This window comes from Anomaloglossus baeobatrachus, chromosome 11 (assembly GCF_048569485.1).
Source record: "Anomaloglossus baeobatrachus isolate aAnoBae1 chromosome 11, aAnoBae1.hap1, whole genome shotgun sequence".
Classification (NCBI taxonomy): Eukaryota; Metazoa; Chordata; class Amphibia; order Anura; family Aromobatidae; genus Anomaloglossus; species Anomaloglossus baeobatrachus.
The window spans coordinates 183,501,909-183,641,908 of NC_134363.1; the positions used below are offsets into that span (position 1 = coordinate 183,501,909).

Here is a 140,000-nt window from a genome sequence, read left to right on the forward strand (position 1 = left end):
CAGATTCCTCAGTTTTAGCTTTGTGCGCAAGGAGGTCAGACACGCACGCATAGCTCCATTGTTTTTAGTCAGCAGCAGCTGCTGACTATGTCGGATGGAAGAAAAGAGGACACATATAGTGTCCCCAGCATGCTCCCTTCTCACCCCACTGTATGTCGGAGGTGTTTGTAAGGTTGAGGTACCCATTGCGGGTACGGCGGCAGGAGCCCACATGCTGATTCCTTCCCCATCCCTTTTTACAGGGCTCTGGGTGAAGTGGGATTTACTGGTCTCCAGGCACTGAGACCGTGCTCCATCTACAGCCCCTGGACAAGATGCTGGATGGAGCGGAGTACATCAGGGACATGGCCCTGCATCCTCAAGGTACTCTGTGTCCCCGTGCAGGCGCTCACACCGCAGCATGCTGGGTGTTGTAGTGCGCCGGGGGACATCAGCGCTACGGCGCTTGTGCCATGGCCTCATTCAGCTTAGCTGAAGCAGGCACACTTCCAGGAATCGGTCGCGCCAGCCGCTGGGACTGCGGCGCGGCTGGCACTTGTGGTGCGCCGGGGACTTCAGCGCGGCCCGCGCTTTTACGGCGGCCGCGCTGATAACTCGAGTCCCCGGCTTTTGCGGCCTGCTTCCGTTGGTTCCCGCCCCCGGACCTGCCAGTCAGGAGAGGGGCGGGACGCTGGCCACATCTAGAAATCGGTCATGCCGGCCGCTGGGACTGCGGCGCGGCTGGCACTTGTGGTGCGCCGGGGACTTCAGCGCGGCCCGCGCTTTTACGGCGGCCGCGCTGATAACTCGAGTCCCCGGCTTTTGCGGCCTGCTCCCGTTCGTTCCCGCCCCCAGACCTGCCAGTCAGGAGAGGGGCGGGACGCTGGCCAGTGCATCAGCGCTGAGGGCTGGAGTCGTTTTTACATACTCCAGCCCTCACAATCGGCACAGAGGGGACACTGTTTCCCGCACTTTTGTTTGGGAACTCCCACGGACCGCCCCTCTCCACAGACGCCGGCAGCCATTCCTGCTGACACGCTGAGCTGCAGAGGGGAGCCGGGGAGACCCAGACAAGGAATTCTTCGCCTCTTACCCGCTATTCAGCGGGTGGTAAGCAGCCCTCAGGGCTCACCCCCTCTTGTGCCAGTAGTATTCTTAGTATTTTGTTGCTACAAATACTTGGTATTACATAGCGCTGGTCGCCCTTTGGCTATAGACTCTCTCACATTGCAGAGAGCCAGCAGCATGTCGTCCGCAAAACGCAAGGGTGCCAAAGCACAGACATTATATGCTTCCTGCACCGCATGTGGGACTTTTCTACCGGCAGGCTCCACGGACCCCCATTGTGTGCAGTGCTCGGCCCCTGCGGCGCTTGCACAGCCGGGGCCTCTGCTGGACGTGACCCAGGGTGTACCACCTGTGAATGCTGTCCAGGTGACAGGCACTGAGTTTGCAGCTTTTGCTGACAGAATGTCTCTCACTATGTCACAAATTCTTGACACATTGCGAGCTAGGCCTGTACTTCAGGCCACGGACACTGTGCAATCATTGCCCCCTGGTCCCCCTCAGCTCCAAGCTCCGGGACGGGCATATACACCTCAGGGTGAAGACTCTGACTCGGACGATGGCCCCGGGCAGCCTAAGCGGGCTCGCTATGACGGGCCTTCACATTCATCTCAATGGTCAGGATCCCAGCGAGATGAATCTATGGGTGATGAGGCGGACGTAACTGATCAGGATTCTGATCCTGGGACCGCTCTCAATCTAGATACACCAGATGGTGACGCCATAGTTAATGATCTTATATTTAACATCAATAAGATGTTAAATATTTCCCCACCAGCTCCTCTTGTGGAGGAGTCAGCTTCGCAGCACGAGAGAATCCATTTCAGATACCCTAAGCGTACTTTAAGCACTTTTCTGGACCACGCTGACTTTAGAGACGCAATCCAGAAACCCCACGCTTATCCTGAAAGGCGTTTTCCTAAACGGCTTAAAGATACACGCTATCCTTTTCCCCCTGAGGTGGTCAAGGGTTGGACCCAGTGTCCAAAAGTGGATCCTCCAATTTCCAGGCTTGCAGCTAGATCCTTGGTTGCAGTTGAAGATGGAGCGGCACTTAAAGATGCCACTGACAGGCAGATGGAGCTCTGGCTGAAATCCATCTATGAAGCGATTGGAGCGTCATTAGCGCCTTCTTTTGCAGCCGTATGGGCACTCCAAGCTATCTCAGCCGGGCTTGCGCGAGTTGACTCCGTCACACGTGCATTTGCCCCGCAGGTAGCACCATTGACCTCGCAAATGGCGGCATTCGCGTCGTACGCGATTAATGCTGTTCTTGACGCTACAAGCCGCACGGCAGTGGCGTCAGCCAACTCCGTTGTTTTGCGTAGGGCCCTGTGGTTGAGACATTGGAAAGCAGATTCTCATTCCAAGAAGTGCTTAACCAATTTGCCTTTTTCTCGTGACCGATTGTTTGGAGAGCGTTTGGATGAAATCATCAAACACTCCAAGGGTAAGGACTCATCCTTACCGCAACACAGACAAAACAGACCCCAACAGAGGAAGGGTCAGTCTGGTTATCGGTCCTTTCGAGGACCGGGCAGGTCCCAATTCGCATCGTCAAAAAAGACTCAAAAGGACCAGAGACGCTCAGATTCTTGGAGGTCTCAGTCACGCCCAAAAAGGGCAGCCGGAGGAACCGTTGCCAAAACGGCGTCCTCCTGACTTGAGGTCTCCGATTCCCACACCCGCGGTCGGTGGGAGGCTTTCCCACTTTGGCGACATCTGGCTGTCACACGTCAAAGACCGTTGGGTGAGGGATATTCTGTCTCACGGGTACAGGATAGAGTTCAGTTCTCGTCCGCCAACTCGTGTCTTCAGAACTTCTCCCCCACCAGACCGAGCCGATGCTCTGTTGCAGGCGGTGGCCGCTCTAAAAGCGGAAGGAGTGGTGACCTCCGTCCCTCTTCAGGAACAAGGTCACGGTTTTTACTCCAATCTGTTTGTGGTCCCAAAAAAGGACGGATCGTATCGGCCCGTCCTGGATCTAAAGTTGCTCAACAGACACGTAAAAATCAGGAGGTTCCGGATGGAATCCCTACGCTCCGTCATAGCCTCAATGTCTCAAGGAGATTTTCTAGCATCAATAGATATCAAAGATGCGTATCTCCACGTGCCGCTCGCACCAGAGCATCAGCGTTTCCTACGCTTCGTCATACACGACGAACACCTGCAGTTCGTAGCGTTACCTTTCGGTCTGGCAACAGCCCCCCGGGTCTTCACCAAGGTCATGGCAGCAGTAGTAGCTGTACTGCACTCGCAGGGTCACTCGGTCATCCCGTATCTAGACGACCTGCTTATAAAGGCACCCTCTCAAGAGGCATGCCAACACAGTCTGAAAGTGGCACTAGACACTCTCCAGAGTTTCGGGTGGATTATCAACTTTCCAAAGTCTCATCTAACCCCGACCCAATCTCTGACTTATCTTGGCATGGAGTTTCATACTCTCTCAGCGATAGTGAAGCTTCCACTGGACAAGCAGTGCTCGCTGCGGACTGGAGTGCAATCTCTCCTTCAGAGCCAGTCGCACTCACTGAGGCGCCTCATGCATTTCCTAGGAAAGATGGTAGCAGCAATGGAGGCAGTCCCGTTCGCGCAGTTTCATCTGCGCCCTCTACAATGGGACATTCTACGCCAATGGGACGGGAAATCGACGTCCCTCGACAGGACTGTCTCCCTCTCTCAGACTGCCAAGGACTCTCTGCGTTGGTGGCTTCTCCCCACCTCATTGTCACAGGGAAAGTCGTTCCTTCCCCCGTCCTGGGCAGTGGTCACGACGGATGCGAGCCTATCAGGGTGGGGAGCGGTGTATCTCCACCACAGGGCTCAGGGGATGTGGACTCTGGAAGAGTCCACCCTGCAGATCAATGTTCTGGAAATCAGAGCAATCTATCTTGCCCTGCGAGCCTTCCAACAATGGCTGGAAGGCAAACAGATTCGGATTCAGTCGGACAATTCCACGGCGGTGGCGTACATCAACCACCAAGGGGGAACACGCAGTCGCCAAGCCTTTCAAGAAGTCCAACGGATTTTGACGTGGGTGGAAAGCAGAGCGTCCACCATATCCGCAGTTCACATCCCAGGCGTGGAAAACTGGGAAGCAGACTTTCTCAGTCGCCAGGGCATGGACGCAGGAGAATGGTCCCTTCACCCGGACGTGTTTCAGCAGATCTGTTGCCGCTGGGGGACGCCGGACGTCGATCTGATGGCGTCACGACACAACAACAAGGTCCCAGTTTTCATGGCACGGTCTCACGATCACCGAGCACTGGCGGCAGACGCCTTGGTTCAGGATTGGTTGCAATTCCGACTCCCCTATGTGTTCCCACCTCTAGCATTGTTACCCAGAGTTCTCCGGAAAATCAGGTCCGACTGCCATCGAGCCATACTCGTCGCTCCAGATTGGCCAAGAAGGTCGTGGTACCCGGATCTGTGGCATCTCACGGTAGGCCAACCGTGGACACTACCAGACCGTCCAGATTTGCTGTCTCAAGGGCCGTTTTTCCATCTGAATTCTGCGGCCCTGAACCTGACTGTGTGGCCATTGAGTCCTGGATCCTAGCGGCCTCAGGTTTATCTCATGAAGTTGTTGCCACAATGAGACAGGCTAGAAAACCATCCTCAGCTAAGATCTATCACAGAACGTGGAAGATATTCTTAGCGTGGTGCGTGGCTCAAGGGTTTTCTCCCTGGCCATTTGCATTGCCAACTTTTCTTTCCTTCCTGCAGTCTGGGTTGGAAAAAGGCTTGTCGCTTAGCTCTCTTAAGGGTCAAGTCTCCGCGCTATCCGTATTCTTTCAGAAGCGCTTGGCACAGCTTTCTAAAGTACGCACTTTTCTCCAAGGAGTTTGTCATATCGTTCCTCCTTACAGACGACCATTGGAACCCTGGGATCTGAACAAGGTTCTCATTGCTCTCCAGAAGCCGCCTTTCGAGCCTTTGAAAGAGGTTCCCCTTTCTCGGCTTTCACAAAAGGTAGTTTTTCTTGTGGCGGTCACGTCTCTTCGAAGAGTGTCCGAGCTAGCGGCGTTATCTTGCAAATCTCCCTTCCTGGTTTTTCACCAAGACAAGGTAGTACTGCGTCCAATTCCAGAGTTTTCTCCCAAGGTGGTTTCTTCCTTTCATCTCAATCAGGATATCACTTTACCATCTTTGTGTCCGCATCCAGTTCACCAATTTGAAAAGGGTTTACATCTGTTGGACCTGGTGAGAGCACTCAGGATTTACATTTCTCGCACGGCGGCTCTACGCCGTTCTGATGCGCTCTTTGTCCTAGTCGCTGGTCAGCATAAGGGATCGCAAGCTTCCAAATCCACCCTGGCGCGGTGGATCAAGGAACCAATTCTTCACACATACCGTTCTGCTGGGCTTCCGATTCCATCTGGACTGAAGGCCCATTCTACCAGAGCCGTGGGTGCGTCCTGGGCATTGCGGCATCAGGCTACGGCTCAGCAAGTGTGCCAGGCGGCTACCTGGTCGAGTCTGCACACGTTTACCAAACACTATCAAGTGCATACCTACGCTTCGGCAGATGCCAGCCTAGGTAGACAGGTCCTTCAGGCGGCGGTGGCCCACCTGTAGGAAGAGGCTGTCTGACAGCCCGTTCATGTGGTATCTTTTTACCCACCCAGGGACTGCTTTTGGACGTCCCACTGTCTGGGTCTCCCAATTAGGAGCGAAAAAGAAGAAGGGAATTTTGTTTACTTACCGTAAATTCCTTTTCTTCTAGCTCCAATTGGGAGACCCAGCACCCGCCCTATTTGTTCTTAGGGTTTCGTTTTTCGGGTGCACATGTTGTTCATGTTGTTTCTTAAGTTCTCCGATCATGTTATCGGATTGAATTTGTTTTTGAAACTGTTATTGGCTTTCCTCCTTCTTGCTTTGGTACTAAAACTGAGGAATCTGTACTCCTACGGGAGGGTGTATAGCCAGAAGGGGAGGGGCCTTACACTTTTAAGTGTAGTTCTTTGTGCGGCCTCCAGAGGGCAGTAGCTATACACCCACTGTCTGGGTCTCCCAATTGGAGCTAGAAGAAAAGGAATTTACGGTAAGTAAACAAAATTCCCTTCTTTTTCTCTTTTTTTTATTTTTTTAGCATGTTCACTATATGGTAACGTGGAGAGGAAAAAGAGGGCGATCCGGCACAAATCCTCCTTATGTGAAAACATTCAAGGCTTTATTTGGACATCATTAAAAACATTGTGAAGACCGAAATCCACTTAGATGGTACAGGTAAGGGTCATGATAGCTTAACGCGTTTCGGACTATTAATAAAAACAAACAAGTCCTTATCAGTACGAGCACGTAGACACCAATCATGTATAGTGTTCTGGGGTTTGTTTTATTTAAGTGTTGATTTTTTTTTGTAAGAAAATAAATCAAAAAAATAAATTGCTTTAGTCGCCATTTTACGCGACCCATAATGTTTTAATTTTTCAGGATATTGGGCTATGTGACGGCTTATTTTATGTGCCCTGAGCTGATGTTTCTATTGATACCACTTTGGGTTATATACAAAAATAAAAAATCTTTATTTTTATATAGCGCTAACACATTCCGCTGCATACATCAGGAACACTGTCCCCATTGGGGCTCACAATCTAAATTCCCTATATGTCTTTGGAGTGTGGGTAGAAAGAGGAGTACCCGGAGGAAACCCACGCAGACACAGGGAGAACATAAACTCCTTGCATATGTTATCCTTGGGATTCTAACCCAGGACCCCAATGCTGCAAAACTGCAGCGCCAACCACTGAGCCACCACAAGACTGCCGCGCCAACCACTGAGCCACACGACTGCCGCGCCAACCACTGAGCCACACGACTGCCGCGCCAACCTCTGAGCCACCACACGACCGCCGCGCCAACCACTGAGCCACCACACAACCGCCGCGCCAACCACTGAGCCACCGCACGACCGCCGCGCCAACCACTGAGCCACCACACGACCGCCGCGCCAACCACTGAGCCACCACACGACCGCCGCGCCAACCACTGAGCCACCACACGACTGCCGCGCCAACCACTGAGCCACCACACGACTGCCGCGCCAACCACTGAGCCACCACACGACTGCCGCGCCAACCACTGAGCCACCACACGACTGCCGCGCCAACCACTGAGCCACCACACGACTGCCGCGCCAACCACTGAGCCACCACACGACTGCCGCACCACCAACTGAGCCACCACACGACTGCCGCACCACCAACTGAGCCACCACACGACTGCCGCGCCACCAACTGAGCCACCACACGACTGCCGCGCCAACCACTGAGCCACCACAGGATTGCCGTGCCAACCACTAAGCCACCTCAAGACTGCCGCGCCAACCACTGAGCCACCTCAAGACTGCAGTGCCAACCACTGAGCCACCACAAGACTGCAGTGCCAACCACTGAGCCACCACAAGACTGCAGTGCCAACCACTGAGCCACCACAAGACTACAGTGCCAACCACTGAGCCCCCATGCCGCCCAATGTTTTGATCACCTCCTTTATTGCAATGTTGCAGCGGCCAAAAATACCCCCATAATTCTAGTGTCTTGATTTTGGTTCTCTCTTTACACCGTTTACTGTATAGATTCGTTTATTTTGATAGCTTGGGCATTTCTGAACAAAGTGATACCAGATATGTTTGGGTTTTTGTTTTTTTTTGTTTTTTTTTATTTTTATTGGGACAAATGGGGGATGATTTGAACTTTTTTTTCTTCTTCCTATTTTTAAACCTTTCTTTCATTTTTTACTGTATTTAATAGACCCGTTAGGGGACTTGAAACTGTAAATTCTGATTGTGTTGAACATAGCGGTGCATCAGCGCTGCTGTGTATAATGAAAATCCCAATCTCCTATGAACACCAGCTACGGGCTGTCGTTTGCAGTAGAATCAAAACAAAAAGGCATGGGGGTCATCAGCAGACCCCTGGCTGCCATGACAACCCTGCACATGTTAAATGCTGCTGACAGAGATTGACAGTGCCAGTCATGGGTAGATTAAATCAGCCGTCATGTGCAGGACTGACATATGACGTACATGTATGTCATATGTCGTGAAGCAGTACCTAGCCATGTGGACAAGGACACTATGCGCTGCCCTAGACATCAGGTAGGTGCCATCCAGCACACCTAAGTATTCATACACCGCTATATACAATGCAGAGTCGGTTCTGTTGAATCATTCAGGTTATTGCAGAGACCTTTTGCAAGAAAATATTCAGGTTGGGGATTTTTAACCCAGATCAGAATAATATCAGTAGCTGCAAAACGTCTCAGCAATTCAACATAAAGCTCTTGAAAAGTAGATAAGCGATTACTTTCCTGCTATTTTCCCATGCGATTCAGATGCCGTATACACCGGGGTCTGCACAGACATAATACATACAAGTTGTCCCCTTACCTGATGCTCCTATGGGTGAGGTAGCTGGGGTCATCCCCTGGACATTTAGGCCAAGCTGGTGGGACGCACTGGGGACGGGTCCTGCTACCGGCGGTCCAGGCGGATTCTCTCTTTGTGGAGACGTAAGAGGGGTCGTGGGCTGCGAAGACGGCCCACCAGCAAGCCGAGCCAGGCGCCTTCGTCTAATCTGTAGAAAACGAAAGGCAATATGAACTTAGTATGAAGAGATCTCAGGCATGGACACAAGGGTGGGCTTACAGAGTCGAAAGGACCCAATAATGGACCCACGTAATCTACAACACTAGAAGAGAAAGCTCCAAACCACACATTCCCTATGTAAGATCAGTCCAAACACACCACTATGCACAGAAACCGGATAATGTATACAAAGCTATACATACAGTGGAACCTTGGATTAAGAGTAATTTGGTTTGAGAGCGTTTTGCAAGACAAGCAAAGATTTTAAAAAAATTTCTAACTTGGTTTAAGAGCAATGCTTTGCAATAAGAGCAAATATTCACCGTGCACACGTCTGGATCCGTCCTCTCACCGCGCTCTGACCCGCTCTGGAGGTACATTTCTGTACATGTGTACTGTATACCATCGTACAGTACAGTATATACTATATAGCATGTCTATCAATTTGCATTTATGGTTACAGTATTGTACTTTCTTTCAGCAAATATTTTTGGGTTGTGGAACGAATTGTCTGTGTGTCCATCACTTCCCATGGGAAAATTCGCTTTGATATAAGAGTAACTTGGTTTAAGAGCGCACTCCCGAAACCAATTATGCTCGTAATCCAAGGTTACATTGTATATGTAATCATTATAATCTGTGCGGTCTTTTTTAGGCTGCCTTCACACTACGTTTTTTTAACATGCGTCATGAAAGTTTTTTTGCTGTAAAAGTGGATCCTGTTTTTACAAAGAAAAATGCATGCAAACACGTGTGTTACTTTGCAGGATCCTGTCACTTGAAGTTTATGGGCGGACATTGGAGTCATGTGATCGGGAGTGAGGGGAACTGAACGTGATAGACTGGGAGCCGGCATCTGACAGCTTCGGATGCTGGTAACCAAGGTAAACATCGGGTAACTAAGCGAAGCGCTTTGCTTGGTTACCCGATATTTACTTTGGTTATGAGGCACAGAGAGGGACAGAGAGGGACAGAGAGGGACAGAGAGGGACAGAGAGGGACAGAGAGGGACAGAGAGGGACAGAGAGGGACAGAGAGGCACAGAGAGGCACAGAGAGGCACAGAGAGGCACAGAGAGGCACAGAGAGGCACAGAGAGGGACAGAGAGGGACAGAAGAACTGCGTGCTGTTTAGTCAGGATCCAGCGATTTGCAGTATTTAGGCTGCTTTCACACTACGTCTTTTAAACATGCGTCCTGAACGTTTTTTTAACGCAGAAACGGATCCAGTGCAAATGCGTTTTCATTTCAATGCATTTGCAATGGACTCGCGTCAACATGTGTTCACCTGCGTTTGCGTGCGTTATAGTGAGGATCCAGCGACTTGCCGTTTTTTAACATCTTTCAAAAACGCTACTTGTAGCGTTTTTGAGCTGCGTCCAACTTCTGCAAATTGCTGGATCCTGACTAAACAGCATGCAAACGCATGTGAACGCTGGCGTGCTGATAGGCAGGATCCTGCTTGCTCTACTGAGCATGCCCAGAAGCCAGCCCCGTGATCAGTCTCTCTCCTACCTCTCTGTCTCTCTCCCCCTCTCTCTCTGTCTCTCCCCCTCCCTCTCCCCCACCTGAGCGCTGCGGACGCTCGTAACCAAGGTAAACATCAGGTAACCACTTATCTTAGTTACCCGATGTTTACGTTGGTAACGTGTGCAGGGAGCCCAGCTCCTAGCAGCTGCAGACGCTTGTAACCAAAGTAAATATCGGGTATCCATGCAAGTATACCCGATGTTTACCTTGGTTACGAGCCTCGCAGCTGTCAGATGCCGGCTCCCAGTCTGGCACGTTTAGTTCCCCTCACTCCCGATCACATGACTCCAATGCCCGCCCCTAAACATCCAGTGACAGGATCCTGCAAAATAAGACATGCGTTTGCATGCATTTTTTGCTGTAAAAGCAGGATCCGCTTTTGCAGCAAAAAAACGTTCAGGACGCATGTTAAAAAGACGTAGTGTGAAAGCAGCCTAAGGCTAGTTTCACACTACGTCTTTTTAATATCCGCTGAAAACGTTTTTTTTAGCGGAAGTACGGATCCTGCTTTTACAGCAAATAACGTATGCAAACGCATATGTTATTTTGCAGGATCCTGCACTGGATATTTAGGGGCGGGCATTGGAGTCATGTGATCGGGAGTGAGGGGAACTAGACTGGGAGGAGGCTTCTGACAGCTGCAGACGCTGGTAACCAAGGTAAACATCGGGTAACTAAGAGAAGTGGTTACGCGATATTTACCTTGGTTACGAGTGTCCGCAGCTCTCAGGCAGGGGAGAGAGAGGAAGGGGAGGAAGGGGGAAAGACAGAGATAGAGAGAGAGAGGGTGAGGGAGGGAGTAGAGAGATAGACAGATCACTGGAGACTGGTTCTGGGCATGCTCAGTACTTTCTGGGCATGCTCAGTACAAAAGCAGGATCCTGTTACAACGCAACTGAACGCATTCTGCTAGGCAGGATCCAGCACTCATTGAAATGCATTGCAGCTCGCGGCGCAATGTCAAGGATCCTGTGAGATGCGTTATTTTGACAAAGCAAAAAAACGCTACATGTTGCGTTTTTGAAACATGTCAAAATAACGCAAAAGGACGGATCCTGCGTCTAACGGACGCAAACGCATGCAAACGCAGGTGGACGCGAGTCCATTGAAAATGCATTGCAGTGAAAACGGATTTGCACAGGATCCGTACTTCCGTTAAAAAAACGTTTTTAACGGATGTTAAAAAGACGTAGTGTGAAACCAGCCTTAGACGCAGCTCAAAAATGCTACAGGTAGCGTTTTTGAAAAAAGTTAAAAAACAGCAAGTCGCTGGATCCTCACTATAAGGCTGGACTCACACGAGCGTATGGCATCCGATGCGAGAGCATCGGATGCGATATGCTAATGTCCCCCGGCTCAGGCTCTGCTGCGAGCGTGAGCCGGGTGTCATGCGACTGTAACCCGATCTTGCGATCGGGTCACAGCTGTGAAGCTGAGTGCGGGCACTGCGGTGGAGAGGGAGGGGTTAATCCTCCCATCTCCTCCACTGTCAGCCTGTGCGTAGATCGCACTGCACTGGGATAACATCCGAGTGCAGTCCGATGTATCTCTCGCATCCATTCACTTGAATGGGTGCGAGAGATACGGCGGTAGCAGCAAAACGCAGCATGCTGCCGCTTTTCTCGCATCCAGATTCTGGATGCGAGAAAAGCTGACCAACAGCTCAACCTCATTGCCTAACATTGGTCAGAGTGCAATGCGAGAATTTCTCGCATTGCACTCGTCCGATTTTCACGCTCGTGTGAGCGTACCCTAACGCACGCAAACGCAGGTGAACACATGTTGACGCGAGTCCATTACAAATGCATTGAAATGAAAAAGGCATTTGCACTGGATCCATTTTTGTGTTAAAAAAAACGTTCATGACGCATGTAAAAAAAAAAACAAAACAGTGTGAAAGCCGCCTTAATCTTTCTAGCTTTGCATACACAGTATAATACAGTGCTCTTAGAGCACCATACCGCACTGCAGTGTGCACGCTCATATTTGCACATGTGCAGATGTAATAAATGAGCTATAATACAAGGGGTTAACAGACTCTGGAATAACCCCCCCCCCCCATGCAGAATGTGGAGGTGTGCTGTACTACCCTGACCTCCTGAGCGGGGGGCGCATACAGCCGGCAGCACCACCGCTCTGCATTGCACAAGGCTTGGATCTCATATAGAATATCAGTCCTGGTGGAAAGCGTGTGACGGCGGATGCACAGAATCTCACCGTGCGTCACAGCCAGCGCTGCACACATACAAAGCAAATGACAAGGCGGCAGCAGAGGCTTCTTCAGGTCGCCTCCACACAGGGGAATTTTGCACCTTTTTTCTGCCCCCCATTTGTTTTATTGGGGCTAAATCTGTGTCCACCATTAGTTGACCCTTCGTCCTCAGACACGCAGAGTGATTGCTACAGATTTTATTTTAATACTTTTTGTGGAAATAAATGCAATTCAAAGAATAAAATCTGTGGCAAATCCACAACAGAATTGGCGGGTGCCGGGCGCAACATACACAGCGGAGCGCTCAACCTGGAGCTGAAAATTGGGGATTTGGGTGCAGAAATGCGGCCGGTTTACAGCGGAGATCACATCCCCTTCTTACTGATAATACATGAATTATCCGGCAGCGGATAGAAAAGGGTTTTCCATTTTTAACACTTTCTGTGCACATTCGCTTGTGCTAGTGACATCCAATACTCACCCTACACAGTCCACGGTCTATGAGAGGCTGCAGCGCTGACGTCACAACTGCTGCAGTCAATCACTGTGATGCTTATGTAAATGCATAAAACGCTGAGCCCAGTGACTGTGTGCAGCGGTCATGTGAGCTATACTCATGGTGTCACCGCTGCAGCTAGTCCCAAGACCAGCGGCGGAGACGCAGAGCTGGACATAATGAGGATATGCATCTCGGATTTCATAAATTCCCCCACAGAGTGTGATATAATGGAGCAAAGAAAAATGGAAACCCACTTTATAAGCTCAATTTACACTTTAAGAGGTCATCAGCTCTGCGATATGCTGTGGATTCTCACCAAGTAATTCCACGGCAAAAAAACACACAGTGTATGTGAACGTAGCCTTAATCAGGACCTCCCCAAAGCCATTCTGAATTTTTCAGCTATATCCAAATATTACAGGCAGTGAAATATGCCAAATCCTTCCCTACTCATGTTCCCTGATGACCTGTTCTCTGCACAGATCAGCTGCGAAGAGCCAGAAAGTCCATCCGGCAGTGTTCACACCATGTACATGAGCTGCATGCCTCCTAGGAAAGCTCCAGACGTACAACGTGACCTCACAGCTCCATTGCCAAAAGGAGGCCCAAAAAAAAAAAAAAAAAAAAAGAAAAAAAAAAAAAAATCGCTTTTTCGCTTCCATCTGGTCAGTATATGTTACTATACTAGTACACTGCGCTTTTCCCATCTAGCATGTCATCAGATACTTTAGAACTAAGTGCTATTCAGTCACCCGACCAACGCCGCCAATCCCCGCCAGCAGCCCACCGACGCCGCCAATCCCCGCCAGCAGCCCACCGACGCCGCCAATCCCCGCCAGCAGTTGACCGACGCCGCCAATCCCCGCCAGCAGCCGACCAATGCCGCCAATCCCCGCCAGCAGCCGACCAATGCCGCTAATCCCCGCCAGCAGCCGACCAATGCCGCTAATCCCCGCCAGCAGCCGACCAATGCCGCCAATCCCCGCCAGCAGCCGACCCAAGCCGCTAATCCCCGCCAGCAGCCGACCAATGCCGCTAATCCCCGCCAGCAGCCGACCAATGCCGCTAATCCCCGCCAGCAGCGGCCCAGTTGCTCATCACCAAAGCAGCGGCACAGCCGCTGGTGGAATAGTGACATCACCGCCTCCTGTCTCTACGCACACCATGGCGCTGCCTGTGCTGGATGCAGGCAGGTGCTAGTGGATAACTATGGCCCAATTAGTTATATTTTACATATAACATCCCCTGCACAAAGTTTAATTTTAACCCCTTTAAATCATGATGTGAAACAGCCTTAGGCGACTGAATGTGTCTTGCTTCCCCTGGTCAGACGCACCTACAAAGCTAAGGTAAGCGAATGACAAGCTGGTAAAGGTAAGAATAAGCCGCGGTTCATGGGCAGCTGTTTATAGAGAACCCGCAGTGGAAATCACAATAAACATTTCCATAATCGTGTGTAAACTGCGAGAGACGGGAAAGTAGGTCATATAACAGGGATGGCGATGCTTTACCTGCGCTGTAATTAGCGGCATCAGTCACTGCCCGGCGTGACTCAGTGTATACAGGGCGCCAGCAGCCAGTAGCATTGTCCTCCTGTCTGACACGCACCAGTATGGAAAAACACACGCACTGGTGTCACTGGGAGAGACGACCGCAGCAAAAGGAGCTGGAATCCACTTATTTATTTACTCCTCTACAAATTGATGTAGTGAGCGGCGTCTGACGGAGATCGATCCTCGCCTCATCAATACTGGATATACAAATTGATCTGTCTGCAATGATGGACGGAGACTGAAGACCAGGACATTTCTACCTGTATGGGGGGGCACTACACGACTGCGGACAATCCTCCGGCACCAAGGGGTACACAGTGACGCCAATGACTCCCCTCAAAAGCTGGAGTAGACAATCTAGGTTTTGTTGATCACACAATTCTCAGGTCCTACAAACATTTCATTTCCTAAAGAAAACCCACGGAACCCCTCTATATTGTACCGCGTATATGCAGAAGTTTATTCAACATTTTACAGTGTTCTTCTAGTTTCAGAAAACTTTTGACATGTAGAAGTATATAGTTTGTGAAATCTGGGCGCCTCTATGTGAGCTGGGCCCCATCTCCTGGGCGCCTCTATGTGAGCTGGGCCCCATCTCCTGGGCGCCTCTATGTGAGCTGGGCCCCATCTCCTGGGCGCCTCTATGTGAGCTGGGCCCCATCTCCTGGGCGCCTCTATGTGAGAAGGGCCCCATCACCTGGGCGCCTCTATGTGAGCTGGGCCCCATCTCCTGGGCGCCTCTATGTGAGCTGGGCCCCATCTCCTGGGCGCCTCTATGTGAGCTGGGCCCCATCTCCTGGGCGCCTCTATGTGAGCTGCGTCCCATCTCCTGGGCGCCTCTATGTGAGCTGCGTCCCATCTCCTGGGCGCCTCTATGTGAGCTGGGCCCCATCTCCTGGGCGCCTCTATGTGAGCTGGGCCCCATTACCTGGGTGCCTCTATGTGAGAAGTGCCCCATCTCCTGGGCGCCTCTATGTGAGCTGGGCCCCATCTCCTGGGCGCCTCTATGTGAGCTGGGCCCCATCTCCTGGGCGCCTCTATGTGAGCTGGGCCCCATCACCTGGGTGCCTCTATGTGAGAAGTGCCCCATCTCCTGGGCGCCTCTATGTGAGCTGGGCCCCATCTCCTGGGCGCCTCTATGTGAGAAGTGCCCCATCACCTGGGCGCCTCTATGTGAGCTGGGCCCCATCTCCTGGGCGCCTCTATGTGAGCTGGGCCCCATCACCTGGGCGCCTCTATGTGAGCTGGGCCCCATCACCTGGGCGCCTCTATGTGAGCTGGGCCCCATTACCTGGGTGCCTCTATGTGAGAAGTGCCCCATCTCCTGGGCGCCTCTATGTGAGAAGTGCCCCATCTCCTGGGCGCCTCTATGTGAGAAGTGCCCCATCTCCTGGGTGCCTCTATGTGAGAAGGGCCCCATCACCTGGGCGCCTCTATGTGAGCTGGGCCCCATCACCTGGGCGCCTCTATGTGAGCTGGGCCCCATCACCTGGGCGCCTCTATGTGAGCTGGGCCCCATCACCTGGGCGCCTCTATGTGAGAAGTGCCCCATCTCCTGGGCGCCTCTATGTGAGCTGGGCCCCATCTCCTGGGCGCCTCTATGTGAGAAGTGCCCCATCACCTGGGCGCCTCTATGTGAGAAGTGCCCCATCTCCTGGGCGCCTCTATGTGAGAAGTGCCCCATCTCCTGGGCGCCTCTATGTGAGAAGTGCCCCATCTCCTGGGTGCCTCTGTGAGCTGGGCCCCATCTCCTGGGCGCCTCTATGTGAGAAGTGCCCCATCACCTGGGTGCCTCTATGTGAGAAGTGCCCCATCTCCTGGGCGCCTCTATGTGAGCTGGGCCCCATCTCCTGGGTGCCTCTATGTGAGCTGGGCCCCATCTCCTGGGTGCCTCTATGTGAGAAGTGCCCCATCTCCTGGGCGCCTCTATGTGAGAAGTGCCCCATCTCCTGGGCGCCTCTATGTGAGAAGTGCCCCATCTCCTGGGTGCCTCTGTGAGCTGGGCCCCATCTCCTGGGCGCCTCTATGTGAGCGGTGGCCCATCACCTGGGTGCAGCTCTTTATGGCTGCTCCTCAGACACCTCAGCAAAGTGCTCTAAAGCCTTACTTTCCATGGAGCCACACACCGCTTAGCCACCTCCCTAATAATTACGGTGGCAGATCTGAACACAACGCTCAGCACTTCTACCCATCTGTATCAGCATCCGACCCCTCATGACCAAAACATATAATAGCTTTAAAAAAAAGTGTCAAGTTTGTTGACCCTAGAAGTCCACGTTACCAGTTCCTCCCCATACGACAATTGGTTATAAAGTAGCTGTATTACAGAACATCAGCCCTCCTGTACTCCACACCACACTTGGGAGCCCTATGGGAAAATAAGGATTCGATACCAGTTCCAATAACTAAAGTAGATATTGTATTCAACCAAATATTTTTCACTACTTATATATAAAACCATGTACTTTATTATAACAAATGAACATACATACATAAATTTGATTAAGAACAGGGGGGAAACAAGGAAGGATAATTGACCCTATCCTTTTCCTACCTCAAGTACGGGGGTCGGCGTCCTAATTTTGAAAGAGACGCCCCCGTTCGACGACGACTGACCCTGCGTATGCCCTCCCTAGTGATTTTAGAGTGCAATCCCTCTTAAGAATGAAATACCCCAACAGTAGTATCACCACAGTGAGGAAGAGGTGCTCAGTAACAGAGATAGGAAGATAGATATTAATAATAATTAGCTATTCAACAAATGCCCAGCTATAACTTTAGCTATTTCAAAGACTGTTACTGAGCACACAGACCTATTGACAGTTTTTGATCCTAAGGCCCCTAATCCCCACAGGTCAAATTGGTGATGCAGACAAATTAGCCATTATTGACTGCGCACCTCTTCCTCACTGTGGTGATACTACTGTTGGGGTATTTCATTCTTAAGAGGGATTGCACTCTAAAATCACTAGGGAGGGCATACGCAGGGTCAGTCGTCGTCTAACGGGGGCGTCTCTTTCAAAATTAGGACGCCGACCCCCGTACTTGAGGTAGGAAAAGGATAGGGTCAATTATCCTTCCTTGTTTCCCCCCTGTTCTTAATCAAATTTATGTATGTATGTTCATTTGTTATAATAAAAGTACATGGTTTTATATATAAGTAGTGAAAAATATTTGGTTGAAGAAAATAAGGATTCGATAATGACAGCGGAGTTCCTATAAAAAATAATTTTTTCAAAAAGATCAAATCCCAGTGACAACACTCGGCTCTGACATCCGGACATTCCTCGAAAATAAGGTTTCAGTAATTTATTGCGTAAAACATGCCGAAGATCAGTCCCTCCATAGACCCCAAATCTGTGGCCCCTGGTGATGGTTATTCTGACCCATAACCTGCTGATACCAGTCTCTCCACAGACTCCATAGTTGTGGCTCCCGGGAGTTGTTATTCTGAGAAAGCCTGCGGATCCCAGTCCCTCCAGAGACCTGATAGCTGTGGCCCCCGATGGTTATTCTGACCCATAACCTGCCGATGACCAGTCCCTCCATAGACTGGATAGTTGTGGCCCGTAATCTGCTGATGACCAGTCCCTATAAACACCTGATAGCTGTGGCCCCGGTAGTTATTTGGACCAGTTCAGTTCAGTCCATCTAACAGTAAAAGTAGCAGGATGACAATACTGTCTAACCAGGAGGGACACACTAACTCCATGACAGGGCCATAAAACCTTTACCTTCCACTGACCACGAGTTAAGGCACAGTCACACTAAACTTACCAGCGATCCCATCAACGAAACAACCTGATAGGGATCGCTGGTAAGTTGCTAGGAGGTTGCTGGTGAGATGTCACACTGCGACGCTCCAGCGATCCCACCAGCAACCTGACCTGGCAGGGATCACTGGAGCGTCGCTACACGTGGAAGCATGCTGCGCTTGGTAACTAAGGTAAATATCAGGTAACCAACCCGATATTTACCTTGGTTACCAGCGCACACCGCTTAGCGCTGGCTCCCTGCACACCTAGCCACAGTACACATCGGGTTAATTAACCGATGTGTACTCTGCTACGTGTGCAGGCAGCAGGGAGCTGCGGACGCTGGTAACGAAGGTAAATATTGGGTAACCAAGGTAAGGACTCCATGGTTACCCGCTGTTTACCGTGGTTACCAGCATCCACAGAAGCCGGCTCCTGCTGCCTGCACATTTAGTTGTTGCTCTGTCACTGTCACACACAGCGATCTGTGCTTCACAGCAGGACAGCAACAACTAAAAAATGTCCCAGGACATTCAGCAACAACCAGCGACCTCACAGCAGGGGCCAGGTTGTTGCTGGATGTCACACACAGCAACATCGCTAGCAAGTTGTGCCTTAGCAGCGATGTTGCTTAGTGTGACGGTACCTTTACACCGGATTTAGTACCTAATGATATTGCAATTTGGGGGTGTCCCCTCACAATGACACAGGCCACACAGTGCTGACACTATAACACTTGCACTATGATAATAACACAATAACACTATGTATAGCCGGTTGGCAAATATTCCAGGAGGAATAACACCACGTGGCTGCAGTGAGACGGTCCGGTGGACTCCATACAAATGAGATGTTCAATGCATTCCCATATGGGCATCCCAATGTAAAGATGACCGGCAAATCACAGGCCCTACAACGAATGGTGGGAGATTTCAGCTGTGTAATAAGCCACCTGTGGCTCTCAGGGCATGCTGGGAGTTGTAGTCTGATCTGTAGTACCACAGGTTGTTTATCACAATGACCAGGAAGAGAAACCTCTTTTTCCAGCTGTGAAGTCCAAGACCCTGATCTTCTCCGCACTGTCCGGGGTCAGCGCAGGACCCGGTCACCCGCATAGTTGTGTAATCTGGCGGAGATCCAGCTGTGATGTCAGAGCGGGGGGCCGGGATCTGTCCTGTCACCAGCGAGCCCTTCACTAATAACACCGCAGGCCGTCCCCGGTCATCTGCCAACCACAATAATGATGTAACACATTGATAACGACCACAGGAGACCGGCACAGGTTACACCCCGGCAAAAAGCAGGGAAACAACCAATATGGCCGCCCCGATGGCTCCACAAGAACTGACGGGAAACCAGCTACTTCTGTAAAGTAAAGGCTCGAGACACGACAGAGACCAGGCAAGGGGTGCCCTTCTGGAAAGCTGGGGGACAGCTGTATCACACAGCTGTGCCACAAGCAGAAAGCATAAAAACATTGATATAGAAATAGAGAATTTTACTTTAAAAAAAAAAAAAAAGGAAAATGGGCCAATAAAAGTTTGGACACCTTTGGAGATTTGTGTGCTCAGAAAACTGACCAAGGTTTCAGACCTTAATTATCCTGTTAGGGTTATGGTGTGTTCACTATCATCAGAGGATGCAATCTTCACAATTTTATAAAAACTCGGCCTTCTCTAACCTTGTGCCAAAAATCAGCAGCCATATGTTGTTCTAAGCAGCTGCCTAACACTCTGAAAATGGTGAAGGCCCACAAAGCAGGAGAAGGCTATAAGAAGATAGCAAAGTGATTACAAATTGCCCTTTCCTCAGTTCAAAATGTAATTAAGAAATGGCAGCTACAAGGAACTGTGAAGGTCAAGGTAAAGTCAGGAAGAGCAAGCAAAATGTCTGTGAGAGCTGCTCATAGGATTGCTAGAGAGGATACTCCGAACCCCTGCTTTGACTGCAAAAGACCTTCAAGAAGATTTAGCAGACTCTGGAGTTGTGGTGCATTGTTCTACAGTTCAGAGACACCTGCACAAACATGGCCTTCATGGAAGTGTCATCAGAAGAAAACCTCTCCTGCGGCCTCATCATAAGATTCAGCATCAGAAGTCTGCATAATGCATTTTGAATGCCAAGTATGTCTGATGCATTGTGGAAACAAGTCTTGTGGACCAATGAGGATAAAATAGAACTCTGGCTTAAAAGGTATGTGTGGAGAAAATAGGGCATATAATTTGAGAAAAGGAATATCTTGCCAACCATTAAGCAAGGGGTGGATCAATCATGCTTTGGGGTTGTGTTGCAGCTAATGACACAAGGAACATTTCACAGGTAGAGGGAATAATGGATTCAATGCAATTTCAACAAATTTGTGATGCAAACATAACATCATTGGGGGGAAAGGAAGGGGAGAAAGGAGGATGGCTTCTACAAATGGATAATGATCCTAAATACATGTCAAAATCCACAATAGACAACCTCAAATGATGCAAGCTGAAGGTTATACAATGGCCTCACAGACCCCTGATCTGGACATAATTGAAAATCTGTGGCTAGTCCTCAAAAGAGCCGTGAATGCAAGACAAGCCAGGAGTCTCACCGAACCGGAGACTTCTCCAAGGATGGATGAAAACCCCACAAACAAGAATTGAAAGACTCTTGGCTGCTGCAAAAAGAATTTACAAGGTGTTATACTTGCCAAAGGGGGTCCTACTAGGTACTAACCATGCAGGGTGCCCAAAGTTTTGAATTGGCCCATTTTCCTTAATTTAAAAATGTAAATGATGGAAATATTTTTTTTTTCCTAAAATACAAAGGAAATGCGTCATCTGTAGCTTTATGCCTTTTAGAGATCTTCAACTTGCTTAACACAGTAATGCTGACCAGGGGTGCCCAAACTTTTGCAAGCCACTGTATTATAAGCCCCACATCAGATCATATTACCGGCCAGTATTATATTACAGCCCAGTATTATATAAAGTCACAGTTAAGAGTTGTTTCAAACAGCTTCGAGCGTCAGCACTCTGTAGCTGCAGGACGCGATCCCGAAGACTGGCCTCCTCCCTCCCAGCCTCCGCAGCTCTTCTCTACAAACAGGAGCTGTGGAGGCAGGAGGCCGGTCTCAGGGATCCTGTCATGCAGCTACAGATCAGAGACAATGGACCGGGTCCTGAAAATCAATTTGCACCAACTCTAGTCACAATATAGCACATTTCCCAAAAAATAAGACCTACCCTAAATATAAGCCCTACCATGATTTTACAGGATTTTTGAGGTATACTTTAAATATAAGCCCTATCCCAAAAACAAGTCCTAATTATAGTCAGGACCGGCGAATTGCCTAGGACCTCCACTCTCCAAGGGGTCCTCAGCATCTCAACATTTCTATTCTGAGGATAAAACTGGTTAAAGGGAACCTGTCACCACTTTTTTTGGCCTATAAGCTGCGGCCACCACCACCGGGCACTTACGGTATATACAGTATTTTAACATGCTGTATATAAGGGCATAGGTCGGGGGTATAACCTAAAAAACACTTTATAATACTTAACGGTCGCGCTGTGGGCCTTATGGGTGTCTCCGGCGCGGACTCTTTTGGCCATTTTTGTGCTCCTTCTCTAGCCACGGTGTATGACTGGTACGACGTCACATACACTCGCCGGCATTCAGGTCCTGAGCAGGGCAGATTAAAGTATTGTAGTGCGCCTACGCTGGACCAGCGAGTGTGTATGACGTAGCCGCGTCATGCACCCAGGCTTCAGAAAGAGGACAAAGATGGCCGAAAGAGCAGGCGCCGGAGAAGGGAGATGCCCATATGGCCCACCGCATGACCGTTGGGTAAGTATTATAAAGTGTTTTTTTAAGTTATACCCCCGGCCTAGGCTCTTATATACAGCATGTTAGAATGCTGCATATAAGAGCCCGGTGGTGGTGGCTGCAGCTTATAGGCCGAAAAAGTGGTGACAGGTTCCCTTTAAAGAGATTGCCCCCTACTTTTACATTGATGACCTATTCTAAGAATAGGCCATCAATGTCTGATCGGCCAGGGTCTGACACCCGGCACCCCCACCGATCAGCTGTTTTCGGTCCCGGCAGCAGGAGCTGGAAATGCTCAGTTCCGGAGCTGCGCCGTCTTCTGATAGTGGCTGTGGTCGGTTACTGCACATCTGCCTTCTATCAATCTGAATGAAAGACGAATGTGCAGTACCCAGCCGCTGCCACTATCAGAGGACGGAGCAGCTCGGAACTGAGCATTTCCAGCTTCCTGCTGCCGGGACCGAGAACAGCTGATCGGTGGGGGTGCCGGGTGTCAGACCCTGGCCGATCAGACGTTCTTTACCTATCCTAATTCTAGGCCATCAATGTAAAAGTAGTGGACAACCCCTTTAAGGGTTTTTGGTGACATCATGGTCATATGACCATGATGTTACCAAAGGTTCTTTAACTGCAGGAGTCTAGAGGACTTGAAGAGGAGACAGGCCGCATGCAGGGCCGGAGTTAAGTGGAAGATGGGGCAAACTGGGCAATATTTCAAGGCTCCAAATCTCTGGGGTTCCCAGCATTTCTGAGGTTAAGACTGCCGTGTGTGTATATACCATGTGTACGTGCCATGTGTTTAAATACCATGTGTACGTGCCATGTGTTTAAATACCATGTGTACGTGCCATGTGTTTAAATACCATGTGTACGTGCCATGTGTTTAAATACCATGTGTACGTGCCATGTGTTTAAATACCATGTGTACGTGCCATGTGTTTAAATACCATGTGTACGTGCCATGTGTTTAAATACCATGTGTACGTGCCATGTGTTTAAATACCATGTGTACGTGCCATGTGTTTAAATACCATGTGTACGTGCCATGTGTTTAAATACCATGTGTATGTGCCATGTGTTTAAATACCATGTGTATGTGCCATGTGTTTAAATACCATGAGTATGTGCACTGTGAACGTGTCGTGTGTGAGGACATGATTAGATTTGAGTATATAAATTAGTCTTTATACGCTGTTCTTTATAGGACACAGCGTCACTGACCTCACAGTTTCTGCTGTATATTCCAGGCCAGGCACACATGACGCTGCCACACTGACCTATGGGTGCCAGGTTTTAAAATATTTGACTCTTTCATATAAACTAGCAATCGACGTGATGTGTGTCCGTCTTTGCATACTGATCGAATTTTCATCTCCAATTTCTTACGGTTTCTGGATTTCGCCTCCCAATGTGTTATATTACATATTGTGTTTTAGTATTTTAATATAAGAATATAGTACTCCACTTTGTGGTCATTTGAGAACACGCTCCAGACAGATTACACTGTTTATATGTAGTGACTATACATTATATTCTATGTACAGCCCGGCACTGACTACACTGTTTATATCTAGTGACTATACATTATATTCTATGTACAGCCCGGCACTGATTACACTGATAGAATATAATGTATATACACTATATATTATGTACAGCCCGGCACTGACTACACTGTTTATATCTAGTGACTATACATTATATTCTATGTACAGCCCGGCACTGATTACACTGATAATATATAGTGTATATACATTATATTCTATGTACAGCCCGGCACTGACTACACTGTTTATATGTAGTGAATATACATTATATTCTATGTACAGCCCGGCACTGATTACACTGTTTATATCTAGTGACTATACATTATATTCTATGTACAGCCCGGCACTGATTACACTGATAATATATAGTGTATATACATTATATTCTATGTACAGCCCGGCACTGACTACACTGTTTATATCTAGTGACTATACATTATATTCTATGTACAGCCCGGCACTGACTACACTGTTTATATGTAGTGAATATACATTATATTCCATGCACAGCCGGCACTGACTACACTGTTTATATCTAGTGAATATACATTATATTCTATGTACAGCCCGGCACTGACTACACTGTTTATATGTAGTGACTATACATTATATTCTATGTACAGCCGGCACTGACTACACTGTTTATATGTAGTGACTATACATTATATTCTATGTACAGCCCGGCACTGACTACACTGTTTATATGTAGTGACTATACATTATATTCTATGTACAGCCCGGCACTGACTACACTGTTTATATGTAGTGAATATACATTATATTCTATGTACAGCCCGGCACTGACTACACTGTTTATATCTAGTGACTATACATTATATTCTATGTACAGCCCGGCACTGACTACACTGTTTATATCTAGTGACTATACATTATATTCTATGTACAGCCCGGCACTGACTACACTGTTTATATGTAGTGACTATACATTATATTCTATGTACAGCCCAGCACTGACTACACTGTTTATATCTAGTGACTATACATTATATTCTATGTACAGCCCGGCACTGATTACACTGTTTATATGTAGTGACTATACATTATATTCTATGTACAGCCCGGCACTGATTACACTGTTTATATGTAGTGACTGTACATTATATTCTATGTACAGCCCGGCACTGACTACACTGTTTATATGTAGTGACTATACATTATATTCTATGTACAGCCCGGCACTGATTACACTGTTTATATCTAGTGTATATACATTATATTCTATGTACAGCCCGGCACTGACTACACTGTTTATATCTAGTGTATATACATTATATTCTATGTACAGCCCGGCACTGACTACACTGTTTATATCTAGTGACTATACATTATATTCTATGTACAGCCCGGCACTGACTACACTGTTTATATCTAGTGACTATACATTATATTCTATGTACAGCCCGGCACTGATTACACTGTTTATATGTAGTGACTATACATTATATTCTATGTACAGCCGGCACTGACTACACTGTTTATATCTAGTGACTATACATTATATTCTATGTACAGCCCGGCACTGATTACACTGTTTATATCTAGTGTATATACATTATATTCTATGTACAGCCCGGCACTGACTACACTGTTTATATCTAGTGACTATACATTATATTCTATGTACAGCCCGGCACTGACTACACTGTTTATATCTAGTGACTATACATTATATTCTATGTACAGCCCGGCACTGATTACACTGTTTATATGTAGTGACTATACATTATATTCTATGTACAGCCGGCACTGACTACACTGTTTATATCTAGTGACTATACATTATATTCTATGTACAACCCGGCACTGACTACACTGTTTATATCTAGTGTATATACATTATATTCTATGTACAGCCGGCACTGACTACACTGTTTATATCTAGTGTATATACATTATATTCTATGTACAGCCGGCACTGATTACACTGTTTATATGTAGTGACTATACATTATATTCTATGTACAGCCGGCACTGACTACACTGTTTATATCTAGTGAATATACATTATATTCTATGTACAGCCGGCACTGACTACACTGTTTATATCTAGTGACTATACATTATATTCTATATACAGCCCGGCACTGACTACACTGTTTATATGTAGTGTATATACATTATATTCTATGTACAGCCGGCACTGACTACACTGTTTATATCTAGTGACTATACATTATATTCTATGTACAGCCCGGCACTGACTACACTGTTTATATCTAGTGACTATACATTATATTCTATGTACAGCCCGGCACTGACTACACTGTTTATATCTAGTGACTATACATTATATTCTATGTACAGCCCGGCACTGACTACACTGTTTATATGTAGTGACTATACATTATATTCTATGTACAGCCGGCACTGACTACACTGTTTATATCTAGTGACTATACATTATATTCTATGTACAGCCCGGCACTGACTACACTGTTTATATGTAGTGACTGTACATTATATTCTATGTACAGCCCGGCACTGACTACACTGTTTATATGTAGTGACTATACATTATATTCTATGTACAGCCCGGCACTGACTACACTGTTTATATGTAGTGACTATACATTATATTCTATGTACAGCCTGGCACTGACTACACTGTTTATATGTAGTGACTATACATTATATTCTATGTACAGCCTGGCACTGACTACACTGTTTATATGTAGTGACTATACATTATATTCTATGTACAGCCCGGCACTGACTACACTGTTTATATGTAGTGACTATACATTATATTCTATGTACAGCCGGCACTGACTACACTGTTTATATGTAGTGACTGTACATTATATTCTATGTACAGCCCGGCACTGACTACACTGTTTATATCTAGTGACTATACATTATATTCTATGTACAGCCGGCACTGACTACACTGTTTATATCTAGTGACTATACATTATATTCTATGTACAGCCCGGCACTGACTACACTGTTTATATGTAGTGACTATACATTATATTCTATGTACAGCCCGGCACTGACTACACTGTTTATATCTAGTGTATATACATTATATTCTATGTACAGCCCGGCACTGACTACACTGTTTATATCTAGTGAATATACATTATATTCTATGTACAGCCGGCACTGACTACACTGTTTATATCTAGTGACTATACATTATATTCTATGTACAGCCCGGCACTGACTACACTGTTTATATCTAGTGTATATACATTATATTCTATGTACAGCCCGGCACTGATTACACTGTTTATATCTAGTGACTATACATTATATTCTATGTACAGCCGGCACTGACTACACTGTTTATATGTAGTGACTATACATTATATTCTATGTACAGCCCAGCACTGACTACACTGTTTATATGTAGTGACTATACATTATATTCTATGTACAGCCGGCACTGACTACACTGTTTATATCTAGTGACTATACATTATATTCTATATACAGCCCGGCACTGACTACACTGTTTATATCTAGTGACTATACATTATATTCTATGTACAGCCCAGCACTGACTACACTGTTTATATGTAGTGACTATACATTATATTCTATGTACAGCCGGCACTGACTACACTGTTTATATCTAGTGACTATACATTATATTCTATGTACAGCCCGGCACTGATTACACTGTTTATATCTAGTGACTATACATTATATTCTATGTACAGCCCGGCACTGACTACACTGTTTATATGTAGTGACTATACATTATATTCTATGTACAGCCGGCACTGACTACACTGTTTATATGTAGTGACTATACATTATATTCTATGTACAGCCGGCACTGACTACACTGTTTATATCTAGTGACTATACATTATATTCTATATACAGCCCGGCACTGACTACACTGTTTATATCTAGTGACTATACATTATATTCTATGTACAGCCCGGCACTGACTACACTGTTTATATGTAGTGACTATACATTATATTCTATGTACAGCCGGCACTGACTACACTGTTTATATCTAGTGACTATACATTATATTCTATATACAGCCCGGCACTGACTACACTGTTTATATGTAGTGACTATACATTATATTCTATGTACAGCCGGCACTGACTACACTGTTTATATCTAGTGACTATTGTTATATTTGAACATATGTTGATATCTTTGTTCAAGAATAAATGGATCGCTGCTGTTTTTGGGAAAATAAAAATTAAGATGCCCCCTGAAATTGAGCCCAGACAATCTTTTGGAGCAAAAAAAATAATGTAAACCCTGTCATATTCATAAAAACACAGTATAACAGACTAGTATATTAATAATATAAGTATCACACCACAGCCCGACACCGTACCTTATATATCCTGGGGTCTCCTCACCCCTCAGCCGCCCCGCGGGGGTCTCCTCACCCGCCCCGCGGGGGTCTCCTCACCCCTCAGCCGCCCCGCGGGGGTCTCCTCACCCCTCAGCCGCCCCGCGGGGGTCTCCTCACCCCTCAGCCGCCCCGCGGGGGTCTCCTCACCCCTCAGCCGCCCCGCGGGGGTCTCCTCAGCCGCCCCGCGGGGGTCTCCTCAGCCGCCCCGCGGGGGTCTCCTCAGCCACCCCGCGGGGGTCTCCTCAGCCACCCCGCGGGGGTCTCCTCAGCCACCCCGCGGGGGTCTCCTCAGCCACCCCGCGGGGGTCTCCTCAGCCACCCCGCGGGGGTCTCCTCAGCCACCCCGCGGGGGTCTCCTCAGCCACCCCGCGGGGGTCTCCTCAGCCACCCCGCGGGGGTCTCCTCAGCCACCCCGCGGGGGTCTCCTCAGCCACCCCGCGGGGGTCTCCTCAGCCACCCCGCGGGGGTCTCCTCAGCCACCCCGCGGGGGTCTCCTCAGCCACCCCGCGGGGGTCTCCTCAGCCACCCCGCGGGGGTCTCCTCAGCCACCCCGCGGGGGTCTCCTCACCCCTCAGCCACCCCGCGGGGGTCTCCTCACCCCTCAGCCACCCTCCGGGGTCCCCTCATCCACCCTCCGGGGTCCCCTCATCCACCCTCCGGGGTCCCCTCATCCACCCTCCGGGGTCCCCTCATCCACCCTCCGGGGGTCTCCTCACCCCTCATCCACCCTCCGGGGGTCTCCTCACCCCTCATCCACCCTCCGGGGGTCTCCTCACCCCTCATCCACCCTCCGGGGTCTCCTCACCCCTCATCCACCCTCCGGGGTCTCCTCACCCCTCATCCACCCTCCGGGGTCTCCTCACCCCTCATCCACCCTCCGGGATCCCCTCATCCACCCTCCGGGATCCCCTCATCCCCCCTTCGGGGTCTCCTCACCCCTCATCCATCCCCCGGGGTCCCCTCATCCACCCTCCGGGGTCCCCTCATCCATTCCCCGGGGTCCCCTCATCCACCCTCCGGGGTCCCCTCATCCATTCCCCGGGGTCCCCTCATCCACCCTCCGGGGTCCCCTCATCCACCCTCCGGGGTCCCCTCATCCACCCTCCGGGGTCCCCTCATCCATCCCCTCACCCCTCATCCACCCTCCGGGGTCCCCTCACCCATTCCCCGGGGTCCCCTCACCTCGTCAGCGCTCAGCTCCTCCATGCTTTTCCTTTTAATGGTGGCAGAGTCGTGGGCTCCGTGTGAGGGGCTGGAGGGGGCGGCAGGGCCGGGGGCCTCCGGCTTCAGGGCTGCATTGTCTCCGGCAGAGTCTGGAGAGAAAAGTGTAGGAGGAGGAGCCGCTCTCCGCGCCGCCGCACACAGCGCTCTTCCGCTCAGACACCGGGAGGTACCGTGAGGAGCCGGGACACGGGGGCGGGGCCTGCACACCGGGAGCGGCGCCGCTTCACACACGATTATTCATCAAAACAACCGGGCGGCCATCTTGCGAGAAAGCTCATGTGACATCAGAAGGCTCCACCCACAGAATGTAGGAGGTGGCCAATCAGCGCGCTAGAGAGGCGGGGAATGGACTGCTGTGGGCGTGGCTAGAATGAGGCAGCAGATAGGACAGAGAAAGGGGGGCCGCCTGGCAACAGGGGAAGAGTCTGGTGTCCATGGCAACCAGGCCTAGTCCTTCCTGTTCTGGGCCTAAATTCAGTGATGGGGGGCGGCTGCCATTTTCTGCCAAGAGCTCAGTGTAGATATAGTCATTGCTGTAGTGTGCAGAGCGGAGAGGCCACACTGCGCCTTAATAAAGCACAATACGACCTCTGTTCACAGCCCCCGGGCTTCCTGCCCTGGAACATACATGAGCCTTAAAGGGGGTGTCCAAAAAAGTAATAGAGTATCTGCAGTAAATGTAATAGACCAATCATTGCTGATGTCTCATTCATCTCCAGCGCTCCCTGCCAATCTGTCCTGCAGCGATGACGTCACATGCATCCACGTGACCCCTGCAGCCAATCGGTGGTCACAGGCTAAAGCCAAGGCCAGTGATTGGCAGCAGCGGTCACATGTATGTACGAGACGTCACTACCACAGATAAAGTAAGCACAGCCCAGCGTGGAGCATTGGGGAATAATACTGGGGTCAGAGATGTCGCAGTCACCCCGTTACACCGCAGCGTGTGCCAGCCAGGTCCTGTGCCCACACCGATCCCACACTCTCCTTGCCAGCCCCCGCCATATAGTGCACATGAAACTCACACCCATGCCCGCCTTGTCTTCACCATTATGAGGACTGTGTGAACATTGGGCACGTATCACAGTGAGCGGGTCCCACCAGGACATTTCCAGATTTCAGGGGCTGCTCCGGTGTTACAGAAGGTCCGTATCTCCATTTTTAGGGCCAGAATGAGTTAATAATGGTGGTGGTCGACTCCTCGCTCCAACATTCACCTGTGCCATCTGAGACGTTGGCAGGAGGCGCGATGGCGACACTACGTCACAGCCACCATACAGGGGGACACACAGGACAGAGCGGACATCTCTCTGCTCATCAGGGGAATGGCATACTGAGGGTAAGGGATCACACTTTGTAGGAGGGAGCACAATACTATGTGGAGGGCACTGAGGTGGCATCAAACTGTGTGGGGGGAACTGAGGGCATCATTGGAGTGTCATACTGTGTGTTATTAACACAGTATGATGCCACCACAATGATCATAATGTTCTTAGTGACCCCAAGTGAGGGATTATCATACTGTTGGGAGGGGGGGGGGGCACAGAGGACATCACACTGTGTCAGGAGCATTATGGTTTTTAGGGGCAATGTGGGGGCATCATACTGTGCGGTGGGCACTATTGGGGCATTATACTGGGTGGAAGGCACTGTGGGGCATCAAACTGTGTGTGGGTCACTTAGGGCACCATTATCTTTGTGGGGTTTCATATTGTGTGTCATTAATGCAGTAAGACGTCCCCACATAGATCACAATGTCCTCAGTCTCCCCCCTGTAGGATTATCATACTGTGGGGGGACACAGAGGACAGTATACTGTGTTAGGGGTATTATGCAGTGTGGGGACAACGTGGACTAATCATACTGTGTGTGAGGGGGGTACTATGGGGCATTATACTGCATGGAGGGAACAGTGGGGGCATCATACTGTGCAAGGTGTACTATGGGGCATTATTTTGCTAGAAGGCGCAGTGGGGGCATCATACTCTGTGCAAGGTACTATTCTTATAGCGCCATTTATTCCATGGCGCTTTACATGTGAAAGGGGGTATATATAATAGGGACAAGTACAATAATCAAACAATACAAGGCACAGACTGGTACAGGAGGATAGAGGTCCCTTCCCGCAAGGGCTCACAGATTACAGGAGGAGAGAGAGAACCTGCCCGCGAGGGATCACAGACTACAGGAGGAGAGAGGACCCTGCCCGCGAGGGATCACAGATTACAGGAGGAGAGAGGACCCTGTCCACAAGGGCTCACAGACTACAGGAGGAGAGAGGATCCTGCCCGCGAGGGCTCAGACTACAGGAGGATAGCGGTCCCTGCCCGCGAGGACTCACAGACTACAGGAGGCGAGAGGACCCTGCCCACGAGGGCTCACAGTCTACAGGAGGAGAGAGGACCCTGCCCACGAGGGCTCACAGACTACAGGAGGAGAGAGGACCCTGCCCGCGAGGGCTCATAGTCTACAGAAGGCGAGAGGACCCTGCCCACGAGGGCTCACAGTCTACAGGAGGCGAGAGGACCCTGCCCACAAGGGCTCACAGTCTACAGGAGGAGAGAGGACCCTGCCCACAAGGGCTCATAGTCTACAGGAGGAAAGAGGACCCCGCCCGCGAGGGCTCACAGTCTACAGGAGGAGAGAGGACCCTGCCCGCGAGGGCTCACAGTCTACAGGGAATGGGTGAGGATACAGTAGGTGAGGGCAGAGATAGTCGTGCAGTGCTATGGAGGACTGAGGGTTATAGACTTGTTGGAAGAAGTGGGTCTTCAGGTTCATTATACCCTCCATGCAATATCATACAGTGTTGGAGGTACTATGGAGCAATATACTGGCTGGAGGGTATTATGGGGACATCATTTTGATAGTTCCTATGCATTAGTGTGCCACGTCCAGTCCTGTCTTTCATAGTTTGGAGGTACATTCGTGTGCCCGAGGTCGCTGCTGTACTGGGCATGTGTGATCACTACCTATTCACAAGTTTGGAACATATAGAGTTCGCACTTTCGTGTCTAGAACTGGGCTGCCGCTAAATGCATTTGTTGGTTGGTGTAAGATAATCATGGCTGAAGTTTATGGGAGGGCACTTGTATTTTCCGCCTCTTCTCCTTTAGAATACCACAGGCTGTATGGACAATACTTCATCTTGATAGGGCACTGCCGATTGCTGTAGTAAGATATATCCCATTTTCAGTGACATTTCCAGGCTTTTACAATAGTGTGCAAAAATTGGCACTTAACATAATATCCTCCCTTAAGAAACTATGATGAAGGGTACAAATCCGGCATCTACAATCCAAGGTAATTCCGCACAATTAACGCAAGATTATAGCAGACATATCTACTACATGGAGGCAGCATCACTCTGATTACTGGTACCAGACGACATGCGGCCTGCACCCCGGGGACACCTGCCACCACCTCCCCCACCATGTCCTGCACCCTGGGGATGCCTGCCTGCCTGCACCCCCCCCCCCCCCCCCCCGCCCATCATGTCCTGCACCCTGGGGATGCCTGCCTGCCTGCCTGCACCCCCCCCCCCCCCCCCCCCCCCCGCCCATCATGTCCTGCACCCTGGGGATGCCTACCACCACCTCCCCCACCCACCATGTCCTGTACCCCAGGAATGCCTGCCTGCCACCACCTCCCCCACCCACCATGTCCTGCACCCCGGGGACACCTGCTGCCACCACCTCCCCCACCCACCATGTCCTGTACCCCAGGGATGCCTGCCTGCCAGCACCTCCCCCCACCATGTCCTGCACCCCGGGGACGCCTGCTGCCACCACCTCCCCCCACCATGTCCTGCACCCCGGGGACGCCTGCTGCCACCACCTCCCCCTCCCACCATGTCCCGCACCCCAGGGACGCCTGCCACCATGTCCCTGCAGGTGCAAAGTCCACGCTGTGATTATCATTTGTGCTGGTTGTTGAGAAGTAGCAGATTTCTATTGGAGGCCAATGTTATACCACACTGCAAAACTGAAAGTGTTTAAAAAGGGGAATTTTCAGCTCCAACCGGAAGAAAGTTACAATGGACATTTAATTTTCCCCAATTCCAGGAGGTTGGTGCTACAGATCAGGACTTACCTGAAAGTGGGCAACACGTGCAAGACTTTACTGCAGTGCCAGGACGGGTGGTGCAGAGTTATGTCTAGATAAACACTACGGAGCATTTCTAGGTTCATTTTTACATTGTTGTGCACTTTAGAACAATATGACATGAGAATGAATAGTGGATTAAAGACCAAACACCTACATAGACGATTGTGTAATGGCTTCTGCACCTACATCACAACTCTCGCTTTGGCATCATATGATTTTTTTTTTTTTTTTTTTTTTTTATGGTGCCAAAATAAAGTAATTCTGGCAGTATTGGCCACCAATAAATCATGAGATTAGGCCCATGGTGGCTCAGTGGTTAGCACTGCAGTCTTGCAGCGCTGTGGTCATGTGTTCAAATCCCACCTAGGTCAAGATCTGCAAGGAGTTTGTATGCGTTTCCTCTGGAAGGGATCTGCAAGGGTTCTCCGGTTACCTCCCACACACCAAAAGTTATACAGATTGTCCCCATTGGGAGGTTGCCAATGTAAGTAAAGCGCTTTGCAATTAATGGTGCTATACAAGTAAATAAACATTATAAATTTAATGATTACTATTTAATCCACACGTTAATCTAAGACTGGTTTCCACATAGTGTTGTGATGCACTGACATGGCAGGAGTCTACACACACACACACACACACACACACTTTGTAGAAAGCCAACAAAAGTGTTACCAGAAACGCTGGAGCTCAACAGATCACAATGATCTATGCAAGTCAATAAAGTTTCCAATATAGAAATATTGCCAGCATTTCCTAATCTGAAGGTCTGAACATGGCACACTGTATCCAAACAGTTACACAAAAAACCCACAAATTTAATTGAGCCCAGTTACCATGGCAAGGTATGGCAACTTGGTCCTATTCCTTATATGGGCTAGAAAAGCTTTCAGACAATTTTATTTGCAAAATAACTTAAACTTTCTCATGTTTTTCTGGGCAGCAAGGAATATTCCCATTTCAATATTTACCATTTACACCTTTGCCATTTTTCCCTCCCCTTTACGCAAGTTCAACTGTTATTTTGGATGTATGTTATTTTCAGTTTGTACCAGTTTAGAAAGTGCCAGCAATTCTTCTATTTTGTATTCTGGAGTCATGTCCTTATTCTACACAACTCTTCCCAGTGACCCCAGGTGTTTTAATTCTTCTTTTGCAAGTTTTTTTTTTTAGTAGCCCATATAAAGAGGTCAAGATTGATACAAGGTAGAAATTTACATTAGGATCTGAGAGTTACACCTTGGCGTGGTAACTGGGCTCAAATTGCCAATTTCATTTGCAAAATAAGTGGTCAATGCATATTCTGATCTCAATATTCACAATTTACATCCTCCAGTTATTTTTCCCCCTTTCCTTTGAATGCAACTGTTATTTTGGATAAAACTTTCCAAGGACATTGTGTGACCTGCCGATGATCAGACAGTGACGTTCAATACGATTCAACAGGAGTGGAGCATAAAAGTTAAATTTGATAAGTGCGAAAATGCAACAAGAAGCAGGCGCCCAATACAAGTTTATATTGAAGCAGAAAAAAAAAAAAAAAAAAAAAAAAACAACGCCCCATTAATACACTGCAAAAAACACGTTTTTTTAATGGTAATTAATATCATTTGTAATCCCCCCCCCACCTGCGGAGTCATCTCCAATGATCAGATGCTACGTAGTCACACACTGCTAAAGCTCCCCGCTCTAATAGCAATTCTCAATACAATGTGGGGACAGGTTCTAATTTGGTAAACAATGGTTGAGAATTTACCAGGACATTTGTACATTTGTTTCGGATGCAGGAAAGGGGTTGGGGGATAGAAATAACACTCACTACTTTGGGAGGGGAAGAGGGGGGAGAGCCGTGGAATTAGTCCCACCATATTCTTATTGCTTCAGTAAAGACTCAGTTTTTTCAGATTTCAAAATTTTTTACTAGTCAAATAATAAATCCAGCAATGAGTATTTGTAAATCACAGCAAGTGTTACATGAAGCCAGGAAAAGATCTAGAAATATAAATATATAGGACTATAAAACACTTATTGCATAGATACGGCTACTCTCCGGACAGGGTGGTCCGGAGTCCGTGGCGTCTCAGCTCGCCTCCTGCGCTCTTCTGTACACTTGCTTACACACCTGATCTTCACAACTTAGTTCCTGTGGCAAGAAAACAGAATAGGTTAAAGCTCTAGATATTGTATAACACCTGCAAGATTCTGTTTGAGAGGTGACATCAGGGACAATGGGAAGTGACTTTTCTATGGAGTAGCCCACAGCAAATACAAGACAACCGCAAGTTGTGCATTTGATCTCCGGTATCTTACCCCAATCTGAAATCCACAGACTGTGCATATCTATATTACAGGGGTCCCATGACACAGTATTCATGCTTTTATGAAGTGCAGAGTGGCTATGGGCCTCCACCCTTGTGCGCGTAGCCTGGCAGGCCTAGGCTCGCATGGAAGGGTTATGATCATGTGGGACTTTGAAGCAGATTTTACACAACATCCAAGTTATTTTGTGTCGCAAACGCTGGTGGTGGTGGGGGGGGGGGGTATAAAGGGAAAATCTAGACCCACATCACCAGTCAAGTTCAGCTGCAGGCCCCCTATGGAGCAAAAGGTTTTGTAGAATCTCACCACCCATAAAAGCTACTGCCAACCCTACTAACCTCCAAAGCCAAACAAGATGTCTGTCCTCCTGGACCTGTGCCTGCGACAATCATCTCTACGTAATCACAGTATTCCCCGACCTCTCCTCTCTGCCAATCCCATCACTGGCTTCCCATTGCCCAAAGACTCCTCCAGTACAAAACCCTAATCATGACCTACAAAGCCATCCGCAACCTGTGTCCTCCATACATCTGTGACCGAGTCTCCCGGTACTGACCTGCACAAGATCTCCTGCCCTCAAACTCATACAAAAATTCTCACACATCCCCCATACTCAAGCTCTACCCCAACATATCAGACTCTCCTACCATGGTGGAAACCTTCAGGAGGAATATGAAGACCCTCCTCTTCTGAGAAACCTACAACCTGCAGTAACCCTCAGTCCACTATACTGCTGCGCGCCCAGCTCTACCCTCATCCATAATATCCCTCTGTCTACAGTAGTGGAACCCTCAGTCCACTATACTACTGCATGCCCAGCCCTACCCATCACCCTCCGCTGCATGCCCAGCCCTACCCATCACCCTCCGCTGCATGCCCAGCCCTACCCATCACCCTCCGCTGCATGCCCAGCCCTACCCATCACCCTCCGCTGCATGCCCAGCCCTACCCATCACCCTCCGCTGCATGCCCAGCCCTACCCATCACCCTCCGCTGCATGCCCAGCCCTACCCATCACCCTCCGCTGCATGCCCAGCCCTACCCATCACCCTCCGCTGCATGCCCAGCCCTACCCATCACCCTCCGCTGCATGCCCAGCCCTACCCATCACCCTCCACTACATGACCAGCCCTACCCATCACCCATCCCTTGTAGACTGAGCCCTCACAGACAGGATCCTCTCCTCCTGCACCAGTCTGTGCATTATTATACCCCTTTTCACATGTAAAGTGCCATGGAATAAATGGTACTATAATAATCCGTCTCATGAGCACATACCCATCAGTCTGACACATGAACCATTTAACCTGTAATTAGTGCCAAAAGTGACGTTATAAACACATCGTATCTTTGAGAAGGCAGATGCCTGGTTTGTGCATCTGTCCCTTTAATCTGGAGGTCCCCGACCCTTGTAAACACTGAAGAGGTGTGTACATCTAATGCTGCAGTGGGGGGTGGTTACACCTTATTTTGGGGGTACCCACTGCATAACCCTGCAGTATGAAGTCAGTGCCCAGTGTATGAGGGGCACATACCAGGCAGCAGATGTATCAGCTGCCACGGTCTCTGTACCCAGCCCACTCACATGTCTGTATGCACCCACACAGCGGAGAGGAGAAGCAGTGACAATATGAATCCCAAGGCTGAACGCACAATGCAGCAGTCACATGAAGTTACCCAAAAATGTACTGATACATCCCGGCTTTGTGCAAGTCACAGCAATCCTAGTATAATCATAAGAGTCAAGAACCAGGAGGCTCAGGATGAGCAGCTCTGCAGGAACAGAGCCATAAAGGTATCATTTATTAGAGTAGGAGTTTAGTGAGTGGCATCTTTTTATTCAGGCAGTTTGTGCCTCCAGATAAAGGGAGGTGACATGTAATACACATACCAAGTGTAGGTCATCGCCAGTGATCCAGTGCGTCCACCCTCGATTCTTCTTCTCTCCCTTCTGAACACAGATCAGACGCCCATTGTCAAAGGTAACCAGACTCTGGAGGGAAATAAAACCAGTAACAAACATTAATGGCCGCCCCTTCCACCCTCATCTACTTTTAGGATGCGGCTGAATACACCTGTTCTACCCCTTCCCCAGATTGTGGGATCACAAGAATAGAAAGTAACACTGCTACAATAGAACAAAGCCTGTGCTGTACATTATCTACACATACTGGACCAGAAACAAGACCGCATGCCCGAGACGTCTCCATAGATCACAGGAAATACTGGAGAATAAGTGTTCTTAGCATTAAGGAAACAGTCCATTGAACATCACAGAAGAGATCTGGAAAGATTATCTGGGTTTCCTCATATACTCCAAAGTCTGATAGGGAATGTGGATTGTGAGCCCCAATGGGGACAGTGATGCTGAAATATGTGGAGTGCTGTGGAATTAATAGCACTATATAATTAAATAAAATAAGTAAAGCTTCTCCAAGTTCAGGTCAGGAGCCATCTCTAATGGGCGATGAGAAGTGATGACTCCTCATTGGGGATAGGCTGCCACCTACTGGCCAGTAGCGAGACTGACCTCCCCACCAGGTTGGCACCTGTAGAAGTCTATACCACCGTTCACATCAGATTTATCCCTTGGACAACGTGGATTGTCCAAAAAAAAAACAAAAACACATGTCTGAGCTTTAGATTTTTAATCAGGGGTGGTAACTTCCAGTCTGACGTTACCTTGCATTTCCTGTTGTCCAGGCCCTTTGTGTCCTCATCAAACTCTTGTCCCAGTGTGAACTGGACCCGATAGTTGCGCAGGGTGCTTTGTGTTTGGATATCAAATGAGTCCCCATTTTGTACAATGATTTTTTGAGGTTTCAGTAGTTTTGCCAGGTTCCTGGTGACGATGTCAATACCTGTAACCAATTAAGAAATGAAGATTGTTTGATCTAATTGCATTGGGTTTCAGGATCTCTGCTTGCTGTCAGCAGCCCTGGTCCTACGCATACAAGTTACATATTGATGGCAGTTGACAGGTCCCTTAACAGTTTGCTACATTTGTATCCAGTGTAGAAAGTCTACAATTCTAGGCTGATACATTCCACTGGGATCAAAGCTTCATGTTACACCAATGACAGTGGCATGACCCCCAGGTAACAAATGCCATTTATGCCAGTGTCCTATGTAGCAGAGGAGCTTTTGGGTTCCAGGTGCAATAGTTACCCCTTCAGCTTTTACAAGGAGAGGACCAAGATGTGAGCAGATGCTGAGGACAGGCCATCAGAGCGTGATGAGATGTGAGGGGTTCTTATATAGTCACAGCTGCTTGTACCCTGCAGAGACAAGGTCACTCAGTGCCCAAAATGTGAGCGGGGCTAAATAAGCCCCAGAACAGGAGGGGGGTGTGGAGCCAACACTGGATGCAGCAAATACTGTTATAGGAACAGATTATACCCAGCACCTGTGACTTTTGGAGCAATCTGCTACTGCACCAATAAAGAGAACCCCAGCTATAGAGACAGAAGATCTCCAGATCCATTCACGACAGTTATAAAAAAAAAAAAAAAAATCTGGCATATTTACACAAGATGTACATGTAGTGCAGCTCTGGAGGATAATACAGGAGGCAACTAGTGATCAGTAATGTATGTACACAGTGACTGCAGCTCTGGAGTATAATATAGGAAGGAGGTGACTCCGGAAAGTAGTGTATGTACACACTGACTGCACCAACAATAGTGAGTGCAGCTCTGGAGGATAATACAGGATGTAACTCAGGATCAGTAAAGCATGTACACAGTGACTGCACCAACAGAATAGTGAGTGCAGCTCTGGAGTAGAATGTAGTACAACATTTACGAAAGTAGAAAAACACGTACAGCTGCACTGTAACGTGTCAATAGTGACTAAGGGATCTCTGGTATTGCATTTAAAATAAATAATTTACTTAGCTAATATATTGGCCAATGCATGTGAGCCCAGTAACCCTGATAAGGTGATCTGTTATCTACCAGGACCTTAACTTGAAATGCCTCTTATTTTGTTAAAAACCTAAATTGTCCGAGCAGAAAGGATTCTACTGGGTTACCAGGCTTATATACATTGGCCAATACATTAATCTAACCCCCCCCACCCCACCCCAATATATTCCTATAGCAGGAATGATGCAAAGCAAGAACTCCCTTATTCAATGCTAGCATTTTAGAGTGCAGCTGTATGTACAGGTCAGCATTTTACATTTACAAAGTGACAATGCAAAAAGTATTAATAGACTCTCGCTTGCTCAGATTGATGTACACAGGAAGCACAATGCTTATTGCCAAAACAAACAAAAAAAACCCTTGATAGGAGGTCCCCCCCCCTTGTTTGTAAATATGACAATATAAAACTTACTGCAACAATTGCCCAGCTTAATATAATCATATCAGTCACTTGGAAAAACATTATAACTAGACACTATTTGTTCCTAATGTCAGAATTCACACCTGATACATTTGTGGAAGTGCAGAATTATTCCATAAAGTACCTATAATAGCCTGTTACATAGGAGACTCATGACCCCAGTGTCAGTGGTGGTGGGGGTCATGCTCTGCAGAGTTTTGGCCATATTGAGGGGTGGTCATTATATTAGAGATTGCTGCATTCAGGCAGGCGAACGTTCGAATGACCTGGAGTAACCTGCAAAGCACTCAGGTCATCCAGGTAACAGCCTGCCATCTGCGCCCCCTGCTGGAGACAAGTATGTGAGCAGCTGCCAGTGCAGCCCCTCACCCTGCCAAAGGACAATGTGACCTCGGGCCATGCCCCACTTACCCAGGCTCTGCATATAGCGCTCACAGTTCTCATTGCTGACCATGTTCCAGGTGCCACTGAAGTCTGGTGGAGCCATGAGTGCAGACCTGGCAAATGCCCTGAATAACTGATGGACCTGGAACACTCCAGAGCCCCAGCCCAGCCAGGCATTATATAGTCCTGGTGGAGGAGTGTCTCCCAGCTCAGCAGGGAGGTCCATGCAACAATCAGCTGACTTTAACCCTTTCTTTTGCTCATGGACCCTGTGCTGGGAGGGGGTAAAACACTAGAGTGTAATTGATTTTTCACTTACAAAATATAATGTATCCAAATTGTATGTAAAGTGCAGAATTCACAGTAACCTTGTAATGTTATCTGTGCAGAGCATCCAGGGGCCATTCTCTCCAATGGAATAATGGCAGCCACAGAGTTGTGCAGGTGATTGCAGATTTACACTTGATTTTTACATCCATTATTCACACTTGCGTCTCCGGACCTGAACGCGACAGTGTGAGGCAAATCCCGGGATATGAAGATGAATTATGACTCCAGTCATAATCCCTCATCACTCCCTGGCAGTGCCCCCTCCCTTCTTGTTCTCAGTGTTCCACTTACACCTCCATGGCCATGTCCTGTGATATGGAAATTAGGTGATGTGGGAACAAAGGACACAGGATGACTCCCTGCCGTCACCCTGTAACAAGAGTTGTATCTCATTACAAGGCTATGGAAATAGCCAGACAGAACGACTCCAGTAAAAAATGGTTCATATCTCGCAAGCCATATTTCCGATAAATATGGCAACCATAAAAATGGTGTCTCCGCATGTGGACGATGCCGGCACCCCCTTTTTATGGGAGCAGGACATTGGGAAATGCCCCAGGCGTGATATCAGCCAATGGGGAACTGGCAGACAGGTCATGAGTCCCCTCGTTCTGTAGCTAAATTCATAACTGTCACAATGAGAGCATTGGCGTCCGCCTACGACGCTCCCAGGCAAAGTTATGGCCCATATTCCATGTTGGGATATTGTCCATAACTCAAGCCAGGGGTGGAGCAGTGCTCCCTGTGAGGTCACGAAGGTAGGAGGGGACCTGGATGTGCCCAGGTTGATAACCCTACTTCGGCCAATTTCCAGTGTTCTTTCGCTGGGGGTCACGTGTGAGAAACATCTGTGGGAGTTCCTGGAAACCTGGTCTACAGCGCCCCCCTGTGGCCAGACGCACAAGGTAACTGAGTGAATTGCATACCTGTTTGTAAACCATGCTTTGTCTGTAACTGTACTCTGACATATGTATATTCTGTAGATTCCCTATTGTATATATTGTAGTTTCTAGTGTGCTTTAGGCTGATTAAATTATATAATTAATCTTGGGCTGTTCTGTTATCTCGATCTTGAATCCCACGTCTGTGTGTTCGGCTAATAGTTACCGTGAAGCGGTTGGTGGCAGCGAGTTTGTGCCAAGGATTATTGTGGGGAGGCCAGTGAGATTCGGGGAGATTTTATATATTCCGCCCGCGGAGGTCGGGGGAATATATACCCTACTCTCACCGGGGACCCTTCAATAATCGGCATAAGTAGTATAGCGGCCTCCTTGCTTATTGTCGGGCAATTCCATAATTGGCCTGACTATAAGAGGGGCGCTAGAGAGCGCGTCACGTGCTCTGTCTGTCGGTCGGGAGGTATAAAGGAGGGGTGACCCCACTTGTTACCCCCCGATTGTGACGTACTGGTAGCCAGCGCGGGGGATTTCTGAGTGACCCCCCCCGGTGGTTTGTGACATATTGGTGGCATAGCGGTGGGATCGAGATAATAGTGTGTGTGAGTGTGAGACCCATACTCCCAGACACTAAAGACTGCCTGCAGCAGCTGTGGCTGCTGGGGTCTTCAGACTAGCTCAACACTAGAGTGTCAGAGTGCAGATACTGTAAGGTGTGTGGAGGCATCAGGTGTCAGTTCTGTGTCAGTGACCAAAAGTCTGCAAGAATGGCTGATGGCACCAGGAGCAGAGCTATGCAACTGGCCAATGCTAAGGCAGGAGCCGAAGAGAGGGAGGACGGTGCTGTGGACAGCAATGAGGAGGTTGCCCACGAGTCCTCCAGGAGCTCGACGCCAGAAAACCGTTCTGCCGAGGACATTGCGCAACCTGGCACTGCTGGACAAGATGAGGAGGAGCTCACCCAAGGTTCCTCAACGAGCCAGATGCCAGCCCTCCGCTCTGAAAGGGACAGTGAATCGCCTAGCTCTGCAGCGTGCCGCAGATCACCACGTGCCATTCCACCGAGCCTGGGAGGCTCGGATAGCCTTCTTCAAATGGCTATGGCCCTTCTCCAGGCTGGAGACCAGAAGGGCTACAAGGAACTCCTGGCAGAGCGCAGGGCAGAGCGGCAGGCAGCGCGTGACGCTGAGGCTGCGGAGCGGCACGCAGAGCGTGAGGCTGCGGAGCGAGAGCGGCAGGCAGCGCGTGAAGAGCGAGAGCGACAGGCAGACCGTGACTACCAGCTGCAGCTAGCTCAGCTCCGGCCCTCATCAGCCACATGTGACCTTCGAGACACCAAACTTCCAAAGGTCCGTGTTGAGGACTTCCCAGTGCTGGAGAAGGATGGAGACTTGGACTCTTTCCTGACTGCTTTTGAACGGACTTGCTTGCAGCACCATCTGGACAAGGACCAGTGGGCCAAATACCTGACCCCCCGTTTAAGGGGTAAGGCCCTGGATATCCTTGGGGACTTGCCTGCTGAGGCAGATCAGGGCTACGACACCATCAAGCGGGCCCTGATCCAACAGTACAACCTCACTCCAGAGTCCTACCGCAAGAAGTTCCGGAGCCTACAGAAGGGACCAAAGGACTCCTGGGCTGACCACCGGCGGGCACTTGCCCGAGCTGCCGACCACTGGACCCAAGGCCTGCAGCTTTCCACCGGACCGGAGATCCTGGACTTGTTCATCACGGAGCAACTCTTGTGGAACTGCCCTGAGGATCTCCGCCAGTTCATCCGAGACCAGAAGCCAAAGGGGTCCACGGCTACAGCTGCCCTTGCCGATGACTACACCAACAACCGGGCCCCTGAGGCCAGGAGAGCGGCCACCAGCAGCACCTGGAGAGGGGGTAAGATGAATTCTGCGACTGCCCCACCTGCCCCTAGACTGCAGGGGGTGTCCCCCTCAACTCCCCTCTCCAGGCCCGTGGCGGAACCAAGACGGTGCCACCAGTGCAACCTACCTGGACACTTCAAGGCCATGTGCCCTCAGCGTCCCAAGGCCCCGGCTCCGTCCCCGTCCCAAGGGCCGCCCAAGGTGTATTGTGTGGGTGGGGGTGGTGGTAGGTCCCTGGACAGCTTCCAACCTGTCACCGTCGGCCGGTCTGTGACCATAGGACTGCGAGACAGCGCCTCGGAGGTGACTCTGGTGCGGCCTGAGATGGTGTCCCCCCAAGACTTGATCCCTGGAAAAACCCTCGCTGTCTCCGGGATTGGAGGCATTGACCCGGCGCTGCCTGTTGCTGACATTTATGTGGACTGGGGCGCAGGGCGGGGGGTGAGGGAGGTGGGGGTAACTGATCGGATCCCTGCAAACGTGCTACTTGGGACAGATTTGGGGCAGATAACCTCCCAGTTTGGGCCCCCCCCAAGGGCTGAACCTTCAGCCCGTACTGACGTGACTCCTAACAATGTTAATGTGTTATCTATGAATGATGTAAGGGAGGAGGGAGTGAACTCTGATATTTCTGCTTGCATAGACACCATAGACACACACTCAGCTGCAGCTGTGACAGGGGAGGGGGTCAGAGAAAGGTGTGACAATGCCTCTACAAGTAATCAGCCTGTGAGCTGGGATCTGCTGCCCTCTGCAGGGATAAGCAGAGAGCAGGGTGCTGCAGGGGGAGGACCAGTGTGTGGGGTGGGGGCTACCACAGCAAATGTGGGGTCCCCAGAGATTTCACAGCGGGGTTCTGTTGCTGCAGGAGGGGAACAGGCAGGTGAGATTGGGGCCGGTCCAGGAGCGGAAGTGCTCCCAGGTAAGATCTCGGTGCATGGTTCCCCCACAACCGGGGTGTCAGGAAGCCAGGTAGGTCTGCCTGAACCGGCGACTTGGTCAGGAACGGAGGAGGAGCAGGCACGACCCACGGTCGCAGCGGCTGTGGCCGCTGTCACCCGCAGTGGGAGTGCTGGGAGCCAAGGGGCCTCCCGGAGGTCCGATAGCTCTTCCCCTTCTGACCAAGTGGCAGCCGAGTCAGGTGGAGGCCAGGACACAGGTCCCGGGGTACTGACTGAAGATGTGACAGTCTCGTCGATTCTGGCCACATCTAGTCAGGGGTTTCAGGCAGCGTTAGAAGCTGACGACAGCCTGAAAGCTCTTAAGGAGCAGGCGGCACAGCCTCCCTCGGACTCGGACCCGGAGCGAGTGGTCTGGGACCAAGGACGGCTGTACCGGGCCACGGTCCAGCAGGGTTCACCGGAGGCGTGGCCCAGGGACCGACAGTTGGTGGTACCCTATCCGTTCCGGACGGAGTTGTTGCGGATCGCACATGAGATTCCGATGGCCGGACACCTAGGGATCGCTAAGACCAAGGCCAGGTTAAACCAGCATTTCTACTGGCCAAAAATGGGGGCCGATGTGGCTGCCTACTGCCGTTCGTGTGAAACCTGTCAGAGAGTGGGGAAGGCGGGGCCACGCCCCAAAGCCCCACTAGTATCTCTGCCAATCATCGATGAGCCTTTCAGGAGGGTGGCTGTGGATCTGGTCGGCCCGCTGGCCATCCCCAGCAGCTCCGGGAAACGCTTCATACTGACGGTAGTGGACTATGCCACCCGGTACCCAGAAGCAGTGGCCTTGTCGTCCATTCGGGCTGACAAGGTGGCCACCGCATTGCTGGAGATTTTCTCCCGAGTGGGTTTTCCCCAGGAAATGCTCACTGACCGGGGGACCCAATTCATGTCCCAGCTGATGGAGGCCCTCTGTAAGCAAGTCCAGGTGCGACATCTGGTGGCCAGCCCGTACCATCCACAGACTAATGGCCTGTGCGAGCGGTTCAATGGCACCTTAAAGCAGATGCTTAAGATGTTGGTCGACTCCCATGGGCGTGACTGGGAGCGGTATCTCCCACACCTGTTATTTGCTTACCGGGAGGTTCCACAGGCCTCAACAGGATTCTCACCGTTTGAGCTCCTGTACGGGCGACGTGTGCGGGGCCCCCTGGCTCTGGTGAAAGAGGCTTGGGAAGGGGATTTGGCCACCCCTGGAGTGTCGGTTATCGAGTATGTCATGCGCTTCCGGGACAAAATGCAGGCCTTGACGCAACTGGTACACGACAATATGGCTCAAGCCCAGGCCGATCAGAAGCGTTGGTACGACCAGAACGCTTGTGAGAGGACCTACCAAGTGGGTCAAGAGGTGTGGGTACTGGTCCCCGTACCACAGGACAAGCTTCAGGCAGCCTGGGAAGGCCCATACCTCGTGTACCAGCAGCTCAACCCTGTGACGTACCTGGTCACCCTGGACCCTGCCCGTGGAAGGCGGAAGCCCTTCCATGTGAACATGATGAAGGCACATCATGAGCGGGAGGCATGTGCGCTCCCCGTGTGCAACCTGCCCGAGGAGGGAGAAGCGGAAACCCTCTTGGATATGCTAGCCCAGGTTAGGGCAGGCGGATCCATTGAGGATGTGGAGGTTGGCCACCAGCTCTTGGAGGACCAACGGTCCCAGCTGTGGGCCACCCTACACCCCTTCCGGGGGTTGTTTACCAACCAGCCCGGAAGGACTGACTTGGCTGTCCATCACGTGGACACTGGGGATCATCCCCCGATCCGGCGTTCAGCATATCGGGTCTCCCTGGAGGTGCAGCAACACATGCGCCAGGAGATTGACGAGATGCTGAAGCTGGGGGTGATCCAGGCATCCAACAGCGCTTGGGCCTCGCCTGTAGTCCTCGTCCCTAAGAAGGACCGAACCACTCGGTTCTGCGTGGACTACAGGGGGCTCAATGCTGTCACGGTCGCCGATGCGTACCCAATGCCACGCATCGATGACCTGCTCGATCAGTTGGCCGGGGCTCAGTACCTGACCATCATGGATCTGAGCCGGGGATATTGGCAGATCCCCCTGACTCGCAAGGCCAGGGAACGCTCTGCCTTTATTACCCCATTTGGACTGTACGAGTCCACGGTGATGCCATTCGGGATGAGGAATGCCCCTGCCACTTTCCAGCGGATGGTCAACACCCTGCTCAAGGGACTTGAAGGGTACGCGGCCGCGTACCTGGATGACATTGCCGTCTTCAGTCCCACCTGGGAGGACCACCTAGAGCATCTAGCACAGGTGCTCAGGCGGATCCACCGGGCAGGTTTGACCATCAAGCCGGGAAAGTGTCAGCTGGCCATGAGCGAGGTCCAGTACCTCGGCCACCGGGTAGGTGGGAGAACACTGAAGCCCGAGCCTGAGAAAGTGGAAGCCATCGCATCCTGGCCCACCCCCAGGACCAAGAAGCAGGTGATGTCCTTCTTGGGGACCGCTGGGTACTATAGGAGGTTTGTTCCATGCTATAGTAGCCTGGCAAAGCCCTTGACGGACCTCACCAAGAAGAAGCTGCCCTCTGCAGTCGATTGGACAATGGACTGCGAGACAGCCTTCCGGGCCCTAAAGGACGCCCTGTCCAGCCCGCCCGTGCTACAGGCAGCCGACTTCACGCGGCCGTTTGTAGTACAGACCGACGCCAGTGACTTCGGCCTCGGTGCGGTGCTCAGCCAGGTGGACTCTGCGAGCCAAGAGCACCCAGTCTTGTACCTGAGCAGGAAGCTGTTACCAAGGGAAGTTGCCTATTCCACGATGGAGAAGGAGTGCCTGGCCATAGTGTGGGCCCTGCAGTGTCTGCAACCCTATCTATACGGGCGCCACTTCATCGTGGAGACGGACCACAATCCCCTCAGCTGGTTGCACACCGTCTCTGGGACGAATGGGCGATTGTTGCGATGGAGCCTTGCGCTCCAGCAATACAACTTCACCATTCGCCACAAAAGGGGCCGTGACCACGGTAACGCAGACGGGCTGTCCCGACAAGGAGAGGTCGCGGACGGGCGCACGGGGGAACACCGGAGTGTGCTGCCCCCTAGCGCCCTCAAAAGGGGGGAGGTGTGAGGCAAATCCCGGGATATGAAGATGAATTATGACTCCAGTCATAATCCCTCATCACTCCCTGGCAGTGCCCCCTCCCTTCTTGTTCTCAGTGTTCCACTTACACCTCCATGGCCATGTCCTGTGATATGGAAATTAGGTGATGTGGGAACAAAGGACACAGGATGACTCCCTGCCGTCACCCTGTAACAAGAGTTGTATCTCATTACAAGGCTATGGAAATAGCCAGACAGAATGACTCCAGTAAAAAATGGTTCATATCTCGCAAGCCATATTTCCGATAAATATGGCAACCATAAAAATGGTGTCTCCGCATGTGGACGATGCCGGCACCCCCTTTTTATGGGAGCAGGACATTGGGAAATGCCCCAGGCGTGATATCAGCCAATGGGGAACTGGCAGACAGGTCATGAGTCCCCTCGTTCTGTAGCTAAATTCATAACTGTCACAATGAGAGCATTGGCGTCCGCCTACGACGCTCCCAGGCAAAGTTATGGCCCATATTCCATGTTGGGATATTGTCCATAACTCCAGCCAGGGGTGGAGCAGTGCTCCCTGTGAGGTCACGAAGGTAGGAGGGGACCTGGATGTGCCCAGGTTGATAACCCTACTTCGGCCAATTTCCAGTGTTCTTTCGCTGGGGGTCACGTGTGAGAAACATCTGTGGGAGTTCCTGGAAACCTGGTCTACAGCGCCCCCCTGTGGCCAGACGCACAAGGTAACTGAGTGAATTGCATACCTGTTTGTAAACCATGCTTTGTCTGTAACTGTACTCTGACATATGTATATTCTGTAGATTCCCTATTGTATATATTGTAGTTTCTAGTGTGCTTTAGGCTGATTAAATTATATAATTAATCTTGGGCTGTTCTGTTATCTCGATCTTGAATCCCACGTCTGTGTGTTCGGCTAATAGTTACCGTGAAGCGGTTGGTGGCAGCGAGTTTGTGCCAAGGATTATTGTGGGGAGGCCAGTGAGATTCGGGGAGATTTTATATATTCCGCCCGCGGAGGTCGGGGGAATATATACCCTACTCTCACCGGGGACCCTTCAATAATCGGCATAAGTAGTATAGCGGCCTCCTTGCTTATTGTCGGGCAATTCCATAATTGGCCTGACTATAAGAGGGGCGCTAGAGAGCGCGTCACGTGCTCTGTCTGTCGGTCGGGAGGTATAAAGGAGGGGTGACCCCACTTGTTACCCCCCGATTGTGACGTACTGGTAGCCAGCGCGGGGGATTTCTGAGTGACCCCCCCGGTGGTTTGTGACAACAGCCTTATATTTGCCGCTTCGTGCGCTGCAGACCATACTGCGGAAAATGGATGTGTATGGGCGGCACGGTGGCTCAGTGGTTAGCACTGCAGTCTTGTGGTGGCTCAGTGGTTAGCACTGCAGTCTTGTGGTGGCTCAGTGGTTAGCACTGCAGTCTCGTGGTGGCTCAGTGGTTAGTACTGCAGTCTTGCGGTGGCTCAGTGGTTAGCACTGCAGTCTTGCAGCGCTGGGTCCTGGGTTCAAATCCCACCAAGGACAACATCTGCAAGGAGTTTGTATGTTCTCCCCGTGTTTGCATGGGTTTCCTCCGGGTACTCCGGTTTCCTCCCACACTCCAAAGACATACAGATAGGGACTCTAGATTGTGAGCCCCAATGGGGACAGTGTTGACAATGTATGTAAAGCGCTGTGGAATTAATAGCGCTATATAAATGAATACAATTATTATTAATTATTATTATGTGTGAATCCATCCTCACCTGTGGAACCGGGGGCCATTGTCAATCAATGGACTAATGGTGTAACTCAATAGTCACATTCAAAAGGTAGCAATATGGAAAGTTTCACTGTGGCCCAAAAAGGGTAACGACGACATATTTAATTACATCAGTCAGTAGAACAAGCGAAGATTAAAAGAAAAGTAAAATATCTTACCAAAAAATTCCGCTTCTTTCTCCACTTATCACCCAATCTGAAAAACTGCTCAGATCTGTCTTCAAATCTGTCTGCACTGAGGGATCAAATTACATCTGCTGCCTATAGAAGTCTATGGAAAGGGGACAGAGAAGGATGCGACGCACACAGAGAGAAAATGCTGAGACTTCTGGTGACTACACTGCTAAATAATGCAGGATACAAGTTATATATATATATATGTATATTGTACGAGGCCCAAATAATCAGTTCTGATCACTAATAACCTGCAGTTGGTTTTAATAGATTAGTTCTATTCTTTGTGCAGCTATAACAATCTACATAATCAATGTCAGCGGGAACATCACTCTCATCATTGCATTGTGTGATGCATCCATAAAAGCTAACAAAACAGTGGGTATCTATACAAGTACAGACAGTAGTCCGGACTCTCAAGCTTAAAGGGAATCTGTCACCAGGATTTTTCTTACTCCATCTGAGAGCAGCATGATGTAGAGACAGAGCGCCTGATTCCAGCAAGGTGTCACTTACTGAGCTGTCGGCTGTCATTTTGATAAAATCATTGTTTTCTCTGCTACAGAACATGCAGTTATACAGAGCTCATGAATATACTGGACTACCTGCAGCAGGCCAAGTAGTCCTGTAATGATAATCTACTGCTGATTAATCAGCAATTTTATCAAAACTACACTAAGCAGCTGAGTAAGTGACACATCACTGAAATCAGGATCTCTGTCCCTACATTATGCTGCTCTTAGATTAGGTGGCAAAAATCTGGTGACAGATTCCCTTTTAAAAAGCCTTTTACTTAGGAGCTTAAAAGACCGTAAGTCATTATCCTGTACCCCGAGTGTAAGCGTCATTATCCTGTACCCCGAGTGCCAGGGTCATTATCCTGTACCCTCAATGTCAGAGTCATTATCCTGTACCCCCAGTGTCATTATCCTGTACCCTCAATGTCAGAGTCATTATCCTGCACCCCCAGTGTCATTATCCTGTACCCCGAGTGTCAGAGTCATTATCCTGTACCCCCAGTGTCATTATCTTGTACCCTCAATGTCAGTCATTATCCTGTACCCCCAGTGTCATTATCTTGTACCCTCAATGTCAGTCATTATCCTGTACCCCCAGTGTCATTATCCTGTACCCCGAGTGTCAGCGTCATTATCCTGTACCCTCAATGTCAGAGTCATTATCCTGTACCCCCAGTGTCATTATCCTGCACCTCCAGTGTCAACGTCATTATCCTGCACCCCGAGTGTCAGCGTCATTATACTGTACCCCGAGTGTCAGCGTCATTATCCTGTACCTCGAGTGTTAGCGTCATTATCCTGCTCCCCGAGTGTAAGCGTCATTATCCTGTACCCCCAGTGTCAGTGTCATTATCCTGTACCCCCAGTGTCAGCGTCATTATCCTGTACCCCCAGTGTCAGCATCATTATCCTGTACCCCCAGTGTCATTATCCTGTACCCCGAGTATCAGCATTATTATCCTGTACCCCCAGTGTCAGTATCATTATCTTGTACCCCCAGTGTCAGTGTCACTATCCTGTACCCCGAGTGTAAGCGTCATTATCCTGTATCCCCAGTGTCAGTGTCATTATCCTGTACCCCGAGTGTGTCATTATCCTGTACCTCAAGTGGCAGTGTCATTATCTTGTACCCCGAGTGTCAGTGTCATAATCCTGTACCCCCAGTGTCAGTGTTATTATCCTGTACCCCCAGTGTGTCATTATCCTGCACCCCGAGTGTCAGTGTTATTATCCTGCACCCCCAGTGTCAGCGTCATTATCCTGCACCCCCAGTGTCAGTGTCATTATCCTGTACCCCGAGTGTCAGTGTCATTATCCTGCACCCCCAGTGTCAGTGTCATTATCCTGTACCCCAAGTGTGTCATTATCCTGCACCCCGAGTGTCAGCGTCATTATCCTGCACCCCCAGTGTCAGTGTCATTATCCTGTACCCCCAGTGTCAGTGTCATTATCCTGTACCCCGAGTGTCAGTGTCATTATCCTGTACCCCCAGTGTCAGTGTCATTATCCTGTACCCCCAGTGTCAGTGTCATTATCCTGTACCCCCAGTGTCAATGTCATTATCCTGTACCCCCAGTGTCAGTGTCATTATCCTGTACCCCCAGTGTCAGTGTCATTATCCTGTACCCCCAGTGTCAGTGTCATTATCCTGTACCCCCAGTGTCAGTGTCATTATCCTGTACCCCGACTGTCAGTGTCATTATCCTGTACCCCCAGTGTCAGTGTCATTATCCTGTACCCCGAGTGTCAGTGTCATTATCCTGTACCCCCAGTGTCAGTGTCATTATCCTGTACCCCGAGTGTCAGTGTCATTATCCTGTACCCCCAGTGTCAGTGTCATTATCCTGTACCCCGACTGTCAGTGTCATTATCCTGTACCCCCAGTGTCAGTGTCATTATCCTGTACCCCCAGTGTCAGTGTCATTATCCTGTACCCCGAGTGTCAGTGTCATTATCCTGTACCCCCAGTGTCAGTGTAATTATCCTGTACCCCGAGTGTCAGTGTCATTATCCTGTACCCCCAGTGTCAGTGTCATTATCCTGTACCCCGAGTGTCATTGTCATTATCCTGTACCCCCAGTGTCAGTGTCATTATCCTGTACCCCGAGTGTCAGTGTCATTATCCTGTACCCCCAGTGTCAATGTCATTATCCTGTACCCCGAGTGTCAGTGTCATTATCCTGTACCCCGAGTGTCAGTGTCATTATCCTGTACCCCCAGTGTCAGTGTCATTATCCTGTACCCCCAGTGTCAGTGTCATTATCCTGTACCCCCAGTGTCAGTGTCATTATCCTGTACCCCCCAGTGTCAGTGTCATTATCCTGTACCCCCAGTGTCAATGTCATTATCCTGTACCCCGAGTGTCAGTGTCATTCTCCTGTACCCCCAGTGTCAGTGTCATTATCCTGTACCCCGAGTGTCAGTGTCATTATCCTGTAACCCCAGTGTCAATGTCATTATCCTGTACCCCGAGTGTCAGTGTCATTCTCCTGTACCCCCAGTGTCAGTGTCATTATCCTGTACCCCCAGTGTCAGTGTCATTATCCTGTACCCCCAGTGTCAGTGTCATTATCCTGTACCCCCAGTGTCAGTGTCATTATCCTGTACCCCCAGTGTCAGTGTCATTATCCTGTACCCCCAGTGTCAATGTCATTATCCTGTACCCCGAGTGTCAGTGTCATTCTCCTGTACCCCCAGTGTCAGTGTCATTATCCTGTACCCCCAGTGTCAGTGTCATTATCCTGTACCCCGAGTGTCAGTGTCATTATCCTGTACCCCCAGTGTCAGTGTCATTATCCTGTACCCCCAGTGTCAGTGTCATTATCCTGCACCCCCAGTGTCAGTGTCATTATCCTGCACCCCCAGTGTCAGTGTCATTATCCTGCACCCCCAGTGTCAGTGTCATTATCCTGTACCCCCAGTGTCAGTGTCATTATCCTGCACCCCCAGTGTCAGTGTCATTCTCCTGTACCTCAGCAGTATGATCCATTCTCCAGGCCTGCACATATATACTGTCTATATACAGTACAGTATATATTGTATATTTATACACTGTATATAGGCCTCTTGTATGTTCGGCAGACCTGCTGATCACTATGTGGACCGTATTGACAAGTGACAGACCAGTGGTTGGACCCCGGCAGGGGTTCTGACCTGGTAAATACAGACGGGTTGTGGCATTTGCTCCACTTTGCTGGGCGGCTGCACGGTGTGAGGGGGCAGCCGCACAGTAGCAGAGGGGTCACTCCGGCAGCAGGGGGGTCACCGTCCAGGGCTCATACACGGCTGATGTAACCCAGGGACAGATTGCAATGATAATAAAAGGGTTTACTCAGTATTATATAACTACTAGCTGTAATACCCAGGCATTGCCCGGGATAGTAACTGTCTCTTTGTCTCTCTCCCAGTCTCTGTCTGTGTCTGTCTGTCTATCTCTTTATGTCTGTGTGTCTGGCTCTGTCTGTGTCTGTGTCTGGCTCTGTCTATCTCTCTGTCTGTCTCTCTATGTCTATATCTGTGTCTGACTGTCTCGTTCCAGGTCTGTTTCTTTCCCCCTCTGTCTCTTTTTGCCTCTGTCTCTTTCCTCCCTCTGTCTCTTTCCCCCTCTGTCTCTTTTCCCCTCTCTGTCTCTTTTCCCCTATTTGTCTCTTTCCCCCTCTTTGTCTCTTTCCCCCTCTTTGTCTCTTTCCCCCTCTCTGTCTCTTTTCCCCTCTCTGTCTCTTTCCCCTCTCTTTGTCTCTTTCCCCCTCTGTCTCTTTCCCCCTCTCTGTCTCTTTCCCCCTCTCTGTCTCTTTCCCCCTCTTTGTCTCTTTCCCCCTCTTTGTCTCTTTCACCCTCTTTGTCTCTTTCCCCCTCTTTGTCTCTTTTCCCCTCTTTGTCTCTTTACCCCTCTTTGTCTCTTTCCTCCTCAGTCTCTTTCCTCCTCAGTCTCTTTCCTCCTCAGTCTCTTTCCTCCTCAGTCTCTTTCCTCCTCAGTCTCTTTTCCTCCTCAGTCTCTTTTCCTCCTCAGTCTCTTTTCCTCCTCAGTCTCTTTTCCCCCTCTGTCTCTTTTCCCCCTCTGTCTCTTTGCCCCTCTGTCTCTTTGCCCCTCTGTCTCTTTGCCCCTCTGTCTCTTTGCCCCTCTGTCTATTTTCCCCTCTGTCTCTTTCCCCTTTGTCTCTTTGCCCCTCTGTCTCTGTCTCTTTGCCCCTCTGTCTCTTTTCCCCTCTGTCTCTTTGCCCCTCTGTCTCTTTCCCCCTCTGTCTCTTTTCCTGTCTGTCTCTGTCTCTTTCCCCCTCTGTCTCTTTCCACCTCTGTCTCTTTTCCTCCTGTCTCTTTCCCCTCTGTCTCTTTGCCCCTCTGTCTCTTTGCCCCTCTGTCTCTTTGCCCCTCTGTCTCTTTTCCTCCTGTCTCTTTTCCTGTCTGTCTCTGTCTCTTTCCCCCTCTGTCTCTTTCCACCTCTGTCTCTTTTCCCCCTGTCTCTTTCCCCTCTGTCTCTTTTCCTCCTGTTTCTTTCCCTGTCTGCCTTCCTCTGTCTGTCTCTTTGACTGTCTCTCTCTATCTCTTTCCGTTTGCCTCTATCTGTCTCTCCACTGACATCTTATTACCTCACACATAAGCTTCTTATACTAACAGTTTATTTTGTTCCTATAGCAACCACTGACAGTTGCTATTAATAAGCTGTAGCTCCTATCTACTTTGACTTTAATGGAGACCAGTGTTTTGGAGAGTAACTGTAAAGCGCGGGTTTAAATTTTCCTGTCAAAACATAGTCTACGACATTCCCTGAGTCACATGAGGCATCTGTGCAACATTTCGAGATTGTAAATGCGACGGTGCGGGTTCCTTTAGCGGACATGCATACATACAGTACATACATACATACACTCAGCTTTATATGTTAGATAGTGACTATAAGGAGAGTTCGACCTCAGCTCATTACAGATCACTCACCCAATGGTCCCTGCCATCATTAATATCATGGAAGATATATGGGTGCAGAGGGGGAAGCGACACATTACAAGACAATAGTGGTAGAAATGTTTGTTAGGAGGGGTCGTTTGAGGTTCTGCATACACAACAAAGGGTTAATCGTCTAGACCTCATTGTCGCTCTCCTTGTTTTTTGTATATTTGCATTATTTTGTGATCTGAAGTCGGATCCCGCTGATTTTGTGTCCGTGACGTCAGCGACCATTGTATCCTGAGATACTGCCTGCCGATTCCCCGCTACTACAGGAAATCTGCAGCCAGGACCCCTCTCCTGCGGACCCCCCTCTGTATGAGAAATGTGGAGGGGCAGCGCACAGTGATATAATCCTCATACCGAGCAGTGTGCACTCTGGATACAGGCAACGAAAACAGAGAAGGGTCGTCCCCAAACTGTCCCCACAAAGCTGAAGCTACAATTCTCCACAATGTCTTATGCTGACACATTAAGATTTCCGCTCACCAGTGTAAGAGGCCACGGCCGCCCCCTGATAAAAGCCCGGAACATTATCCTCCTCCTCACAACAACTGTACAGGGAGCACAATGCAGTCAGGGGATAACGTCCTCTATTCACCAAACCCAGACCCCTCCATCAGACGCAGATAGAGAAGTGCAATCCATTACTGCACAGAACACGTCTCCTCCAGAGTCCAGTGGTGGCCGCTTTACATCGCTCCATCCGACACTCAGCATTGTGCTTGGTGATGCACGGCTTGTCATTGTAGTTGGTGATGTACGGCTCAGCATTGTGCTTGGTGATGTACGGCTCGGCATTGTGCTTGGTGATGTACGGCTCGGCATTGTGCTTGGTGATGTACGGCTCGGCATTGTGCTTGGTGATGCATGGCTCGGCATTGTGCTTGGTGATGTATGGCTCGGCATTGTGCTTGGTGATGTATGGCTCGGCATTGTGCTTGGTGATGTACGGCTCGGCATTGTGCTTGGTGATGTACGGCTCGGCATTGTGCTTGGTGATGTATGGCTCGGCATTGTGCTTGGTGATGTATGGCTCAGCATTGTGCTTGGTGATGTACGGCTCGGCATTGTGCTTGGTGATGTACGGCTCGGCATTGTGCTTGGTGATGTACGGCTCGGCATTGTGCTTGGTGATGTACGGCTCAGCATTGTGCTTGGTGATGTACGGCTCAGCATTGTGCTTGGTGATATACGGCTCGGCATTGTGCTTGGTGATATACGGCTCGGCATTGTGCTTGGTGATGTACGGCTCGGCATTGTGCCTGGTGATGTACGGCTCGGCATTGTGCCTGGTGATGTACGGCTCGGCATTGTGCCTGGTGATGTATAGCTCGGCATTGTGCTTGGTGATGTATGGCTCGGCAGTGTGCTTGGTGATGTACGGCTCGGCATTGTGCTTGGTGATGCATGGCTCGGCATTGTGCTTGGTGATGTACGGCTCAGCATTGTGCTTGGTGATGTACGGCTCGGCATTGTGCTTGGTGATGTATGGCTCGGCATTGTGCTTGGTGATGTACGGCTCGGCATTGTGCTTGGTGATGTACGGCTCGGCATTGTGCTTGGTGATGCATGGCTCAGCATTGTGCTTGGTGATGTACGGCTCAGCATTGTGCTTGGTGATGTACGGCTCAGCATTGTGCTTGGTGATATACGGCTCAGCATTGTGCTTGGTGATATATGGCTCGGCATTGTGCTTGGTAAAGTACGGCTGCAGCAGCTCGGCCATGAAGATACCACAGGTGCAGTGTTTGTGCTGATGTTTCCAGAGGAGGTCTGGACTCTGCAGTTATGGGGTGAGCAGAGCGCTGGTGACTTTTTTGTCCTCTGCTCCTCAGCACTCGGCCCCCCGCTCTGTAATATTATGGGGTCTCCACTTCATGGCCAAGTTGCCCCGGTTCCTTTCTCTTCTCAATAATATCATTGTGACGACATGGACTCTCATGGGTTAAAGTTTCTTAAAATCCAGCCAGACAGCACGATAGATTGTCTATAGACGGGGGAGAAGTCCCTCATTGTTTTTACAAGACTCTTGTTGACTCAATGTAATTGTGTTGGCCACTGAAAGCCAGACGTATTGTTCTCCAGACTTTTCCAGTAACCAATGTATTGTAGTTGTGTATTGATAATGTAATTACCTTAGTAGCCATTGTCTAGTCGGTGACTTGCCGACTCCATGTAGATATACTGAGTCTTTCTATGCACATCATTTAAATGAACATTATCCATGCAGCTTGAAATTCATCCAATGGGAGAAGCAATCTTGTCCAACCAATCGATGAGGACGCAGTGTATCCTAAGGGAAGGTTATGGCTATAAAAGGGACTTCTTTAAGCCACCAGGGTTGATGAAGGTTGATGGATGCTGATGGATCCAGTCTCAGCTCTTTGGAGCTGACTAGAGGATCAGGATATCTTATGGCTTCAATCTAGGGACTCCGGATCCAGTTGGAGACCATATCCACAGCCTAGGGATTTCGACTCCGGCTGCCAGGATTGTAACATCATATCAGGACTACCTAAGGAGGACACTCAGGTTGGGACAGTTCAGTCACCTGTTACAGACTTTGCAGACCTCACACAGCTTCCTAAATCTGGCGTTATTCCTTTCTCGGTGGGTGCCCGCCAAAAGCGGGGTGCTGCTGGACTGGAGTAAGCGGCCCTGGAACCTCTGAGGCAAGGACATTCTATATCCCTGGTGAGCCAGCGGAAGGGTGAGACTCTGTTGCCTGTTACATTTGTGTGTTTTGCTGGTTATGTGTTATGTGCCGTTAATTGTTTGGGGATCCAATAAAGTCTAATTATTGTGGTTCCCTCACCCTGTGTTGTCTGAGTAGTGTTCCGCCCACGGTTAAGGAGGTCGGCGTTCAGTTGGGATGAGCCCTGAGCCACGCTGTCTTTCTAAAGGCGGCGGGATTTAGTGGACGAGAGCACCCGCTGAGCCCGTGTCTCCACAATCATGCACAGGTGATGGGGAAGATTCAAGAGGAAGAAATGTCAGGAATGGACTTGTTACCCCGGTGGCTCCTATTACAGGATGCACTGGTATCAGTGAGCTCCGCACCAGCGGACGCTTTGTCACATGGTAGACAAGGCAGAAGGCACGTCGGGAGCCGGAGGTTATACAATGGAGGGTGAGGGGTCCAGAGGTTATACACCGGGGTCCATGCGACCAGACATTGTACACAGGCGTTAATGGGACAGTTGGTACACAGTGAGGGTAAGGGGCTGGAGGCCATACACTGGTAGAAACAGTCGGATGTTACAGCACTGCATGTGGACACGGTCATGTTAGGGTTTAACTAGAAATCATGTATGGACGTCTGTAACACCCGGGCCAGACAGCGACCTCCTGACTCAGCCAGGACCGCAAGATCAATAATAACATATTAACTAACAATCAGGGCAGTGTATACAGACGTCACGGGGTGCGGAACCTCTGCGCTGCAACACTTTGCGTTCTAAGAATTCCCACATTTGGAAAGGCAAATCTTCCCCGGCTGACCCGCTCCTCAAATATCCACATCTTTATGGGGTATGCATAAAAAATATGTTACATTGTATATTCAAATGTTTCTTCATCCCCCCAAAAAAATAAAATAAATAAAAAAATGCAATTTTAAATTAAATAAATATTCATCAAAACTATTATACCCTTCATAGAAAGAATAAAAGGTGTCTCTGATGTGACAGATTGCAGACGTTTCCACCCCCGTTGGGGAGACCGGCAGGGACTGCACCTTATTGGAAAGACTCAGGGGTCCCACATTTTTAGCATTAAGAACATTTAAGTTATGAGAATTCTTTTTTTTTTTTTTATAATATTCACTAAAGAAAAGGTGAGAATGAAGGAGAGTCAATGATTTATTTAAGATTGACAAAAAATGGAGACAAAGCACCAAACCCTCTCCCCTCGAGAGCAGCGGGGGTCCAGCATTGTGATACCGCACCGGTATGGAGCACCGGGACTCTCCAGAAGACGTCACCCTGAGATCACCGCACATGTACCCTCATCTATGGACGGGTCCACACATCCCAGAGAATCAGCGGCAAAAATCAAGAATATGGATCACCACTTTACATTTACTATATCAATATAATCTACACCGAAGAGCTGAGGCACTGTGTACATACAGTGGGTATGGAAAGTATTCAGCCCCCTTTACATTTTTCATTGCAGCCATTGGGTAAATTCAGTAAAGTTCATTTTTTTCTCATTAATGTGCACTCTGCCCCCCATCCCCCATCTTGACAGAACCCCCCCCCCCAGAAATATAGAAATTTGTGCAAATTTATTAAAAAAGAAAAACTTAAATATCACATGGTCATAAGTATTCAGCCCCTTTGCTTAGACACTCATATGTAAGTCACCTGCTGTCCATTTCCTTGTGATCCTCCTTGAGATGGTTCTCCTCCTTCATTGAAGTCCAGCTGTGTGTAATTACACTGATAGGACGTGATTTGGAAAGGCGCACACCTGTCTATATAAGACCTCACAGCTCACACTGCATGTCACACCAAATGAGAATAATGAGGTCAAAGGAACTGCCCAAGGAGCTCAGAGACAGAATTGTGCCAAGGCACAGATCTGGCCAAGGTTACAAAAGAATTTCTGCAGTACTCAAGGTTCCTAAGAGCACAGTGGCCTCCATAATCCTTAAATGGAAGAAGTTTGAGACCATCAGGACTCTTCCTAGACTTGGCCGTCCAGCCAAACTGAGCAATCGTGGGAAAAGAGCCTTGGTGAGAGGTAAAGAAGAGCCCCAAGATCACTGTGGCCGAGCTCCAGAGATGCAGTAGAGAGATGGGAGAAAGTTCCACAAAGTCACCTATCACTGCAGCCTCCACCAGTCGGGCTTTTATGGCAAGAGTGGCCGACGGAAGCCTCTCCTCAGTACAAGACATGTGAAAGCCCTCATAGATTTTGCAAAAAACAAACACATGAAGGACTCCCAGACTATGAGAAATAAGATTCTCTGGTCTGATGAGACGAAGATAGAACTTTTTGGTGATAATTCTAAGCGGTATGTGTGGAGAAAACCAGGCACTGCTCTTTACATGCCCAATACAATCCCCACAGTGAAACATGGTGGTGGCAGCATCATGCTATGGGGGCAGGGACAAGACAACTGGTTGCAAATGAAGGAAAGATTAATGCAGCCAATTACAGAGATATCATGGAAGAAAACCTCTTCCAGATGCTGTGGACCTCAGATTTGGCAGAAGATTCACCTTCCAACAAGACAATGACCCTAAGCACACAGCTAAAATAACAAAGGAGCGGCTTCAGAACAACTCTGTGACCATTCTTGACCGGCCCAGCCAGAGCCCTGACCTAAACCCAATGGAGCATCTCTGGAAAGACCTGAAAATGGCGTCCACCAACGTTCACCATCCAACCTGACGGAACTGGCGAGGATCTGCAAGAAAGAATGGACGAGGATCCCCAAATCCAGGATTCCAAGAAGACTCATGGCTGCACTAGCTCAAAAGGGAGGGCGCCTCTACTCAATACTGAGCAAAGGGGCTGAATACTTATGACCATGTGAGATTTCAGTTTTTCTTGTTTAATAAATTTGCACAAATTTTTTACATTTCTGTTTTTTTCTGACAAGATGGGGGTTGGGGGCAGAGTGTACATTAATGAGGAAAAAATGAACTTTTTTTGAATTTACCAAATGGCTGCAATGAAAAATTGAGTGAAAAATGTAAAGGGGTCTGAATACTTTCCGCACCCGCTGTACATCTTATATTTTCCAGAGCTGCACTCACTATTCTGCTGGTGGAGACACCATACATCTATAGGATGAAAATCAGTACAGCATCAGTAATGTAATGTATGTACACAGTGACTGCACCAGCAGAATAGTGAGTGCAGCTCTGGGGTATAATACAGGAGGTAACTCAGGATCAGTAATGTAATGTATGTACACAGTGACTGCACCAGCAGAATAGTGAGTGCAGCTCTGGGGTATAATACAGGAGGTAACTCAGGGTCAGTAATGTAATGTACACAGTGACTGTACCAGCAGAATAGTGAGTGCAGCTCTGGAGTATAATACAGGAAGTAACTCAGGATCAGTAATGTAATGTATGTACACAGTGACTGCACCAGCAGAATAGTGAGTGCAGCTCTGGAGTATAATACAGGAAGTAACTCAGGATCAGTAATGTGATGTATGTACACAGTGACTGCACCAGCAGAATAGTGAGTGCAGCTCTGGAGTATAACGCAGGATGTAACTCAGGATCAGTACTGGGTAGTAAAGCAATGATAATATTTGATGTAGATTATATGTATATGTAACCTGTATAGTGGTCGGGTGTCAGACTTTATGAGAGCAGTTACTGTCGGGGGTGGTTCGGATGTTTGGGCTTGGGGGGGTGACTTGACCTATTGATATATTTATTTTTCAGTAGGATCCATTGGGCACAGTATAGCTGTGTGTATTCTAGTAAAAATATAATAAATATTAGTGTTCAGCACTTTCCGCCCCCCAGTGATGTATATTCACCCCTCATTTGAGCCCCCCCTGGGTCTGAGGCCGCTACACGTATAAGGACCTTCATGTGGCGGATGTAGAGATGTCCATCAGCTCTTGGTAACTCCACTGAGATGAGAGATGTTGGTCCATTTTCTCCCATGATCGGCCCTACATGTACCTTGTGGCCCACATCTCCCTTGTACCCGTCTATGGAGGGGGTGGTTTGACCTTTAGGAGCAGATGGACCTTTCTATCATCTCTGGGGTCACCAGACATAAGATCCAGGCAGCGGGGAAAAGAGGCTCAGACCCTAAATCATAAACATAGGTATTGGTTATTTCTACTGAGGCACCAGCAGGCCTGGCCGCTCCGAAGACCTGCAGCACATGGCCGGGCGATGGGTCATTTCTGGGGGTTGGTGGAGTTCCTTAGGAAGGGTTCTAGGAGGATGTCTGAGTTCTTCCCCTCGCTCTCCTCGCTGTACAGGTCGTGTTTCTTGATGTAGTCCAGGACAGGGTCGGGGACCAGGTACCGCACGCTCATGCCCCTCCGCAGGGCTCGCCGCACCTTGGTGGAGGAGATGTCGTTGGTGACCCACTCCTCCACCAGGTGGATATTGTCCCGATGCTTCCACAGGACATCGGACTCGTAGATGAACTTGCCGACATCGCTGCCCATCCTGGTGATACAGACCAGACCGAAAGACGACACGATTTCTACCACGTGTTCCGGTTTCCAAAGGTTCGGGACCCCGAGGGACTCCAGCAGGTCGGCTCCACAGAGAAGCGTTACCCGAGGTGAGGCTGAAAGAGAAGACAGCAATAGTGACCCGGCGGCCATGACACACCTGATGGGGGTTGTAGGGGGATATTTGTAGAGAATAACACATTATATCACAGCTGCATCATGCTGGGGGTTGTAGTGCTCAGTATGTGCAGTATATAGGACGTGTATATACCTTTACTCTCCGGACAGTTGTAGTCAGGAGCATCTTGGCTGATGTTATTTCGCTTCCTCTTCTGACCTTTTCTGTGCCCCGATTTCTTCTCCAGCCCCCCAGTATCACCAGAACACGTCTGCTGCTGCTGGTAATGTCTGTGAGGACAAACAGTGACACGTTCACCCTGTGTGTATATATAGATATATATATATATATAGATATATATATATAGATATATATATATAGATATATATATATAGATATATATATATATATATATATATATATATAGATATATACACACACACACAGACACACAGACACACACACACACACACACACACACACAGAGTGTCCACCCATATCCTGTCCACCGCCATTAACTTGAGAATGGCAGCAGCTATAGGCATAGAAGTTGTCTAGGTATAGTAAAATAGCCATGTGCTACGCAGTGAAACCACCTATGGCGCCACCTGGTGGAAAAAAACGGAGTTAGCATTTTTATCTTGAAAACGGAACGAGAGAGAGAAAAAAGTGAATTACAAAGTTGTAGGGCATCATCAATTCAATACGAATCGACACCTTGCATACAGAAATGCTATGATATGAAACCCATGACCCCCCCACCCCCCAAACATTGAATGCTGGTCAGGCATATGGCGCTCATTAGCGGCCCCCGTCAGCTGCAATGTACATCTGGACTCTGCACAGCATACTGTATCTTGCTGCAATATGGTAGGTGATACGTTTGCACAAGCATCTGTGATACATAGTCGTAGGTCCTGCAATGTTGGTGGAGGGGTCGCATACACCTGCTGTTTGATGTGACCTCACAGAAAGAAGCCCAATGGGGTCAGGTGAGGTGAGCGGAGGCCACTCCACACAGCCACCATACCCAATGACTTGTAGGAAGGTCTCCATGAGGTATCGCTTCACGTCCGCAGCCTTGTGAGGTTTACACGTTCTAATCACAGCATTTCTGTATGCAAGGTGTCGATTCGTATTGAATTAATGACGCCCTACAACTTTGTAATTCATTTTTTTCTCTATCTCGTTCCGTTTTCGAGATAAAAATGCTAACTCCGTTGTTTTCCACCAGGTGGCGCTATAGGTGGTTTCATTGCGTAGCGCATGGCTACTTTACTATACCTAGACACCACTTCTATGCCTATAGCTGCCCCGCCATTCTCAAGTTAATGGAGGTGGACAGGATATGGGTGCACACACTCTGTGTGTATTATGTTATATATATATATATATATATATATATATATATATATATATATATATATATATATATATATATAGACTGCAGACCAGACATTGCTCCGCGCCCCATAATCTTCAATACCTTAATGCCAGCGCTGTCTCCGTCCATTCCTTCTGCAAACACTCCCAGGGGTCCACCTCTATCCAGTCACAATTCTCAGTCGCCAGCTGTGCCATGGCTAGACGGTGAGACCCCTCAACAAGGCCTTTCTTCTTATACCCATCACTCACTGGGGAGATTATTCCTTTCACAACCTTATATTTTCCTGTGCAAAAGAAAAATCATTAAAATATTTATGCAGAAACAATCCTGAGTTATATTGTGTATTATACCCCAGAGCTGCACTCACTATTCTGCTGATGCAGTCATTGTGTACATACATTACATTACTGATCCTGAGTTACCGCCTGTATTATACCCCAGAGCTGCACTCACTGTTCTGCTGGTGCAGTACACACATTACTGATGCAGTGTTAGACCCTGTATTATACTACAGAGCTGCACTCACTATTCTGCTGGTGTAGTACACACATTACTGATGCGGTGTTACACCCTGTATTATACTCCAGAGCTACACTCACTATTCTGCTGGTGCAGTCACTGTGTACATACATTACATTACTGATCCTGAGTTACCTCCTGTATTATACTCCAGAGCTGCACTCACTATTCTGCTGGTGCAGTCACTGTGTACATACATTACATTACTGATCCTGAGTTACCTCCTGTATTATCCTCCAGAGCTGCACTCTCTATGCTGCTGATGCAGTCACTGTGTACATACATTGCATTACTGATCCTGAGTTACCTCCTGTATTATACTCCAGAGCTGCAGTCACTATTCTGCTGGTGCAGTCACTGTGTACATACATTACATTACTGATCCTGAGTTACCTCCTGTATTATACTCCAGAGCTGCACTCACTATTCTGCTGGTGCAGTCACTGTGTACACACATTACTGATGCGGAGTTACACCCTGTATTATCCTCCAGAGCTGCACTCACTATTCTGCTGGTGTACACACATTACTGATGCGGAGTTACCCTGTAATATCCTCTCACCCGTCCCATGCAGATAGTCTCGTGCCAATTCAAACAGTCGCAGGTGCATGACAGTGATGGGGTTGTAGGAGCCTGTAGCGAGGAGCACAACCTCCATCCTCTCATCGGACTTCTCCATGGCGTCTGCAGAATACGCGGGTGTTGGGTGGAGGGCGGCAGCGTTACTGATGTAATCTACAGAGGAAATAAAAAGGCGAAGAAAAACGGAAGTGGCATCAAAATGCAATTACCCAGCCTGGGGTTACCGGAGCGGCCATCATACATTTATTATATGTGCGAATACTCAGGGCATCGATGTAGAAAATCCGGCAAATGGGGGAGTCGCTGCCCCTTCACATCGGGCTCGTCTGGACTCTGTGCGGCCGTGATGTCCCATGTATCATATATGTGATCCGGTCCTGGTAAAGCGGAGGGACCAGCGATATGGATACTACAAGAGCGGTCACAGGGCGCCATCCACATATGTATCACTGCGGAGCGGTGGGGTCCCAGCGGTCACAAACGCTACTAAGTTGGGGAATAATGCTGGGATGGTGAGGACCCCCAGTGATGGCAGATCCAGCAATCAGGGGAAGGAGCCCCTCCAAAATGAAATCCATCTCTTCTGTCCTAATTTTTGCAGAACATTGTTTGGATCCTTCAGAGAGCCTCGTCCTGCAGCAGAGAAAGGGTTAACCCCGATGTCATAATCCGGGTGTCGCAATGTGGCGTGTTCGGCGTTATGTCACCACACTCCGCACTTGTATCCACACTGACCCCTGCACACATGGCACTCGGGAAAGGAGAATTGGGTGACAGGTAAGCGAAAACCAGACAATGATTTCATCACAGGCGGACGGGGTCAGTCCGATGGGGAGTGCCGCCTCGGTGCCCGCCTGGATACGGACGGTGCAATATCTGCTCCCGTGCACGGCGGGAGGTTCGTCTGCCCAGTTTGGGGATTTTTTATTAGAATTTTACTCTGATGATCACCTACATAAAATGTGTCCGACAAAACGGATAAATGGTGTAAAAATAAATAAATTGTATAAAAAATAAAATATATATAAAATATGAAATATATAAAATGAAATGGTGTAAAAAAAAATAAAAATAATTATATATATTTATATATACACATTATATATATATATATATATATATATATATATACATACATACACACACACACACACCAGCATATATATTTTTACACCATTTAGTTACACCACTGATTTTTATATGTTTCACATTCATATATTTTTTATATTTTTCATTTAAAAATTAATATATATATATATATATATATATATATATATATATTATATATATACACACACACACACACACACACACATATTGCATATATAAAAATTTGTTTTTAAATGAAAAATATAAAATATATATAAAATGTGAACCATAAAAATCAGTGGTGTAAAACTAAATGGTATAAAAAAATGTATATATATTATATATGTATAATGTCTATACACACACACACACACACAGTACAGATCAAAAGTTTGGACACACCTTCTCATCTCTAGAACAACTACTAAGAGGAGACTTTGTGCAGCAGCCTTCATGGTAAAATAGCTGCTAGGAAACCACTGCTAAGGACAGGCAACAAGCAGAAGAGAACACAAGGAATGGACATTAGACCAGTGGAAATCTGTGCTTTGGTCTGATGAGTACAAATTTGAGATCTTTGGATCCAACCACCGTGTCTTTGTAGAAAAGGTGATTGGATGGACTCTACATGGCTGGTTCCCACCGTGAAGCATGGAGGAGGAGGTGTGATGGTGTGCGGGGGCTTTGCTGCTGACACTGTTGGGGATTTATTCAAAACTGAAGGCATACAGAACCAGCATGGCTACCACAGCATCTTGCAGCAGCATGCTATTCCATCCGGTTTGCGTTTAGTTGGACCATAATTTATTTTTCAACAGGACAATGACCCCAAACACACCTCCAGGTTGTGTAAGGGCTATTTGACTAAGAAGGAGAGTGATGGGATGCTACGCCAGATGACCTGGCCTCCACAGTCACCAGACCTGAACCCAATCGAGATGGTTTGGGGTGAGCTGGACCGCAGAGTGAAGGCAAAAGGGCCAACAAGTGCTAAGCATCTCTGGGAGTGCCTTCAAGACTGTTGGAAAACCATTTCCGATGACTACCTCTTGAAGCTCATCAAGAGAATGCCAAGAGTGTGCAAAGCAGTAATCAAAGCAAAAGGCGGCTACTTTGATTCACACTTTGTTAACTATTTCATTCCACATGTGTTAATTCATAGTTTTGATGCCTTCAATGTGAATCTCCAATTTTTAAAGTCCTGAAAATAAAGAAAATTCTTTGAATGAAGTGTGTCCAAACTTTTGGTCTGTACTGATTATATATATATATATATATATATATATATATATATATATATATATATATATATATATATATATAAATTTCTTTTTTTGACACCATTTATTTACACCATTTATTTTTATGTATTTCATATTTTATATATATATTTCATATTTATTTACACAATTTATCTTAATATATTCCATATTTTATATATATATTTTGTATTTTTGTCATCATTTTAAATATATATATATATATATATATATATATATATATAATATGACAAAAATATAAAATATATATAAAATATGAAATATATAAAGATAAATGGTGTAAAAAAATAAATAAATCCAATTTTCTAAATATTGCAAAGGACAACCAAGGAAATCAGGCAGCAACGTATCCATATAAACATAGCAGTCAGTAAGGATTACTCACCCTGTGCCCTCCGCGCGCTCCTCCTGGCGTCACCGCGAGCTGGTGTTACCAGGCCCCTGATGGGCGCTCGCCACGTGCAGACATTACTGGGGTCCCTACGTCTGCACCGGGAGACTCTGGGGCACAGGGTTAAAGCTATTCTGGATAAACCCAACATAAGAAGCCGGGAGGACGGATCACACCAAATCCGCGGAGCTACAGCCCATCACTGACAAAATAAAGGAGAGAACGGCAAATGATAAAAAAAAGAGAAACAATAACAGAGAATGAATGAAACAAAGGATAAGGTGCAGCGAGGGGATAACACAAGAGGGGCGGGGGATGGGCAGCCGTCAGGACTGATACATAAAGTAATTCCCTCCTTAATCAGTCCTCGTCGTTTCAACAAAATTTGCATAAATTAGTAGAACAAAGGAATAGAAAAAAACTTCTTAATAAATCTTAAGACTATTCTGCTTCTTGCCAAAACGGAGACTGAGGGATCAGATTACAGCGGTCAATTGTAGTCTTTGGTGAGGATAAAGGGAGGAGACTAAAAAAAAGAGGAACAAACGTGGCAGATTTCTAGTACTTCAGTACAATGTCCTCCATGCTGCTGCTTTGTAGTAAGTGTTTTATATCACCCTAGAGCTGGATTTACAGCTACACTGCTTAGTACTGAAGTACAATGTCCTCCATTCTGCTGCTTTCTAGTAAGTGTTTTATCTCACCCTAGAGCTGGATTTACAGCTACACTGCTTAGTACTGACGTTCAATGTCCTCCATGCTGCTGCTTTCTAGTACGTGTTTTATCTCAACCCCGAGCTGGATTTACAGCTACACTGGCCAATACTGAATTACAGCGTCATCCATCCTGCTGCATTGCAGTAAGTGTATTATCTCACCTTAGAGCTGGATTTACAGCTACACTGTTCAATACTGAAGTACAACGTCCTCCATGCTGCTGCTTTCCATTAAGTGTATTATCTCACCCTAGAGCTGGATTTACAGTTAAACCACTTATTACTGAAGTACAATGTCCTCCATGCTGCTTTCTAGTAAGTGTTTTATCTCACCTTAGAGCTGGATTTACAGCTACACTGCTTAGTACTGAAGCACAATGTCCTCCATGCTGCTGCTGTCTAGTAAGGTTTTTTTTTTATCTCACCCCAGTGCTGAATTCATAGCTACACTGGTCAGTACTGAAATACAATGTCCTCCATGATGCTGCTTTCTAGTACGTATTTTATCTCACCCTAGAGCTGGATTTACAGCTAAACTGCTTAGTACTGAAGTACAATGTCCTCCATGATGCTGCTTTTTAGTAAGTGTTTTATCTCATCCAGAGTTGGATTTACAGCTAGTTTAGTACTGCAGTATATTGTCCTAAATGCTGCTCCTTTCTAGTGCGTGTTTTATCTCACCCCAGAGCTGGTTTAACAGCTACACTGCTCAGAAGTACAGTATAATGTTCTCCATGCTGCTGCTGCTTTTGAATATGCTCCAATTAGACAAGGGAACAGTAACCCCTAAAGGTTGTATGCGGCGTTTGGGAAAATAAAAACAGATAAACATCTCCCACAGGCTCAGAGGTAATGGAAAGCTACAGATAGAGGCCGCAGAGGGGAAGTCTGGTTAGAATGTAGGATACACGTGGTGTAGTGAATATTGTACACAAAGGCCGGTTTATATTGAAGTTACCTGGAACTTTTTCACTATTATTTTTGATTATTTGCTTCCTAAATGCAAAATCAGGCAACTTTGTAAACATTCTTTATTTTGGTGCTGCAGAGTCCGCCACTTATCTGGCTGCTCCTCAGATTCTGCTCCTAGTTGTGACGTCTCATCTCAGTTCCTCGCTTTCCTCAGTGATATTGAATGCAGCAGTAAGAGGGTTAGAAATGGCCGATTACAGCATTGAGAGAATAAAAAAGCATCTACAGTCTCAGGGAGGGTGGAGAAAAAAAAAGTTGAAGATTTGAAGGTAAACACTTGTAGGGGAAATCCCTCCAGGAATGAAGCTGTGCTGATACATAAGAGCTAGTGAAGAAAGAAACATCCCGACCTCACATCCAGGACATGTTCATAAATCCAAAGTCCGAACCTGTGAGCAGACGTCTGAAGATGACGTGTGTGTACACCAGGGGGCGCTGCCTGCATTGTCATCCCAGTTTGGAGAATGGTCCCAGTATACGACTGGCAACTGCCCACATATCACATAGCTCCGCTGAATACTTTTGTCTGCATCCAACCAACTGTATAAACTAATGAGATGCTAATCCATGCCGGCCCGCTCCTTCCCTCCCCCACCACCACCTTTCAAAGATGCCACGTTGCCCCAGTGCCACTATTATCTTGCAGCCGCACGCACCATGCTCCTGTGGGTGGCTCAGTCGCTGGCTATCACAGTGATGGTCTGTGTAATAGTCACTAACTGGCTAGTGGTGAAGAGTGCCGAGCTCCTGCATGGCGTCATCCGAAAACTCTACCGGAGTATGGTGCAATGGTGAAGAATTAACCCATACAACACCGGAAGCAAATGTTGCCTCCTGCTTCCAAAGGACAAACCTCGCATCATAAGATCCAAGTAAAAAGCGCAAAAGAAGCGACGAAACTACAAAAAACGGACTGCGAAAAACTAATCAAAGTGCTGGTCCTGCAGGTAAGTGCAAGGTGACATTGGGCATCTTCCATAAAACTTTCTCCAAAAGTGCAACGGTCTCTGCAACTTTGTAACTCGGCTGCTTTCACACTTGCGTCGTTTTGCATCAGTTGCAATCCGTCGCCTTGAGGAATTTTGCAGGATTCAGTTTTTTTTCCCATAGACTTGTATGGCCGACGGATTGCAGCTGATGGCCTTGCGTTGCATCCGCCGAGCAACAGATCAATCGTGGAATGACTGACCGCCGGGCGGCAGCAACGCAGCATGTAGTGTTTTTTGGAGCATCAAAAAAACGCAATGTGCAGGATTCCGTCGGCGTCCATCGTTTTTATAATGGAAGCCTATAGGAGCGGAATCCGTTGGAATGTGTCACTGGACGGATTCCTGTGACAGATCAGTCATTTACCAACTGAGCATGCTCAGATGAGTAAATTCCGGAACAAAAAAGCTGCAACGGATCAGTTTTTTTGCAGCATCAGTCACACAACGGATTGCAGCTGATGCAAAACGACGCAAGTGTGAAAGCAGCCTTAGGCTATGTTCACATTTCCGTTGTTTTAAATCCATCAGGTCCGTCGTTGAACGATGGATCAGTCGTTTTTTAGTTGTCAACTGATGCAACGGATGTGTTATTTCACAGGATTCCGTTCACAGGAATCCTGTGAAAAAACTGATCCGTCGCGTCCGTTACATCCGGTGTGCATCAGTTTTTGCAGCATCCGTCGTGATCCGTTTGTGTTTGGGACAGCCAAGTGGGTGTGTCTAACATGCTGGGCATGCTCAGTAGAGCATGAAGGAATCCAGCACTTGATTCCGTCATGTGACGGATTACGACGAAATCCAGCACCATAGACAACCATTATAGCTTGTGACGAATGGCGATGGACACCTGCGGAGTCCGTTTTTTTGCCACTCCAAAAAATGTTACATGCAGCGTTGCTCCCGCCTGACGGTCAGTCACTAAACGAATGATCCGTCATGCGGCGGATGCAATGCAAGCCCATTCGTCGCTAATAGACGTCTATGGGGAAAAAAAACGATTCCTGCAAAATATTTTGCAGGATACCGTAATTCCTCAAGGAGACGGAAGCAAAACAACGGAAATGTGAACATAGCCTTACACAGACTAATTTTACACCATCTTAAGATCTCTGCTTGCTGAATGAATGGAAACCTGCTTCTTTATATCCATAGATTTAGTATCCAGTTCAGAATCTGGGCTGATACATTGTGACATCCGGACAGATGCGAGATTTGTGCTGCTGATGCCTTCCGCACAGAGGATTGTACAGACTGGATGCAAATGCACCAAACCCTCAGATGCGAATAGTGTAAGGTCTGAGCAGATATAAAGCAGAATGAATCCGTCCAGAAACAGCAAGCAGAGATCTGGAGAATTATGGAACTATGATCATACAAAATGTATCAAAAGTTGAAAACTTTGTATAAACAATAATAAGTTATTTTAAAACTGGGAGAGCTCTTAGAGGAGTTTTCCCAATATTTCAATATTCATACGAGAGGGTATAATTTGCTGATCGTTGGGGGTCCGAGTGCTGGACCCCCAGGGATCCGGTGAAGCAGACTATGAGATCTTGATTGGAGCTGAGTTACACAGTGCGGCCCTTCACGATATCGGGCAGCACATAGACAATGACTGGAGCGGCACATAGACAATGAACGGAGCGGCACATAGACAATGAATGGAGCGGCACATAGACAATGAATGGAGCGGCACATAGACAATGAACGGAGCGGCACATAGACAATGAACGGAGCGGCACATAGACAATGAATGGAGCGGCACATAGACCATGACTGGAGCGGCACATAGACAATGAACGGAGCGGCACATAGACAATGACTGGAGCAGCACATAGACAATGAATGGAGCGGCACATAGACAATGAACGGAGCGGCACATAGACAATGAACGGAGCGGCACATAGACAATGACTGGAGCGGCACATAGACAATGACTGGAGCAGCACATAGACAATGAATGGAGCGGCACATAGACAATGACTGGAGCGGCACATAGACAATGACTGGAGCGGTACATAGACAATGAACGGAGCGGCACATAGACAATGAACGGAGCGGCACATAGACCATGACTGGAGCGGCACATAGACAATGAACGGAGCGGCACATAGACCATGACTGGAGCGGCACATAGACAATGAACGGAGCGGCACATAGACAATGAACGGAGCGGCACATAGACAATGAACGGAGCGGCACATAGACAATGAACGGAGCGGCACATAGACAATGAACGGAGCGGCACATAGACAATGAACGGAGCGGCACATAGACAATGAATGGAGCGGCACATAGACAATGACTGGAGCGGCACATAGACAATGACTGGAGCGGTACATAGACAATGAACGGAACGGCACATAGACAATGAATGGAGCGGCACATAGACAATGAATGGAGCGGCACATAGACAATGAACGGAGCGGCACATAGACAATGAACGGAGCGGCACATAGACAATGAACGGAGCGGCACATAGACAATGACTGGAGCGGTACATAGACAATGAACGGAGCGGCACATAGACAATGAATGGAGCGGCACATAGACAATGAACGGAGCGGCACATAGACAATGAACGGAGCGGCACATAGACAATGAACGGAGCGGCACATAGACAATGAATGGAGCGGCACATAGACAATGAATGGAGCGGCACATAGACAATGAACGGAGCGGCACATAGACAATGAATGGAGCGGCACATAGACAATGAACGGAGCGGCACATAGACAATGAACGGAGCGGCACATAGACAATGAATGGAGCGGCACATAGACAATGAATGGAGCGGCACATAGACAATGAATGGAGCGGCACATAGACAATGAATGGAGCGGCACATAGACAATGAATGGAGCGGCACATAGACAATGAATGGAGCGGTACATAGACAATGAACGGAGCGGCACATAGACAATGAATGGAGCGGCACATAGACAATGAATGGAGCGGCACATAGACAATGAACGGAGCGGCACATAGACAATGAATGGAGCGGCACATAGACAATGAATGGAGCGGCACATAGACAATGAATGGAGCGGCACATAGACAATGAACGGAGCGGCACATAGACAATGAACGGAGCGGCACATAGACAATCAATGGAGCCACGCAGTCGCTCCATTTGGGGGTACTGGGGGTCTCAGAGTTCAGCAGGATATCATGCATTCTGTAATCAGGAAATACTTTGCAATTTTGGGTAAACTATATTCCGCTGTTTCAGGGAAAGCCTTCATACAGCCCAAGGATAAAGCAATAACTAAAATAAAATGTGCACAATGGGTGACAGCCCCTATGGCAATTCAGGGGTCAGAGGTCACCCAGTGTTTTCTGGGGGTCTAAAGTCCTCCATGCCGTATGTAGGAGGGGAGCAGGACTACAGCGGGCACAGAGCGAGCCGGGAGCCGCCTTACATTATTCATGGCCGAGGATCAGGTGACAGACAGGATGATCCACTACTTTCTAGCTCACGTCTCCCACCACCTCGGCCGCTGGTTACCCCGAACCCACAAATCCAGACTGTAAGTGCGCCCCCTATCTGCCGCATGGACAGCGACACGGCATGAGTATCCCTAATCTCTCCTGTTTCCTCCAGGCTGGCGATTGTGGCATCTTCAGGAGTCGCCCTGACCGTCCCGCAGATGTATATACTCCTCAGGTCAGTATACACCTTTACAATGTATACAAACTGATCAGACGTTTATATACGTTTTGCAGAAAGGGTAAATGTAGGGTGATATGTAATCACACAGCACATGAGCCCCGCGGTGTACAGTGATGGCTGCAATAAAGGGGGTGCAAAGGGGAGAAAACATGGCGGCTTCCTCCAAAAACTGCACATGCTAATAGAAGACGTCTCATAGTCATTTCTTAAAGGGGATGTCAGGATGTAGAAATACTAAACTTTATATATATACACAAAATATATATATATATATATATATATATATATATACACACATACATACATATACATATATATATATATATATATATATACAGGGTGGTCCAAAAGTATGTGGACAGTATGTGTAATAGGGTTATCAGACATGGTGAAAGTGAAACTGACTCAGTTGCCCTTAGCAACCAATCAGATTCCACCTTTCATTTTCAAAAGAGTCTGTGAAGAATGAAAAGTGGAATCTGATTGGTTGCTACGGGCAGCTGAGTCAGTTTCACTTTGCACCATGTATGATAACCCTATTACACATACTGTCCCCCCTGTATATATAGTATATCATACACACACAGACACCCTCTATACGGTTACATTGTACCATAGCTGTGCCCGTGCAGTACCCGGTGTATGAGGGCATCTTACCTGTCCGCTCGGGGGGCCTGGTGGTCCCACATAATCTGGGGGTGATTGCCCCTCCGGCCTGGCCCATAGCTCTACCTCCCGCTCACCGCGTCCTCCATGATAAACCTGAGCACTAAATACTACAAGGTATAAAACCTCCATAAAGATGATAGTTATAGGAGAGGAACGTAATAACATATAACACAGTGCAATGCAGATGAGGCATAGAGGGGGCATTGGCACAATACGGGGGGCTGCAAATTATTATACTTCAATACTAATACTGTGGGGGCAATGGCAGACTGAATGCACCTATTCTATACATAGGCAACATACTGGCTGCTCGCCTGGTGTTGTGACACTACAACTCCCAGCATGCCCGGCCAGCCCGCAGAGCTGCAGGTTGCATTGCTGTAGACCTCGACTGATGACATTGACTGCACCCCCTTTCTGATCGCTGTCAAGGCCCCGAACCCCTCTATAGTGTTGTCCGGCTTGGATGAGCCTTTTTTTTAAAGATGAATTTGGTGCAGGTGGGGGAGGGGGGGGGGGGTTGGGTCCATATCTCAGTCTGGAGTCTGTAGATGGAACTGATCACAGTGTTTTCCCCACAGGCCGAGCTCATCGCGATTTTGCAGCCAACCTCTTCTCAACAATCTGATCTGCAACATCGGCTTCACCCTATTCACAACCGGTGAGGGTCTCTAGAGCATTAAATGAGGCATCTACTACTACTGACAGCCCACCTTCTATCACTGCCCTGCGCTGACAGCCCACCTTCTATCACTGCCCTGCGCTCACAGCCCACCTTCTATCACTGCCCTGCGCTGACAGCCAACCTTCTATCACTGCCCTGCGCTGACAGCCAACCTTCTATCACTGCCCTGCGCTCACAGCCCACCTTCTATCACTGCCCTGCGCTGACAGCCCACCTTCTATCACTGCCCTGCGCTGACAGCCAACCTTCTATCACTGCCCCGCACTGACAGCCCACCTTCTATCACTGCCCTGCGCTGACAGCCAACCTTCTATCACTGCCCTGCGCTGACAGCCCACCTTCTATCACTGCCCTGCGCTCACAGCCCACCTTCTATCACTGCCCTGCGCTGACAGCCAACCTTCTATCACTGCCCTGCGCTCACAGCCCACCTTCTATCACTGCCCTGCGCTGACAGCCCACCTTCTATCACTGCCCTGCGCTCACAGCCCACCTTCTATCACTGCCCTGCGCTGACAGCCAACCTTCTATCACTGCCCTGCGCTCACAGCCCACCTTCTATCACTGCCCTGCGCTGACAGCCCACCTTCTATCACTGCCCTGCGCTGACAGTCCACCTTCTATCACTGCCCTGCGCTGACAGCCCACCTTCTATCACTGCCCTGCGCTGACAGTCCACCTTCTATCACTACCCCACGCTGACAGCCCACCTTCTATCACTGACCTGCGCTGACAGTCCACCTTCTATCACTGACCTGCACTGACAGTCCACCTTATATCACTGTCCTGCGCTGACAGTCCACCTTCTATCACTGCCCTGCGCTGACAGCCCACTTTCTATCACTGCCCTGCGCTGACAGTGCACCTTCTATCACTGCCCCGCGCTGACAGTGCACCTTCTATCACTGCCCCGCACTGACAGTCCACCTTCTATCACTGCCCTGCGCTGACAGCCCACCTTCTATCACTGCCCTGCGCTGACAGCCCACCTTCTATCACTGCCCTGCGCTGACAGCCCACCTTCTATCACTGCCCTGCGCTGACAGTCCACCTTCTATCACTGCCCCGCGCTGACAGTCCACCTTCTATCACTGCCCCGCACTGACAGTCCACCTTCTATCACTGCCCCGCGCTGACAGTCCACCTTCTATCACTGCCCCGCGCTGACAGCCCACCTTCTATCACTGCCCTGCGCTGACAGCCAACCTTCTATCACTGCCCTGCGCTGACAGCCCACCTTCTATCACTGCCCTGCGCTCACAGCCCACCTTCTATCACTGCCCTGCGCTCACAGCCCACCTTCTATCACTGCCCCGCACTGACAGTCCACCTTCTATCACTGCCCCGCGCTGACAGTCCACCTTCTATCACTGCCCCGCGCTGACAGCCCACCTTCTATCACTGCCCTGCGCTGACAGCCAACCTTCTATCACTGCCCTGCGCTGACAGCCCACCTTCTATCACTGCCCTGCGCTGACAGCCAACCTTCTATCACTGCCCTGCGCTGACAGCCCACCTTCTATCACTGCCCTGCACTGACAGCCCACCTTCTATCACTGCCTTGCGCTGACAGTCCACCTTCTATCACTGCCCTGCGCTGACAGTCCACCTTCTATCACTGCCCTGCGCTGACAGTCCACCTTCTATCACTGCCCTGCGCTGACAGTCCACCCTCTATCACTGTTCTGCGCTGACAGCCCACTTTCTATCACTGACCTGCGCTGACAGCCCACTTTCTATCACTGCCCTGCACTGACAGTCCACCTTCTATCACTGCCCTGCACTGACAGTTCACCCTCTATCACTGCTCTGCGCTGACAGCCCACTTTCTATCACTGCCCTGCACTGACAGTCCACCTTCTATCACTGCCCTGCACTGACAGCCCACCTTCTATCACTGCTCTGCACTGACAGTCCACCCACTATCACTGCCCTGCACTGACAGTCCACCTTCTATCACTGCCCTGCACTGACAGTTCACCCTCTATCACTGCTCTGCGCTGACAGCCCACCTTCTATCACTGTCCTGTGCTGACAGTCCACCTTCTAACACTGTCCTGTGCTGACAGTCCACCTTCTAACACTGTCCTGTGCTGACAGTCTACCTTCTATCACTGCCCTGCGCTGACAGTCTACCTTCTATCACTGCCCTGCGCTGACAGTCCACCCTCTATCACTGCTCTGCGCTGACAGCCCACTTTCTATCACTGACCTGCGCTGACAGACCACCTTCTATCACTGTCCTGTGCTGACAGTCCACCTTCTAACACTGTCCTGTGCTGACAGTCCACCTTCTAACACTGTCCTGTGCTGACAGTCTACCTTCTATCACTGCCCTGCGCTGACAGTCCACCCTCTATCACTGCTCTGCGCTGACAGCCCACTTTCTATCACTGCCCCGCACTGACAGTCCACCTTCTATCACTGCTCTATGCTGACAGCTCACCTTCTATCACTTTCCTGCACTGACAGCCCACTTTCTATCACTGCCCTGCACTGACAGTCCACCTTCTATCACTGCCCTGTGCTGACAGTCTACCTTCTATCATTGCCCTGTGCTGACAGCCCACCTTCTATCACTGCCCTGCACTGACAGCCCACCTTCTATCACTGCCCTGCACTGACAGTCTACCTTCTATCATTGCCCTGTGCTGACAGCCCACCTTCTATCACTGCCCTGCACTGACAGTCCACCTTCTATCACTGCCCTGTGCTGACAGTCTACCTTCTATCATTGCCCTGTGCTGACAGTCTACCTTCTATCATTGCCCTGTGCTGACAGCCCACCTTCTATCACTGCCCTGCACTGACAGCCCACCTTCTATCACTGCCCTGCACTGACAGTCTACCTTCTATCATTGCCCTGTGCTGACAGCCCACCTTCTATCACTGCCCTGCACTGACAGTCCACCTTCTATCACTGTCCTGTGCTGACAGTCCACCTTCTATCACTGCCCTGCACTGACAGTCCACCCACTATCACTGCCCTGCACTGACAGTCCACCTTCTAACACTGCCCTGCACTGACAGTCCACCCACTATCACTGCTCTGCGCTGACAGTCCACCTTCTAACACTGTCCTGTGCTGACAGTCCACCTTCTAACACTGTCCTGTGCTGACAGTCTACCTTCTATCACTGCCCTGCGCTGACAGTCTACCTTCTATCACTGCCCTGCGCTGACAGTCCACCCTCTATCACTGCTCTGCGCTGACAGCCCACTTTCTATCACTGACCTGCGCTGACAGACCACCTTCTATCACTGTCCTGTGCTGACAGTCCACCTTCTAACACTGTCCTGTGCTGACAGTCCACCTTCTAACACTGTCCTGTGCTGACAGTCTACCTTCTATCACTGCCCTGCGCTGACAGTCCACCCTCTATCACTGCTCTGCGCTGACAGCCCACTTTCTATCACTGCCCCGCACTGACAGTCCACCTTCTATCACTGCTCTATGCTGACAGCTCACCTTCTATCACTTTCCTGCACTGACAGCCCACTTTCTATCACTGCCCTGCACTGACAGTCCACCTTCTATCACTGCCCTGTGCTGACAGTCTACCTTCTATCATTGCCCTGTGCTGACAGCCCACCTTCTATCACTGCCCTGCACTGACAGCCCACCTTCTATCACTGCCCTGCACTGACAGTCTACCTTCTATCATTGCCCTGTGCTGACAGCCCACCTTCTATCACTGCCCTGCACTGACAGTCCACCTTCTATCACTGTCCTGTGCTGACAGTCCACCTTCTATCACTGCCCTGCACTGACAGTCCACCCACTATCACTGCCCTGCACTGACAGTCCACCTTCTAACACTGCCCTGCACTGACAGTCCACCCACTATCACTGCCCTGCACTGACAGTCCACCTTCTATCACTGTCCTGTGCTGACAAAAATTATGGGTAGAGCTGGGCTCAACCGCCTAAGGAGGAAGGTGCTTAAGGGAAAGAAAGCGCTAAGTAATATATTGGATCCCAAGCACTCAAATTAGGACAAAGAGAATAAATGCAAAAAAAGTGTTATTTTATTGGACTATTTGCAGAAAAGAAAACGCCACCACAATATAGCAAAACCCGACGTTTCGGCCTGTTAGGCCTTTTTCAAGGTTTTTGCGTATAGTGGGAGGGTGGATAGGACGAATTATACGTCACGGGATTGTACCATGTGGCGTTTGCTTTGCTTTGCAAGGGTACGTCACGGAGGCCAGGGAGGCCCAGAAGACAGGTGGAGGAAGAGAAAGGATGCCTGGATAACACAAGGAGTGGGGACAGGGTGCCAGGGGTCTGTGATGGAGGCAGGAGGCATCTGCACTGTCCACCCACTATCACTGCCCTGCACTGACAGTCCACCTTCTATCACTGTCCTGTGCTGACAGTCCACCTTCTATCACTGTCCTGTGCTGACAGTCTACCTTCTATCACTGCCTTGCGCTGACAGTCCACCTTCTATCACTGCCCTGCACTGACAGTCCACCTTCTATCACTGCCCTGCACTGACAGTCCACCTTCTATCACTGCCCCGCACTGACAGTCCACCTTCTATCACTGCCCCGCACTGACAGTCCACCTTCTATCACTGCTCTGCGCTGACAGCCCACCTTCTATCACTGCCCTGAGCTGACAGCCCACCTTCTATCACTGCCCCGCACTGACAGTCCACCTTCTATCACTGCCCTGCACTGACAGTCCACCTTCTATCACTGCCCTGCACTGACAGTCCACCTTCTATCACTGCCCCGCACTGACAGCCCACCTTCTATCACTGCCCCGCACTGACAGTCCACCTTCTATCACTGCCCTGTGCTCACAGTCCACCTTCTATCACTGCCCTGCACTGACAGTCCACCTTCTATCACTGCCCTGTGCTCACAGTCCACCTTCTATCACTGCCCTGCACTGACAGTCCACCTTCTATCACTGCCCTGCGCTGACAGTCCACCTTCTATCACTGCCCTGTGCTCACAGTCCACCTTCTTTTGCAGCATTTGCCCTCATCCTGGTACTTGCGGAGCCAATACCGTGCTGGTTGAAGTCCCTTTTTCACACTTTTGGGGTGGCCTCCTTCATCGAGGGGATCTGTACGGTCCTAGTGACATCTCTGGCTGCAGACTGTGTAAGTGCTCAAGTTCCTGATTACAACCCAAGAATCACAATATGAACAAAGGGTAGAAGTTTACAGAATCAATAAGGAAGCTGCAGCATATAGTGCAAATATTCCCACCCTCCCCTCGAACGATCCCTGAATTGGTGACACTCAGCCGTTCTGGTGCTTTAGAACCTTGGTAGGGCCGATGCAAACCCCCAAGCACCACGTGGAAATAACGTTCTAGTTAACCAGGGGTATTTAGCACAGCCCCTCTGGGAACTTATATGATGGCCATATTGGTTACCATCAATCTGTAGTTGACAGGACATTATAAACCCAGAGTCTTCTATCTTTTACAGGTCATAAGCACTCCAGCTCTCTACTACCTGTCTGTGGTGCAGTCCACCCTCAGCGTCTTATCTACAGGTGTGTACATATCCCTATATACTGCCACACACAGACATCAGGACATGTGGCAATTCCTCCCCACGTCACAGCCGACCGTCAGAAAGAAGCCTGCACTTACAATGTGTGAGGGCGGGGTGTGGTCGGGCTCAGTACAGCCCACGAGGAGTTATCTCTGCAGATTTAGCTGTCATTTTTGACTGTTAGGGTCAATTATCTTTACTTTATGCCATTATTATATGTGTATGTGCTGTGCAGTAGATAGTGAGTTATTGCTCTCTGATATCATCCATTTAAAGTTAGAGGGGGGGGGGGAATTCCTGTCCTCTCCTCTTTATGATATGATTCTAGAGTTAAGCCCAAAAATATTTGCATAGGTCCCTGATCCAGCAGTGATGTCCGTAGCCTGCGACCGCCGGATCAAATCCCTATGACCTAACTCCAGAGCCTCTGCTTGTAAGCGGTTCAGCACAACAACATCATTGCGGGGGCCACGATCCAGAAGACATCCTGGGGATGCCGGCCCCCCACTGACATCGCCGCTGGACCAGGGTCCTGCAAATCGTTTTGCTCAACTCTTCAAATCTCCAGTGCTTCAATCCTCTGTGCACACTGAGTATTTGGTTTCTGGACCAAATCTGCATCTCTTGGCAGGGAGAAAAAAAAAAAAAAAAATCATTCATTTTTTCCATGATTTTGTTGTGTTTCTGATGCATTTTTTCCTGATTTTGCGGCGTTTCTGATGCATTTTTTTCCATGATTTTGCTGCATTTTTTTCCATGATTTTGCAGCGTTTCTGATGCATTTTTTCCATGATTTTGCTGCATTTCTGATGCATTTTTTCCATGATTTTGCAGCGTTTCTGATGCATTTTTTCCATGATTTTGCTGCGTTTCTGATGCATTTTTTTCCATGATTTTGCTGCATTTCTGATGCATTTTTTCCATGATTTTGCAGTGTTTCTGATGCATTTTTTTCCATGATTTTGCTGCATTTCTGATGCATTTTTTTCCATGATTTTGCAGCGTTTCTGATGCATTTTTCCCATGATTTTGCTGCGTTTCTGATGCATTTTTTTTCCATGATTTTGCTGAATTTCTGATGCATTTTTTCCATGATTTTGCAGCGTTTCTGGTGCATTTTTTTCCATGATTTTGCTGCATTTCTGATGCATTTTTTCCATGATTTTGCAGCGTTTCTGATGCATTTTTCCCATGATTTTGCTGCGTTTCTGATGCATCTTTCCCATGATTTTGCAGCGTTTCTGATGGATTTTTTCCATGATTTTGCTGCGTTTGATGCATTTTTCCTGATTTTGCTGCGTTTCTGGTGCATTTTGTTTCCCATGATTTTGCTGCGTTTTTGATGATTTTTTACATGATTTTGCTGCGTTTTTGATGATTTTTTACATGCATTCTGGGGTGGAAAAATGCTGAAAGAATTGATATTCTGCAGACTAATTTCTGCACCAAATCTACAAGGGGGGGGGGGAAGCAACAAGTGCACAAATTCCAGAATTGTCACGGACTTTACATAAAAATTTGCATGCAGTTTTGTGACAAAACTACACTAAAAACGCATCCAAAAATGCAATAAAAACGCACAGTGTGCACAGGGCCTTAGGAAGGAATCACAGATCAGTGTCTGAGCCAAAGACAAAAATGGAGCCGGCAGAAAGAAGACCTTAGTCACTGCACCGCGCACCACTCCATGTTAAATTCCTGCACTAGTATCATCATATAAACTGCACCAAAGCCCTTGTAGGCGACAGATATCACACACTAGTTTTATAACTATGGTGTTTTGTGTTTGTTTTGCAGTGTTTTTCCTTATCGTCGGCCCTTTCTGGCTTTCCAACTGCATTTTTCCCGGGATGGTCCTTAGTAAAGAATCGAGGACAGGCGTCTGCTATGAAGTAGTGGCCTGCTGCCCGTGTGCATGGCACGTCTGAGGAGCCCCCCGGAGTGTAGTGGCCTGCTGCCCGTGTGCATGGCACGTCTGAGGAGCCCCCCGGAGTGTAGTGGCCTGCTGCCCGTGTGCATGGCACGTCTAAGGAGCCCCCCGGAATGTAGTGGTCTGCTGCCCGTGTGCATGGCACGTCTAAGGAGCCCCCCGGAGTGTAGTGGTCTGCTGCCCATGTGCATGGCACGTCTAAGGAGCCCCCCGGAGTGTAGTGGTCTGCTGCCCGTGTGCATGGCACGTCTAAGGAGCCCCCCGGAGTGTAGTGGCCTGCTGCCCGTGTGCATGGCACGTCTGAGGAGCCCCCCGGAGTGTAGTGGCCTGCTGCCCGTGTGCATGGCACGTCTGAGGAGCCCCCCGGAGTGTAGTGGCGTGCTGCCCGTGTGCATGGCACGTCTGAGGAGCCCCCCGGAGTGTAGTAGTCTGCTGCCCGTGTGCATGGCACGTCTGAGGAGCCCCCCGGAGTGTAGTGGTCTGCTGCCCGTGTGCATGGCACGTCTAAGGAGCCCCCGGAGTGTAGTAGTCTGCTGCCCGTGTGCATGGCACGTCTGAGGAGCCCCCCGGAGTGTAGTGGTCTGCTGCCCGTGTGCATGGCACGTCTGAGGAGCCCCCCGGAGTGTAGTGGTCTGCTGCCCGTGTGCATGGCACGTCTGAGGAGCCCCCCGGAGTGTAGTGGTCTGCTGCCCGTGTGCATGGCACGTCTAAGGAGCCCCCCGGAGTGTAGTGGTCTGCTGCCCGTGTGCATGGCACGTCTGAGGAGCCCCCCTGAGTGTAGTGGCCTGCTGCCCGTGTGCATGGCACGTCTAAGGAGCCCCCCGGAGTGTAGTGGCCCGCTGCCCATGTGCATGGCACGTCTAAGGAGCCCCCCGGAGTGTAGTGGCCCGCTGCCCGTGTGCATGGCACGTCTAAGGAGCCCCCCGGAGTGTAGTGGCCCGCTGCCCGTGTGCATGGCACGTCTGAGGAGCCCCCCGGAGTGTAGTGGCCTGCTGCCCGTGTGCATGGCACGTCTGAGGAGCCCCCCGGAGTGTAGTGGTCTGCTGCCCGTGTGCATGGCACGTCTGAGGAGCCCCCCGGAGTGTAGTGGCCTGCTGCCCGTGTGCATGGCACGTCTGAGGAGCCCCCCGGAGTGTAGTGGCCTGCTGCCCGTGTGCATGGCACGTCTGAGGAGCCCCCCGGAGTGTAGTGGCGTGCTGCCCGTGTGCATGGCACGTCTGAGGAGCCCCCCGGAGTGTAGTAGTCTGCTGCCCGTGTGCATGGCACGTCTGAGGAGCCCCCGGAGTGTAGTGGTCTGCTGCCCGTGTGCATGGCACGTCTAAGGAGCCCCCGGAGTGTAGTAGTCTGCTGCCCGTGTGCATGGCACGTCTGAGGAGCCCCCCGGAGTGTAGTGGTCTGCTGCCCGTGTGCATGGCACGTCTAAGGAGCCCCCCGGAGTGTAGTGGTCTGCTGCCCGTGTGCATGGCACGTCTGAGGAGCCCCCCGGAGTGTAGTGGTCTGCTGCCCGTGTGCATGGCACGTCTAAGGAGCCCCCCGGAGTGTAGTGGTCTGCTGCCCGTGTGCATGGCACGTCTGAGGAGCCCCCCTGAGTGTAGTGGCCTGCTGCCCGTGTGCATGGCACGTCTAAGGAGCCCCCCGGAGTGTAGTGGCCCGCTGCCCATGTGCATGGCACGTCTAAGGAGCCCCCCGGAGTGTAGTGGCCCGCTGCCCGTGTGCATGGCACGTCTAAGGAGCCCCCCGGAGTGTAGTGGCCCGCTGCCCGTGTGCATGGCACGTCTGAGGAGCCCCCCGGAGTGTAGTGGCCTGCTGCCCGTGTGCATGGCACGTCTGAGGAGCCCCCCGGAGTGTAGTGGCCTGCTGCCCGTGTGCATGGCACGTCTAAGGAGCCCCCGGAGTGTAGTGGTCTGCTGCCCATGTGCATGGCACGTCTGAGGAGCCCCCCGGAGTGTAGTGGCCTGCTGCCCGTGTGCATGGCACGTCTGAGGAGCCCCCCGGAGTGTAGTGGCCTGCTGCCCGTGTGCATGGCACGTCTGAGGAGCCCCCCGGAGTGTAGTGGCCTGTTGCCCATGTGCATGGCACGTCTAAGGAGCCCCCCGGAGTGTAGTGGCCTGCTGCCCGTGTGCATGGCACGTCTAAGGAGCCCCCCGGAGTGTAGTGGCCTGCTGCCCGTGTGCATGGCACCTCTGAGGAGCCCCCCGGAGTGTAGTGGCCCGCTGCCCGTGTGCATGGCACCTCTGAGGAGCCCCCCGGAGTGTAGTGGTCTGCTGCCCGTGTGCATGGCACGTCTGAGGAGCCCCCCGGAGTGTAGTGGCCTGCTGCCCGTGTGCATGGCACGTCTAAGGAGCCCCCGGAGTGTAGTGGTCTGCTGCCCATGTGCATGGCACGTCTGAGGAGCCCCCCGGAGTGTAGTGGCCTGCTGCCCGTGTGCATGGCACGTCTGAGGAGCCCCCCGGAGTGTAGTGGCCTGCTGCCCGTGTGCATGGCACCTCTGAGGAGCCCCCCGGAGTGTAGTGGCCTGCTGCCCGTGTGCATGGCACGTCTGAGGAGCCCCCCGGAGTGTAGTGGCCTGCTGCCCGTGTGCATGGCACCTCTGAGGAGCCCCCCGGAGTGTAGTGGCCTGCTGCCCGTGTGCATGGCCCGTCTGAGGAGCCCCCCGGAGTGTAGTGGCCTGCTGCCCGTGTGCATGGCACGTCTAAGGAGCCCCCCGGAGTGTAGTGGCCCGCTGCCCGTGTGCATGGCACGTCTGAGGAGCCCCCCGGAGTGTAGTGGTCTGCTGCCCGTGTGCATGGCACGTCTGAGGAGCCCCCCGGAGTGTAGTGGCCTGCTGCCCGTGTGCATGGCACGTCTAAGGAGCCCCCGGAGTGTAGTGGTCTGCTGCCCATGTGCATGGCACGTCTGAGGAGCCCCCCGGAGTGTAGTGGCCTGCTGCCCGTGTGCATGGCCCGTCTGAGGAGCCCCCCGGAGTCACCGCTTCATAAAGAACCACTGTGCTGGTGAGCGATGGCTGAGGACAGATGCTTCACCTACTGGTCCTACAAATCAGTGCACAAAGCCGCAGAACAGAGGAGCATTCAGCTTCTCCGGGAAACAATGGTCCCTTCCCACTACGAAATTGGGGAAATTCCAGCAGCGGCCGGGAAAGGGGGCGCCGGGGGTGAGGGGCTGCTGACCGCCCCCCTCCTGGTGATTGGCAGATGCTTTGCTGACAGTTTTTGGCCGGGATCCTAGATGGACAAATTATTGTGTCATTCAGAGATTAGGGGGAGATAACGGAGCGGAGAGCGAGGTGACATTTATCACTGCACGAAACCACAGGCCAAGCCCACGGCTGGTGACCTGCGCCTATGCAGAGCGCTCACCGTCACACACGCTCCTGTATAGGGTGCACTCATCTCTGCATATAAGCTACGTCTGGCCATATAGTAAATCATAGCACTTCCACTTATATTGTGCTGGATGGTCATATGGGGCTTCAAATCCTAAAAATGGTCGGATCTTAAAAGGGGGGGAGGGGATGCCAAATATAGGTTGACCCTACAGTCATCTGATTGCTGCAGGACGTACTGTTACCATCCCTGGTGGATTAGTGGGCGGCTGCACCTTCCTTTCTGGAGCCCTGTGTGTTACAGGACCCCCGTCCCCCCTCCAGTTTATGCCTATGAATGGGTCATTGTGTAATCAATGTTCATGCAAGGTCAGCCACTCGTGGAAATGACTCCCACTTGGGGTAATATGTCGGGGTCCTTAGTGCCCCATATGCTAGAGAACACTAGGGCTATGGTTATGGATTGTATAAAAGTACCATATTTTTTGGATTATAAAGACGCATTTTTCCTCCCAAAAATTTGGAAAATGAAGAGTATCATAATCCGAATGTTGCTTACCAGGGATGGTGGAGAAGGGTCGCAGAAGCAATGCTGCGGGTGCTGTGCTGCGGGTGCTGTGCTGGGGCTGCAGGTGCTGTGCTGGGGCTGCGGGCACTGTGCTGTGGGCGCTGTCCAGTGGGCGCTGTGCTGGGGCTGTGGGCGCTGTGCTGGGGCTGCGGGCGCTGTGCTGGGGCTGCAGGCGCTCTGCAGTGGGCGCTGTGCTGCAGGTGCTGTGCTGGGGCTGCGGGCACTGTGATGGGGCTGCAGGCGCTGTGCAGTGGGCACTGTGCTGCAGGTGCTGTGCTGGGGGAGCTGTGCTGGGGCTGCGGGCACTGTGATGGGGCTGCAGGCGCTGTGCAGTGGGCACTGTGCTGCAGGTGCTGTGCTGGGGGGAGCTGTGCTGGGGCTGCGGGCACTGTGATGGGGCTGCAGGCGCTGTGCAGTGGGCACTGTGCTGCGGGTCCTGTGCTGTGCTGGGGCTGCGGGCGTCATCTTGACTATGTCGGCAGTTCAGACTTCAAATAATGGAGCCCAGAGTTGGCGCATGCGCAGATGGAGATCTCAACTCAAGACCTCATCTGCGCATGCGCCGCCTCCGGTCTGTTGATCTTAAGGAAAATGTTGAACTTAAGGAAAATGGCATCTGGAGGTGGCGCGTGCGCAGATGAGATCTTGAGCTAATCTTGGGTGCCATTTCTTTGAAGCCCACACCGCCAACAGTTTCTGAAAGTTGCCTACCCCACTGCGCTAGCAGCGAGCATCAGGGACACCCGCCGCACTGCCCGCAGCATTGCCCTTCACTACTGCCCCTGCCTCCTGTGACCCCGCTCCACAACCACTGCCGCCAACTCTTAGTAAGACACCACCGGATTGTAAGACAGACACCATTTTTTTGTTGCTTTTTTTTCCCTCTAAATTTGGGGTGCGCCTTATAAACCGAAAAATACGGTAATTACAACAAAAATTAAAAACTGAGCAGCCGCAAACACCAGTGAATAATAAGGCGATATCTGTCCCGAGCTTCTGCCTTTCCAACAGGCAAAAAAAAAAAAGAATACATGAACATCGAAGGAATTAGGCCGAGGGATAAGGAACCCAAGAAGTCATCAGTCTTCCAAATATAATGTCAGGATTGGGTGACTGGTACCGGAGCACTAGTCGGAGATGGTAGATGTCTCTCTCGCAGGCCGTGGCGTCGCAGCTCCGCTCCTTCTTCCCTCCAGATGGCAGTCGGTGTGCCTAGCTGATTTGGGCATCAGACGACTGACAGCGGATCCCGGCCGGTTATAGGACACCAATTATACCACTGTTTTGAGGGCAGACGGATTTGGCGCGGAGGAATAGAATGAAGCGGTCATGGTTTGGTAGAATTAATACCATTAAAATTAATATCCTGCCACGATTGTGATATTTCTTTCAGACAATGCCGCCTCCTTAATTTTCTGTCTTAAATCCACAGTAACTAAATTAGTTTCGGCACACGACCATCCTCGATTATCGTATTCTTTACTCAGCAGATCTAGAGATGGGTGACACAGGCCTTCTAGACTTGCCTTGCTGGGTACAGGCCTACTAGACTTGCTCCATAGTCGGAAGATGAAAAACTGGGTAGAGGCCGGATCCCCTCAGGGCACAATCAATCCCCTGGCACTTCTCTGGTCCATCATGGAGTACAGTCCCCCTCTTAACTAAAAACTTGTTGCACTTTCTTCGAAGATGTAAAAAGTCACTTCATATTTCCTCCGTTCCGGGGCCATTAACAACCATATATGATAATCCATCGTTCCAGGCCAGCGCACGCAGGCAAATTAAGAGCGGATCATCCGACCACATCTGACTTCACATCCCAAACAGGTATCAAACCTTTACAAGATCTTTCCCAACAGGGACATTCCCATGGATGCCTGTATTTTTAGTAGGTAAATAGGAAGCATCACCAGCTCAATACCGCGCCATTTTGTTTTTCGCCCACTTAGCGCGCCATGTCGTCTTTCGCCCACTTAGCACGCCATGTCGTCTTTCGCCCATTTAGCGCGCCATGCCGTCTTTCGCCCACTTAGCGCGCCATGCCGTCTTTCGCCCACTTAGCACGCCATGTCGTCTTTCGCCCACTTAGCGCGCCATGCCGTCTTTCGCCCACTTAGCGCGCCATGCCGTCTTTCGCCCACTTAGCGCGCCATGCCGTCTTTCGCCCACTTAGCGCGCCATGCCGTCTTTTGCCCACTTAGCGCGCCATGTCGTCTTTCGCCCACTTAGCGCGCCATGCCGTCTTTCGCCCACTTAGCGCGCCATGCCGTCTTTCGCCCACTTAGCGCGCCATGCCGTCTTTCGCCCACTTAGCGCGCCATGCCGTCTTTCGCCCACTTAGCACGCCATGTCGTCTTTCGCCCACTTAGCGCGCCATGCCGTCTTTCGCCCACTTAGCACGCCATGCCGTCTTTCGCCCACTTAGCGCGCCATGCCGTCTTTCGTCCACTTAGCGCGCCATGCCGTCTTTCGCCCACTTAGTGCGCCATGTCGTCTTCACTTACAGTGCCATGTTGTTTTTCACCCACTTAGCGCATTGGAGAACCTGTGTCTCCGGCGGGATCCTCTAGATCACACTGTGTCATTACTGTATAAGACGCTTCGGGAAGGCTTACCTGGGGTCAGCTCTGAGAATCTCTCCTTCCAGGCAAAATGGGAAAGAGACGTAGGTAGACGTTTCTCTGCGGAGGAGCGCTCAGTTTACCCATAAATCCTCTCCAGGCATATAAGGTACTGTCTCGATGGTGCTGATGTCCCGCAGCTATGGCTGCTGTTTCCTCTGGTCTCTGATACTTGGTGGAGAGGTCTTAGGGAAAAGGGCAGATATCTGCACACGTGGTGGTCATGTCCGCCAGTAAAGCTTTTTTGGGATGCTGTAATTGATCCAGCTGATGACATTTTCAGGATGGAAGATTTGATAGGTCAGACCTCTGGTATTCGCTATTTGGTCACCTTGGATTATGTCCCGGGACTCCCCGGATATGGCTGTGTGGCCGGACTCATCGTAGGGGGGGGGGGTCACGTAGCCCGGCCCTTCTTTTGCCACGAATACTGTTAGCCAGGAATGGTGCCGTCATCCAGACAAGAATTCACTTTTCTTTTCCTTTGTTCTTCTCTTCCTTTCTTCCCCTTCTTTCTTGTCTTCTCTGTAGTTTTCCATTGTAGCTTTCCTTCTCTTGCCCTGAGCCGGTTCTTGCAGGAGCTGAATGGTAACTGTTTTTGGGTATTTTGTGTGACTAAAAGAGACATACCATATTTTTCGTTTTATAAGACGCACTGGATTATAAGATGCACCCCAAATTTGAAGGAGGAAAATAGGAAAAAATAATTTTTACTGTTAAAATTAGGATCTGTCTTATAATCTTAGTTTGTTATATATTAGCTCACCAGGGGGGAGCGGCTCAAGAGGGTCTCAGGAGGCAGGGTCGGCGATGCTGCGGGCTCGGAGGAGGGGATATTGCGGCTCAGGAAAGTCAGTGGACGAAGGATCGGCGATGCTGCGGGCTCGGGAGGAGGGAGGTGTCGCGGCTCAGGAGGGTCAGTGGACGGAGGGTCGGTGATGCTGCGGGCTCGGAGGAGGGGGGTGTCGTGGCTAAAGAGGGTCAGTGGACGGAGGGTCGGTGATGCTGCAGGCTTGGAGGAGAGGGTGTCGCAGCTCAAGAGGGTCAGTGGACGAAGGGTCGGCAATGCTGCGGGCTCGGAGGAGGGGGGTGTTGCGGCTCTAGAGGGTCAGTGGACAGAGGATTGGCAATACTGCAGGCCTATGGGGTGTCGAGGGGGCAGGCGCCATTAATCTGCTGGCGGGCTCCATTGAATCACCAGCGGTTGATGCAATGGACTTCAAGAATATAGTCGAGGAGGCGGCGCATGAGCAGATTGGCCTCCACGGCCATTTTCTTGTAGTCCATCGCGTCATCTGTCGGTGATTTAAAGCAGCCCGCTGGCAGATCATTGGCACCTGCTGCTGCGACACTCTACGAGCCCGCAGTATCGGCAACCCTCAGTCCTGGGACCCTCCTGAGCTGCTCCACTGTAGTGACACCCCCCATCCTCCGAGCCCTCAGTCCTGCCGACCCTGCACCACCACTGCTGCCCCAGTAAGCTATATCCGGATTATAAAACGCACCCCCATTTACCACCAGTTTTGGGGGAAAAAAGTGTGTCTTGAAGTCTGGAAAATACGGTATGCTAAGTGCATTATATATTTTGTGTGACTGTCATTACTTTCAGTAACTAAATGTTCATATGTGGTGTTTGAATTGGAGATGTCGCTTTCAAATTCATAAAGTTTGATTCACAAAAAAAAACAACAAAAAAAAAACAACAAAAATCCCCATGAACAAATCCTAAACCCTAAAGAGCATAGTTATATGCAGTGTCCTGCCATAATACCACTGACCAGGAGATGGCGCTGATGTAATGCTGGTTTTGCATAAAGAGCCTTCAGACCAGGGGTCCCGAATCTGCGGCTTGCGCCCGTCTGCCAGCGCAATGCATGTGCCCCAGGTCTTACAAACAGCTATGAAGAGCCGGTCTCCAGATGGTGACATTTGTGAGCAGCTCCTCACAGAAGAGCAGATCTGGATGGAGGTACGAGCCGCCCCTGGATATTGGTATACAGCCTCGGGGTACAAATGCTTTGGCTGTTATTATACTGGTAATGGGGGCTCTGGGTGTCACAAGAAAAAGGCCATAAACCACAGATTCTGGCCATAAATGTAGAAACACAATACAAAGTAACAGACGCTGCGTCACAGCCAATAACAGACATACAGTGCCTTGCAAAAGTATTCAACCCCCTTGAATTTTTCAACCTTTTCCCACATTTCAGGCTTCAAACATAAAGATAAAAATGTTAATGTTCTGGTGAAGAATCAACAACAAGTGGACACAATTGTGAAGATGAAGGAAATTTATTGCTTATTTTAAATTTATGTAAAAAATAAATAACTGAAAATTGGGGCGTGCAATATTATTCATCCCCTTTACTGTCAGTGCAGCAAACTCACTCCAGAAGTTCATTGAGGATCTCTGAATGATCCAATGTTGTCCTAAATGACTGATGATAAATATAATCCCCTGTGTGTAATCAAGTCTCCGTATAAATGCCCCTGCTTTGTGATAGTCTCAGTGTTCTTTGTAAAGCGCAGAGAGCATCATGAAGACCAAGGAACACAACAGGCAGGTCCGTGATACTGTTGTGGAGAAGTTTAAAGCCGGATTTGGTTGCAAAAAGATTTCCACAACTTTAAACATCCCAAGGAGCACTGTGCAAGCGATCATATTGAAATGGAAGGATCATACCACTGCAAATCTACCAAGACCCGGCCGTCCATCCAAACTGTCATCTCACACAAGGAGAAGACTGATCAGAGATGCAGCCAAGAGACCCACAATCACTCTGGATGATCTGCAGAGATCTACAGCTGAGGTGGAAGAGTCTGTCCATAGCACAACAATCAGCCGTACACTGCACAAATCTGGCCTTTATGGAAGAATGGCAAGAAGAAAGCCATTTCTCAACGATATCCATAAAAAGTGCTGTGTAAAGTTTGCCACAAGCCGCCTGGAGACACCAAACGTGGAAGAAGGTGCTCTGCTCAGATGACACCAAAATCAAACTTTTTGGGCACAATGTCAAATGATATGTTGAGCGTAAAAGCAACAACACAGCTCATCACCCTGAACACACCATCCCCACTGTCAAGCATGGTGGTGGCAGCATCATGGTTTGGGCCTGCTTTTCTTCAGCAGGGACAGGGAAGATGGTAAAATTGATGGGGAGATGGATGAAGCCAAATACAGGACCATTCTTGAAGAAAACCTGTTGGAGTCTGCAAAAGACCTGAGACTGGGACGGAGATTTGTCTTCCAATAAGACAATGATCCCAAACATAAAGCAAAATCTACAATGGAATGGTTCACAAATAAAAGTATCCAGGTGTTAGAATGGCCAAGTCACAGTCCAGACCTGAACCCAATCGAGAATCTGTGGAAAGAGCTGAAAACTGCTGTTCACAAACGCCTCCATCCAACCTCACTCAGCTCCAGCTGTTTACAAAGGAAGAATGGGCAAGAATTTCAGTCTCTCCATGTGCAAAACTGACAGACACATACCCCAAGAGACTGCAGCTGTAATCGCAGCAAAAGGGGGCGCTACAAAGTATTAACTTAAAGGGGATGAATAATATTGCACGTTCCACGTTTCAGTTTATTTTTTACAAAATTTTAAAACAAGCAATAAATATCGTTCACCTTCACAATTGTGTCACTTGTTGTTGATTCTTCACCGGAACATTAACATTTTATCTTTATGTTTGACGCCTGAAATGTGGGAAAAGGTTGAAAAATTCAAGGGCGCCGAATACTTTCGCAAGGCACTGTAATATAACATTAAAGTATCACAGATACATAGTGTCGTCATAACGCATATACTTGTTCTAGAGCCACATACACTGGTATCACCAACACTCCCATCTGCAGGACGCCCCTCAGCCCCCCACCTACACCCCAGAACCAAGGAGCAGGATTAAGGAATGAGAAAGTGTTGCTCCCCCAAGAATCCTTGTTGTCATGGTGTCCCTGGGACCATTTGTCCCTCATTTCCTTAATTATTATTATTATTATTATTATTTATTATTATAGCGCCATTTATTCCATGGCGCTTTACAAGTGAAAGAGGGTATACGTACAACAATCATTAACAGTACAAGACAGACTGGTATAGGAGGAGAGAGGACCCTGCCCGCGAGGGCTCACAGTCTACAGGGAATGGGTGATGGTACAATAGGTGAGGACAGAGCTGGTTGCGCAGTGGTCTACTGGGCTGAAGGCTATTGTAGGTTGTAGGCTTGTTGGAAGAGGTGGGTCTTGAGGTTCCTCTTGAAGCTTTCCACGGTCGTGGAGAGTCTGATGTGCTGAGGTAGAGCGTTCCAGAGTATGGGGGATGCACGGGAGAAATCTTGTACACGATTGTGGGAAGAGGAGATAAGAGAGGAGCAGAGAAGGAGATCTTGTGAGGATCTAAGGTTGCGTGCAGGTAGGTACCGGGAGACTAGGTCACAGATGTAGGGAGGAGACAGGTTGTGCATGGCTTTGTATGTCATGGTTAATGTTTTGAACTGGAGTCGTTGGGCGATGGGAAGCCAGTGAAGGGATTGGCAGAGTGGCGAGGCTGGGGAGTAGCGAGGGGAGAGGTGGATTAAGCGGGCTGCAGAGTTTAGGATAGATTGGAGGGGTGCAAGAGTGTTGGAAGGGAGGCCAGAGAGCAGGAGGTTGCAGTAGTCGAGGCGGGAGATGATGAGGGCATGCACTAATGTTTTTGCAGATTCTTGGTTAAGAAAAGCACGGATCCGGGAGATATTTTTGAGTTGTAATCGGCATGAGGTGAAGAGGGCTTGGATGTGTGGCTTGAAGGATAGAGCAGAGTCGAGGGTCACTCCAAGGCAACGAGCTTGTGAGACTGGGGAGAGTGAGCAACCATCAAGTGTGATGGAAAGGCTTGTTGGAGGAGATGAGTGAGGAGGAGGAAAGACAATAAACTCTGTTTTGTCCATGTTAAGTTTTAGGAATCGCGCCGAGAAGAAGGATGAAATAGCAGACAGACATTGTGGAATTTTGGTTAGTAGGGAGGTAATGTCAGGTCCAGAGAGGTAGATCTGTGTGTCATCGGCATAGAGATGATACTGGAAGCCGTGGGACTCTATGAGCTGTCCCAAGCCGAAGGTATAGATGGAGAACAGCAGGGGTCCAAGAACTGAGCCTTGGGGGACACCGACAGATAGGGGGCGAGATGAGGAAGTGGTGTGAGAATGGGAGACGCTGAAAGTTCGGTCGGTTAGGTATGAGGAGATCCAGGATAGGGCCAAGTCTGTGATGCCCAGAGATGAGAGAATCTGTAGTAGGAGGGAATGGTCTACTGTGTCGAAGGCAGAGGACAGGTCCAGGAGGAGGAGGATAGAGTAGTGTCGCTTGGCTTTGGCGGTTAGTAGATCATTGGTGACTTTGGTTAGGGCAGTTTCGGTAGAATGATGTGGTCGGAAGCCAGATTGAAGCCGGTCAAAGAGGGAGCAGGAGGAGAGGTATGAGGACAATTCAAGATGGACATGCTGTTCCAGTAGTTTTGAGGCGTAGGGGAGAAGGGATATGGGGCGATAGTTTGACACAGAGGATGGGTCAAGGGAGGGCTTTTTGAGGATGGGTGTAATAGAGGCATGTTTAAAGCATGAAGGGACTACACCACTTGCTAGTGATAGGTTGAAGAGATGGGTTAGGGCTGGGATGAGGACTGCGGTGATGTTGGGGATGAGGTGCGATGGGAGCGGGTCCAGTGCACAGGTGGTTAGATGTGATCTTGAGAGTAGAGTGGAGAGATTGTTTTCTGTCATGGTGGAGAAGCTGGATTTGGAGGAAGATGGCTGAGTAGCTATGATGAGGGGCTGTGGTGATTGTGGGCCAAAGCTTGCTCTGATGTTGTCAATCTTCCGCTTGAAGAAAGAGGCAAAGTCTTCAGCTGAGATGAGAGGAGAGGGAGGTGGTGCCGGAGGACGAAGGAGAGAATTGAAAGTGTTGAATAGCTGTTTAGGGTTGTGAGAGAAAGAAGATATGAGGGATGAGAAGTAGGTTTGTTTTGCAGCAGTGAGTGTGGACTTGAAAGTGGTGAGGGACTCTTTATATGCAATGAAGTGCTCAGTGGAATGAGACCTCTTCCATCTGCGCTCAGCAATTCTGGAAGCCCGTCTAAGTTCTTTAGTCTGCCTTGTGTGCCAGGGTTGCCTGTTGATTGTGCGGGTTTTGGTGTGTGTGAGGGGGGCAGCTGATTCGAGAGCTGCAGAGATTGTAGTGTTGTATAAAGTTGCAGCGGCATCTGCATCATGTAGAAATGCAATGTCTGTGAGGGGGAGAAGGGACTGAGAAAGGGCGTGTAAATCAATGTGTTTGATATTTCTGCGAGGGTGTGAAAATTTGTGGAGGGGGGGTTGCATACTTGGAGAAGAGAGGGAAGAGAATGTGAGTAGGTTGTGGTCAGACAGGGGGAGAGGCGAGTTAGAGAGGTTAGATAGGGAACAGAGGCGAGTGAAGATGAGGTCCAGCGTGTGGCCATCTTTGTGAGTAGCTGCAGAAGACCATTGGGTGAGGCCGAAGGAGGAAGCGAGTGTTAGAAGTTTGGAGACAGATGAGTGGGAAGTGTCAATGGGGATATTGAAATCACCCATGATGATGGTGGGGATGTCGGTGGAAAGGAAATGTAGTAGCCAGGTGGTGAAATGGTCAAAAAAGGCAGTGGCTGGCCCTGGAGGGCGGTAAATGACAGCCAGCTGAAGGTTGGAGGGGGCGTAGATGCGTACGGAGTGCACCTCAAAAGAGGGGAGCGTGACAGAGGGTGGTAGTGGAATTGGGGTAAAGGAGCATTGGTCGGACAGGAGCAAACCAACTCCTCCACCATGCTTGTTACTGGGGCGGGGGGTGTGAGAGAGTTGGAGACCGCCATAAGAAAGTGCAGCAGGAGAGGCTGTGTCAGAGGGGGTGAGCCAGGTTTCTGTGATGGCGAGGAAGGAGAGTTTATTAGTGATGAACAGATCATGAATGTAGGATAGTTTGTTGCAGACAGAGCGAGCGTTCCATAGAGCTCCTGTTAGTGGGACTGGGGGAGCGGGGGCTGGGTGAATGGGTATGAGGTTTGCGAGGTTGCGGAAATTTGTGTTAGGTTGTTGAAGAGGGTTTGAAGTGACAATAGGGATGTGGTGAGGAGGACCTGGATTTGAAGCAATATCCCCAGCACTGAGGAGAAGCAGTGAGAGTGTTAGTAGGTGGGAGCAGGAGAGGCCATGAGATGGACGTGTGTGTCTGGAGACACTAGGTGAAATGTGGAAGAAAATATGTGAGGGGAAGGTAAGATGGGTGGGGAGGATGGAGGGAGAGATGTAAAGTTCATTACTGGCTTGAGGGATCAGAGGGGGCAGTGAGAAGTGAAGTATTATAGGGGTGAGAGTGAATAGAAACACAAACATTGTTTACAGTGACTATGTATGCTGTTACCTTCCGGTCACTTCCGGCCCAATTCTGGCCTAATTCAATGCATCATACTTATATGGTGCAGACTTGTATTGGTGCAGACGAAATGTCTTGTGCAGACATTTAGTTGCCCCACTATATACACATACAAGTGCACTCAGCTGTGAAGGGGTGGGTTGCAAGACTAACCCCTTGATCACTCAATCAAAAAAAAAAAAAAAAAAAGGTGCAGCTTAACATAGGCAAAATAAACAAAGGTCATAAAAGGGGGGTGCAAAACAGGGGGGGGGGAGATCACACAGATGCTGGAGGATGTCAGGAAGATATTGAAGCAAAGAAAGAACAGGTCAGATATAGTGGGAAAGTAGAGTGCATGAATTGACATACCAGGTATTAGCACACACAGCAGAGCAAAGTGGAGTGAAGATCAGTTCATGGGAAAGTAGAGTGCATGAATTGACATACCAGGTATTAGCACACACAGCAGAGCAAAGTGGAGTGAAGATCAGTTCATGGGAAAGTAGAGTGCATGAATTGACATACCAGGTATTAGCACACACAGCAGAGCAAAGTGGAGTGAAGATCAGTTCATGGGAAAGTAGAGTGCATGAATTGACATACCAGGTATTAGCACACACAGCAGAGCAAAGTGGAGTGAAGATCAGTTCATGGGAAAGTAGAGTGCATGAATTGACATACCAGGTATTAGCACACACAGCAGAGCAAAGTGGAGTGAAGATCAGTTCATGGGAAAGTAGAGTGCATGAATTGACATACCAGGTATTAGCACACACAGCAGAGCAAAGTGGAGTGAAGATCAGTTCATGGGAAAGTAGAGTGCATGAATTGACATACCAGGTATTAGCACACACAGCAGAGCAAAGTGGAGTGAAGATCAGTTCATGGGAAAGTAGAGTGCATGAATTGACATACCAGGTATTAGCACACACAGCAGAGCAAAGTGGAGTGAAGATCAGTTCATGGGAAAGTAGAGTGCATGAATTGACATACCAGGTATTAGCACACACAGCAGAGCAAAGTGGAGTGAAGATCAGTTCATGGGAAAGTAGAGTGCATGAATTGACATACCAGGTATTAGCACACACAGCAGAGCAAAGTGGAGTGAAGATCAGTTCATGGGAAAGTAGAGTGCATGAATTGACATACCAGGTATTAGCACACACAGCAGAGCAAAGTGGAGTGAAGATCAGTTCATGGGAAAGTAGAGTGCATGAATTGACATACCAGGTATTAGCACACACAGCAGAGCAAAGTGGAGTGAAGATCAGTTCATGGGAAAGTAGAGTGCATGAATTGACATACCAGGTATTAGCACACACAGCAGAGCAAAGTGGAGTGAAGATCAGTTCATGGGAAAGTAGAGTGCATGAATTGACATACCAGGTATTAGCACACACAGCAGAGCAAAGTGGAGTGAAGATCAGTTCATGGGAAAGTAGAGTGCATGAATTGACATACCAGGTATTAGCACACACAGCAGAGCAAAGTGGAGTGAAGATCAGTTCATGGGAAAGTAGAGTGCATGAATTGACATACCAGGTATTAGCACACACAGCAGAGCAAAGTGGAGTGAAGATCAGTTCATGGGAAAGTAGAGTGCATGAATTGACATACCAGGTATTAGCACACACAGCAGAGCAAAGTGGAGTGAAGATCAGTTCATGGGAAAGTAGAGTGCATGAATTGACATACCAGGTATTAGCACACACAGCAGAGCAAAGTGGAGTGAAGATCAGTTCATGGGAAAGTAGAGTGCATGAATTGACATACCAGGTATTAGCACACACAGCAGAGCAAAGTGGAGTGAAGATCAGTTCATGGGAAAGTAGAGTGCATGAATTGACATACCAGGTATTAGCACACACAGCAGAGCAAAGTGGAGTGAAGATCAGTTCATGGGAAAGTAGAGTGCATGAATTGACATACCAGGTATTAGCACACACAGCAGAGCAAAGTGGAGTGAAGATCAGTTCATGGGAAAGTAGAGTGCATGAATTGACATACCAGGTATTAGCACACACAGCAGAGCAAAGTGGAGTGAAGATCAGTTCATGGGAAAGTAGAGTGCATGAATTGACATACCAGGTATTAGCACACACAGCAGAGCAAAGTGGAGTGAAGATCAGTTCATGGGAAAGTAGAGTGCATGAATTGACATACCAGGTATTAGCACACACAGCAGAGCAAAGTGGAGTGAAGATCAGTTCATGGGAAAGTAGAGTGCATGAATTGACATACCAGGTATTAGCACACACAGCAGAGCAAAGTGGAGTGAAGATCAGTTCATGGGAAAGTAGAGTGCATGAATTGACATACCAGGTATTAGCACACACAGCAGAGCAAAGTGGAGTGAAGATCAGTTCATGGGAAAGTAGAGTGCATGAATTGACATACCAGGTATTAGCACACACAGCAGAGCAAAGTGGAGTGAAGATCAGTTCATGGGAAAGTAGAGTGCATGAATTGACATACCAGGTATTAGCACACACAGCAGAGCAAAGTGGAGTGAAGATCAGTTCATGGGAAAGTAGAGTGCATGAATTGACATACCAGGTATTAGCACACACAGCAGAGCAAAGTGGAGTGAAGATCAGTTCATGGGAAAGTAGAGTGCATGAATTGACATACCAGGTATTAGCACACACAGCAGAGCAAAGTGGAGTGAAGATCAGTTCATGGGAAAGTAGAGTGCATGAATTGACATACCAGGTATTAGCACACACAGCAGAGCAAAGTGGAGTGAAGATCAGTTCATGGGAAAGTAGAGTGCATGAATTGACATACCAGGTATTAGCACACACAGCAGAGCAAAGTGGAGTGAAGATCAGTTCATGGGAAAGTAGAGTGCATGAATTGACATACCAGGTATTAGCACACACAGCAGAGCAAAGTGGAGTGAAGATCAGTTCATGGGAAAGTAGAGTGCATGAATTGACATACCAGGTATTAGCACACACAGCAGAGCAAAGTGGAGTGAAGATCAGTTCATGGGAAAGTAGAGTGCATGAATTGACATACCAGGTATTAGCACACACAGCAGAGCAAAGTGGAGTGAAGATCAGTTCATGGGAAAGTAGAGTGCATGAATTGACATACCAGGTATTAGCACACACAGCAGAGCAAAGTGGAGTGAAGATCAGTTCATGGGAAAGTAGAGTGCATGAATTGACATTGAATTATCTCCATCTTATCCTTTAGTTGAACATTTCCTGTGGGGTCTATGTAATGGCAACAAATAGGGCCCATTATCTGACATATCCCACCTTGCTTAGCCGTCAAATAGTCCAATACTATTGTGTGACCTCATATTATTCTCTCCTTTGGCACTAAGAGTAAAGGGCCCCTGTGCAAGAATTGTGTATGGGCCCCTCTATGCTCCCACTTATCCATACTGTGCCCTAAACGCTCACTTATCCATACCGTCCCCCATGGTCCCACTTATCCATACTGTTTCCCCTAAACTCACTTATCCATACTGTTTCCCCTAAACGCTCACTTATCCATACTGTTTCCCCTAAACGCTCACTTATCCATACTGTTTCCCCTATGCACCAACTTATCCATATTGCCCTGTATGCTCCCACTTATCCATACTGTTTCCCCTATGCTCCCACTTATCCATACTGTTCCCTAAACGCTCACTTATCCATACTGTTTCCCCTATGCTCCCACTTATCCATACTGTTTCCCCTATGCTCCCACTTATCCATACTGTTTCCCCTATGCTCCCACTTATCCATACTGTCCCCTAAACGCTCACTTATCCATACCATTTCCCCTATGCTCCCACTTATCCATACCGTTCCCTAAGCACTCACTTATCCATACTGTTTCCCCTATGCTCCCACTTATCCATGCTATCCCCTATGCTCCCACTTATCCATACTGTTTCCCCTATGCTCCCACTTATCCATACCATTTCCCCTATGCTCCCACTTATCCATACCGTTCCCTAAACACTCACTTATCCATACTGTTTCCCCTATGCTCCCACTTATCCATACTATCCCCTATGCTCCCACTTATCCATACTGTTTCCCCTATGCTCCCACTTATCCATACTGTCCCCTAAAAGCTCACTTATCCATACCATTTCCCCTATGCTCCCACTTATCCATACCGTTCCCTAAACACTCACTTATCCATACTGTTTCCCCTATGCTCCCACTTATCCATACTATCCCCTATGCTCCCACTTATCCATACTGTTTCCCCTATGCTCCCACTTATCCATACCATTTCCCCTATGCTCCCACTTATCCATACCGTTCCCTAAACACTCACTTATCCATACTGTTTCCCCTATGCTCCCACTTATCCATACTATCCCCTATGCTCCCACTTATCCATACTGTTTCCCCTATGTTCCCACTTATCCATACTGTCCCTTAAACGCTCACTTATCCATACCGTCCCCCAAAGTTCTTACTCCGTAATATTTCCTCCTCCGTCTTCATACTATTCATTCACTTTTTATTACTGTGCCCCCCATTTTGCACATGGTCCAGTCACCCTACGCTGCTGTCTCTCACAATGTTCCATAATGCACACTCACAGTCTTTACCTCCGCGGCACAGCTATGCACAGCGCGCTGATGGCAATTCCACGCACAGTGACGTTCAATTGCCAATGGCCTATCAGAGGCCGCCCTATGACGCGCGCAACCTTTGATAGGCTGGCAGCCATTAAATGTCTCCGCTATGCGCTGCATGCTGATATAACTGCGCGGCGCATAGCAGTGACGTTTGATATTGCCACGGCCCGTTCTAATTACTGTGGTTACTGGTAGTGGGCACCCGCTATATCCAGCACGGTGACTCGCCGTGGACACTGGCAGATCCCCCACTGTCCCACCAGGCCAGTCAGACCCTGGCTGCGAGGCCCCCCCTCCCTTCTGGGCCCCAGTGCAGTTGCAGCGGCTATACGTCCGCCACCGATGGAGACAGCATATATCAATCCTCCGACTCCTGAAACACACAGGTAGAGCTGCGGAGGCGCCTGTCCTGATACATTGGACAAGGTTAATTATGTGTCACTTGATTCAATTTTCATTCAATCATCAGTTACACATCTAAAGACTCATTGATACATATAATAGACAAAAAAACAATGCACATAAAAATCAAACAATAGCAAAGGTTCAACAGAGATTGTCTTGTTAGGACCAATCACCCGTCCTGGAGCCTCTAGGGAACAAAGTAACACAATGGGTCACTCACCGAGGTTTATTCAGTGTTTCCCAGAGAGATGCTTGCAGTCGGGTCCAGAGGTGGTCCTGTTTGACAATACCCAGGTTTCGGGACCATGTAATGTCGTGGAGACCTCTCTGTAGAGAAATCTTTTAGGAGAACCTCAAATGGTCTCACACGTTTGCCCGTTTTGACCAAATCAGGTTGGTCGATCGATCGGAGAACAAGGACACAGTCAGTGCCGGTCGGCGAGCATGGGTGTCTGGCCTCACCGCACAAGCCACACGGATTTATTACAACCACAGAACAATGGGGGTAGGTTATTACTTATCCAAAACCATAGACGTTTCACGAGAAAAAGGCCATAAACCAGAGATTCTGCCGAACTGGTTCAAGCAAAGATCAGGACTGGCTGAGACCCAGCAACACAAGTAGAGAGTGACACACGCTGCGTCACAGCCTTTCTGGAGAACAATTACACCCAATATAACACAATTATCAGATATATAAAGTGCTTAAATGATAATGAAAACAAGGTTAAAATATTAACCATTACACAGGAAATTCTGAAACGTTTAGTCACTTGTGATTGGCTGGAAGACCTCATGCTGATACGGCAGGGGTGCACACAGTAAGGTATATCAAGAGGCCAAAAGTCCGTGAACCCCCCCCCCATATATCCTGTCCTGACTAATCTCATCACCTGCAGACAGGTCAATGCATTTCATGGAGTCTTCACTCTTGTCCTGAAATACTCTGTGCTGCAGGGAACCACATAATGCTCCTTTGCTCATATGAGCATAAACGTATCGGATCTTACAAGTTTATTGTATAGGGGTTTCTAATTGACTTGTCGTAATCACCACGAGATGCCACCGCACGGTACTGGCCGGGATCCTTCGTATAGCGAATTCTTAGATATGGTCTCTTTTATAAATAACCCCCATCCAGGTTAACGGGGGTCTTTGATTTGGAAAATCTTTATCCTTCACAAGTGATCAGGATGTTTGCCCCGGCTCGGACCCCCGTGATCATCTCCAATCTGCTTACAATTTCCCTGTAGCGCACCCACAGGAAGCACAGAGCATTACACAGTATAGCGCACCCACAGGAGGCACAGAGCATTACACAGTATAGCGCACCCACAGGAGGCACAGAGCATTACACAGTACCCACTGATATTATAGTGTAAGGCCCTGTGCGCACACAGGCTCTCAAAGATTTCCGCACCTGCGGGGAAAAAAACGCACCAAATCCGCACTGAAATCCACATGCGATTTGTTGCGTTTTGTTGCGTTTTTTCCGCAGGTTGTTCCCTGCAGGATTTCACAATTACATTAGTGAAATCTCACAGCTTCCTGCGGAAAAGAAGTGACATGCAAAATTGTTTTTGCTGCGGGAATTCTGCAGCAAAACATGCAGCTATAAAAATCAGCCTAGTGCGCACAGCATTTTTTTTTTCCCATTGGATTTGCTGGTGAATCACTGCAGAAAGGTTAAGAACATTTTCTGCAGCAAAACATGCAGCAAATCCGGCTAGTGCGCACAGAGCCTTATATACAGGACAGGACGGGTCCTCCAGGGCGAGGCACGCTCTAACCACTTATCACCTCCTCTGTTAACACAGAATTATCTAATAAAGTCTACATTTACCCTTTAAACAGTTCAAAGTAAAGTCTGAAGAATATTTTTGTTTGGTCACTGGCTACTGATTTACTGCCTCACTGTGATTTCTGTGGAAAAGCTTTGGCTGTCATTGTACCGGTAACGGGGGCTCTGGGCGTCACTACTGTGGTGGGGAAAGATGTGGCTAGTGACCTTCTCTGAAATGAATGCGGCTCTTAAGGTCAGAGAGTTTGGGGACCACTGTTCTAGGAAGACCCAGGGGTAGTAGACAGAGTAGACAGAACCTAAAGAGACACCATAGTAAGGCTGCAGGCAAGGAGAGAGGTACAAGGTGAGCAGTCAGAGGATGTTTTACAAGGATGTATATCCAGGGTGGTTAGAAGTCACGCAGTCTGAGAACGAACAGTCTCTGTCTGATGCTGGAGGAGTCTGGGACATTGGGGTGATCCTATGATTGTTATGGACACAATGAGGAGGATTGTGGGGTCCTCCAAGAGATGAGCAGAGCTTCCTATCTCCCCAGATCCAGGGGGATGTTTCCAGATTTGGGAAGATCTGCTTTCTCTGGAGGTTGGTGCCATGTCCACAGGTCAGCCAGAACTGGCATGGAACTCAGGGTAGGCTCTGTCCTCCTCCTTAACCAGAAACGATCCACGGCAGCCCTGTATTCTTGCTCCTGCAGACCTGATAAAGGTGGCCTGGAGGTCAGGAGTGGAGGTCGGGTGCGGGAGGCCAGACCAGGAGTGGAGGTGGGGTGCGGGAGGCCAGACCAGGAGTGGAGGTGGGGTGCGGGAGGCCAGACCAGGAGTGGAGGTCGGGTGCGGGAGGCCAGACCAGGAGTGGAGGTGGGGTGCGGGAGGCCAGACCAGGAGTGGAGGTCGGGTGCGGGAGGCCAGACCAGGAGTGGAGGTCGGGTGCGGGAGGCCAGACCAGGAGTGGAGGTCGGGTGCGGGAGGCCAGACCAGGAGTGGAGGTCGGGTGCGGGAGGCCAGACCAGGAGTGGAGGTCGGGTGCGGGAGGCCAGACCAGGAGTGGAGGTGGGGTGCGGGAGGCCAGACCAGGAGTGGAGGTGGGGTGCGGGAGGCCAGACCAGGAGTGGAGGTCGGGTGCGGGAGGCCAGACCAGGAGTGGAGGTCGGGTGCGGGAGGCCAGACCAGGAGTGGAGGTCGGGTGCGGGAGGCCAGACCAGGAGTGGAGGTCGGGTGCGGGAGGCCAGACCAGGATTGGAGGTCGGGTGCGGGAGGCCAGACCAGGAGTGGAGGTCGGGTGCGGGAGGCCAGACCAGGAGTGGAGGTCGGGTGCGGGAGGCCAGACCAGGAGTGGAGGTCGGGTGCGGGAGGCCAGACCAGGAGTGGAGGTCGGGTGCGGGAGGCCAGACCAGGAGTGGAGGTCGGGTGCGGGAGGCCAGACCAGGAGTGGAGGTCGGGTGCGGGAGGCCAGACCAGGAGTGGAGGTCGGGTGCGGGAGGCCAGACCAGGAGTGGAGGTCGGGTGCGGGAGGCCAGACCAGGAGTGGAGGTCGGGTGCGGGAGGCCAGACCAGGAGTGGAGGTCGGGTGCGGGAGGCCAGACCAGGAGTGGAGGTCGGGTGCGGGAGGCCAGACCAGGAGTGGAGGTCGGGTGCGGGAGGCCAGACCAGGAGTGGAGGTCAGTGTGGGAGAGGAGGCCAGGTGTGGGAGAGGAGGCGAGGTCAGGAGCAGAGGCCAGGTGTGGGAGAGGACGCGAGGTCAGGAGTGGAGGCCAGGTGTGGGAGAGGAGGCGAGGTCAGGAGCGGAGGCCAGGTGTGGGAGAGGAGGCCAGGTGTGGGAGAGGAGGCCAGGTGTGGGAGCGGAGGCGAGGTCAGGAGTGGAGGCCAGGTGTGGGAGAGGAGGCGAGGTCAGGAGCGGAGGCCAGGTGTGGGAGAGGAGGCGAGGTCAGGAGCGGAGGCCAGGTGTGGGAGAGGAGGCCAGACCAGGAGTGGAGGTCAGTGTGGGAGAGGAGGCCAGGTGTGGGAGAGGAGGCGAGGTCAGGAGTGGAGGCCAGGTGTGGGAGAGGAGGCGAGGTCAGGAGTGGAGGCCAGGTGTGGGAGAGGAGGCGAGGTCAGGAGTGGAGGCCAGGTGTGGGAGAGGAGGTAAGGTCAGGAGTGGAGGCCAGGTGTGGGAGGGGAGGTAAGGTCAGGAGTGGAGGCGAGGTTTGGGAAGTCAAGCCAGTTGTTGAGGCCAGGTGGGGGAGGCTGGGGGGCGCAACACTGGACAGATGCCAATTTCCTCAAAGTTGGGAGTAAATCAGGTGAAGAGCAGGAATACAGGCAGTGACCGGAGCCTGCACTGTCCTGTCATGAAGCTGCACTGCAGGCTGCTCCACCTGTGAAGCAGGAACACACAACATCCGCCACCAGAGCCCCCCGAACACTACATGTCCTGTACTCACCGTCCACGTGGGGGAAGATATTAAGCGCTGCACAAGAAAAGAAAGTATCTTCTCATTGGGTGAATGCTACGCCGTGCTCGTCCATTGGTTACCCTCCCGTGACGTCATCAGGATGCGCTCACCTTAGTGAAGCCAGCTGTGGAGCCAGGTAGGGAGCAGCAATGTGGCGGCGCAGTGTGTGCCCTGCAGGGTGGAGAGGCGGCGGCGGTGCTCGGGTGACTCCGGTGTCACCCCGCGCCCGGAGGACGGTGACTGCAGGCTGCAGTGTGAGGGCGGGAGGGGCAGAGCACGGTGTGTGGCGCTGCTGTGTCCTGCCTCCATCATACACGGATTCTGGGCTGCACTTTACAAAATATACAAGACAATCTGCGGATTTCAGGTTGACTGAGATCAGGCGCGGTCTCCACAGCGATTTCTAAATTGTAATTTGCAAATTTCTGCACCGAAAATCCGCCCGTATTTCTGCGCTGATTTGTATGTTTTGTTTTAATGAGTTCGTTATTGCAGAAATGTACAAAAATGTTCGGGGCCATTTGTTTAGTTCTTGAATATAAGACGCCCCAGAAAATGAGTGGGAACATTCACCCCAGACATTGCTGGGCTGAGGCTGATACTCATCTGCTTCATCTGGACTGTAAAATGCAGCATGTGACCCGCCCGGCACTGTAACCCCCGACCCCGGCGCTGTGACCCCGGCGCTGTGACCCGCCCGGCGCTGTAAACACACCCAAGCCCCCCCCCCCGACGCTGTGACCCTGGTACTGTGACTCACCTGGCGCTGTAACCCCCCCCCCGGCGCTGTGACCCTGGCACTGTAAACCCCCACCCATCCACCCACCCGCCCGGCGCTGTAACCCCAGACCCCGGCGCTGTGACCCCGGCACTGTGACCCGCCTGGCGCTGTAAACACCCCCCGGCGCTTTGCCCCTGGCACTGTGACCCCCATCCTGGCGCTTTGCCCCTGGCACTGTGACCCCCATCCTTTCGCTTTGCCCCTGGCACTGTGACCCCCATCCTGGCGCTTTGCCCCTGGCACTGTGACCCCCATCCTGGCGCTTTGCCCCTGGCACTGTGACCCCCATCCTGGCGCTTTGCCCCTGGCACTGTGACCCCCATCCTGGCGCTTTGCCCCTGGCACTGTGACCCCCATCCTGGCGCTTTGCCCCTGGCACTGTGACCCCCCCATCCTGGCGCTTTGCCCCTGGCACTGTGACCCCCCCATCCTGGCGCTTTGCCCCTGGCACTGTGACCCCCCCATCCTGGCGCTTTGCCCCTGGCACTGTGACCCCCCCATCCTGGCGCTTTGCCCCTGGCACTGTGACCCCCCCCATCCTGGCGCTTTGCCCCTGGCACTGTGACCCCCCCCATCCTGGCGCTTTGCCCCTGGCACTGTGACCCCCCCATCCTGGCGCTTTGCCCCTGGCACTGTGACCCCCCCGTCCTGGCGCTTTGCCCCTGGCACTGTGACCCCCCCGTCCTGGCGCTTTGCCCCTGGCACTGTGACCCCCCCCATCCTGGCGCTTTGCCCCTGGCACTGTGACCCCCCCCATCCTGGCGCTTTGCCCCTGGCACTGTGACCCCCCCATCCTGGCGCTTTGCCCCTGGCACTGTGACCCCCAGCCTGGCGCTTTGCCCCTGGCACTGTGACCCCCCCCCCCCCCTCTCCTGGCGCTTTGACCCTGGCACTGTGACCTGCCCGGCGCTGTGACTGCGTCTGTAGTGACACTTTTCACCTTGTAGACCTGGCCTGATGGTGCAGAACGGCCACAAGTGTCACATCTGGGGAGACCTCCATGACCGGTGCTGAACGTCTCTCACTGATACTTTCCATATGAGTGTCAGGTATGTTACATGTCCTGCGCACTGTACAGTCCACGGACCCTCGTGCTGTGTCTGCTGACTGTACGGTCCGGGAACTCATACGCTGTGCCTGTTGTACGGTCCAGAGACCCTTTCACCCTGCCCACTACACCCCCCCCCCCCCCGGCACTGTGACTCACCTGGCGCTGTACCCGCCCGGCGCTGTGACCCCGGCACTGTGATCCGCCTGGCGCTGTAAACACACCCAAGCCCCCCCCCCCCCCCGGCGCTGTGACCCTGGCACTGTGACTCACCTGGCGCTGTAACCCCCGCCCCCGGCGCTGTGACCCTGGCACTGTGACTCACCTGGCGCTGTAACCCCCCCCCCCCCCCGGCGCTGTGACCCGCCCGGCGCTGTAAACACCCCCCCCCCGGCGCTGTGACTCTGGCACTGTGACCCGCCCGGTGCTGTGACCCTGGCACTGTAAACCCCCACCCACCCCCCCGGCGCTGTGATCCTGGCACTGTGACTCCCAACCTGGCGCTTTGCCCCTGGCACTGTGACCCTCATCCTGGTGCTTTGCCCCTGGCACTGTGACCCCCATCCTGGTGCTTTGCCCCTGGCACTGTGACCCCCATCCTGGCGCTTTGCCCCTGGCACTGTGACCCCCATCCTGGCGCTTTGCCCCTGGCACTGTGACCCCCATCCTGGCGCCTTGCCCCTGGCACTGTGACCCCCATCCTGGCGCCTTGCCCCTGGCACTGTGACCCCCATCCTGGCGCTTTGCCCCTGGCACTGTGACCCCCATCCTGGCGCTTTGCCCCTGGCACTGTGACCCCCATCCTGGCGCTTTGCCCCTGGCACTGTGACCCCCATCCTGGCGCCTTGCCCCTGGCACTGTGACCCCCATCCTGGCGCCTTGCCCCTGGCACTGTGACCCCCATCCTGGCGCCTTGCCCCTGGCACTGTGACCCCCATCCTGGCGCCTTGCCCCTGGCACTGTGACCCCCATCCTGGCGCCTTGCCCCTGGCACTGTGACCCCCATCCTGGCGCCTTGCCCCTGGCACTGTGACCCCCATCCTGGCGCTTTGCCCCTGGCACTGTGACCCCCATCCTGGCGCTTTGCCCCTGGCACTGTGACCCCCATCCTGGCGCCTTGCCCCTGGCACTGTGACCCCCATCCTGGCGCCTTGCCCCTGGCACTGTGACCCCCATCCTGGCGCCTTGCCCCTGGCACTGTGACCCCCATCCTGGCGCCTTGCCCCTGGCACTGTGACCCCCATCCTGGCGCCTTGCCCCTGGCACTGTGACCCCCATCCTGGCGCCTTGCCCCTGGCACTGTGACCCCCATCCTGGCGCCTTGCCCCTGGCACTGTGACCCCCATCCTGGCGCCTTGCCCCTGGCACTGTGACCCCCATCCTGGCGCCTTGCCCCTGGCACTGTGACCCCCCATCCTGGCGCTTTGCCCCTGGCACTGTGACCCCCCATCCTGGCGCTTTGCCCCTGGCACTGTGACCCCCCATCCTGGCGCTTTGCCCCTGGCACTGTGACCCCCATCCTGGCGCTTTGCCCCTGGCACTGTGACCCCCATCCTGGCGCTTTGCCCCTGGCACTGTGACCCCCATCCTGGCGCTTTGCCCCTGGCACTGTGACCCCCATCCTGGCGCTTTGCCCCTGGCACTGTGACCCCCATCCTGGCGCTTTGCCCCTGGCACTGTGACCCCCATCCTGGCGCTTTGCCCCTGGCACTGTGACCCCCATCCTGGCGCTTTGCCCCTGGCACTGTGACCCCCATCCTGGCGCTTTGCCCCTGGCACTGTGACACCCCCCCCCCCATCCTGGCGCTTTGCCCCTGGCACTGTGACCTGCCCGGCGCTGTGACTGCGTCTGTAGTGACACTTTTCACCTTGTAGACCTGGCCTGATGGTGCAGAATGGCCACAAGTGTCACATCTGGGGAGACCTCCATGACCGGTGCTGAACGTCTCTTACTGATACTTTCCATATGAGTGTCAGGTATGTTACATGTCCTGCGCACTGTACAGTCCACGGACCCTCGTGCTCTGCCTGCTGGCTGTACGGTCCGGGAACTCATACGCTGTGCTTGTTGTACGGTCCAGAGACCCTTTCACCCTGCCCACTGTATGGTCCGGGGACCCTTGTAGCATGCCTGCTGTACACTTTGGAGACTCTCGAACTGTGCCCACTATATGCTCTGGGGACCCTCGTGCTGTGCCTGCTGTACAGTCTGGGTGACCCTCGCGCCGCGCCTGCTGTACAGTCTGGGTGACCCTCGCGCCGTGCCTGCTGTACAGTCTGGGTGACCCTCGCGCCGTGCCTGCTGTGCACTCTGGGGACCCTCGCGCCGTGCCTGCTGTGCACTCTGGGGACCCTCGCGCCGTGCCTGCTGTGCACTCTGGGGACCCTCGCGCCGTGCCTGCTGTGCACTCTGGGGACCCTCGCGCCGTGCCTGCTGTGCACTCTGGGGACCCTCGCGCCGTGCCTGCTGTGCACTCTGGGGACCCTCGCGCCGTGCCTGCTGTGCACTCTGGGGACCCTCGCGCCGTGCCTGCTGTGCACTCTGGGGACCCTCGCGCCGTGCCTGCTGTGCACTCTGGGGACCCTCGCGCCGTGCCTGCTGTGCACTCTGGGGACCCTCGCGCCGTGCCTGCTGTGCACTCTGGGGACCCTCGCGCCGTGCCTGCTGTGCACTCTGGGGACCCTCGCGCCGTGCCTGCTGTGCACTCTGGGGACCCTCGCGCCGTGCCTGCTGTGCACTCTGGGGACCCTCGCGCCGTGCCTGCTGTGCAGTCTGGGGGACCCTCGCGCCGTGCCTGCTGTGCAGTCTGGGGGACCCTCGCGCCGTGCCTGCTGTGCGCTCTGGGGACCCTCGCGCCGTGCCTGCTGTGCGCTCTGGGGACCCTCGCGCCGTGCCTGCTGTGCGCTCTGGGGACCCTCGCGCCGTGCCTGCTGTGCGCTCTGGGGACCCTCGCGCCGTGCCTGCTGTGCGCTCTGGGGACCCTCGCGCCATGCCTGCTGTGTGCTCTGGGGACCTCGCACGTTGCTCTGTCACGTGTTTTCTGTCCAGATAATGTACCGTCCTAGAGCGGCTGCAGTGCCTTTATATGTAATAACATATTGACCTAGAAATGAATGTCTCCCCGTAATCAGCTGATAGAATTGCAGCCTCAGGCAGCGATCCTCCATCATCACATGCTGCTCATCACCAGCCCGGAGCGCCTCCTCTCTCCTCACACGCCGCCGGCTTCTCCTTCCTCGGTGTTGTTCCTCCAAAGACGGCAGCACTTGTCTCATCAGAATATGGCAGTCCCAGCACCTGTCGTATGCGGCCACATTGGTCTGCACCGGAGCCTGGACATCCAGTGCCGTGATCTCTGCAGAGCGATGCAGATGCCGTCCTCTAATGTTTACTTCCCATATAACTTTGTACCTTATCCTTTGCAAGATCCAGAATATAATTTTTGTTGACAGTGACAAGATGGCGTCGAGAGGGAAGAGCGAGACCAGCAAACTCCGGCAGAACTTGGAGGAGCAGCTGGACCGTCTGATGCAGCAGCTCCAGGACCTGGAGGAGTGCAGGTATTCTGCTGGTGTTATCTGATGTCAGGGCGATGACAGCCATCGCTGCCGCGGAGTAGTATCCTCACTTTCCTTCTAGAGAGGAGCTGGACGCTGACGAATATGAGGAGACGAAGAAAGAGACGCTGGAGCAGCTGAGTGAGTTCAACGACTCTCTGCAGAAGATCATTGCCGGGAACATGACGCTGGTGGACGAGCTCGGCGGGATGCAGCTGGTGAGGAACATTCACACCATGGGGTTATGGCTGCAATCCCCGGGCTCCTGACCCGGACTAGAAGCCTCGGGGTCATCCATCACACTGTTAGTTCAGGTTAATCCAACGTCCGATCATACAGTGAGGCTCATTGCTTGATGTGCTGTCACTTTAGTTGTGATCACAGCCGCCTCCATAGGCTGGACTCACACCGAACGATTCCTTTCCCAGGAATGCTCGTTTCCCATTAATCACAAAGTCTAAGCGGTCTCGTCAGGCACAATGTGTAGCGCTGTGTCCCTGCACTCTTCGTTCTCCCCTCCTGCAGGGACGCGCTGTCCCTCACCGCCGCGGCCGGCTCCCTCTATGCTGCTCGGCATCCCTGCTCTCCTCCACGTGGGCGCCTCCTCTTTACCCCTCCCAGAGTCTGTGCATGTGTCACAGGACCTTCGGGAGCGCTCCTAGGGAGTGTGCATGCGCCGCTGCCCTCTCTTAAAGGGCCAGCATGCCAATCGTAGGAAGTGCCTCTCAGCCTATTGCTTAGAGGCACTGGGTATTTATAAGGCACACTTCCACTAGGGGAGGTGCCTGCTCAACACCATCTGTTCCTAGTCAGTTGAGTTCTGTTTAGCTAGTTGTCAGGTCACCCGTCCTGTCCATCTTGTTCTATCCTTCCCTCTACCTGGTCCTAGGTCGTCCTGCTATTGGCATCTGGTTCCAGTCCTACCTGTACCTGGTCCCAGCCCCTCCTGCCTATTGGCATCTGGTTCCAGACCTGTCCTGTACCTGGTCCCAGCCCCTCCTGCCTATTGGCATCTGGTTCCAGTCCTGCCCTGTACCTGGTCCCAGCCCGTCCTGCCTATTGGCATCTGGTTCCAGTCCCGCCCTGTACCTGGTCCCAGCCCGTCCTGCCTATTGGCACCTGGTTCCAGTCCCGCCCTGTACCTGGTCCCAGCCCGTCCTGCCTATTGGCACCTGGTTCCAGTCCCGCCCTGTACCTGGTCCCAGCCCGTCCTGCCTATTGGCACCTGGTTCCAGTCCCGCCCTGTACCTGGTCCCAGCCCCTCCTGCCTATTGGCATCTGGTTCCAGACCTGTCCTGTACCTGATCCCAGCCCGTCCTACCTATTGGCATCTGGTTCCAGTCCCGTCCTGTACCTGGTCCCAGCCTGTCCTGCCTATTGGCATCTGGTTCCAGTCCCGTCCTGTACCTGATCCCAGCCCGTCCTACCTATTGGCATCTGGTTCCAGTCCCGTCCTGTACCTGGTCCCAGCCTGTCCTGCCTATTGGCATCTGGTTCCAGTCCCGTCCTGTACCTGGTCCCAGCCCGTCCTACCTATTGGCATCTGGTTCCAGTCCCGTCCTGTACCTGGTCCCAGCCCGTCCTGCCTATTGGCACCTGGTTCCAGTCCCACCCTGTACCTGGTCCCAGCCCGTCCTGCCTATTGGCACCTGGTTCCAGTCCCGCCCTGTACCTGGTCCCAGCCCGTCCTGCCTATTGGCACCTGGTTCCAGTCCCGCCCTGTACCTGGTCCCAGCCCGTCCTGCCTATTGGCACCTGGTTCCAGTCCCGCCCTGTACCTGGTCCCAGCCTGTCCTGCCTATTGGTACCTGGTTCCAGTCCCGCCCTGTACCTGGTCCCAGCCCGTCCTGCCTATTGGCACCTGGTTCCAGTCCCGTCCTGTACCTGGTCCCAGCCCGTCCTGCCTATTGGCACCTGGTTCCAGTCCCGTCCTGCACCTGGTCCCAGCCCGTCCTGCCTATTGGCACCTGGTTCCAGTCCCGCCCTGTACCTGGTCCCAGCCTGTCCTGCCTATTGGCACCTGGTTCCAGTCCCGCCCTGTACCTGGTCCCAGCCCGTCCTGCCTGTTGGCATCTGGTTCCAGTCCCGCCCTGTACCTGGTCCCAGCCCGTCCTGCCTGTTGGCATCTGGTTCCAGTCCTACCCATACCTGGCTATCAGCCTGCCCTGTCCTTTTGGTACCTGTAACCTATCCTGCCTACCCTGTTGGTACTATAGACTCTGTAGGTCCGTCAACCCTTGGCGGTGCTAGAGACTCTGCCTGTCCGTCCTGACTCAGCCTGTGCTGTGCAGACGACCCTGCCCTGGGGTTCAGCTGCCACAGTCCCGGCCTTTATCCCATGGTAGGGTAGGCGCGGGGTCTCTCTGTGGTCCGGTGGGTCCACTCCAGCTCGCCGCTTTAGCATCCCCGGGCGTTACAAAATGGTTTTTAAGATTGCTTAAAAATCTTCATTTTTGGCAGCACCTTGTCCTGTGTGACCAGTATGTGCTGCCGAGAACATTGCCATTCAGTACCATCAACCGGGAAGAAATGTCTGGCCCGAGGAGACGTCTCTGATGTGGAACCGTTGCCCCTTTTCTTAAGTTGTTACCAGGATACCTCCTGCCCGGCTGTCACTTGTATCACTCCCTAATATTATTTTTGATACTATGTATACTTTGATATATTCCCCCTCTTTTGTCTTTGAGGCCATTCAAGCAGCCATCAGCCAAGCGTTCAAGACCCCCGAGGTTATCCGGATGTTTGCCAAGAAGCAGCCGGGGCAGCTGAGGACGCGGCTCTCCGAGGTGAGCCAGAATTTTAATTTTCTTCATAATTACGGCCAAACTGGTAGAAAACTGGCCACGGGGCTTTCTCACGGCTTTGTAGCAATTTTTGGAAACAATGTAACAAGACCTCATTCTATTAATGTTTGTCTCATTTTATAGATGGATCGAGATCTAATGGTGGGAAAATTAGCCCGAGATGTTTACACACAGCAGAAGGGAGAAATCCTCACCGCACTGCGGAAACTGGGAGAGAAGGTGACGTCCATACAATCCACAACCATTAATTATGTCCATCATCCTGGAAAAGACTTTTACTTTATACAGGGAGCTCCCCCTAGTGGTGGCTGCAGACAGGATCTTATCATGTATGTCTGTATACAGGGAGCTCCCCCTAGTGGTGGCTGCAGACAGGATCTTATCATGTATCTCTGTATACAGGGAGCTCCCCCTAGTGGTGTCTGCAGACAGGATCTTATCATGTATCTCTGTATACAGGGAGCTCCCCCTAGTGGTGGCTGCAGACAGGATCTTATCATGTATGTCTGTATACAGGGAGCTCCCCCTAGTGGTGGCTGCAGACAGGATCTTATCATGTATCTCTGTATACAGGGAGCTCCCCCTAGTGGTGTCTGCAGACAGGATCTTATCATGTATCTCTGCATACAGGGAGCTCCCCCTAGTGGTGACTGCAGACAGGATCTTATCATGTATCTCTGTATACAGGGAGCTCCCCCTAGTGGTGACTGCAGACAGGATCTTATCATGTATCTCTGTATACAGGGAGCTCCCCCTAGTGGTGACTGCAGACAGGATCTTATCATGTATCTCTGTATACAGGGAGCTCCCCCTAGTGGTGACTGCAGACAGGATCTTATCATGTATCTCTGTATACAGGGAGCTTCCCCTAGTGGTGACTGCAGACAGGATCTTATCATGTATCTCTGTATACAGGGAGCTCCCCCTAGTGGTGACTGCAGACAGGATCTTCTCATGTATCTCTGTATACAGGGAGCTCCCTCTAGTGGTGACTGCAGACAGGATCTTCTCATGTATCTCTGTATACAGGGAGTTCCCCCTAGTGGTGACTGCAGACAGGATCTTCTCATGTATCTCTGTATACAGGGAGCTCCCTCTAGTGGTGACTGCAGACAGGATCTTCTCATGTATCTCTGTATACAGGGAGTTCCCCCTAGTGGTGACTGCAGACAGGATCTTATCATGTATCTCTGTATACAGGGAGCTCCCCCTAGTGGTGACTGCAGACAGGATCTTATCATGTATCTCTGTATACAGGGAGCTTCCCCTAGTGGTGACTGCAGACAGGATCTTATCATGTATCTCTGTATACAGGGAGCTCCCCCTAGTGGTGACTGCAGACAGGATCTTCTCATGTATCTCTGTATACAGGGAGCTCCCTCTAGTGGTGACTGCAGACAGGATCTTATCATGTATCTCTGTATACAGGGAGCTCCCCCTAGTGGTGACTGCAGACAGGATCTTCTCATGTATCTCTGTATACAGGGAGCTCCCTCTAGTGGTGACTGCAGACAGGATCTTCTCATGTATCTCTGTATACAGGGAGTTCCCCCTAGTGGTGACTGCAGACAGGATCTTCTCATGTATCTCTGTATACAGGGAGCTCCCTCTAGTGGTGACTGCAGACAGGATCTTCTCATGTATCTCTGTATACAGGGAGTTCCCCCTAGTGGTGACTGCAGACAGGATCTTCTCATGTATCTCTGTATACAGGGAGCTCCCCCTAGTGGTGACTGCAGACAGGATCTTCTCATGTATCTCTGTATACAGGGAGTTCCCCCTAGTGGTGACTGCAGACAGGATCTTCTCATGTATCTCTGTATACAGGGAGTTCCCCCTAGTGGTGACTGCAGACAGGATCTTCTCATGTATCTCTGTATACAGGGAGTTCCCCCTAGTGGTGACTGCAGACAGGATCTTCTCATGTATCTCTGTATACAGGGAGCTCCCCCTAGTGGTGGCTGCAGACAGGATCTTATCATGTATCTCTGTATACAGGGAGCTCCCCCTAGTGGTGACTGCAGACAGGATCTTATCATGTATCTCTGTATACAGGGAGTTCCCCCTAGTGGTGACTGCAGACAGGATCTTATCATGTATCTCTGTATACAGGGAGTTCCCCCTAGTGGTGGCTGCAGACAGGATCTTATCATGTATCTCTGTATACAGGGAGCTCCCCCTAGTGGTGGCTGCAGACAGGATCTTATCATGTATCTCTGTATACAGGGAGCTCCCCCTAGTGGTGGCTGCAGACAGGCTCTTATCATGTATCTGTATACCGGGAGCTCCCCCTAGTGGTGGCTGCAGACAGGATCTTCTCATGTATTTCTGTATACAGGGAGCTCCCCCTAGTGGTGGCTGCAGACAGGATCTTCTCATGTATCTCTGTATACAGGGAGCTCCCCCTAGTGGTGGCTGCAGACAGAACTTTATGTAATGTCTATAAAGACGCTCTGTGTGTTCTGGGATTTCGGATTGGTACGCTTTAAATTTTAGAGCTGGTTTCCTGATTTTCCTGTTTGTGTTTAGCTGACTCCGGAGGATGAAGCTTTCTTAGCAGAGAATGCAGGCGCGGCCCTCAGCCAGTTTCAGAAGGTGTCGGATGGATTAGGTATGTCATAACACATAGATTATTGTTTAGTCCTGTGTTGCCCCAGTTAAATTAAAGTTTCAAATGATGGCGAAAAAGGACATTTTTTTTAATTTTAACCATTTAACCCCTGATTGTCGTCGTTCTTTTTGTGTTGCAGGATCAGGAGACAAAGTTTTGGCTCTGGCGAGTATTGAGGTGGAGAATGCTAAGAAGTGAGGCAGCAGGACGGGGCGATCGGCGCGTTTCACTTTGCACAGGCCGATGGTGGTGGTTGGAGGACGCACGTGTTCAGTTTTGTATCTGCAGTTTTCATACTCCGGAGACTTTTCTAGGATCCATCCCGTGGATAATGGCGTTTACCGTTCGTGTAGATTTTTTTATTTGTACCTTTTTACGGCGTGCGGGAGTGCTCGGTGTCACTTCCTGCACTTATTTCATAGGATTGTTTTTTGTAATGTGACTGAGTGTACGATAATAAATTATAAGTGTCAAGTTTTCTTGGATAAATAATGTCTTCATAGAGGGATGGGGGTCTCACACTCGGGACGTCACATTTACCTCTACTACATGGAGCGGACTCCTTGACATCTGTCCTTGCATAAGGCCCTGTGCGCACTGGAAAACGGAATTTTCTTAAGAGAATTCCGCAGGATCTGAAAGATTACCGCACCCGCGGTAAAAAAAAAAAAAAAACGCGGCAAACCGCATGCGATTTGCTGCGGTTTTACCGCGTGCGGGTTGGTACATGTGTTTTAATGCAATAAAGCACATTTGAAGGAAAAAAAAAAAAAAAGTAATTTCCTTCTGAGATAGAAAGTAGATAGATAAATAGACAGAAGAATAGATAGAGGGATTGAGTCCGCTGCATTTCTCACGTTCGGTAGTGTGTTCACATTACCGGCTGTGGGAAATGACCTGTGGTTACCTCTGCTGTCTGTCTCGTTGCGAGGCTGCATTCAGTACAGTGTGTCAGTCGCAGCTGGATGCAAGCATCGCAGGACGTGAATTACGCCGGAGCTGTGTGTTTCGTGGGGGTTAATAAAGGGGTGAAACAGGGGCTTTTTTGTGTTTTATTTAAAATAAGGGATTTTTCGGTGTGTGTGTTTTTTCACTTTACTAATGGGTTGATCATGTCAGCTGTCACATAGACGCTGCCATGATCAAGCCTGGACTTAGTGGCGGCGATCCGCCGCCATTAACTCCTAATATTACCGTCATTGCCACCGCATCACGACAGCAGGAAGAGCCGGGGACACTCCGGGACTGACGCATAATGGGTGCGACAGTCCCGGGGCAGCTGCGGGCTGATATTCTCGGCTGCGGGAGGGAGGGGGGACATTAACCCTGCCCCCCGTCTTCCCCAGCCTGAGAAAACCGGGCCGCCGCTGTGTGCTTACCTCGACTGGACGATAAAAATACGGCGGAGCACACGTGTTTTTTTTTTTTCTTTTCTCTATATGTCCGTTTTATTTGTATGTGTATTCTATATGTCTGTGTGTGTTCTATGTCTGTGTCTGTGATCTGTGTGATTACTCTGCTCCGCTTCCTCTTCCTGTTATAATGACATCACTTCCCTGCAAACCGCAGGCAGCGATGAACATTATGTCCCGAAACTGCGAAATACCGCAGGGAATAACGCAGGAAAACACAATGAAAATTTGCTGCCTGCGTTATTCCCTGCGGTATTTCACGATTACATGGCAGTCAATGGAGTGAAATCCCGCAGCGACGTGCGGAAAAGAAGTGACATGCAATTGTTTTTGCTGCGGGAATCCCACATCAAAACATGCAGCTGTCAAAATCCGCATAGTGCACACAGCATTTTTTTTTTCCCATTGGATTCGCTGGTGAATCACTGCAGAGATGTTATGAACATAACATGCAGCAAATCCGCAGCAATAACCGGCAAGTGCGCACAGGGCCTTACACAGACATCAGTTTTTCCTTCAGCGAAATCTGGTTCTGCCACATTTTCTGAGTACAACCCCTTTAAATCCCAAAAGCAAAGTGTTGAAGGTTAAAGGGGTTTTCCATTGGAAAAGCAGGTCTGCCTTCTTTCACAAACAGCACCACCCCTGACCAATTGGTTGTGTGTTTTATTCCAGCTCCGCTCCATTCACTTTAATGACACCGAATTGTAATATCAGACACAACCTATGATCGGGGGAAGCTGAAAAAAAGGCAGCCATGTTTTTCTAATACCGAACAACCCCTTTAAATTGAAATCTGAAGCGTAGGTTTACAAAAATTGCATCTTTTTTTTTTTTTTATTTAGTTTTTTTTTTTTGTCAGGCTATAGCCTACATTATACTCTAGTCACATCCAGTGCTGCATGCATCTTTCACCACAGTATAGACCCTGAACAAGCAGCATTAAACGATGCACATTCATCAGGTTCATGGATATTATTGCATTGTGGGACATCCTTTTGCAAAGTTCATTATGGCAGCGCCCACCCTGCAGAGACAGAACGAGCAGGAGGGGGCTCATATGACGTGCTACAATTCCTACATTTCCTCCCACAATGCCACAATGTCAAGGGGTGCAGAAATTTGTTCTTTACTGTCTGAGCCGATGCTCAGTGTCGCCCCCCCCCCCGGATTCATATATTTTGTATACGCTATAAGAGTGGGTGAGGGGAAGCGACAACTGAGTCGAACTAATGTCTGTAGGTCTAGGAGGGTACAGGAGGTGACGACCACCATCCCTGGCACATGAGGGGGCCTACAAACTATTCTGATGAGCATATGGAGCCGTGGGAATAGGAGAGGGGTATACATTTAGGGTTTGGTGCTTGTAGGCTATAGCTTCCACTTCTGTAGAGGATTTGTTCATTTTGCCCGTTCTGTAGATAAGTCATTGTACATTTTGTAAAGTCCACATAAGTCATTGATATTCCTCTCCTGCGGCGCCTTCTGCCTCCTCCCTGGCTCCTGCGCCACCTTCTGCCTCCTCCCTGGCTCCTGCGGCGCCTTCTGCCTCCTCCCTGGCTCCTGCGGCGCCTTCTGCCTCCTTCCCGGCTTCGGTGCGCTGCTGGGAAGGATTAAGTATTGTAGCTAATGAAGAGAAATAATCCAGTATTTGTGCTGCTGTTGTCTTCTCTGTCGTTGTCTTAAATTAAATCTCCCATTGAGTTAATTGTGTAGTGTCAGGTCAGTGCCGAGCTGGCGAGTACGGGGGGGAAAACTCGAGTTGGCGAATGCGGGGGGGGAGACTCGAGCTGGCGAGTGCAGGGGGGGAAGACTCGAGTTAGCGAGTGCGGGGGAGGAGACTCGAGTTAGCGAGTGCGGGGGAGGAGACTCGAGCTGGCGAGTACGGGAGGGGAAAACTCGAGCTGGCGAGTGCGGGGGGAGGGGAGACTCGAGCTGGCGAGTGCGGGGAAGATTCTACCGCAATTATTTCAGGGGTGGCTGATATTACATTATCTGTATACAGACTGATCTGCCATAACATTAATACCACCAGTATTGTGCCGCTCCCCCTGTCTGACCTGTCGAGGTCCGGACGCCACAAGGTCCCCGCAGGCGTCTCGTGGTATCAGCCGATTGGGTTTCTCTTGGCATCGCGCCTCTCAGGAGTGTTAATGAAGATGTAATTTGAGCTTGGGGCTGTCAGCTGCTGGGTTTTGTTTGGGGTGTGAAGATTTTCCTAATATCGGGGTCAGGATGGTATCTGCAATGTACAGCTCATCACAGGATTAAATGTCTGCCAGGATGAAACTGGAGACCGGTCTTTGCAATCTGTTCAGACATTTGTCAAATTAAAAAGATAATAAAAGTATCAAAAATCCAAAATCAGGTTTCCATCCAGAATCAGTGAAACCTGTATGTAGCTAAGAAATGGATATCGTATCTAATGTAGACAAGAAAAGCCCGGACTGATACATTGTACCAAAGCCTCAGCGAGATCTGTGCAGCCGCTGAGGATGGGTTTAGCTCGTCTCTTGGACTGATATAACTGTGTCCGCTTCTATGTACAGAATAAGGCTGAGTATAGACAGACCCCAATACCTGGACTGACCGAGGATCTCCTGTTGTAAATACATTTTCCAGTTTGGGGCTCCCTCTTGTGGTCAGTGCTGGCAGTGCAGTTGACTTGTGGAATGAGAGCCTCACACCTGTGGAGGACAGGCAATCAGGCCTTTCAGATTGGGCCTATATAACTGAGTAGTTTTATCCTGTTACTTGCCGGTGCTCAATGGATCTCCTGTGTGTTAAGGACATTCTGAAACCAGCCCTTCTCTCTACCAGAACTCCTCTGAGATAAGTTGGCCTTTGTACCTCTGTTTATTGTTTCCATTTTCTTGGTGTTTTTTTCTGCTTTGATACTATTGCTTGATTTTTATTTTGTCTGTGTGGAGTTCTTGGTGGAATTGGATCATTCCCTGCTGGGAGTGTCTGTATGCTTAGCTCCATGATTCTGCTATGTATGGTGTTTTGTCATGCTTGGTATGAAATTCAGTCCCTCATCTATATTAGTGTTTTTGGATCTCCGTAACATCAGAGTACTGATATAGTTGGGGAGAGCCTGTGTGGGCTCAGGGTCTTTTCATATCAGGCGTGCTGAGATTTATTAGGGTTATTACGGCTGCAGACAGTTGCTCTTTCCTATCCTTTCGTATAAAGATAGTTTGGGCCTCATCTTTGCTGAATCTGTTTTCTGGCTTTGTATTGTGTTTTCCTATATCACCATAGTCTTTCAATGTGGGGGGCTAGCTATATCTTTGGGGATTGCTCCGAGGCAGATTAGCTTTCTTATATCTATATCTGTGAGAATATTTAGTTCTCCGGCTGTGTCGAGACGACTAGTTCATCGTAGGCTCGTCCCACGGCTACTTCTAGTTGTGTGTAAGGATTAGGTCTGCAGTCCGTTAAGGTTCCAACCACTCTGGTTACTTTTTGGGTTTCTGCATTTTTGATCCTCCTCGGTCACTCAATCATAACATTCTCCCGACCCGAATTTACACCCTTTTGTTTGCCTATGAGTCAGGAGACCTGTGGTCAGACCGGACATCGCTGTAAAAATCAAGAGCATTCCCCCTTATTTTACAGCCATTATCTGGAATATCGATCACCAAGGGGTCCGACTACCGACACCTCACGGATCGGCTGATTACTGCACTCACGGACCGGCTGATTACTGCACTCACGGACAGCGCTGTAAGGGTTATAGTGGCCATGATTGGTACTGCAGCTTTTCATCGATGCAAGTGAATAGGAGGAAGCTGCAGTACCAATCACATCCACTGCAAATTATACGGCGCTATGTTACTTCCAGTGCAAGAAGATGCATGGGGGGTCCCAGGATCGGACCCCCACAATCTGATATTGAAGATGTATCCTAAGGATAAGTCATCCACATTAAAGTCTCCAAAAAAGCCTTAAAAGCAGACAATGAATTCTTCTTTTCAGCCAGGTCTTGCTGCACTTCAGGATACCCATAAAGCCCACTATTGTCCCACATTTTTGCAGATTCCCCCCTCTGCGGTCGTCCGCTGTCGCTCCTTACTCCCTATGGCTATGACTGTCATTAAAATGTGGCCCTGGGATGAAGTAACGTGATGATGATATTACCAGATGCTGAGCAAAGCCCAAGACGTCTGTGGTCAGCGGCAGCTAAATATAGAGCCGGAAGAAGAGAGTCCCGTGTAATTATACGGGGGGTTCACCTATCGGGACCCCGCGGCAGTGGCACCCATGTATCTGCACCAGTAACACTGCCATAATATAGTGTCTCATTAGTAATTTGGGGGCTCTCCTTATACCCTGGTATGAAATGCAGGAACAAAAATGCATTTATTAATAAAAAAAAAATATATATATAAAATAATGCAATTGTTAAAAAATGGTTTGTGTCACCTGCAACGCAACATGGTCAAAGCCCCCCCCCCCCACAAAAAAAAATCATCCCGGATTATATAAAAAGCAAATAAAAAATGGGCGACTTATCAGACACGGCTGCAAAATTAGTGTGTGCCGGAGGATCTAGAGGATTATAACCTCCCAGAGGGCCGAGCGCCACCAAATACACCCGACTGCCCCCCTATAAAATGCACCGTGTGATGCCTTCTAAATTAATAGTGCCCCTTTAGTGCCACCCGCAAAGGTAATAATGCCCTTTATAAACTAGTAATGCAGCTGCAATGTCCAGCTAAAAAGTAATAATACCCCCAAGAGCCCTTTATAATGTAATAAGTGCCCCCTTAGTGCTCGCTCACCAGTAATTATGAATACCAAGCACCCGAGCATGGTAGTGCCCGCTCATCACTAGTTACCAGTACTGAGCACCCGGGCATGGTAGTGCCCGCTCATCACTAGTTACGAGTACTGAGCACCCGAAAATGATAGTGCTCGCTCATCACTACTTATGAGTACAGAGCACCCGAGCATTGTAGTGCCCGCTCATCACTAGTTACGAGTACTGAGCACCCGAGCATGGTAGTGCCCGCTCATCACTAGTTACGAGTACTGAGCACCTGAGCATGGTAGTGCCCGCTTATCACTAGTTACCAGTACAGAGCACCCGAGCATGGTAGTGCCCGCTCATCACTAGTTACGAGTACTGAGCACCTGAGCATGGTAGTGCCCGCTTATCACTAGTTACCAGTACAGAGCACCCGAGCATGGTAGTGCCCGCTCATCACTAGTTACGAGTACTGAGCACCTGAGCATGGTAGTGCCCGCTCATCACTAGTTACAAGTACCGAGCACCCGAGCATGGTAGTGCCCGCTCATCACTAGTTATGAGTACCGAGCACCCGAGCATCGTAGTGCCCGCTCATCACTGGTTACGAGCACAGAGCACCCGAGTATGGTAGTGCTCGCTCACTAGTTACGAGTACCGAGCACCCGAGCATGGTAGTGCCCGCTCATCACTAGTTATGAGTACCGAGCACCCGAGCATGGTAGTGCCCGCTCATCACTAGTTACGAGTACTGAGCACCCGAGCATGGTAGTGCCCGCTCATCACTGGTTACGAGTACAGAGCACCCGAGCATGGTAGTGCTCGCTCATCACTCATTACGAGTACAGAGCATCCGAGCATGGTAGTGCTCGCTCATCACTAGTTACCAGTACTGAACACCCAAACATGGTAGTGCCCGCTCATCACTAGTTACAAGTACAAAGCACCCGAGCATAGTAGTGCCCGCTCATCACTAGTTACGAGTACAGAACACCTGAGCATGGTAGTGCCCGCTCATCACTAGTTACCAGTACAGAGCACCCGAGCATGGTAGTGCCCGCTCATCACTAGTTACCAGTACTGAGCACCTGAGCATAGTAGTGCCCGCTCATCACTAGTCACCAGTACAGAGCACCCGAGCATGGTAGTGCCCGCTCATCACTAGTTACCAGTACTGAGCACCCGAGCATGGTAGTGCCCGCTCATCACTAGTTACGAGTACTGAGCACCCGAGCATGGTAGTGCCCGCTCATCACTAGTTAGGATGTCCACAATTACGTTTCTATTACCAGGATGATAGCAGAGAGCAGTAGCGGAGATTTATAGTTCCCTGCACCTGTTTTGACCAGCAGACAAGACACTATTTATTCATACTCTGAGTACAGAGGCTGTCGCATTGTTCTGTCTTCTCACAGAACCACTGGTATATTTTTTAAAACTACAACTCCCATGGTCAGGATATGCTGGGAGTTGCAGTTTTCCATCAGCAGGAGAGCTCCAGCATGCAGCGCATTCTACCATAATGAGATCTATACCATGCGGTGTGCAGGGATCGCAGCATGCTCTTCATCATTCCCTTTTGCACCTGCCGCCTGGCACTGTGCAGACACGAGGGATCTGCCACTATCCGCAGATTTCTGCATAATAAGCTACAAGTCTCCTGGGAAGCTGCGGCTAATATCTCGCTGTCAGAAGTCATTTGGCTATTGCCATCTGTGCATGTGCAGGTCACGGAGGACACATCAGTAAACTGTGTTTTCTGCATGCGCGGATAAGCATGAAGAATCTGCCAGATGGAAATTGTCAGTGGATTGCTCCCAATGCGCTCTCTGGATGACACGGGGTCACCTCTACATGACTTACACTATAGTTATAGGGGAAAAATGACTAAAGTCCACGCTGAGCTGTAATAAAATCACTTGTTTATTAGGGACCACAAAATTGGGGAAAGAAAGAGGATGGGACATACAAAAGAGAGGGAATGCACATTCCATATAGTATATATATAGTATCAAAACATAAAGGATAGGGAGCAGCATACAGATAGCACAATAGTACTAACGAATAGGGAATCATGGAGTACAAGAACATGAAGGTAATAATCTCAAGTGAGTGAAACTGTATCACCAGATAGAACATGAAATACAAAAGTATATGAATATCCATTACCATTATAGGGAAGGCTTTCATATTCCATGTTACCTATAGATAATTCAGTGTACTCCCAGAGAAATGGCGTCCATCCCGACGTGCGTTTCGCCGCACAGCCTTCATCAGGGTATAAAGTCCATACCGTGTAGAGGATGTTAAAAAGAGTGTCCCGTCCAATCATGTCGACGCACACTTTGAAGTGGCGCATGGGTCACCCGGGCCACTAGGAAGCCCTTTAGCATCTGTGACATGCGACTGGTGGCGGAGAAATCCCATGGTCCGATATCACTGGCTACATATTGATGCAGAGACCAGACGGGGGACCAGGGACATGGAGTACGCATGTGTGAGGGTCGGCTGAACCATTGAAACGAAAATTCATTCACCATGGAAGCCGCGAAGTGTATGTGTACATGATTAAAGCAATGACTGTGTCACCCAGATTGTGCAAAAAAGCATAAATCAATAGTTTATATATAAAGAGGACAATGAATAAAAGAGACATAAGGTCACATAATAGTAAATTTGCAATAAAATAGCAAAGTGCAAATGAAGTAGCATAAAGTGCATAAATAAAGTGACTGTGCTAAACAAACCGTGTATGCTTCTGGATGCACATACTGTACATTAAGGTATACCGTAACACTATTAATACACATACTGTATATAAAACACACAAATGTCCTTACATAGTCACCATATGCAAATATATAAATACTGTATATACAAACAGTAACACTTAGGTGTAATAGCACAGTACACATGTATAGATATACAGCTGCACACAGGAGTCCATACATTGAATATCAGACATCAGGTCGCCAGGTTTGATCAGAATCACTCGTAGTAAGATGCAGCATACCCGCCATATCCCAGACATAGATGTAATAATCGCAAAGGACAAGGCCACTACAAAAGAGTAAATGTTAATAAAATAATGCAAAATTACACATGTGGACAACAATGATCACAGAATGTGAACACAACTAATATTCTCAAGGAGTCCATGGGATGAAACGTGTGAAGGGTCCTCATCCATTGAGCTAATCGTTGGCTGATATTACCACCCCAGATATGTACATTGATTTGATTGATACGTCTGACCATACACATTGCACTGTTACATTAATGGTTCTGTATAAAAATGCTTAGGTATAGTTGTTAATGCAGATATGTCGTTATGGTCGACAGCCACCGCTATCCAGCTGATATGCTCACGTATCCGCACCTTCAGCTGTCTAGTGGTTAGTCCGGTGTAAATATTTAGACATGGACATGTAGAGTAATAAATTACTGCTTTTGATATACAGGATATATGCGGTTTGATTTGATATGTCTTACAACCAATAGAGTTACTCAAAGTGTCGCAACAAAGAAACACATCAACGACAAGGAACACATCCATGGCGGGGGGTAAAACTATCTAGAAAAGTAAACTGGGGTGCACTAATATAATGACTCTCGTAATTTAATTTTCTAGACTTTTCTATGGTAATGTTGGGGTTTTCAAAAACATTTCCTCATTAGTGTGAAGTGAGAATGATATTTAGTAATCAATCTGACTTGCTCATTAGATTGATCCTCTTTAGGTGGTGACTATTTTGCTCTGTGGTGGTATCCGCTTTACCATCCTCCGGCTGTATCCCCGGTCATAGAATCTCTTTAAGGTCACTCGCCTGTTTCTTGAAGTCAGAGTTCATTGAACAAATCCTTGTGAGGAGAAGGAATCGTCCCGTGGGAATAAACTGAATCATGGGTCTTGGGTGGGAAGAAGAGGCGTGCAGAAGTGTGTTGGTGGAACTTGGTTTCCAGAATATATCGGTTTGTTTACAGTTGAGACCATCTCAATTAATCGCGCTGTCAATCATATCTCTATCGAATTGGTAAGAAATGCGAATGTTACGATCACTGGCATTTAACACCTGCACGAATTCTTGTAGAGATGAAACAGAACCTTGTCTTATCAGAAATATGTCATCGATGTACCGAACCCAAAAAAAGACACTATCCGAGGATGCATGCTGATTGGACAGCACCAGGTCTCTCTCCCGTACCCCCATTAACAGGTTGGCGTATGAGGGTGCAAACGACGCCCCCATAGCTGTTGTCTGGAGCTGCAGGATGAAGGACCCCTTAAAAATGAAAGAAAATTATGGTTATTAAACATTATACATTAGTATACTCCAATTACCATTGCTAAAAAAATAAAATAATAATATTGGTGAAAAGGAACTCGATGTCCCTAATCACCAATACGGTGTCCTTGCCAATATGGATGCTATCTATCTTTTTCATTAATTCCTCTGTATATGTCATGCAAGGTATGGGGAAGTACCAAGCGAGCGTTGAAAGGTAAGGGAAGGGGGAAATGGTGACCTGTTATGATTCAGTGACCGAGGAGGATCAGAAAAAAGGCAAAAACTGGATGGAACTTTAACGGACTGCAGACCTAATACTGACACACAACTAGAAGTAGCCGTGGGATGTGCCTATGATGACCTAGTCGTCTCGACACAGCCGAAAAACTAAATATTATTACAGAGAGAAATATAGAAAAGCTAATCTGCCTCGGAGTAGTCCCCAAAGATATAGATAGCCCCCCACATGTAAAGAGAACGGTGAAATAGTAAAACACAATACGTAGCTAGAGAAGACAGATTCAGCAAAGTTGAGGCCCAAACTATCTGCATAGGAAAGGATAGGAAAGAGCACTGACTGCAGCCATAAAAACCCTAATACCAGCACGCCTGATAGGGAAAAATACTGAGCCTACACAGGCTCTCCCCCGCTATATCAGTACTCTGGTGTTACTGGGATCCAAGAAAAACACTGATATAGAGGATGGACTGAATTTTGTACCAAGCATGACAAAGCACAATACATAGCAGAACATGGAGTAAGGTACACAGATACTCCCAGCAGGGAATAATCCAACTCCACGAAGAACTCCACACAGGCAAAATAACAAGAAAGTGGAAACCATAAGCAGAGATACAAAGACCAACTGATCTAAGAAGAGTTCTGGTATACACAGTGAAAAGGGCTCGTTTCAGAATGTCCTTAGCACACAGGAGATACATTGAGCACCGGCAAGGAACAGGAGGAAACTACTCAGTTATATAGGCCCAAGCCAAATGGCCTGATTGCCAATCCTCCTCAGCTGTCTGGTTCCCATTTATATAGTCAACTGCACTACCAGCACTGACCACAAGAGGGAGTCCCAAACTGGAATCTAATTCAAATGTATTCACAACAGTAACCCCCGATCAAACCTACAGCTGGTCTCTGGGGTCCCTCACCACCCTAGATAGGTTCCTCACCAAGCCAGATACCTGACCCTAGTAGGTATCCCTAGTCCAGGACCCAAAATAGGGAACGGGTTGAATGAGCTCTTCGTCAACTCCATTAAATGCTAAAGCTAAACACAAAAAGGACACACGGTGGAAAAAGCAGGAACTACTTATCCACAGATGAAACAGGTAGAAGTTCAGCAAAGCTTGAGCAATTATACTACAGGTGAGAGCAAGCCATCTGCTTGCAACCAGAGGTAGAATGAACTGAATAATTCATTAGCACCAGTCCAGGGAAGATGGGAGTATTTAAGCACCAAGATAATGCTGATGATCAACAGTTGGATGGACGGCGAGCTCCTGTTGGGTCCAAAAGGTGGAGAGCTGAAAATCCAGCAGGAAAGCTACCTATACCAATGAATACTGACAGCAGGAATAATAGAAAGTCAGGGAGCATTCTGCGCACCCAAACACTGTGACCTTCTATTGCCAGAAACCACATGACTGTCTGTCACACGTTACTGTATTTTTGATAATTGATGGAAGACTCTCCACCAGGGGTTAAAGTTTGGACTCAATCTATTGATATATTCTATATAGTTGCCTCTACTGGAAATACTGGGTCCCCCTGGTGGTGTACGTGTATCCTTATCTACGTTTCGTGGGAAGATATAGGAATTACAGGTTGTGTGATCTGCGGTGCTGAGGCCGGTTCCCTGGTGATCACCCCACACTTAATAGCTCTTTGAATGATTTCCCGTAATTCTGACTGGAATGTAGATAACGGATGGAAGGTTAATTATTTTATTGAAACCCTTATTGCCCAATTGTCGGACTCTTCGGTGTCATACATGGCCCTCAGCCAGATGACAATATTACCACCTTTATCTGCTGCCTTCAGCACTAGTACCTTTGCAATCCCCGTGGACATGTCCATTCATCAGATTGTCATGTCTAATATGCTGAGGAATCTTGGATAAATATGTCCACTCTGGCACAATGGCATAGAGGGGGAACTTTTTGGACCAAGAACTAATGGAAGAGGGTATCTCACCTCTCTCCAGGGTCAATGGAAAGATCCTCCAACATCCTCAAGGCCATTTGTTCTTCCTTTGTAGGAAATAATGTATATAAGGTACTTATACCTATACATTAGAGAACTGATTATAGGACCCCAACAACATTCATTCATATTGAAGACCTGCAAGGTCTGAAATCAGCCTCCTGATTAGGGGAAAGGAGACAGATTCTATGTCCCTCTCCTGTCAGGGATATGGTGTAACGGATGACCAAGGGAGATAGGGTAACCTATGGAAACCCTAATGCTGGTGTCCCTAAAATCACCCTCACACCCGGAGGTACCCTTTAAGGTAGGGAAGTACAGGCCCCCAACCTGGCCCTGACTCCTGTCCTGACCGTGATGACAAGTCACCCCCACAACCACTCAGGGGACTGACAAGGACAGAGATCCCCAAAACACCTACAACCACTAACAACATACAGGGGTGAACTAAAGCCTCATACACACCTAAAACACCTTCACCAGGGAACAACCAAGGATATATGGGTAAGGAATAACAAGAGAAAGGAGGTAGAACAAAAAAACAAAACAACTTGCAACAAACAGCAGCAGGCAGCAACAACCACGTCCTCTCTGCTCCAAGGCTAGCTCCTAACTGAATAGAATAACCAGCACCAAGTCCAGGAAGCAGAGGGCTTAAATCCTGGCCGGAAGTTGAGCAAGTCGGCACCAGATAAGGAATTAAACCTTAATGTGCACAAAGGGAAAACTATTTTTAAATTGCTTAATCCCAGATAATGAGGTAAGAGCTAGCCCTGAGCCTGTCCCTGTACACGTGACATCGGACCCCTATGTCTATGGCCTTGTCTCTTCTGGTGACTTGTTGAGTAATGTGTCTATGTTAAGTTTCCCTGACGACTGCTGGCCACAAGTAAGATATGCCATAGACTTTCTGCTCAGATTTACAGGAGACAAATCCGCAGCATTTTACAGAACGGTGAAGAGTTGTCGTTCTCGGTCCTGCAGCTCAGATCCCACTCACATCTATAGGAGCTGGGCTGCAGTACCGAGTGCCGCCACTATTCAGTGTACGGCGCTGTGCTGTTCTGACTTGGCACAGTCTGAACATTGCAGGGGCTGCAAACAGCTGATCGGTGGGAACACTGGGTGTCGGACCCCCAATGATCCTGATATTGATGACCCATCCAAAAGAGACAAGATTATTATAATCCGTGTGCGGACATCCCCTAAAAAGGTCAAGTGTTCCTCTGTTATTCCTCTTGGAAATCTAATATATAAAGCTGTATGTGTATGTGTGTGTGTGTATGTCCGGGATTGGCATCTGCACCGTCGCAGCTACAGCCACAAAATTTTGCACACTCACACGTCTGGACCCCGAAAGCGTCATAGGCTATGTTTTGAGGGGAAATTTTAACCCCACTCTTTACAGTTATTCGCCAAAAAATCTGCCTCCATTAAAGCGAATGGAGCTGGGAGCCACAGTGCAGCCAGAACTTCAGAAGCATGTGCAGCCACGCCCTTATATGGAATGTTGGCGTGTCACAATGCAGCCAGGGAAAGAGACAGACGCAGACAGGGAAAGAGGCAGACATAGACAGGGTGAGAGACAGACACGAAGAGACAGAAACAGACAAAGAGACAGACTGACAGGGAAAGAGACAGACAGGGAAAGAGAGGGAAAGAGAGAGACAGGTTAAGAGACAGACACAAAGAGACAGAGACAGACACAGGGAAACAGTCAGACAGGGAAAGAGAGGGAAAGAGACAGACAAAGACAGGTAAAGGGACAGACAAAGAGACAGACACAGGGAAAGAGACAGACAGGGAAAGTGACAGAGATAGACTATTTTGTTAACAGCAGTTATTAACCCGGGCGAAGCCGGGTAGTACAGCTAGTGTATGAATAAATTGACAAATGGGTGTTACCAACTGTGTTAATATTTCTTTGTTTTTTTATACACACATCAGACATATTAGTTGTCAAAATATTCATATATTTCCAGGAGGAGTAACGGAGGAATGGCAAAATAAAGGGCTGAGAAGAGTTCCTTAAGGAATTACTGCCTAAGCACTTCTCTAATATATGGCCTCCGCTGTATGAATCCGTGGGGACGGGTGATCTGGAGCGCGGCGCTGCCTGCGCTGTGTCACTCCCTTCTTCATCTCCTTGTGAGGTGACAGCCATTGTTATAAGGCCCCGCAGAATATTCTGTGCTGAATGTGACATACGCCGGGAAGAAACCCTCTGCTGCTCCACATCTAAATTATCCATCACAGGGAGCGCGGCCGCCTCATCGCCGGCTGTAATTAGTCACAGAACCGCTGCCTATTCTTGTCACCGCGGCCCCTGCCGGATTTAAATTGCTATTCCCAAGCGACGTCTTCCAGCGAATGTTCGCAGAAATCAAAGTGACCTTCTTAAGATCTGACTGACAGCCGCGAGGGCGAGCGGCGAATATTCCTATCTGAACAGCATCAAATAAAAGCTACAAAGACGAGAAGCCTCCATTACAGCGTGTTCTGTGCAAAATGAAAAATAGGCCGACGGCACCAAGGTGAAATGTGAGCCCCGCGACACGTCCCGAACCCCGCCAGAGAGAATGCCGATAATGAATTACAGGCGACGCAGCGGGACATAGAAGACGGGACCACACCGATCACATCAGCTTCACCAATCTGCGGCACGGAGGGGGCTGATAAAGCCAAACCCCAAAACTAGAAGCCGCTGACAATAACGGGGCACAAAATACAATATTGGTAGCCAGACATGATTTCAAGACGTGTGTGCACCATTTTTTCACATCTAAGTCACATTTACATTTTTGGCAAATGGTGGTCTTGTGGGGTGTTCCTGGTATATGTAGGGTCTTGTGGGGTGTTCCCGGTATACGGAGGGTCTTGTGGGGTGTTCCCGGTATACGGAGGGTCTTGTGGGGTGTTCCCGGTATATGGAGGGTCTTGTTAGATGTTTCTGGTATATGTAGGGTCTTGTGGGGTGTTCCTGGCATACGGAGGGTCTTGTGGGGTGTTCCCGGTATATGGAGGGTCTTGTGGGGTGTTCCCGGTATACGGAGGGTCTTGTGGGGTGTTCCCGGTATACGGAGGGTTTTGTGGGGTTTTCCTGGCATACGGAGGGTCTTGTGGGGTGTTCCCGATATACGGAGGGTCTTGTGAGGTGTTCCTGGCATACGGAGGGTCTTGTGGGGTGTTCCCGGTATACGGAGGGTCTTGTGGGGTGTTCCCGGCATACGGAGGGTCTTGTTAGATGTTCCTGGTATATGTAGGGTCTTGGGGGGGTGTTCCTGGCATACGGACGGTCTTGTGAGGTGTTCCTGGCATACAGAGGGTCTTGTGGGGTGTTCCTGGTATATGTAGGGTCTTGTGGGGTGTTCCTGGCATACGGAGGGTCTTGTGGGGTGTTCCCGGTATACAGAGGGTCTTGTGGGGTGTTCCCGGTATATGGAGGGTCTTGTTAGATGTTCCTGGTTTTTGTAGGGTCTTGTGGGGTGTTCCTGGCATACGGAGGGTCTTGTGGGGTGTTCCCGGTATATGGAGGGTCTTGTGGGGTGTTCCCGGTATACGGAGGGTCTTGTGGGGTGTTCCCGGTATACGGAGGGTTTTGTGGGGTTTTCCTGGCATACGGAGGGTCTTGTGGGGTGTTCCCGGTATACGGAGGGTCTTGTGGGGTGTTCCCGGCATACGGAGGGTCTTGTTAGATGTTCCTGGTATATGTAGGGTCTTGGGGGGGTGTTCCTGGCATACGGACGGTCTTGTGAGGTGTTCCTGGCATACAGAGGGTCTTGTGGGGTGTTCCTGGCATACAGAGGGTCTTGTGGGGTGTTCCCGGTATACGGAGGGTCTTGTGGGGTGTTCCCGGCATACGGAGGGTCTTGTTAGATGTTCCTGGTATATGTAGGGTCTTGTGGGGTGTTCCCGGTATACGGAGGGTCTTGTGGGGTGTTCCCGGTATATGGAGGGTCTTGTGGGGTGTTCCCGGTATATGGAGGGTCTTGTTAGATGTTCCTGGTATATGTAGGGTCTTGTGGGGTGTTCCTGGCATACGGAGGGTCTTGTGGGGTGTTCCCGGTATATGGAGGGTCTTGTGGGGTGTTCCCGGTATACGGAGGGTCTTGTGGGGTGCTCCCGGTATACGGAGGGTTTTGTGGGGTTTTCCTGGCATACGGAGGGTCTTGTGGGGTGTTCCCGGTATACGGAGGGTCTTGTGAGGTGTTCCTGGCATACGGAGGGTCTTGTGGGGTGTTCCCGGTATACGGAGGGTCTTGTGGGGTGTTCCCGGCATACGGAGGGTCTTGTTAGATGTTCCTGGTATATGTAGGGTCTTGGGGGGGTGTTCCTGGCATACGGACGGTCTTGTGAGGTGTTCCTGGCATACAGAGGGTCTTGTGGGGTGTTCCTGGCATACGGAGGGTCTTGTGGGGTGTTCCCGGTATACGGAGGGTCTTGTGGGGTGTTCCCGGTATATGGAGGGTCTTGTTAGATGTTCCTGGTATATGTAGGGTCTTGTGGGGTGTTCCTGGCATACGGAGGGTCTTGTGGGGTGTTCCCGGTATATGGAGGGTCTTGTGGGGTGTTCCCGGTATACGGAGGGTCTTGTGGGGTGTTCCCGGTATACGGAGGGTTTTGTGGGGTTTTCCTGGCATACGGAGGGTCTTGTGGGGTGTTCCCGGTATACGGAGGGTCTTGTGGGGTGTTCCCGGCATACGGAGGGTCTTGTTAGATGTTCCTGGTATATGTAGGGTCTTGGGGGGGTGTTCCTTTCATACGGACGGTCTTGTGAGGTGTTCCTGGCATACAGAGGGTCTTGTGGGGTGTTCCTGGCATACGGAGGGTCTTGTGGGGTGTTCCCGGTATACGGAGGGTCTTGTGGGGTGTTCCCGGCATACGGAGGGTCTTGAGAGATGTTCCTGGTATATGTAGGGTCTTGTGGGGTGTTCCCGGTATACGGAGGGTCTTGTGGGGTGTTCCCGGTATACGGAGGGTCTTGTGGGGTGTTCCTGGCATACGGAGGGTCTTGTGAGATGTTCCTGGTATATGTAGGGTCTTGTGGGGTGTCCCCAGGATATATGGTGGGTTTTGTGGTATAGCGTCAGGTTGGGATTACACGGAGTAACATACAGGACTTAAGGCTGCTTTACATGCTGCGATCTCGCTATCGTTCGTACCCGCCCCCATCGTTTGTGCGTCAAGGGCAAATCGCTGCCCGTAGCGCACAAAATCGCTTTGACCCGTCACACTACTTACCTGCCTAGTGACGTCACTGTGGCCGGCGATCCGGGGGGCGGTTAGTTCGGTGTCACAGCAGCGTCACTAAGCGGCCACCCAATAGAAGCGGAGGGGCGGAGATGAGTGGGACGTAACATCCCGCCCACCTCCTTCCTTCCTCATTGCGGGCGGCCGCAGGTAAGATGTTCCTCATTCCTGCGGTGTCACACGTAGCGATGTCTGCTGCCGCAGGAACGACGAACAACATCGTACCTGCAGCCGCAACGATAATTGGGAATAGGGGGCATGTCACTGATTAGCGATTTTGCACGTGTTTGCGGCAATTTTCGATCACGTAGGGGTCACACGCAACGACATCGCTAACGCGGTCGGATGTGCGTCACGAATTCTGTGACCCCAACGACATCGCTTTAGCGCGTGGAAAGCGGCCTTTAGAGCGTCTGCTGCGGACAGATGGTGGCAGAGAGCACAGGACGCCTTCTTGGTGCTGCATGTGACTGTTGAGGAGTGTATGGTGTATACCCCCTACATATGGGGTGCGCTCCCCGGTTTCCGCCCCTGCACCCCCTCACTGCCGCCTGTCAGGCTTATCCTATACTCAGCACCACGTGATCAGTGCCGTCTGAGGCCTTTGCCCATATCAGCCAATCACATCACTTCTTTCATATTATAACCCGCTAGACAGCAAATAAAGCTGGACTCTGATTGGCTGATAGGAGAACATGTGATCGTCTGTTGCCATGGCAACGGCTGAGGGCGGTCCTCTGTATCCGGCCGCCGGCTCCTCCCTCCTCCCCTCCCCTCCTCCACTGTCGCTGCCGGTGACTCCCAGGCTGTGGCGGAGAGAAGCCGCCAGACACCGCCGCTCACAGGCCGGAGCCGCGCACCGAGAGCGGCCGAGGAGGAGGAGCCAGGCGCCGGCTGCACGGAAGAGCCGCTCCGGAAACGGTGAGTAACTGCAGCGAGGACCCGGCCTGTGCCCGGCTCCATTGTCTGTGCGCATCCGGAAGAGGAGTGTGGCCGGCGGGGAGAGAGGGAGGCCGGCGACACTGAGCGGCCGGCTCCGCGGGCTGACGGCGGAGTGCGCATGTGCGGCGTATACTGTGTGTAATATTGTATATACAGTACTGTGTGTGCAATGTACAGAGTGCGGGACGTGTCCTGTGTGTATATATATATATAGTGTCTGCAATGTACAGTGTCCTGTGTATATATAGTATATATACAGTGTCTGCAATGTACAGTGTCCTGTGTATATATAGTATATATACAGTGTCTGCAATGTACAGTGTCCTGTGTATATATACAGTGTGTGCAATGTACAGTGTCCTGTGTATATATAGTATATATACAGTGTGTGCAATGTACAGTGTCCTGTGTATATATATATATATAGTGTCTGCAATGTACAGTGTCCTGTGTATATATAGTATATATACAGTGTCTGCAATGTACAGTGTCCTGTGTATATATAGTATATATACAGTGTGTGCAATGTACAGTGTCCTGTGTATATATAGTATATATAGTGTCTGCAATGTACAGTGTCCTGTGTATATATAGTATATATACAGTGTCTGCAATGTACAGAGTGCGGGACGTGTCCTGTGTATATATATATATATATATATATATATATATAGTGTCTGCAATGTACAGTGTCCTGTGTATATATAGTATATACAGTGTCTGCAATGTACAGTGTCCTGTGTATATATAGTGTCTGCAATGTACAGTGTCCTGTGTATATATAGTATATATACAGTGTGTGCAATGTACAGTGTCCTGTGTATATATAGTATATATACAGTGTGTGCAATGTACAGTGTCCTGTGTATATATAGTGTATATACAGTGTCTGCAATGTACAGTGTCCTGTGTATATATAGTATATATACAGTGTGTGCAATGTACAGTGTCCTGTGTATATATAGTATATATACAGTGTCTGCAATGTACAGTGTCCTGTGTATATATAGTATATATACAGTGTCTGCAATGTACAGTGTCCTGTGTATATATAGTATATATACAGTGTGTGCAATGTACAGTGTCCTGTGTATATATAGTATATATATAGTGTCTGCAATGTACAGTGTCCTGTGTATATATAGTATATATACAGTGTCTGCAATGTACAGTGTCCTGTGTATATATAGTATATATACAGTGTGTGCAATGTACAGTGTCCTGTGTGTATATAGTATATATACAGTGTCTGCAATGTACAGTGTCCTGTGTATATATACAGTGTGTGCAATGTACAGTGTCCTGTGTATATAGTATATATACAGTGTGTGCAATGTACAGTGTCCTGTGTATATAGTATATATACAGTGTGTGCAATGTACAGTGTCCTGTGTATATAGTATATATACAGTGTGTGCAATGTACAGCGTCCTGTGTATATAGTGTATATATACAGTGTGTGCAATGTACAGCGTCCTGTGTATATATAGTATATATACAGTGTGTGCAATGTACAGTGTCCTGTGTATATATACAGTGTGTGCAATGTACAGTGTCCTGTGTATATATAGTATATATACAGTGTCTGCAATGTACAGTGTCCTGTGTATATATAGTATATATACAGTGTCTGCAATGTACAGTGTCCTGTGTATATATAGTATATATGTACAGTGTCCTGTGTATATATAGTATATATATACAGTGTCTGCAATGTAGTGTCCTGTGTATATATAGTATATATACAGTGTCTGCAATGTACAGTGTCCTGTGTATATATAGTATATATATACAGTGTCTGCAATGTAGTGTCCTGTGTATATATAGTATATATACAGTGTCTGCAATGTACAGTGTCCTGTGTATATATAGTATATATACAGTGTCTGCAATGTACAGTGTCCTGTGTATATATAGTATATATGTACAGTGTCCTGTGTATATATAGTATATATATACAGTGTCTGCAATGTAGTGTCCTGTGTATATATAGTATATATACAGTGTCTGCAATGTAGTGTCCTGTGTATATATAGTATATATACAGTGTCCTGTGTATATATAGTATATATACAGTGTGTGCAATGTACAGTGTCCTGTGTATATATAGTATATATACAGTGTGTGCAATGTACAGTGTCCTGTGTATATATAGTATATATGTACAGTGTCCTGTGTGTATATATAGTATATATATACAGTGTCTGCAATGTAGTGTCCTGTGTATATATAGTATATATACAGTGTCTGCAATGTACAGTGTCCTGTGTATATATAGTATATATACAGTGTGTGCAATGTACAGTGTCCTGTGTGTATATATAGTATATATGTACAGTGTCCTGTGTATATATAGTATATATATACAGTGTCTGCAATGTAGTGTCCTGTGTATATATAGTATATATACAGTGTGTGCAATGTACAGTGTCCTGTGTATATATAGTATATATACAGTGTGTGCAATGTACAGTGTCCTGTGTATATAGTGTATATATAGTGTCTGCAATGTACAGTGTCCTGTGTATATATACAGTGTGTGCAATGTACAGTGTCCTGTGTATATATAGTATATATACAGTGTGTGCAATGTACAGCGTCCTGTGTATATAGTATATATACAGTGTCTGCAATGTACAGTGTCCTGTGTATATATACAGTGTGTGCAATGTACAGCGTCCTGTGTATATATAGTATATATACAGTGTCTGCAATGTAGTGTCCTGTGTATATATAGTATATATACAGTGTCTGCAATGTAGTGTCCTGTGTATATATAGTATATATACAGTGTCTGCAATGTACAGTGTCCTGTGTATATATAGTATATATACAGTGTCTGCAATGTACAGTGTCCTGTGTATATATAGTATATATACAGTGTCTGCAATGTACAGTGTCCTGTGTATATATAGTATATATACAGTGTCTGCAATGTACAGTGTCCTGTGTATATATAGTATATATACAGTGTCTGCAATGTACAGTGTCCTGTGTATATATAGTATATATACAGTGTCTGCAATGTACAGTGTCCTGTGTATATATAGTATATATACAGTGTCTGCAATGTACAGTGTCCTGTGTATATATAGTATATATACAGTGTCTGCAATGTACAGTGTCCTGTGTATATATAGTATATATACAGTGTCTGCAATGTACAGTGTCCTGTGTATATATAGTATATATACAGTGTGTGCAATGTACAGCGTCCTGTGTATATAGTATATATACAGTGTGTGCAATGTACAGCGTCCTGTGTATATATAGTATATATACAGTGTCTGCAATGTAGTGTCCTGTGTATATATAGTATATATACAGTGTCTGCAATGTACAGTGTCCTGTGTATATATAGTATATATACAGTGTCTGCAATGTAGTGTCCTGTGTGTGTATATATAGTATATATACAGTGTGTGCAATGTACAGTGTCCTGTGTATATATAGTATATATACAGTGTCTGCAATGTACAGTGTCCTGTGTATATATAGTATATATACAGTGTCTGCAATGTACAGTGTCCTGTGTATATATAGTATATATACAGTGTCTGCAATGTACAGTGTCCTGTGTATATATAGTATATATACAGTGTCTGCAATGTACAGTGTCCTGTGTATATATAGTATATATACAGTGTCTGCAATGTACAGTGTCCTGTGTATATATAGTATATATACAGTGTGTGCAATGTAGTGTCCTGTGTGTATATAGTATATATACAGTGTCTGCAATGTACAGTGTCCTGTGTATATATACAGTGTGTGCAATGTACAGTGTCCTGTGTATATAGTATATATACAGTGTGTGCAATGTACAGTGTCCTGTGTATATAGTATATATACAGTGTGTGCAATGTACAGTGTCCTGTGTATATAGTATATATACAGTGTGTGCAATGTACAGCGTCCTGTGTATATAGTATATATACAGTGTGTGCAATGTACAGCGTCCTGTGTATATATAGTATATATACAGTGTGTGCAATGTACAGTGTCCTGTGTATATATAGTATATATACAGTGTGTGCAATGTACAGTGTCCTGTGTATATATACAGTGTGTGCAATGTACAGTGTCCTGTGTATATATAGTATATATACAGTGTCTGCAATGTACAGTGTCCTGTGTATATATAGTATATATACAGTGTCTGCAATGTAGTGTCCTGTGTATATATAGTATATATACAGTGTCTGCAATGTACAGTGTCCTGTGTATATATAGTATATATACAGTGTCTGCAATGTAGTGTCCTGTGTGTGTATATATAGTATATATACAGTGTGTGCAATGTACAGTGTCCTGTGTATATATAGTATATATACAGTGTGTGCAATGTACAGTGTCCTGTGTATATATAGTATATATACAGTGTCTGCAATGTACAGTGTCCTGTGTATATATAGTATATATACAGTGTCTGCAATGTACAGTGTCCTGTGTATATATAGTATATATATAGTGTCTGCTTTTGTATATTTGCTTCACTGTCTTCATGTTAACCCTGTAACATAGTGTATATATTGATTGTTGTCTGTTTTTGTATTTTTTTAGTGTTTTTGGCGTGAAGAAGGCCCGTTATTGGGCCGAAACGTCCCATCTTCACTTAGACTATCTTATGATTGAAAGAAATTCTTTTTGAATAATAATAATAAAAAAGATTTTTGG

General features: G+C 49.5%; 4 protein-coding genes across 6 annotated transcripts in view; 2 read left to right on the forward strand and 2 right to left on the reverse strand.

The window, feature by feature from the left end:
* Positions 1-19,298, reverse strand: part of UBE4B (ubiquitination factor E4B) — a 44,452-nt gene extending 25,154 nt beyond the window's left edge. Inside the window, exon 1 of the mRNA XM_075327361.1 lies at positions 19,183-19,298. Within this exon, the coding sequence (XP_075183476.1) occupies positions 19,183-19,298 (116 nt within the window). The remainder of the gene's footprint in view (positions 1-19,182) is intronic.
* A 15,816-nt stretch (positions 19,299-35,114) lies between these two features.
* Positions 35,115-89,224, reverse strand: NMNAT1 (nicotinamide nucleotide adenylyltransferase 1). The gene is made up of 10 exons (XM_075327363.1): positions 89,007-89,224; positions 67,341-67,548; positions 64,566-64,739; positions 63,584-63,767; positions 62,251-62,387; positions 61,704-62,095; positions 40,297-40,561; positions 38,221-38,399; positions 37,430-37,531; positions 35,115-35,362 (listed from the first exon to the last, which is right to left on the reverse strand). The coding sequence occupies exons 2-10, from the start codon at positions 67,495-67,497 to the stop codon at positions 35,300-35,302; spliced, it is 1,653 nt and encodes a 550-aa protein (XP_075183478.1). The 5' UTR covers positions 67,498-67,548; positions 89,007-89,224; the 3' UTR covers positions 35,115-35,299.
* A 16,531-nt stretch (positions 89,225-105,755) lies between these two features.
* LZIC (leucine zipper and CTNNBIP1 domain containing) lies at positions 105,756-116,752 on the forward strand. Of its 3 annotated transcripts, none has more exons than XM_075328202.1 (7): positions 105,756-105,796; positions 110,943-111,050; positions 111,130-111,265; positions 113,735-113,833; positions 113,975-114,070; positions 116,381-116,462; positions 116,602-116,752. In XM_075328202.1, exons 2-7 carry the CDS (start codon positions 110,950-110,952, stop codon positions 116,658-116,660), a joined length of 573 nt encoding a protein of 190 aa, XP_075184317.1. In that variant the 5' UTR covers positions 105,756-105,796; positions 110,943-110,949; the 3' UTR covers positions 116,661-116,752. The 3 variants fall into 3 exon arrangements, with proteins under 3 accessions (XP_075184317.1, XP_075184316.1, XP_075184315.1); XM_075328201.1 differs by lacking the exon at positions 105,756-105,796 and adding an exon at positions 107,414-107,490; XM_075328200.1 differs by lacking the exon at positions 105,756-105,796 and adding an exon at positions 109,352-109,466.
* An 18,524-nt stretch (positions 116,753-135,276) lies between these two features.
* The window catches only part of CTNNBIP1 (catenin beta interacting protein 1), a 35,795-nt gene continuing 31,071 nt past the window's right edge, over positions 135,277-140,000 (forward strand). Inside the window, exon 1 of the mRNA XM_075329151.1 lies at positions 135,277-135,302. The gene's annotated coding sequence lies outside the window, so the exon portion shown is untranslated. The remainder of the gene's footprint in view (positions 135,303-140,000) is intronic.

Coding starts and splice junctions, on each gene's coding strand:
- NMNAT1 (XM_075327363.1), bottom strand. CDS start 67,497: ATGTTGGGTTTATCCAGAATAGCTTTAACCCTGTGCCCCAGAGTCTCC. Junction 62,388..63,583: donor GAGACAGCGCTGGCATTAAG/GTATTGAAGATT, acceptor TTGTCCTCACAG/ACATTACCAGCAGCAGCAGA. Junction 62,096..62,250: donor CAACTGTCCGGAGAGTAAAG/GTATATACACGT, acceptor CTTCTCTTTCAG/CCTCACCTCGGGTAACGCTT.
- LZIC (XM_075328201.1), top strand. Junction 111,051..111,129: donor CAGGACCTGGAGGAGTGCAG/GTATTCTGCTGG, acceptor CTTTCCTTCTAG/AGAGGAGCTGGACGCTGACG. Junction 111,266..113,734: donor AGCTCGGCGGGATGCAGCTG/GTGAGGAACATT, acceptor TTTGTCTTTGAG/GCCATTCAAGCAGCCATCAG.